A 144179-nucleotide genomic window follows, 5' to 3' on the forward strand; every position below is an offset into this window, starting at 1 on the left:
GGAGGGGAGGGACTTCAATGCCATAGAGTCCAATTGCCAAAGCGGCCATTTTCTCCAGGTGAACTGATCTCTATCGGCTGGAGATCAGTGGTAATAGCAGGAGATCTCCAGCTAGTACCTGGAGGTTGGCAACCTTAGGCAGAGGGGAGTTATCTCTTCCCCCCAGTTCCCCGATCAAACAAGTCCTTCCCTGGTGTGCTATTTCTCGGGGAGGGGGAATGGACCAAGATGCCCCCTCTCATTCCTGTTGTTTTTTTCTCCTGGACTAAAAGCAACCCAGAGTATGTGCGTGGGGTGTGTGTGTGTAGTTTTCACTGGGGAACCTGTGTGTGCGTGTGCGGGGGGGGGAGAGTTAACCCCCCTTTTGCCAGCCCTATTTCCCCCAAAACCATATTGCCCCCACCCCAAGCATGAGCCTGTTTGCAACTGAGCCTCTGCATGAGCCAGTCTATTGAAGCAGAAGCAAATTCCTTTGGAGAGCTCCTTGGCCGGCAAGGGGTCGGCTTGTGCCTTTGCCAGGGATGCGGACAGGCTCCTCGGCTCCCTTGTCCAAGAATGGTGTGCTCTTGGCAGGGGGGGAAGGCTGAGGTGTGGAAAGGGGGTGGTGGTCACCTCCACGGGTGTCTCTGCCTGCCCTTCCACAAACAGGTGCCTTCCCCCTCTTGAGAATGGGGGGTGGGATTTGGCAATTTTGCAGCGATCCTTGGCAGTGGGAGCAAGCTCCCAAATTGAGGGGTTTTTTGGGGGGAAGGGGAGAGGGGAAAGATTTGCAAACTCTATGGCTTTGACATGGCTGTATAAAAGAGGAAGAGGGGAGGAGAAAGGCGATTCTAGCAGCATGTGGGTGGAGGGGAGAGGAAGGGGAGGGGGGGTAAGGGCCTTAGCTGCTACCCTCCTCGGCGGACCGCGTGTCCGACTTCAGCTTGACGAACTCCTTGGCCACCTCGTCATTGTTGCGCTGGGAGAGGATGCGCAGGACCGTCAGCCCCGTGTCGTCCATGTGGATGCGCCGCCCGAGAGGCAGCCAGCAGGCGCAGCTGCCCCTCTGCATGATGTCCTTCAGCTGGAGGATGGCGATGCCCACCGTGCGGTCCTCCCGGGCGAAGCAGTAATCCTTCACGCACACCTGCAGCTCGTAGCACTCCGGCCCCGTCTCTGTGCCCAAGGTGCTGTGTGAAAGAGAGAGGGGGGGAAGCGGGCATGGCCGAGTCAGTTGCGCAAGGGTGTCCCCAGGTGGTGGGAAGGGCAGTCAAGTCACAGCTGATTTATGGCAACTGCATAGGGTTTTCAAGCCAAGAGACTAACAGAGGTGGTCTGACATTGCCTGCCTTTGCGCGGCAACCCCAGACTTCCTTGGGGGTCACCCCTCCATGTACTAATCAGAGATGAACCTGCTTAGCTTCTAAGAACTGACCATTACAGTCAGTGCATGTGTCCCCCTAGCCAATATTTATGAAGAAGAAGAAGGAGTTGGTTTTTATATGCCAACTTTCTCTACCACTTAAGGAAGAATCAAACTGGTTTACAATCACCTTCCCTTCCCCTCCCCACAACAGACTCCTTGTGAGGTAGGTGGGGCTGAAAGAGCTCTAAGAGAGCTGTGACTAGTCCAAGGTCACCCAGCTGGCTACATGTGTAGGAGTGGGGAAACCAACCCGGCTTACCAGATTACTGTCCGCCGCTCATGTGGAGGAGTGGGGAATCAAACCTGGTTCTCCAGATTAGAGTCCATCGCTCTAAACTACCACTCTTAACAACTACCATGCTGGCTTAAATCCATCAACCTTGCACATAGGTTCACAGACCAGAGAACGTTCTTTGTGATGCCCAACTACCTAAACATCATTTCTGTTGTGTTGGGGAGAGAGGCAAGAAGTGGGACCGTGCGTTGCAGTGTGCCCTGTTGGTATACTCTGAGTCAGGGGAGAAGTATAATTTATCCCTTCTGCTTGCTGGCCCCAATAAAAACATAAGAATATAAGAAAAGCTATGCTGGATCAGACCAAGGCCCATCAAGCCCAGCAGTCGGTTCACACAGTGGTTTTTAAAGGCTGGGTTTCTTTCCCCTTTTTTTGTTCAGGATCAGTGGCCAGCCAAGGGCCTCTAGGAAGCCCCCAAGCAAGATGACTGCAGCCTTATCCTGCCTGTGTTCCACAACACCTAATATAATAGGACTGCTCCTCTGATACTGGAGAGAATAAGGATGCATCATGACTAGTATCCATTTTGGCTAGTAGACATGACTACCCCTCTCCTCCATGAACATGTCCACTCCCTTCTTAAAGCCTTCCAAGTTGGCAGCCATCACCACATCCTGGGGCAGGGAGTTCCACCATTTATACATTGTGTGAAGAAATATCCACTTTAGACTCATTTGCGTCATTAGGGTTGCCAGGCCCCCCCTCCATCGGTGAGAGGTTTTTTTGGGCGGGGCTGGACACGATCAAGTCACTTCCAGGTTTACCCCCAGAAGTGCCGCATCGCCGTGGCCACTTAGAATCATAGAAGAATCATAGAATCATAGAGTTGGAAGGGACCACCAGGGTCATCTACTCCAACCCCCTTCACAATGCAGGAAATTCACAACTACCTCCCCCCTCCACACCCCTAGTGACCAGAAGATGGCCAAGATGCCCTCCCTCTCATCATCTGCCTAAGGTCACAGAATCAGCATTGCTGACAGATGGCCATCAAACCTCTTCTTTAAAACCTCCAGGGAAGGAGAGCTTACCACCTCCCGAGGAAACCTGTTCCACTGAGGAACCGCTCTAACTGAGGAACACTGGAGTTTGGGGGTTTGAGTGTTAAAGCGGATGCGGCGATGTGGCACTTCTGGGGGTAAACCCAGAAATGATGTGATTGTGTCGTGTGCAGCCACGCGCGTGTGTGAGCGACGCTCTGGAGCAGCCAGGTGGATTGGTGGGCAATTGCCTGCCGCAACCACCCACCCGGCAACCCTATGAATCATGTAGGCGTGGGGATTTTTTTTGTTTAATGCACAATGTCAGCGGCATTTACGGATGCAGAGAACTAGATAACATTCCATGTGGAGAACTGGATGCAACAGGACGGAAAATGGCATGGAAATAAAGAATCCCGGGATAGATTCGCCCACTGCAGAAGCACAATGGAAAGAGGGGTTTTCCAGGTCAAAAAAATGGCAGGGAGGGGGAATTTGAAATCAGTCTCTTGGCTCTGCCTCAGCCCAAAGTAGCCAAGGGATGCAGAAAGGAAAACAATGGTGTGTGTTTGTGTGCGTTTAACACTCACAACTGGATACTTTCGTTGTATTTGGGAGACCAGCTGTTGTTTTTCGATTTGGTGGCAAATTTCCTCTTCTTGTCGCTGAGGTGCGGCCCAATGATGTTGACCTCGATGAAGGGACGGAAGATGCCCGAGGTCTGCCACTTGAGGTCATTGGCGGCCACCACTAGGATCGAGGGGGGAGAGGAAGGGGAAGGTGGAACAGGGTTAGCGCACATCAACGGAAGGGCCCATTCCTGCATTAGAGTTTAGAGTTCATCGTTCCTTTTTAAGGTTTTGGAAGATATGGATTTTGGAGAGGATTTCATGAAACGGGTTAAATCAATATATACATTGCAGACGGCACAAATAATTGTTAATGCAGAATTAACAAAATCTTGTGAGATACAGAAGGGAACTAGGTAAGGCTGCCTGCTGACTCCTCTTTTGTTTATTCTGGTTCTTGAAATATTGAATAGACATATAAGGTCTGATGAGAGGACTTGGGGTATACAGATTAAGAAGGAGACCTATAAGTTACGAGCATTTGCAGATGATTTGGTAGTTGCGTTGGAAGGTCCATTAAAGGGAGCAGAGTTTCTAATGTTGAAGTTGAATGAATTTGGTGCACTAGCAGGTTTTTAAATTAATAAACAGAAAATGAAAGTATTAACAAAAAATATATTACAAGACCAACTGGAACTGATGAAAAAAACAGGCTTTAAGGTGGAGAAAAAGGTGAAATATTTGGGTATTACGATGACAAACATGAAGAGTTTAGAGTTCATCGAGAGCATTCCAGAATTCACATGCACCTCAGTTATTCCTGTACACACAGCGGAGACAATTAGCCCCATTTTGCAGATATGATTGGGGAAAAACTGAGGCCGGTCAACTGGGCCTGTAAGCCCCACCCCCTAATTAACTGCAACCTGTTAAAAAAGTGATCCTAGGCTGATTAGACTGCATTTCAAACTTAATAGATTCATGGATCCTATTCATGTCATCATCAAAATCATACGTGACTCCCCAGAACATTTCTAGAAGAAGAAGAAAAAGGAAAAGGAAAAAGATGAAGAAGAGCTGGTTTTTATATGCCGACTTTCTCTACCACTTAAGGAAGAATCAAACCGGCTTACACTCACCTTCCCCTCCCCACAACAGACACCCTGTGAGGCAGGTGAGGCTGAGAGAGCTCTAAGAGCTGTGACTAGCCTAAGGTCACCCAGCAGGCTTCATGTGGAGGAGTGGGGGAATCAAACCCGGTTCTCCAGATCAGAGTCCACCGCTCCAAACCACTGCTCTTAACCACTACACCACACTGGCTCTACGTCATCCCCCCAAATATTTTATACAGTAAAATGTGGTATGTTAAGGTAGACTGCCTCTGCACAGGGAAGTTTCCCTTCTCAGCTATGGCTAATAGATGCTTGTCTTCCTTTCCGCAACGTACAAGTCTGTTTTTCATGCTGGCACACTGACCTTTGACGGTGACTTTGTGCTCTCCCGTGCCAGGATGGGTGAACAGTTCGACGTGGATGGAAACTTCTCCGACGGGGTCATCTACTCCAGAGCCTGCGTGGCAAAGGGAGGAAGTTAGTTCCCGAAGTCATGATGCAAGCTGTTTTCTGGCAGCTGAGCCTCTGGTTTTACTGCATTCTTGACCCTTCCTGCCAACATGATGAAGGATTCAGATCCACCACTTGCTTCAGAGCTACCCAGATAATTTTTGGAGGATGACCTGGTTTGGAGGGGATGGGGTGGAGGGTTGGGTTCCCCCCAGTATAAGATTGGCCAAAACTTAGGGTTGCCAAGTTAAAACAAAACGGGATCCTTTCTCACCCTCTCACTAGAGTACACTGATACTGGTTTGAGCAGCCTTGTAAAAACGCCTCTCACCTGGTCACCTGTGGCGAGTTATGTAATGGCTCTAGGTGACCAGCCAGGAAAACATCATCCAATCCTAGGGTTGTCAGCCTCGTTGTGGCACCTGGAGATCTCCCGCTATTATAACTAATCTCCAGGTGACAGAGATCAGTCCCCCTGGCAACCCTAGCGTGGTGGCGCTCCGAGCAGAACAGCCATCCCTTTTCAAACGGCCTTCCGCTCTCAAAAAACAGGAGGACTCCTCTTTCCGTTTTCTTTGGCATTTTCCCGGAGGCCGGGGGTGGGTGGGCTGCCAAATCCGCCTCCCTCCAAGCTCGGAGCTAGCAAGTTTCCATGATCCGAGTCCCTCAGCATCACAAACCCTTCCCTGCCTCCCCGTTCAGTGGTTGGACCCTCCCCTCTTTGGCGGTCTTTCCACGAATGCTCCAAGAAGCAGGAGATGGGGGGGTTGTCATTCAAACAGGCTTTTCCACCAAGGAATTCCACATGCAGCAATGTGGGGAGGGAGGGAGGTTGCAGTGACTGGCGGGCATGGAGAAGAGGGTGCCTTGGATCGTCGGGTGGTCTCAGGACTGCAGTCCGACATGGGTGGTGCGAAGGGATATGGTGGGAAGGGGAGAGATCGAGGGGTCAGGGAGAGGGCAGAGCCGAGTGGATCTTTCGGGTTCTGTGATTCCCGGAAGCTGGAGGGAAGGGAATCCTTGTGGGTTGACGAGCAAGGCTGTGTATCTAGGGTTGCCAACTTCCAGGTACTAGCTGGAGATCTCCTGCTATTACAGCTGATCCCCAGCCAGCAGAGATCAGTTCACCTGGAGAAAAGGGCCGCTTTGGCAATTGGTCTCTATGGCATTGAAGTCCCTCCCCTCCCCAAACCCCGCCCTCCTCAGGCTCTGCCCCCCAAACCTCCCGCCGGTGTCCCAGAGGGATCTGGCAACCCTATCTTTCACACCCCAGGTTGTCTCCTGCGACCAGGTCTCCAAAAGCTCCAAAGGAAAAGTTATCTTCCAAAAGACCTGCTCCGTCCAATCCTTTCACCTGAGACACCAAGGACTGACCCTAGACTTCCTGCGTGGGATGGAGCCGAGCCACTTCCAAACTGGATTATGCAACAACTACGGTTTCCACACGGGTTATCCAGCCCAAGTTCGAAGCTTTTGGGAAGCGGGTTTTTTGTTTCTGGCTTCCCCACAGCAAGGTGGTGCATTTGTGCTCCTGCTGGGGGGGTTTCTCGAGCTTTCCGCAAACTTTCTCAAACATGCTTTGCTCCGAAATATTTGGGAATGAGCACAGTAAAGGCCAGATGGCTGCTTGCGTGGGTGGTAGGGTTGCCAACTGCCAGGTAGTGGGGGAGAAAGTAGGCACCGCTGTACTAGTATCGAGAGATTAGGAAATCAGTACAGGAGCGAAGAATACTTAGAGATGGTTCTGTATGTTTGATACAACTGTATGAATGGTTCTTTTTGTGTATTTATGAGTGCGTATTATATTAGACACGGTAGCATATAAATAGTTTTTGCACTTATAAGTATTCTTCGCTCCTGTACTAACTGCCAGGTAGTAGCAGGAGGTCTCCTGCTAATTCAACTGATCTCCAGCCGATAGAGACCAGATCACCTGGAGAAAAATGGCCTCTTTGGCAATTGGACTCTATGGCATTGAAGTCCCTCCCCTCCCCAAACCCCGCCCTCTTCAGGCTCTGCCCCCAAAATCTCCCACTGGTGGCGAAGAGGGTCCTGGCAAGCCTAGTTGGGTGGGGAACTTGGGATTTTTTTAGCCCACATGGCAGACATTTCCCCTGACCCTCCCCCAACCTCTGGAGGGGTCTTTTTCTTTTTTAAAAAAAGGCAGTAGAATATCAATCTATCGATATACCGTTGTAACATTGAGGTGTAGCAGGTTCTCTGAATTCTCCGCTTTCAATTTTTTAAAATATGCTGCTGATTAATTGGGCAGCAGGTAATTTTTTAATTATTTTTTTTTGACACTTTCAAAAATGTTGACGGTAGGGGTCATCTTAGAAGAGGCATTGCCCCGCCTCATACACGAGAATTGGTTTCGGCGGGCAACTTCATGGCTACTTAAATTTTATAATATGTATTTATACTGATTGATCTTTTCTGTTGGTAGCCGTCCTGACCCTGACTGTAGTCAGGAAAGGGCGGGGTTTAAATATAATAAAATAAAAATTAAATTAAAAATGTAAGTCTCTAGCATCTTCCCTTTCAGGGATACCAAGAAAAAAGCATATTTTGCAATCAAATTGGCTTGAGACTTACTTTTCGTACCCAACTTAAACATTTGGCGGACATCACTTATACAGATAACACTGATATGTTGATGCTCGTATAATGTTGAAAAAGGCTCTACATTTTATGAGGAAAGGGTGGCAAAACCATGCATCACAGTTGCGATTTGTGCAAGGGAGACACAAAATGGAACGCGTTTTTGAGTCGCAACCGCAGGGGGTGAGCCTTTTGAACCTTCCCTACAAATAGGGTCGCCAACCTCCAGGTACGAGCTGGAGATCTCCTGCTATTACAATTGTTCTCCAGCCGATAGAGATCAGTTCACCTGGAGAAAAGGGCCGCTTTGGCAACTGGACTCTATGGCATTGAAGTCCCTCCCCTCCCCAAAACCCACCCTCCTCAGGCTCCACCCCAAAAACCTCCTGCCGGTGGCAAAGAGGGACCAGGCAACCCTACCTACAAAGCATTCAAGAAGCCGGGAGCTATTTTCCTACACAGATGGACCAAAGAAGAGGGGAAATGGACTCAAGTATTTAGGGGGAGGGAGGAGAGTGCTTCTAGTTCCACAGCCTTTGCCCCTTGCATGCTGGACAGAGAGACCACCCCCCCATGCATATTTTTCTTTTTGTTGCACTAGAATGTAAGGAATCAGTCATACTGTGCACAGAACTGTACCATTCCCCCTCTCCTTGGTTTCCTTCTTCCTGGAGTCACATGCAGACACTTGCTCACTCCAGGAACCGATCATGTCCAAGTGCCAAATGCAAGCACAGGTGCACCCCCTCTGCTCCGGAGCAGCCCCCCCATGAAGCTGCCATCCCGTCTCTCCTCCATCTGCCAAGAAGCGCTTGAACAGGCAAGAGTGCCCCCCAGAGGTCATTCTGATGCATTTGATGCGCTTGCATTAGAAGGGCACAGTGGATGGGTGGGGTTGGGGGGTAGGACCACCTGGAACAAGGCTAGTAAGAGATCCCTTGGGGTGGGGGGTGGGATCTTGGTTTGCTAAGGTTACTTGCCTGACTTTGAAGAGTACCATACTGTGAAAAAAGGCAAATTCCATGCCGGCCGTAATTAGACGAGGAATAGAGACTAAAACTGCTGCTATCATACTCCCCGTGTACAAATCCATGGTGAGACCACACTTGGAATATATGTGCACAGTTCTGGTCACTACACCCAAAAAAGGATATTGCAGAGATTGCGAAGGGGCAGAAAAGAGCAACCAAAATGATCAGGGAGCTGGAGCAACTGCCCTATGAAGAGCAGTTAAAACACTTAAGGCTTTTTAGCTGGGAAAGAAGGGGAGACACAATAGAGGTCTATACAATTGTGCATGGTATTGAGAGAGTGGACAGGGAGAAGCCTTTCTCCCTCTCTCATAATGCCAGAACGCAGGGTCATCTGCTGAAGGTGGAGGGTGACAGATTCAAAACAGATAAAAGTATTTCTTCTCACAACGCACAGTGAAATTGTGGAACTCCCTGCCCCAGGATGTGGTGATGGCTGCCAACTTGGAGGGCTTTAAGAGGGGAGTGGACATGTTAATGGGGGAGAGGGGTATCTATGGCTACTAGTAAAAAAGGATACTAGTCACGATGCAGACCTGTTCTCTCCAAGATCGGAGGAGCATGCCCATTATATTGGATGCTGTGGAACACAGGCAGGACAATGCTGCTGCAGTTGTCTTGTTTGTGGGCTTCCAAGAGGCCCCTGGTTGGCCGCTGTGTGAACAGGCTGATGGACTTGATGGACCTTGGTCTGATCCAGCAGGGCCTTTCTTATGTTCAAGACCTGGGCCTCTCATGAATCAAAGGTGGCGACCAAATTGGAACGCTTTCCCGACCAGCGTGTTTCATATCTGACCACACAATATTTATGAATTTCCCCCATTCTCCCCTGCCCATGATTAGAATATAAGAACATGATTAGAATATTTGAACTCAGGTAGACCGCCTCCGAACAAAGAGGCTAACTTAGCCGTCATGACTGATACTTGTTGATGGGCACAAACCTCTCTTCTTAAAGCTGTCTAAGCTGGTCACCACCTTGACCTGGGGGGTTACCGCACTTTGTATTCCCAGCAGTGTATTAAGATATTGTCGAAGGCTTTCACGGTCAGAGTTCATTGGTTCTCGTAGGTTATCCGGGCTGTGTGACCGTGGTCTTGGTATGTTCTTTCCTGACATTTCGCCAGCAGCTGTGGCAGGCATCTTCAGAGGAGTAACACTGAAGGACAGTGTCTCTCAGTGTCAAGTGTGTAGGAAGAGTAATATATAGTCAGAATTCAGTCAACTACAGTCAACAATAGCCATGCAGATTAGCTTTGGATTTCACACATTAACAGATCACTTCAGGATACAATGCTTCCATATTAACATACCACACCCTCATTAGCACATTATCTTGATACTTACAGGACAATGATTAGCCCATTACCTTTGATACTTTTTGCAGGACAATGATTCAGCTCAAACCCAACCCCTTTCTGACTATATATTACTCTTCCTACACACTTGACACTGAGAGACACTGTCCTTCAGTGTTCCTCCTCTGAAGATGCCTGCCACAGCTGCTGGTGAAATGTCAGGAAAGAAAATACCAAGACCACGGTTACACAGCCCGGATAACCTACAAGAACCAATGTATTAAGAGTTTGAAAATGTTGCAAAAAACATCGCTTTAAAAGGGTTTTTGGATACCACGGCTTATAAATGGTTGGAAGACGTCTTCACAGCTAAAGGGGCCAAACAAGGTGTGAACAGTATTTTTTTATAACGTTTTCAAACTCTTAATACATCGGTGGGAATACATAGAAAGTGCAAACAGTATTTTTAATAACATTTTCAAACTCTTAATACATCGCTGGGAAGACAAGTGCGGTAACCCCCCTGGATAGCCCAAGCTAGCCTGATCTCATCAGATCTCAGAAGCTAAGCAGGTTTGGTCCAGGCTAGTATTTGGACGGGAGACCTCCAAGGAACATCAGGGTTGTGATGCAGAGGCAGGCAAACCACCCCTGACTGTCTCTTGCCTTAAAAACCCTCTGGGGTTGCCGTAAGTCAGCGGTGACATCGCGGCATTTTCCACCAACACCAAGTTAGTGGCCATTGCTGCCCCCATGGCAAATGTGCCTCAAGTTAAGTTTGTATTGTGTGAACAAACAGCTATCCTGAATTAATCACTCATTATTGGGTGACCTCAAACTCTAGTATTATTGGAGAGGGAGAAACAGCTCTCTGTCTCTCTACTTGTTCTGTACTGTGTTCGATTTTATCAGCTTTTGTTATGTCCCCGTCTTCGTCACCTTTCCCCCCAACCAAGGTGAACTCCACCTCAGGTTGTCAACTAGGGTTGCCAACCTCCAGGTGCTAGCCGGAGATCTCCTGCTATTACAACTGACCTCCAGCCGACAGAGATCAGTTCACCTGGAGAAAATGGCCGCTTTGGCAATTGGACTCTATGGCATTGAAGTCCCTCCCCAAACCACTCCCTCCTCAGGCTCTGCCCCAAAAACCTCCCGCCGGTGGCAAAGAGGGACCTGGCAACCCTATTGCCAACCTTCAGGTGGGGCCTGGAGATTTCCTGGAATTACACTGACCTCCAGACCAGAGGTTAGTCCCTCTGGAGAAAACGGTCGCTTTAGAAGGTGGACTCTATGGCATGATAGCCCACTGGGGTCCCTCCCCAAACCCTCCCCTCCCCAGGTTCCACCTCCAAATCACTAGGGATTTCCCAACCTGCAGTTGGCAACCCTACCCAGGCCTTTAACTTTTCCAGGTATGGCCGGATAAGCTCATCCAAATGGCTGGATCAGCCCATGAGCCACAAAGATACCCATTCCTTCCCTTTAGCAACCCTCTTTCTGTTGCTCACGGGATCCAAGTTCTGGGATTTTTTACTAGCCCTGGCCAGGGTGTTGGGAATGGGCTTTCCAGGCTGGGCACAGCAGGGAAGAGGAAGGAAAGGGGTTTCAGAAGAACGTGAGACGTACCCTTTTCAGGATAAATTTCTTCACTAAGTGTAAACCTAACACCTTTTCCACCATGAACTAATAAAGGGAAAAAGGAAGAGAAAAGACAGGGGAAGAGACAGAGAGAAAGAGAGAGAAAGAGAAGGGAGGGGGGGTTTAAAATGAAAGAAAAGAGAAAACATCCATCAGGAGGAATGAAAGGCAACAGGTGATGGGGAGAGAGAGAGAGAGAGAAGAAAGAAAGAAGAAAGTCAGCCGCCGCAGACACAAAACAAGGGCTCCAAACTGCCCGCTGGAGGTTTCGAAACAAAGGTTACAGAAACACTAGGTAAATAAAGGCAGCAGAACGACAGTGAGTGTGCGTGGTGGGAGAAATGTCTTGGTCTAGGGGGATATTTTGACGCCCCCCCTACCATTATAGCTCGTGGATTCGGAGAGTGGGATGAAACACAAACACATGACTGATTTAAAGTTCCTTCCCCCTGTCCTTCCTTCACCTGTAGCTTATTTTTATCATCGTGACTCTATTAATTCTAGGTCTTTACCCTTGCCAGATGCCAGGCCCTACCATCGGCTGTTTTAGAAGGGAAATATAAGAAGATCCCTAGATCAGAGAGGTTTTGTCCGTGTGGGACAGGGGACATGGAAACCATCGAACATGCACTGATAATGTTGCCCATTCTACCACGACGTTTGATCAAAGCTTATTTCCCCCCTACTTGGTAAATTCCCCGAAGAGTCAGTTGAACTTTTGGCAAAGAAGCTCCTATTAGGAGAAGACCCTCAGCCCCCGCTCCAAACTGCCAAGTTCTGCGCCGTTGCTCTTAAAATACGCAGAACTTTATTAGAGAATGATTGTTAGAATATTTTATAATTTTATCAGTTTTAAGATGATAATTTTAACCAGGAGTTGCTTGTATTGATCTTATACCTTTATATGTACGGGCAGTCTGTGATTCTGCGGTGCAAAACTATTGAGTCTGGAAATTTTGATGTGTTGGCACGTGATTGGTCAGTCGACCGTATTAACAAATTTGAATTTGTATTTGAATTCCCCGTCCTTCCAAGACAGTACCCATGATCCCCTGGGAGAGCCAAATGGCCCCAATCCACTCAAGCCCTGCTAGAAATTTACCCTAGCAATGAGCAGATTTCCCCTGCTCCGTTAACATTCCAGAATTGCTCTCTCCCTTGCATTCTGGCCTCTCTTAATTTCATTTTCAACTAAAAGTCTTTTCATTTTATTCTTCCAAAGAAGGATATCTTTAATTTCGACCAGTTTTGAACTTGGTTTTTCATCTCACGTGTAACTGGGTCACAGTTTAATTTTAGTTTTTTCTTTGGGTCTGCCTTAAACCATAGACCTAAGTATTGGTCCACTATTTTCATCTCTTCAAAACGTTTTATGATAATCTCCTAGTTCTTTGCAACCTCTAAATAAAATGGTGTAACCTCTGTTTCCCCTTTGTTTAATTTGTAACCTGAAATTGCCCCAAAGTCTTTTATTTCCTCTAAAAGTGCCTTATTTGAGTTCTCTATATCTATTAATATCATTACTATATCATCCGCATATAAACTAATTTTGTATTCCGATCCATTAATACTAACTCCTTTTATTAATCTATTATTTTTTATACTAATTACTAAAGGTTCTAGTGAAATGGCAAATAATAAGGGAGATAAATCTGCCACAGATTTCAGTTCCTTCAGTTCACGTGCATTTTCCCTCCTTCTGCATCCTTGATGCACACATGTGCATTTATGGAATACTACAAAAAACAAACACCCACCCACACCATCATAAATGGTTATCACACCAAAATTCTTTTAGCGGCAGTGTTTTCATGATCTATACATGTGCTTAAAACATTATTATGTGGTTAAAACATTGTTATTAATATTACATTTTTGCTTAAAACGGCACAGTTATAATAAGATTTCATTTTTGCAGTGTCTTACTATTGCATATGGGAGGGAGGCATGGTATAGCCCGATCTCATCAGATCTCGGAAGCTAAGCAGGGTTGGTACTTGGAAGGAAGGCCACCACGGAAGACTCTGCAGGGGAAGGCGATGGCAAACCACCTCTGCTTCTCGCTTGCCTCGAAAACCCCTTGCTGTGGTCATCATAAGTCAGCTACGACTTGATGGCACTTTACACGTGCTACTGCACATGAATTGAGAAGGTGCCCGCGTATGGAAGAAATGGCCACCTGTGGCAAAGTGCGCATGTGCACGCACATACAAAACTCAGAAATAAAAAAAGATTGGACACTGGTGAATTCCTAATGGACTGATTCCAGTTTGGAAAAGATACCCGGTCATTCCAAACATCCTCTACTGGTATACCCTCCTGGTATACCATCTCTCCTGGTATACCCCCCGAAGATCTCTACGGTCATCTGACAACTTACTGGTGGTCCCTGGCCCTAAAAGTGTGCGGCTGTCTGGTGACATTAGGGCACTGCGGGACCTTAAAGAATTCTGCAGGGCCAGCAAGACAGAGCTATTCTGCTAGGCCTGTGGCTGAGGACAACTGCGAATACCATCTGCTGGCCTCCCTATTCTCCCCACTCCTGTTGTATTATTGCAGTCAACTGAGGGGTAAGCTGCTGCGTATATCTGCAGGGTTGTCAGCCTCCAGGTATTAGCAGGAGATCTCCTGTTATTTCAACTGATCTCCAGCCGATAGAGATCAGTTCCCCTGGAGAAAATGGCCGCTTTGGCAATTGGACCCTATGGCATTGAAGTCCCTCCCCTCCCCAAACCCCGCCCTCCTCAGACTCCGCCCCAAAAACCTCCCGCCGGTGGCAAGAAGGGACCTGGCAACCCTATATATCCCTTCAAAAAGAAGAACCTAGGTTATTAAAATGATAGTGTTCTAGCAAAAACAACACAGAACTTGCAACTTGGATATTGAAACTTGATTAAGATTATAATAAGTTGTTTTTGCTAGAATATATATCCGGCAACATGGGCAGTGTTTAGGCGCCATCTGTAGTTCTGTAGTTTTTAAGTTTTAAATTGAGATTTTGTTGTTTCAGATTTAGATTTTGTGGTTAATTTTATTATTGATGTATTAATGTACCTTGTATGATGTTACCCGCCCTGAGCCGGCTTCGGCCAGGGAGGGCAGGCTAAATAAAATAAATAAATAAAAGCCCTGTTTCGGGAGCATCCCCAAATTTCCACACGGACTCCTTCCCACCCCCCCCCCCACCCTACCCCACTTACCCTGAGCGTTCTGAGTCTGGACAAACGTTTTGATCAGCAGGTCCGTGGCTTGCGTGTAAAGCGAGAGGGCGTAGCGGAGCGATTGTAGGTCGGGACTCTTCTCGAGGAAGGTTTTCTTGAGCCCAACACCTCCAGCATGGAAATATTGCTGAGGCGGTGGGGGAAATTGAGGGGTAGGGGAAAGAAGACGGGATTAAGGACAGAGAAAAGTTTTGCAAGAGCTATCGAAACTAACTGAGAGCCAGCGGGGTGCAGTGGTTAAGAGCGGTGGTTTGGAGCGGCGGACTCTAACCTGGATTCCCTGCTCCTCCACATGAGTGGCGGATGCTAATCTGGTGAACCGGGTTGGTTTCCCCACTCCTACACATGAAGCCAGCTGGGTGACCTTGGGCCGGTTACAGTTCTCTTAGACCTCTCTCAGCCCCAACTACCTCACAGGGTGTCTGTTGTGGGGATGGGAAGGGAAGGTGATTGTAAGCCGGTTTGATTCTTCCGTCAGTGGAAGAGAAAGTCGGCATATAAAAACCAACTCTTCTCTTCTTCTTCTAACAAGGGGAAGGTAAAGTTGAACTGGGAAAACCAGCAATTGCTTATAACTATAAATTATATCGCTTAAGCCATTGGATGCAACTCTAACATTATAATTTTTAAAGAACGCTTACATACGAACAGGCTATGGGAATTTCCTGCAAAGCCCTGCTTCCCAAGCATGCCTTCTTCAGGCATTGATCACACCTGAGTTTCCACATCACCATTTAAATATATAGAAACAATGACTCACCCAACCAATTTCAACCTTGAAATGTTTTAAATATAACTAAGAATAAAAATTTGCAACCGATAGAGTCATTTTGGGCCTTTACCTTGGAAACTTGTTGGCATATGTAATTAGGCAAGTGTAATTAGGGATACCATGAATTTCGCATCAAAACTGTTCGACAGGCAAAGATACCCTGTTTGACATTCACGATCAGATAGTGGGCTAACTGAGGATACATTTGGATTGCACTGAGCAACTTGAACAGCTGCCGAACAGGTCTGCAAGTGCCCGTTGGTCAGAAGTCGACTCCCAGCTGACTGGGGGATCAGCTGGGAGTTGGGTTCTGATCTCCCAGAATTTCCCTGAATCCTCACCTAGATCTGCTGGAACACAGGAAAGTTTCAGGGGCAACCAGAAGTGGATTCACAGTTGATGCGCAATCAGCTGGGAATGGGCTTCTGATCCATCCCCTCCTTTCACAAAAATAGCTACACAGTGAGGTTGGAGATCAGGAGAGGTTGGTTTCTGATCTCCCCACTGTTTTTCTCCTTTTCTCAGCAGCCAAAGGTCTTGTTGAGCAGCGGGGAGGAAAGAACCAACCTATTTCAAACAAATGGAGAGCTTGAGCTATGGAGAAGAAATGATCTTCTTTTCTCTACAGCCCAAGATGACAGCTGACAGCTTAGGGTAAGGTGAATAGAAGGGGAATCAGAAGGGGAATCTTCTGATTATTAAATGGAACCATGGTCAGAAGGATGGATTGCCACAGCCGTTTGAGCTTCTTGGAGGCTGGGCTGGAACCACCATAGACGAGTTCATCATAAAAATCCCAGAAGGGGTTGCTTTGGCCCCTTCTTCCCCACTGGAGTCTAGTCACCCCTCTTATTCTTCCCATCTGGGGACCCAGGATATGGTTCGAGTTTGCTTACCTATATAACAAGTTCACACATCCCCTCTCCAAACACCTCCCCAAATCATAACACCAAAACTGTTATGATATCCCTAAAACAACCCTATCAGGGAGACTAGAGCCCTGTGAATTCCCACGGCTGAGTGGAGGGATTTGAGGCCAGGTGTCCTTGTGTTTGTTAAGTGCCGTCAAGTTGCTTCCCACTCATGGCGGCCCTATGAATCAAAATGGTCCCATCTGTGACAGCCTTGCTCAGATCTTGCAAATTGAGGGCTGTGGCTTCCTTTATTGAGTCAATCTATCTCTTGGTGGGTCTTCCTCTTTTCCCGCTGCCCTCAGGTGTCCTTAGCCCTCGTCTAACCCTCTAACTGGCCACTTCACATTGGTTCTTGATGAATCCCTGGCTGGGTAAGTGGGTCGGACCAGATGTGCACACAGAGTGTACAAAATCCACCCTGTACTTGGGAGTCCTGAATTTGGGGGGGAGGGAGTAGACGGCGGCAAGCTTACCTTGATGGTGTCCAGGGCCAGCTCCACCACGGCACACTGCTTGGGGGTCAAACTCTTGGCTTCTTCTCGCACCATGTGGTCCTGAAAGGGGGAAACAGATCCTGTGATGGAAGTCCTTTTCTGTTCTGTCTTAAAGCAACCCAACCTGAGGGGTATGAGGAGGGGACCAGCAGCTTTGGGTCCCAGCAAGGTGTCTTAGGGAGTCATACCGTGCCCCAGCCTTAGGAGGAGGTAAACGAATTGATTGGGGCCCCCTTAATTCCCCATTCAATTCAGGACAGAGCAGCAGGCCACTTCCGCACCTAGGATTGCCCACTCTGGGCTGGGAAATTCTGGGAGATTTGGGGCTGGAGGCTGAGGAGGGCGGGGTTTGGGGAGTGACCTCAGTGGGGTCTAATTAGGGTTGCCAACTCTGAGTTGGAAATTCTTGGAGATTTGGGGGTAGAACCTGGGGAGGGTATAGTTGCTTGTCTAAGAGGATGGCTTCTCTACTTTTCACTGTTGGCTTTGCAGATTTGTTTACACTGCATATGCATGATGCATTTTTTTTAAATTATCAGTTTTATTAGTATTTTTGGTTCATATGTTCAACACCAGTTTTAACCCATCTGATTTAGTGGTGTGCAAAGAACATGAGAAATGTGCATATTTTATTGGGGGGGGATTCAGTGCAAGGAAATAATAAATAGTGCGAAAACTATGGATTTGATTTATAGAAGCAAAACTGAAACATGGCGACGAGGGTGTATTTTCAGACTGAAACAGCAGCAATGGGAAATCTGAAAGCACCTCTACGTTGCCATGAGGTCCTTTCTCCCCAACCCCCGTGTCAGTGACACTGATATCAGCCTCTCTCCCAGATCCCCACCCCCTGGGGAGGGTCCCGGTTCCCCAATCTGCCCTCCCCCACTCAGAAGATTCGGCCACCGCCTCCTACCTTGAGCTTCGACAGCTGCCCCAGCTCCTTGGCTGCGTTGAAAATCATTTGCGTGCCCTACAGTGCAGAAGAAGGAACCAAAAGAAAAGAAGAGGGGAAAGAGGAAAATAAAATAAAGTAAGAGGGAAAAGATTTTTTTTTCCAGGCGGTAATAGTGCGTTTTTGAACCCTGAGATAATTGCTCTCGTTTGATGGCAACCGGTCCCAGCGGCCGGCCAGCAAGGGACTCGTTCACGCATGCAGTTTTCCCTCCAAGGGTGTACACTGTCATGCGCGAAGGGTCAGTTTTCGCCATGTGGGGGAACACATTGTTCGTTGAAGCTTCTCAACACGTAGCTGGGGGGGAAACAGGCCTTTGTGCAGTTGGCAGAGATTGCCACTGAACCCAAATGAACCTGCACTGGAGGATCTCTTCTGGGCAAATTTGGGCCTGTCCTCTCTCCCCATGTGAGGGGCCAAATGAAGACCCATTTGTGTGTCCCCCTCAGAGGCAAGCCGTGTGCAACCCCTCTCTGCTCGCTGCCAAGACAGCATGGGGATTCCTGCTAGGTCAAGAACTTGGCATCGGTACCAATCTCTTGTTTACAAAATGGTGGTGATGATGAAGATGGGGAAAGGCTGGGGGATGCTTGTAGAGATCTCTTTTGGGGTGGGGATCAGGGTCTGATGAACAAAGAGATGCATTCATTCCCTTCGCATGCTAGGACGCCAAGGGTCAGGGTGGAAAGGGGGCTGGTTTCATACCCTCTGCAATCCTCCTTGTTACTTTCCCCTGAGGGAATAGTGCCCCTAGACTACTGAGAAGAGGGCGGGTCCTATCGCTATGATCCTCCCCTCATTTGCATAGCCCCGCCCTCAAAGGGTTTGTCAGCCACACAACTGTAGGTAGATGGGAACTTGGGTAAAGACACAAAGAGATATACAGAAAGTTAGATATAGGTAGATTTAGGTAGAGATACACACAGAGAAGAATATTTATAAAGGTACATCTTTAAAGCACCATCTCCTTGGTAGCAAACACCCATCATTCCCCATCTTCCTTAAAAACTTTAAACTACATTAAAAAAAAATCTCATCTTCCTTGATACTTTAAACTACATTAAAAAAATCGATAGACACATTTTGAAAAAGCAAAACAAAAAATAAACAGCGATCCCAGGCCCTGATCCTCTATTTCCATTATTAGAGCTGTTGCCAAAATTTATTTACAACATTTATATCCTGAACCTGTCTGCCCAATCAGGGCCACTAAGCATGAAACCCCCACCCCCAAAGTTTCCAAATATGTTCATATTCAGTCTTACAATTTCAGAGGCTGCAATTTTTGGCTGTTTCACCTTCACTGTTCAAGCACGGGACGGCTTCCTAGGGTTGCGAGCTCTGGGTTGGGAAATACCTGGAGATTTTTAGGGCGGAGCCTTAGGAGGGCGGGGTTTGGGGAGGGACTTCAACTCCATAGAGTCCAATTGTCAAAGTGGCCATTTTCTCCAGGTGAACTGATCTCTATCGGCTGGAGATCCATTGTAATAGCCGGAGATCTCCAGCCACCACCTGGAGGTTCCACAAAAATAAGGCTCAATGCTGTAAGGATAATTGGAGCAACCCAAAACAGCACTATACTACGTTGCTAATGCAAAAAGTGGTGAATTTAATAATAGTGAAGAAGTGCAAAATATATACAAATATGTACAAATTGAAGATACAACAGGATACAATATACAATCCAAAGAAAACGACCATAGAAAGGATATAATAATCCTAATTATACAGGTAAGTCAATAATACACGTTCCATTCAGGTATGAGAAAAAGTCTCTGGTTATTGCAAGATTACTTTCAGGTTGTAAACGATGTTATGCAACACCAAAGAAGAAAGCCACGGAAGACAGATGTACGGACGTGTTGTCTAGATCGGGACCACGTTTCGCTTATGGCTTCATCAGCTACCTGTGTATCATAAAACAACATAATGCACAAAAACCTCAAATACACTTTTATCCATCAATAAAAATATGACTATGCCAACATTAAAAGATAGTATGTAATTTCTTACCAGTAATATGAATATCAAAATCCTAACAGGTAACATTTCATAAGGACCGCAAATAGTTGTATGTGGGTCTCAGAAGAACAGAGTAAAGATAGCACAATGGCATTGAAAGTTAAAGGTAAGACGGACAGCAATTAATCAGTTGCAGCTGCAAGACCGGGTGGAATGGAAGAAGAACCCTTAAAGGGACATTAACCTAAAAAACAGGAATAGTCGATCTCGTTATTTAATCCATCTGGAGATAATGTGCCCATAAGAAAAATCAATTTAGTCTCCATCTGATGTAATATTTTCTGGATGTTTTGTGTGTCATGAAGCCGACCCCGAAATTGCCATAGAACACAAAAGGATAAATCCCTATCACTGTGCCCTTTATCCAGGAAGTGCGCTGTGAGAGGCGCTTCTAAATTCTTTAAGCGGATCCTAGAACAATGAAGCCTTAAGCGAAACGTGGTCCCGATCTAGACGACACGTCCATACATCTGTCTTCCGTGGCTTTCTTCTTTGGTGTTGCATAACATCGTTTACAACCTGAAAGTAATCTTGCAATAACCAGAGACTTTTTCTCAAATAATACCTGAATGGAACGTGTATTATTGACTTACCTGTATAATTAGGATTATTATATCCTTTCTATGGTCATTTTCTTTGGATTGTATATTGTATCCTGTAGTATCTTCAATTTGTACATATTTGTATATACTTTGCACTTCTTCACTATTATTAAATTCACCACTTTTTGCATTAGCAACGTAGTATAGTGCTGTTTTGGGTTGCTCCAACCACCTGGAGGTTGGCAACCCTACTGCAGGACCAGAACAACGATCCATCAACTTCATTATTCTGCTTTCCATACTTGTCAGCCAAAGACCTCTGGGAAATCCTCACAGGCCATTGCAAGTTAGCTCATTCTTACAAGCCCCAACCCCATGTCGTACTCACAGGTACATGGTCACTACACAGGGAGGTTCCATTTTTGCCTGTCCAGTAGTAGTAATTTTTGGCAGAACCAAATTTGTCTAACTCTCTCTCTCTCTCTTTTTTTTTTTTTTTGAAAGATAGGCACCATCACTGCCTCTTCTGGCAATGAATTCCATAAACAAACACTTCCTTCTGTCCATCCTGAATCTACTGCTACGAATTGCGATGACCCTGAATCCTCCTCGCAATCCAAGAGAAAATAATGTCCCTCTGAACCCTCCGCCTCCCCTTTGAGTATAGATTGGAAAGATTACACCAAGTGATGGCTGAGTGAACTAAAATCCCAGCCAGGCGCCAGAGGGATTTTGTGGTACCTCAGAGGCCAGACCTGTCCACATGGGGAGTTCACACATCCAATGGCTAGTCCTCAAGTGGCCAGCGATTGTGTGGGGAGAGAGCAAATGAAGTGCCCAAAAGTCTCAGAAGGTAGCCTTGTCCGTCTGCAGCAGAACAGTAGCACCTCTGAGACCGACAAGAGTCTCGTGATATAAGTTTCCCCCTGAAAACACCCGCCCTGACTGAGCCTGGCCTGGCTGGGAATGAAGGAGGGCTATAAATTTGAAAGAAAAAAAAAATTCCAATGATCTCTAAGGTGCTACTGGACTAGAATCTAACTGAGGCCGCTTGAATGTATGAACAACCCCTTAATATTTGCTAATAACAATTCCACTGTGTCATGTTTCTTCTCTTCCTCCCCCCGCCCCCAGAGTTCAGCTTCGGAACTGACTCGAACTACCGTTGCCCAAGACAGCATAATCTATTGTACCATCAATACCCCCCCCTCTTTGGTTTCTTAAAAATCCCTCTATCCACCGCTTGCAAACTTTCAACACCGTCTCGGCAACACTAAGGACTAGAAGCTTACATTTACATATGCACAGACTCACACACTCAAGAAATCCACCAGTCCTTGCGGCTGCGTGCCATAACTATAGAGTTATGGAGACCGTCAAAGCCTCCCCCTGGATATTCCTCGAGATTGTAATCTCCCTCGGGTCACAAGGACCAGAAAGCAAAAATGCCAGCGTCATGAAAAGCCACTGACAGTATAATTTGCCTCACCTGAATTAAACAAAACTAGGCTGGAAGATCTGTGCTCCTGTCGGGGCTCAGTTGTAGGGGTGTGTGTGTGTGTGTGTGGGGGGGGGGAAACGGGAAAATTCAGAATCTGAATGTGTGCATTTGGCAAAGCCAAACTGGAAAAAACTTGGGAGGGTTCTTGTAAGGAAAGTCACCGGTAGCTATGCTGCAAATTTGGCGCCTCAACCTTAAAAAACACCCCCCGAGTCCCAGAAAGATTCCCCATAGGCTATAACAGAGCTGAATTTCTTTCAGATTGCCAGAAAAAAACCATACCAGTATGGGTATTCAGGGAAATTCGGGAATCGGGAAAATTCAGATTCCTGAATTTTCCCGGGAAAAAATTCAGCTCTATTATAGCCTATGGGGAATCTTTCTGGGACTGCCCCCCCCCCCTGTTTTTTAAGGTTGAGGCGCCAAATTTGCAGCATAGCTACTGGTGACTTTCCTTACAAGAACCCCCCCCCAAAGTTTTTTACAATTCGGGTTGCCGAATGCGCACCCCTACTCAGTTGCTAGAGGCAGAAGAGCCAGGGATCATCTGGCAGGGCAGTTAAAGGACCTGCAGGCAGGTCTGCAGGCAGCTTGTGGTGCTTAGTGGCCAAGCGTTGGAGTTACCCCCTGGACAGCATACAAAACCCCATCAGTAGGGCCAAGGGGAGACAGTTAAAACCCCCCCAGCATTCTAGGAGACTGAAATGGCTAAGGGTTGGTGGTGGAAAGTGCCATCAAGTCGCAGCCAAGTTATGGTGAGCCCGTAGGGGTTTCAAGGCAAAAGACAGTCAGAGGTGGTTTGCCATTGCCTACCTCTGCATAGCAACCCTGAATTTCCTTGGTGGTCTCTCATCCAAGTACAAACCAGTGCCGACCCTGCTTAGCTTCCAAGAGCTGATGAGGTCAGGCTAGCCTGGGCCATCCAGGTCAGGACAGCCAAGGATTACTCTTCCATATTTTCCCAGAAAGGTTCGGGTTCCTTAGGTGAAAGTTCCTTGGGTGCACCCATCACTGCTATTTCCTTCACAGATATGGTGGAAACCGATCCCCCCTCCCTGGACTCCTGGCTCCCCCCACATCTTCTTGCTCCAATTTATCTCCTACAGATTTTGGTGTTTTGGGCTAGGGATGTCACTGACATCCATCAGAATAAGGTCTACAGACACATTTTGTTCTTATGGGGGAAAAGTATCTTTTTGCTGTCTTTGAAATTTCCCAAAAATTCCACGTGACCTCCACATTCATCTAATAAGTGTCCAGTTGTCCTCAAAAAGGGCCAGGGCTTCCTCCGCTCTGGCCCCTGCCTGGTGGAATAGCCTCTCAAATGAGACCACTGGTCCCTGCAAGACCTTAAGGAGTTCCGCAAGGCCTGCAAGATGGAGCTATTCCGCCAGGCTTATGGTTGAGGACAGCTACGATTTTCCATCAATGCTGGCTTCCCTCCGCTGCCCCCCTTTTTACCATTTTTACTTAGTCTGGTTAATAGGTGGGGGGCTTAACTGCTCGAAGGCCTGCAAGACAAATATACCACTGAGGAGCACCATCTTATGCACGTACGCATTTATATTTATTGCTGATTTTATTGATTGATGATATTTATGGGGTTGGATTTTATTATTGCATGAATTGTTTTTAATGTGTTTTATGTAAATCTGTTAGATATTGTTTTGATTAGTTATACGCTGCTCTGAGCCCGGCTTTGCTGAGAAGAGTGGGATGTAAGAATGATAATAAATAAATAAATAACACGCAATGGGTTTTTCTGATCAACTCTTGCTTGATACATGATGAATTTCTGGTTTCCTCAGCATCCAAGGTTACTAATCGGTCCTCGGAGCCTCATATCGTGTCTACTGCCCCAGCTCTTGGTCCCTGATTTGGGGCATGAGTCCTGCCTGGACTGTTGGCAAGGATTGCCAGGAGCTGCTGAGTCTACCAGTCCTAGCTGCGGCTCCAAAACAGCCAGAGCTGGACCAACAGCACCCCCACTGGCGGGGAGGAGTCACTGCAGGGCAGACATACTACCAGGTTGCTGCTCCAGTCAAGGGGAGAAAGTTGTAGTGATCCATCTAGTCCTACACCAGATAGAGAAAAGAAGTCTGTTGGCAGCAGCCCCACTGGAGAGGAGTCTCAGGGGCCCAGAGGCAATGATGCCATCTTGTCCTACGGGTGCTACACCGTTCTGTGGGAAAGCAATAAGGATGGGAATGTTCTACTCCTCTTAAAATCAGGTGGAAGGGGGTATGTTTTGGAAATTAACTTGGGAATCAGATCCTGAATTATATGTCACAGCTTTCCCTCCTTTGGTTCATTTGTGCATGCACGCACATGCACGAACACACACTCATCTGCTGTGGGTGACTGGGAATACCTAAACCCAGGGAGGAATGTTGGTGAGGATTCCTTTGCAACCAACAACTGGATGCCCAATAACTCTTGTCCCCCAGCTTCTGAGCACAATGCCCCCTCCCGAAAAACAAGAATTGCAGTACCTATTGGCCCTGTAATGCTTCTTCTGCTAGTTCCTGCATCTATTATTTTTACGGTTCCCACCTAGCCCCCCGCCCCCGTTCCTGTCCTTCCCATTCAGCTGTCAACCCTCCATCACGGTCCCCCTCCCACCGCATGCAAACAGGCAGACAAGCAAGCTGAGAATCCCCGTGATTTTTTAAAAAGAACAAACAGAGATCAACAGACAAAAATATATATATTCAGCACAGGGTTTTAGATAGCAGCCAGGTCCAGGCCGCACGGCCTGAAGAGAAGGGAAAAGACACGGCAGACATACGGACTGGAAGACCACAGGCAAAATGGACAGAGGAGCTGTACGGACAAAGGGGAAAAGGAAAGGAGAGAACCAAGCAGGCTAAGAATTAAACGCAGTCTCCTTACTTCCGTGTGACTGGGCATTTTCACCCTGCTCTGTGAAAAGAACAGGAAGGTTTATATACCATCAAAGCATCCAACACATCAACGGCAACACACACAAAAGGCAATCTGCCTCCCCAGGATCAGATTCTATCCCTGGAACGGTGACTTTCCCAGACAGCCACTGCAGAATTGGTCTGCCTTGCGTATGGAAATGGTCTTAATTGCCCCTTTCTCCCCCCCCCAAAAAAAACACCCTTGAGAGTTTTGGTTGAGGGTCCATCAATGCTAAACCTGTCCCATCCTTGAACCTGTTTGTCATGGTTTCCACCCAAAGAATCCTGGGAGTCTGGCGAAGCCTCCCCCCCACAGGATATACAAATATGTTTCAGACCATTTTATGTTGTTTCACCGATGCCCTTTGAGACTCGATCGATGCAAAAATGACACTGAAACTGGTGTTAACAGGGAGAATTCGCCATGAGACAGCCCACAATGAAAAGGCTTTTCGGGTGCACTTTTGTCCAAGGGAGATTTGAAATTGCATTTGGGGATTTTCAGCACTTAACAAGCAGGGGACAAGGAATGAGAAATCATCTTGATGCAGAACTACAGATTCCCAGGGTGGCTGGCTACAGGGGTGGTACCTACGGCAGCTGCCAATGGCTCATTGTCCTGGGTTAGCCCACCACTGATTCTCAAGAGGACCCTCAATTTTACCCAGCCCCTCCATACAGGCAGCTGCAGATATTCTCTTTGGACCGCAAGAATTCGGGTTCAGGGAAAAAAAACAACCACCCAAAATAATAAAAAAAACCAAAAAAAAAAAATTAGAAATTACAAAACAAAAACAAAAAAATTGAAAAAGAAAAAAGGGGAAAAAGTGAAAAAAAGAAAAAAGAATTTGGGTTTGGAAGAACCAGCTCCCTTTACAGAATTACATGTCCCAGGGCTCCTTGCGTGAGAGTCATGACCGTAAAAAGTACGATGTGCAAACTCCACGTTCTCCTCCCTCTCCATCCCAACTTGTTTTGCTAGCAATGAAGCTCCCCCAATTTCTTTGCAAGTTTCTCAAGGCATACCACAAAATGAGCTTGCAGAATCCTGCGGTAAGAGTAGACTGTAGCACTTTGGGTGGTGGGAGGGGTGTGAGTGCCATTTTTGAATGCTCCTCCCGTACAAAAAACAACTCTCTGCGAACAGAAAGCTAGCATATCGGACATCAGAGGTTTTGTCCAGCCTACTCCCCGCTGTCCATGTTTTCTTCCTGCAGGGTATTTCAATCTGTGAGAAACTATTAAAAAATGTCACCCTCCCACCCTTGGTCTGAAGTGGTTCTGTCCACTCAGCCACTGCATGTCCATACCAGACCTCAGCTCCTTTGCCTGGGGAAGAGGAGGAGGAAGATCCCCAAACTGGCTTTGGCAACATTTGGGTGACACCTCTAGCTAAACCAGGCCCAACAGTGCTTTAAAATTTGTAATGTAGATATATTCAAATGCCTCGTGAATCACCCGAGACAGGAGAGTGTATGGGGTACATATACTGAGATCATAGAGAGAGGCCCTCTTGACTGTCCCATAGACCAAAGAAGCTCATTTGGTGGGCACACAAGGCAGGGCCTTTTCAGTGGCAGCCCCACAATTCTGGGACAACCTCCCCAGGGAGGTGTGCTTGGTTCCCTTACTCTCGATCTTTAGGATACAGTTTTATTCATGAACAAGCATGTGCTCTAAGAAGGTCAAATAGGTAGAAGTGAGCTGGGACTCATCCATACCAAGTTTTCCAATAAACCGCCAGACTGGCCAATGGGAAAGCAGATGACTTTATCGGTCAGTGCCCTTAACCCAATCTTTACTTTGGGTCAAGTTACCTGGCCCGGAACAGAGACTATGTCCAGTGCATTCACTCTTCATTTGGATCCTTAGGTTGAGAAGAAAAGGGGAGGCCAACCCTCTTACTCTCATGCACTGAACAAGGCAGAGTGGAGGTTGTTTCCCAGAAAAGACCCCTCTATCCTCAGGACATTATGCCCAGGAGGACAAAATGGGTTAATCTCAACTTCTGAGCTCTACCCTCCGAAGTTGCTGCAGCTACCAGGGAAACTGGCCTCAGTGCTCTGGAGATCAATGGTAATTCCTGGAGATCTTTAAGCTGCACCTGGAGGTTGGCAACCATATTTCCAGCCAAACACTGCTATTCCCACCCATGCCTAAAGAGGGCGCTGAGGCCTGAGCACATTACAGTCTGTGAGTCCTTCTATCCTGTTGTCAAAACAGGCTTTGTTGGTTGCTTGAAACAAACAAACAAAAAAATCCCGCTTAGCAAAGTTGGGTTGAGTGCGCCCCTCAAGGGAAGCCTTTGTTCTCTTTCCCCTGATCGGCACTCCTAATTTACATACATCTCGTTACAAAAATGATTTGTGTGCATCATCATAAATGGCCAGTAAGCTGCACCTTTCTTGACAGGAACCCGCAACACAGAGACACCTGACCCTCGTTTGTGCACCGGTTGTATCACTCACACCTAAGGTTGCCAGGTGGGTGGCATCGGGCAATTGCCCGCCAATCCACCCAGCCGCTCCGGGGCTGTGGCTGTGTGCACGTGCGGGCGTGCGGATGCGCTGACAACACTCCCATTTTTACTTCGGGAAGCGCCGCATTGCCGCGGCTGCTTTTGCACTCGAAATTTGGGTGTGTGTGTTGAGTGTTAAATCAGCCACGGTGATGCGGCGCTTCCCGAAGTAAAACCGGAAGTGCCGTCATTGCGTGCCCGCGCTTACATGTGGCCGCTTCAGCCCCGCCCTCTAAAACATCCTGCTGACTGGGAGGCAACCCTACTCACACCCCATGATACGATGCACGGAAACCCCCACTAGACCAAACGCCATGAGGCACAAGTCCCGGACATCACTCGACCCAGACAAAAAACAACAACAGGACACACAGCTGAACAGCACAAACTACAAAACACAACAACCAAACTCAAGGCCAAAGTTCAAGGCCTCTGCCTCCTCCTTCTCCGCCTCCTCCTCCTCCTCCAGGCCCTTATCAACACTGAAGCTGGGCTGGGAGCAGGGAGGGGGATCTGGGTTTCCCTCTTTTCGGTTTTGGTTCGGGCCCTGTCGTTACAGACAGACAGTCAAAGAAGCAAAGCGGTGGAGTTACCTTCTCCGTCCCCTTGCCATGCTTTCGCAAAAGTGTCCCCTGTAGAAACAATATCACAAATTGATCAATGCAGTTGTGGAACGGGAGAAAATGGAAGTCACGTACTGGGAAGGAAGGGAGAGAGGGAGGTAGGTTATACAAGCGCCAGGACCACACAGCTGGGTCCAATGGGTAGTGCAGTTTGGCTCCCTGAACTGCGCTGCCATTCTTCCTGGGCGCCCAATAGAGTTGCCAACCTCCAGGTGGTGGCTGGAGATCTCCCGCTATTAGATCTGATCTCCAGGCGACAGAGATCATTCACCTGGAGAAAATGGCAGCTTTGGAAGGTGGATTCTGTGGTGTTATACCCCATTGAAGTCCCTCCCCCAAATCCCCCCTCCTCAGGCTCCACCCCCAAAATCTCCAGGTATTTCCCAACCTGGAGCTGGCAACCCTAGCACCCAAGTAAGTCACTACGCTACTGCAACAATGCTGGGTGTTAACAAACTACAGTTGCCAATTTCAGGTTGGGAAATTTCTGGAGATTTGGAGGGTGCAGCCTGTGGAGGACAGGGTTTAGGGAGGGCAGGGAGCTCAGCAGGGTATATTATCATAGAGCCCACACTCCAAAGCTGCCATTTTCTCCAGGGGAACTGACATCTGTCATCTGAAGATCCATTGTAATTTGGGGATATCTTGGAGGTTGGCAATCCCATAACAAGCCCCCCTGTTGCAGGACAAGGGGACCCGGCAAAAGGGCCTTCTCAAGGGTCCCTTCTAAAGTCCTGCAGCCTGCGCGGAGTTACTCAGCAAGGTCTGAGCCGAGTGGCCTGTGTGCTGGTCCTTGCAGCGATTGCACCCCTATGGGTTGTTCTCCTTGGGCCTTTAGAACTGCCCTATCTGCCCCTGCTTTCCCCCCCCAGTTATCCTACCTCTTCTTTTGGCAGCAAATGGTCCCTGCAGTTTGGGAGAAGGAGGAGCTATCCTTCGCTAAAGGAGAGGCAAGAAAAGCGTGCATAAATAACGGGGAGAAAGGCAGCTGAGCATGACCCCCTCCAACTTTCTCTGCCTGTGTCTGGGTAATGTTTAGCAGCCGGAAGTGACCATTACCCATAGTTCTTGTTTGTATGATGATCATAATGCATAGGCATATCGAGGAGAATGAAGGCGATTTTCGAGTGACGCTATCGTCGCGACCCTTCACGCGAGGAATAACAGAAGGGCTACTCACGATGCTTGAGCTGAGATTCTTTGGTTATCAATGCACCCAGCACAAGATCCTCTAGGTCGGTGGTCTTCACCCCATAGGTCAGGACCCTCAGGTGGCTTGGGAAGACCTACCTACTGGGTTGCAAGCCCATCCAGAGTGGCTTTTGGGAAGGACCTGCTGCTACTGTGCCTGAGCAAAGAGCGAGGACGCCATGCCTTCCATCTCTCCCTGCACACATGCTGAAAAGAAGCAGCAGGAAGCCAAGACAAAATTGGGAGAGAGGATTCTTCCATGGATCTGAACCTTGGCTCGTTCCTTACCATGGTACATCTCCTGGGTCTCAGCTTGTCCTCCCTGTCCTGGCTCGTCTGGCCTGTGGTCCATTATCTTGGCCTTGACAACAATGAGGTTGTAACTCCGGCTGCCCCTCTTCCTGTCACGTGACCATGAGGTTGAAGGTGAATCCTGGATCTGGGAAAGTTGGAGACCGGTGCTCCTTGTGTGCCATCAGAAGATAAACATGTCTCTGGGTTGAGATTCCGAATTTTCACACAGTTCCTGTGCTTGTACGCGACGCATTTTGTACAGGCTTCCTTTGGTTGCATGTTATTGAAAGCTGCATTGCCAGCCATGAACCAAAATCCGTGGCTCTGGAATGCCAGTCAAAAGAGATGGGCAAACGGAATTTGGAAATAAATCCACCTTTTTGTTCTCTTGCTGCTGTGGGTTTCTCCCTCCTTCCCGTCCACCTCCTACAGCCAATGTGGTGTAGTGGTTAGAATGTCAGACTATCACCTGGGAGACCCAGGTTCAAATCCTCGCTCTGTCCTGGAAGCTTGCTGGGCGACCTTGGGCCAGCTGCACACTCTCAGCCTAACCTACCTCAGAGGGTTGCCGTCAGGATAAAATGGAAGGAAAGGGGAATGTTGCGAGCTGCTTCGGTTCTCCATTGTGGAGAAAGTGGGGTGGAAATGAAGTACATAAATAAGTTGTTTCAGGATGAGCGGAGCAAGAAAGATCTTCCAGAAACTTGCACCACTTCTTGGCAGGCTGGATTTGGCCAGAGAGGTGCTAGTTGTTGACCCTCTTTGTAATGGAGGAGCAAGATTTAACAAAACATATTTTTAAAAAAAAATCTGGAGAGAAAACCCCCAACCCCAGCTAGGGTCCAAACACAAAAAAGGCTTGTCCTCCCAGCTCAACAGGTTTGGGGAGTTCCATGAGCAATCATTTGTCTGTCTCGGTCCCCAGCCGCTCCACTCTTAATTAGTCCTGTTATCACAACCACACGAGGGCTAGAAACCTGGTTTTTTAAAAAGAAAGAAGCTATCGTTCTTGAGTCACTTGTCGGTGCGCTTCTGTGGGTTTTACGTACTGGGGAAACCGATCGGTGAAGAAACTGAATCAGGATGCAATGGCTCCTTGCTCGAAACCTCGCCTCTTTTGTGAGCTTACTAGGTAGGGTTTCCAGGTCTCCTCTTGCCACCGGCGGGAGCTTCGTTGTGGTGGGGCTGGGGGGGTGATCGGTGCAATAACATCACTTCCGAAGTAAACCCGAAAGTGACAAGGACACGCTAGCACATTCCTCCAAAAACTCTATGGTTCACTTGTTATCTATTCCCGGGGATCTGGCAACCCTATTACTAGGGGGTCTTAGGCAAAATGCTCCTTCTCAGCCCTCTGTATCTGCAGTAAGAAAGTTAAAAAATGCTGCCTTGCCTTACAGGGCTGTTGTACGAAGTGCATTGGCTATGGCTTAGGGGTCAAGGATCTGTTTGGCAGATAGAAGGTCCCAGGTTTGAGTCTCCAGCTAAGGATCTCTGGTGCTGGGAAAGACCTTGATCTGGGTTCGTTATAGGCAGCATCATGTGTTTGCTCAGGAATATACATGCCAAAGGATTATATTTTCACCATTAAACGGGCATGTCCCCCATGCCTACATGGGTAAGGGCAAGATAATAGAAGGCACCCTTTTCTTGCAGTGGAACAGTGAGGATGTGTAACAGCTCTGTGCCTCCATCTATGTCCCCCTACAACTGGCAGAGGATTTACTTGTTGGCAGTACTCCCTTGCTGCCAGAATATAACCTGGAGAACAGCAGAGAAACTGAAGCGGTGAACCAATGTGGGGTAACAGGGCCATGTTCAAATCTTGGAGACCAGGGTTCAAGTCTCTATGCTGCCATGTGTTGGGTGACTATGTCCTTTTATGCAGGGACATTTCCCCGCGATCACCCCACTGACTGCTTCGGGGCTTCCTTTTGCTTATGCATGCCTTTCCAAACCATCAGAGGTCGCCTCGCTCTCCCTGCGTGTTTTGCCTGCATTTTCCAGATTCTAGCTAAAACAGCATCCAGAAAACAAGGGCAAAACGAGCAGGGAGAGCGCGGCGACCTCTGAGAGGCGGAAAAGGCATGCATAATCAAAAGGAAGCGGCAAAGCAGTTGGTGGGGTGACCGTGGGGAAATGCATAAAAGGCCTATGGGACAGTCACACTCTCTCAGGCTAACTTTCTTCACAGGGTGATTGTGAGAATAAAATAGGGTATAGAGAATCAACATTTGCCATCGTGAGCTCCTTGACAGAAGGATAAAAATGCACTAAATCAGGGATCCCCAACCTTTTTGAGATGGAGGGCAGTTTTGGAATTCTGACAAAGAGTGGTGGGCGCAAACACAAAACGGCTGCCGTAGGAGCGAGGTAATGTATAACTCTAATAGTCATTACTCTTTTAACATTTCAGGCAGAAACTTTTTAACAGGATTCTTTCTAATCTGCCCAGCCAATCAGAAGCCCTGCCCACTTTTTGAAAGCACTTGGCCGGCACCAGGACAGGTGTTGGTGGCCACCACGTTGGGGACCCCTGTACAAGATAGATGCAGGGGCTGGGAGCCCATGAGCAGGGGGACAGATTGGTCTCAAAGAACACACACCCTATGCTAGCCGCCCCTCAAGACTAGCCCTTCACAGCTACAAGAAGTGAAAGTAGAATTGGATTCTGGGTTAAGGGTCCACCTATGAAACTGAGACCACTCCCACCCACTTTCAGCTATGGGAAATCCCCTCCAGAACCCTCCCGCCCCCCCCAGAAAGCAACCCAGGCATAGAAACCGGATAGGGTGGGGTGGGCAGCAAACTTTCCACCAAGACATAATAGCCGGCGCGAAGTAGTTCAGCAATGGCGGGGGTGTCACGGAACAAGAAGAGGCAAAGGTTTCTGGGGCAGGGGAGGCAGGAGCGAGGAAGAGAGGCACAGTGGAGAGGGCAGGCAGCCACAACAGAAAAGGACAAAAAATACCAGCTCAAGTTCTTTTCTTTTTTTAGAAAGGGAGGTGGGTAACTGTACGCAAGGCACACGGACAGGAAGAGAGATAGAGACAGACAAGACAGACAAGGTGAGCTGCCGTACTTACAATCATCTGCCGGGGTGAGGGGAGCGGAGCAATTGGAAAAAATAACGGTCACGTGAGTGAGCCACAACCTTCAAGGCACTGCACCCTCTCCAGCCCCAAACTGACCCTCCCCACACGCACCACAATCCCTCCTGACCCACCATCAAATCGATAGGGATGCTCGTTAGGGTTTTTTTTTGGGGGGGGGGCGACCGGAGACTTTTCGTTTCCCCCCTTTCCCCGTCCTCCTTCATTCGTCTCTCTCGTGCCGTTGCTATGCAAATTACTTTCAACGTGGAGTAACATTGAAAGGGAAACATTTCGGTGGGAGGAAAGAGAAACGGCATGAAAAAAGTAGGCTTGTGGGGTTCATTTTGAACCAGGGAAAACAAAATAGGGCATTTCGTGTTAGGGTGTGTTAGGGTGTGTGAGAGAGATTTGGTTGCATCCCTACACAAAACAGCTTCCCGTATAGCACAAGCAAAGACAACAGCCTTGACGTACACACACACACACACACACACACACAGGCCCAACAAGAGCTCACTACTTTTAGAAATACTCATCACCCCTCTCATCACAAGAAATACGGCTGCACAGTTAATCTTGATCATTATATTTCCAAACCTATTTCAATTTTTTTTTTAAAAAAAAGAAGAAACGTCCAATGCCTAAATTTGAAAGGTAGACCTGTACTTTGTGGGATCACAGAATGTCCAACATCCCCTAAGAAAAGGAGCTCTTTAGAAATTCGTTAAATCTTTTTGCTACACAGCTCAATAACACTCTTTGGCCATTTATGCATGGCTGTTTCCTCGAGGTCACCCTGCTGACTACTTCGGGGTTTTGCTTTGATTATGCTTGCATTTTCCAACTGTCAGAGGTTGCCTTGCTCCCCCTGCGCATTTCCACACGCTTTGCCCGAGTTTTCTGGATTCGTGTTAGCCTGCATCCAGAAAACGAGCGGAAAGAGCATGAAAACGTGCGGGGAGACTGAGGCGACCTCTGATAGTCGGAAAATGCAAGCATAAAGCAAAGCCCCAAAATAGTCGGTGGGGTGACCGCGAGGAAACAGCCATGCATAAATGGCCCTTGTGACTGTAAAGTTGAGCTATCTGCTGAGCTGCCTTCACTTGCAAAGGCCATTTAGCATGCCAAGCAGCTGCTACTACCTTGCAATGGGTTTGTTTTGAAATAGCAGCTCTAAAAAAGTCAATTGAAGAGCTCCAGAAAAGTTTACTGGAAATGAAATTAACATTTTTTTAAAGGAAACTTCAATGCAGAGGAGTGACTGGAACTAAGTCAGAAGAGGAGATTTTGAACGAGGAAAGGATTGCCTGTCTCCCATCCCACCACAAGGCAGAAATCATTGAGGAATCTAAAGGGGTGGATGGATGGCGGCATGTTAACCACACGCACTGACTCCTGCTGCCTTTTCCGACCCTGGCGCAAAACCTTCGAGTTCAATTTCACAAACCGAGAGATTTATCCCTCCATAAACTTGAAGGCAACGATTAACCAGGCATTGGGATCAAACTGATCCTAATTAAGTAAAACAGATGGTTTTAATCCAAGGTGTATTAGCACCTTACTTATGTAATTGCCCCCCCGCCCCCCCATCAGAACAGCTACACAGGGACAGTATCGGGGTCTATAATGACCCCAGATATCAATTTGTATGAGCTGACTTACTATAGAGAAGAAAGCAGCAAGAGCAATCTATTTCAAAAGTGAGAGCTCCGCAGAAAGCGTGGGAGGGAAGACTTTTTACGGCAGGTGTTTCTAAGGCTCAATGTAAGATGCTCTAGCTCTGCCTCTGGACCCACAGCTGGGATTGTCTGTACACAGCCTTATGATTTGTAGAGCGCAAAACCAGTCCCTTGAACTGTGCCCAGGAGACGTGAAAGGTGCCGCAGACGCTTGAGCCCTGACACAAAATCCTACCATCAATGGCTCTCTGTCAAGAGGGGAGCTATTACGGGCCTGCCTCCGAAGTTTCCGGAGAAATCTTTCTTGAAACTGCAGAAGGGGGTTGCCTGGTCTCATTCTCACAAACAGCCGATGAGTAGGTCAACCCGTATCTGGAGTGTTCCACTTCAGGCAGCAGGTGGGGCCTTACATGGCCGTCCTTTCCTCAGTTCAAAGAAATTCTCTGCACATAGAAAGCTAAGCTAGAAATCTTTCCCCCTGACTGGCTAGTTTTCTGTGTGCAAAGATTATTTGTATGCAGAAACATTTGAGTCCCCACCTACAATCAGAAATGATACAGTCCAGAAACCGGCTTACCTTCGCATAAGAACATCCCCAGCCCAATCAGGCCAAAGATCTATCTAGTCCGGCATCTTGCTTCCCACAGTAGCCAACCAAATGCCCCTGGAAGACTTAAAAGCAAGGCTGGTATTGAGGGGCATGCTGCCTCTGAGCATGAAGGCTCCATTTCCTGCATTGTGCAGAGGGTTGGACTAGATGACCCTGGTGGTCCCTTCCAACTTTATGATTCTATGATTCTATTGAGCTATTTTAGGTAAGAGCCATACTTCTCTTTCAATCGCCTTTTAAAGATGCTGAAGCTAAAGGCCAAGAATCACACCTAGTGGCAAGGAATCTGTAAGTTAATTATGTTTATTTCCCGTTTTCTAGGAACAAGGCCTGAGACACAACTGTGTTTCTTTCCCCAAAGAAATGCTTGAGAGACTGACTGTACCAAAACATATGGAATCACACCCACACTTAGAACTGGGTGTGTGTGGTGTGGGGCCATCCTGGAGATTGCTGTGGTTCATCCAGAGAGCTGGCGGACTTTGGCATGCGGGGAGATAAATAAGGAAGGCTGCCTGTTCTTGAAACACAGGACTGAAAACTTGCACCTAGTTAACCTTCACCCCACCCCAAGAAAAGCTATTTCCTGTATCCACTGTGCAAACTGAGCAAACTTGCACAAATATATATCTGCATGCAATTGTGTTCCGCTTTCTTTTGCATCGAGGCAATAATGCCCCATCCCTGGACACGAAAGACCTTACTCAGCAAATTTGCTGGCTGCCGAAATTTCATACGCCACTGCCCTCTCACTTTCAAACAAATGGGTGAAAACGCATGGTCCCTTTAGCCTCCTTTATTCCCCGTTTCAGCCAGGATTCAGCCAGGATCGAACGCATGCGTTTCGCCGAATGTGCATTCGATCCTGGCTAAATCCTGGCTGAAACAGGGAATAAAGGAGGCTAAAGCGACCATGCATTTTCACCCAAAGCTTCCCGTTCAAAAGAAGATGCTTTCTCATGGGACAATAATTTGCTTGATTAAAAGGAAAGCTGAGACTTTAGGGATAAATGGATTTCTCTCCCATTCCATTCAGTGATTGTTATGGAAATGCTCTCTGTGATGTTATTTGCTACTCCTCAATTCCAGTTTAACTGGGAGGAGTTTCTAAAATTAATTGCAACATTGGAACACGGCAGAGATTGCTGTGGCTTTGATTTCGCTTCCATCTTTACTTCCTCCTCCGTATTACCAATGTGCTTGAGCATACTGATAAAGCACTGTGAGGGTGCAATCTTCACACAGTCATATGTGATGATTGCATTGAGATTCCTGTCACCTATGTGTGAAGGGTTCCACTGATGCGCCTTGGCCAGGGGTGGGGAACGTCAGGCCCAGGGGCCGTTTAAGGCCCGCGAAATCATTTGGTCTGGCCCTTCGTGGGTTCTGTAAGATCTCTAGCTCAGAAGGATCTAAGACTGGCGATCCGCCCCCTCCCGCAGACAGGAATAGCCTCTATTCAAGGTGGATACCAAGAAAAGGAATCTTCCCCCCCTTGCAGAAGAGTCATTAGCTATGGAGCTGCTAGGACCGCCCAAGAAACTGTGTTAACCCTTTCCCACCCGGGCCATGGAGAAACGTATTCCCTCTGTACTACAAGAGGGTGGGGGCGGAGTGGTGACAATGGAGGGGTTAAAGGGGGCAGGGCCAAAATGCGTGTGCGGGGGTGGGGGTGGAGTTCTTATCCACTGTGTCCTCATTTCACCCCTGCAGGTGGAGGTAGCAGGAGCCGGCTGTAGAATCTGGCCCCGACCATGCGGAGCAGGAGCAACTCCGGCATGCAGCTGGATGGCTACACCCAGCTGGTGCAACAGACCATCCTGTGCCACTAGGTGGACAAGTGTGCCACTAGTTGGATGCCTGCCTGCTTGCCTGCACCAGCCGCATCCAGGGGTGTCATCCAGGGCAGCTGCCTGCTTGGGGCTTGGTCGACTAATTTTTAAGTTGATAATTTTGTATGGCCCACGAATGATGTTAGAAATATCCAAAAGGCCCTTGGCAGAAAAAAGGTTCCCCACCCCTGGCCCAGGCACTCCTCGACTTTGGTTGAAGAAGAATCTCAGAGCAATTGTCCTATACGACGACATGCAGACAGATTTTTTTGCACTGTCATATCCATGTACCAGTGTACATTGGTGAGGGACAGAAAGGGGAAAAGATTCAAAGGAATGGCTCACAATGTGCATAGATGTGCAGCGCACTGATTTTGACGTGCAGCGCACTGATTTCTACAACCAGTACCAAGTTTGCACTCACAGAATGTATGAAACCTGATGTCAGGAGTGGGCCTGTTCGGCTCCTCGGCTCCTCTGAGGTGTTATGACTTTCTCGCGGCTTCTCGCAGCTGCCTCGCTCTGTTGTTAGACACTTTATCTCGTGCATTCCTCTCCCGTGGGAAACTGAGTTACTATGCCAACCTGCCATATCAGCTATGCTATTATATATTACTGATTTGCGCCAGCCAGCCATTCTTGGCTTAGTTAGTTTGCAAGCACTGTTAACCCATTCGATTTTTCCAATACTTCCCAATATTTTCCAATACAAGGATTTCCACACTGCCAGCGTTTTTGGAAGATGATAGAGAGGGGCCAAGGGGAGGTACAGCCCTTCCTGCTAGGTCTAATGGCCAACCCTTCGAGCAGGACTCACCGTCTGGTCGGTGAGAGGGGGAAGCACGATGGTCTTCTCCATGGTGTTCATGACCAGTTTCCAAAGCTCCTTCAGAACTCGTTTCAAGACCGTCTTCTCGCAGATCTTGGCAAAGAGAGTCAGGCTGGAGGGAGGGAGAAAGGCATGGGCACAGGAAATGGTACAGATAACCTTTTCTGAATGGGACTGACTTCCAAGTAAACATATGAAGTGCTGGGCAGAACTAGGGGTGTGCAAAAACTTTTTTTTTTGTAAAATTCGGGTTTGGGTTTGTTGGGTCCGATTTCTTTTTGGGAAACCCAAAACAAGGCGAATTCCCAAACCGGTAAATATGGGAGTTCGGTTTATTTTTGGGTTTCCCAAAAAATTCAGCCCTGGGGGGCATTTTTTGAGATAGAGTGCCCAATCTTGCAGGGTAGCTTGCAGGGACTCTCCTTGCAAGAACCCCCAAGTTTGGTGAAGATTGGGTTGGTGGGTCCAAAGTTATGGGCTCTGGATAAGGTCACCCCCTCCCGCCTCCATACAGAAGCAAGAAGGTAAGTCAGATTCTCTGTTCGTTAATGCTTGTCTATGGAGGAGGGAGGGGGCGACCTCTCCAAGGCCATAACACCAGACCCCTAACCCAATCTTCACCAAACTGGGGTTCATGCAAGGAGAGTCCCTGAAAGCTACCCTGAAAATTTGGGGCCTCTCCCCCCAAAAATGCCCCCACGGGAGTTTCGCAAAAAATCCCCTTTGTTTTCTATTGTGGGAATTTTCCATTAGCCGACTTCTGCAGGATTGCATCTATGTAGTGAAATTTGGCAGGGATGCTCTAGGCTGATCCTGCATTGAGCCAGGGGTCGGACTAGATGGCCTGTATGGCCCCATGCAACTCTATGATTCTATCACTTTGTTGCACTTACTTCGTCCAACACAAGGGACCTTCCTGCAGCACAAGGGTCTCTCTCGCTCTCCTTTAATGTTGAGAGTGTTGGAAGCCTTAGCTTCCACTCTCCACATTAGCTTCTGAGCCAGCCCTGTGACTGGGGGAAAAAACATTGTGTTTAGTGATACCAGTCAGGTGTGTTGTGTGAGGTGAAAATGGCTAAGTGTTCTGGTTGGACCACATGCCTGTCAGGTTCAAAGATTCTCTTGTGCTGGAGGACAGACACAACCCATTACTTATTGGATATAATGCTCCAACATTTTTATAAAAATTAAATTAAAAGAACACGCATGGAAACGTGCACCTGTGATACCCATAACACCCTCCACCCCAGACCTCATCCAGGTTCACTCACTTGCTGTCCAAGAGATCCATTATGGGTTGCAACACGTTGTCGGCATCCTGGGCCACACTGCTGCAGGCGCTGGCAGGGACATTTCCGGTTCCCTTCACCTGACTCAGGATATCCCCCATCTGCTTCACGCATTCCTCAATATGTGGTTGAAAACTAGGGAGGGAGGAGAAGGGGAGAGGCCTCGTCAGATGTTTTCCAGGTGTGTGTGAGGGATTTCTTCATAGGTCCCGAACATAAGAATATCTTGGCTGGAATAGGCCAAGGAGATCTCTCTAGTCCAGCATGGCGTAGTGGTTAAGAGAGGTGGACACCAATTTGGAGAACCGGGTTTGATCCCCCCACTCCTCCACATGAGCGGCGGACTCTAATCTGGGGAACCGGGTTTGATATATAGCAATGGATATAAAAATGGATTAGTCAGCTATAACTTGATGGCAAAAGAAAAGTGTGTGTGTGTGTGTGTGTGTGTATACACACACACAGTTTTTTATATATATATAATTTTCAAATTTCAAATACCTTTATTGGCATAGTACAATCTGCAGTATATAAAAAGGATAAAAGAGTAAAGTAAAATTGATATAAATCATTCCTTAATGTTGTGATTCTACTTTCGACTACACACACACACACACACACACACATATATATAAATCACACACACACTTTTTTTTGCCATCAAGACTTGTACGTGAGTCCCGTGGCGCAGAAAGGTAAGCAGCAGTACTGCAGTCAAAAGCTCTGCTCTCGACCTGAGTTCGATCCCTACAGAAGTCGGTTTCAGGTAGCCGGCTCAAGGTGGACTCAGCCTTCCATCCTTCCGAGGTCGGTAAAATGAGTACCCAGCTGGCTGGGGGTAAAGGGAAGATGACTGGGGAAGGCAACGGCAAACCACCCCGTAAACAAAGTCTGCCTAGGAAACGTCGGGATGTGACGTCACCCCATGGGCCAGGAATGACCCGGTGCTTGCACAGGGGACCTTTACCTTTTTTTTACAGCTGACATATGGTGACCCCTGGTGGGGTTTTCAAGGCAAGAGACCATTCAGAAGTGGTTTGCCAATGTCCGCCTCCCCTGGTATTCCTTGGCGGACTCTCACCCAAGTACTTGCCAGGGTCGAGGCTGAGAGTGTGTGACTGGCCCAAGGTCACCCAGGAAGTTTCCATGGCAGATTGGGGATCTGAACCTGAGTCTCCCAGGTCCTAGTCGGACACTTTAACCACTACACCACGCTGGCTCTTATTTTACAAATTTTAAAAAAACCTTCCCTCCAGTCCAGTCCAGTCTTCCCATTAGCCATACCTGGTGGCAAACACCCGGCTCAGCTCGTCCAAGACATTGTTCAGTTTCACTTGAAGCTCTTTGAGGATGTCGCTGGCCTCAGTGTCCAGCTGGGCGGACAGAAAGCAAAACAGTCATTAGGAGGAAAGCAAATTACTATAGCAATGTATATAAATATATTCTCTGAGGCCTGAGATGGACAGTGCGTATGTATGTGTATAAGAGAACTTTCTGAACAATGTGATATCCAATCAAGGCTGAGCGCCAGCGCCGGTCAGTTTAGAAACTGGGCCTGGCCACCTGCGAAGAAGAAGAAGAAGAAGAAGAAGAAGAAGAAGAAGAAGAAGAAGAAGAAGGGAACTTCTTCCTTAGAGGAGGAGGAGCAGAAGGAGAAGGAGAAGAAAAGTTGGTTTTTATATGCCGACTTTCTCTGCCACTTAAGGGAGAATCAAACCGGCTTACCATCAGCTTCCCTTCCCCTCCCCACAACAGACGCCCAGTGGGGCTGAGAGAGAATGACTTGCCCAAGTTCACCCAGCTGGCTTCGTGTGTAGGGGCGGGGAAACCAACCCGGTTCACCAGATTAGCCTCCGCTGCTCATGTGGAGGAGTGGGGAATCAAACCCGGTTCTCCAGATCAGAGTCCACCCCTCCAAACCACTGCTCTTAACCACTACACCACACTGTAAAAAAAGCAGGATATAAAAACCAACTTCTTCCCTTAGAGGAGGAGGAGCAGAAGGAGAAGAAGGAGGAGAAGAAGAAGAGTTGGTTTTTATATGCTGAATTTCTCTACCACTTAAGGGAGACTCAAACCGGCTTACAGTCACCTTCCCTTCCCCTCCCCACAACAGACACCCTGTGTGGTAGGTGGGGCTGAGAGAGTTCAGAGAGAACTGTGACTAGCCCAAGGTCACCCAGCTGGCTACATGCGTAGGGGTGGGAAAACCAACCCGGTTCGCCAGATTAGCCTCCGCCACTCACGTGGAGGAGTGGGGGAATCAAACCCGGCTCTCCAGATCAGACTCCACCGCTCCAAACTACAGCTCTTAACCACTACACCACCCTGGCTCTCTTGCTTAGTGGATTAAGGAGTACAGAAAGACAAACCTCTTTCCCTCCCATGGCCTCGAACATCTTCTCCAGCTGGACACGAAGTTGCTGAATGTTGTTCATCAGGATGCAGGGCTAGAAGAAGGGGGAAAATCAAAATAGTTCATATAATGAATTATTCCATCAGCGTGCCGGAGAGTGGATGCAGATGCTAGTCCTCGGATAGGAACCCCTAAAAGTATTTGCACTGGAAACATAGCACTGTCTCTCCTCTTGAGACTTCGCTAGGGGCCATGGATGGCCAGAATCTAGGGGATAGGAGGGGAAGTGGGGTCTGCCCCTTACCAAACAGCACACAGAAGGAGAGAGACCAGTGGGGGAGAAAATAAGTTTATTGAATGTAATGAAAACAGTGATTTTTTTTAATGCAACTATTTTCATTTGTTGTGGTTATAATGCACTTGTGAGATGTGGCTGGCATAGGGGGGACCTCTTTGCCCTGAGCCAAACACAGCCCTTTAAGGGGCCGTGCTGCTAGGCTTGGGATTCGGCCATCACAGAAACCTCGCTTGGGATGCTGACAGCTGATACTCACACCAGGGCAACCAAGACTCCCCGGATCCTTCCTGTCCTCGCCACTCTCCCCAAATGTCACTCACAAAGGAGGAAGCAACTACAGAGGCAACTGAAATTTTCACTTGCAGAGGGGGCAGGAAGAGGGAAAAAAATTCTCTAAAAAGCCAAGTGCTCGGTATAGCAAAGTAAGACACCCCCCAGTGGGGGACAAAATTTGCCTCCTCTCATTTGAATGATCCGCCTTTATTAAAAACAAAAGGTTTTAAAAAACAGCCCCACATGATACTTTAATGGGTGAATTTGTTTTACTCTCCTTTTACACAAGGAGAGAAATCCAATCTCTAATATTAGGACCAACACAGCTAGCAATGTTACTTGTGGGGAAACGACGTATAGAGAAATGCTATAAGGAATGATGATATGGGGTGTGACCATGAGCTAAGTATTCTGGTTGGACAGCGTGCCTATCAGACACATTTGTTGAGTTACCCTCTCCAACAAGGATCGAGCTTCAGAGCTGGCAACCCGAAATATGGCACACTTCCTACTTCGTTCTGAGGAACTGGAGCTGACTCTCTCTTAAAGGACCCTGGACCAAGAGACTGCGATCCGAGTCTTTTTTTTTGCTTTGCCTGGCTCTGATCTCGAACCTTAGCCAGTATATGGGGTTGATAGTTTTCTATTTTGCCTTTTTAAAAAAGTTGTCTTGATTATTGCTTTCTAATGCCATGTAAAATTCTGGTTCTGCTTTTCTTGCAAAAAATTTTTTAAGGTATTTTAAATTATATACCTTTCCCCTCTTATCCCCTCTAACTTTCTAACACCGTGTAAAATTCTGGTTCTGCTTTTCTAGCAAATCTTTTTTTTAAAAAGGTATTTTAAATTGTATACCTTTCCCCTCTTACCCTTTAACCCTCTGTTCATACATGGGACAAGGTCCTAAGATCTGTTGGATCAGACCATTCTCTGGAAACCTGTTACATGCTGGTGCCCCTGGCAAAGCCCCCTGGTATTGTGCCACCCACACCCCCTTGGCAACTGCATCCAGACCCGCCGTACTTCCAACCACCAGTGTACCGCTTGGAGAAAATCCCGGTGGCTAAGAGAAGTTGCTATGAGGAAGATATGGAGAAGGATACATCACCACTTTCTCCTTCTCTTTCGAGCAGTAGGAGGCAAAATCCTTGGAGATGATCTCAGCATACTGCAGCAAAACGTTGCTAATGGTCTGAAAGCAAAGAAGGGCCAATCAGAAGAGGAGCCATGAAACCACCAGACCCAAAAAACTGCCTTGCTGGGGCGGATCCAAGGCCCCCACCTGACAACTGCACTGGTATTCAACATCCGTTGCCCCCAAATGAGTCTGTGTTCCGAGTCTGGTTTTCTTTTTGCCTTGGCTGGATCTGATCTCGAACCTTAGCTAGGATAGGGGGTTGATAGCTTTCTATTTTGCCTTTTTAAAAAGTGTTCTTGCTTATAGCTTTATGAGGCCGTGTAAAATTCTGGTTCTGCTTTTCTAGTGAATCTCACAAGAATGTAAAAGGAGCCCTGCTGGATCAGGCCAGATTGCTGTTGAATCCAGCGTCTTGTTTCCAACAGGGGCAGGGGACGGCTGTCCTCTGCCATACTCCGGCCAGTACTTCAGAGGTAGGGGTGCATCAAGAAGGTCGGACCAGAACCAATGGATTGAAATTAAATTGAAAGAATTTCCGTCTAGACATTAGGAATAACTTTCCAACAGTTAGAGCGGTTTCTCAGTGGAACAGGCTTCCTCGGGAGGTGGTGAGCTCTCCTTCCCTGGAGGTTTTTAAGCAGAGGCTAGATGGCCATCTGTCAGCAGTGCTGATTCTATGACCTTAAGCAGAACATGAGAGAGAGGACACTTTGGCCATCTTCTGGGCATGGAGTAGGGGTCACTGGGGGTGTGTGGGGTAGTTTGGAATTTCCTGCATTGTGCAGGGGGTTGGATGAGATGAACCTGGTGGTCCCTTCCAACTCTATGATTCTGTTATTCTAAGAAAAAGAGGGATTCTCCAACCCTATGCAAATTGAGCAAAATTGCACTTTGCCCTGCATTATTCCTCCTGCGGTTTATACTGTTTTGGACAACTAATGTTGACATTGCCTGTTTATGAGGACAGGTTATGGAATTGCCAAGGTGTTAAAGCTCCACCTGAGAGGGAAAGCGGCATGGTATAGCCCCAGCTCATCAGATCTCATAAGCTAAGCAGGGCTGGTACTTGGATGGGAGACCACCAAGGCAGACTCTGAGGGAAGGCAATGGAAAACCACCTCTAGTTCTCACTTGCCTTGAAATCCCCTTGCTGGGGTTGCCATAAGTCGGCTGCGACTTGACGGCACTTCCATACTAAAGCTCCGTCTTCCCTCAGCCAGCGTCTCATCTGACTTCTCAGATTTCTGTAAGGTTGCTTAGGTACTTTTGAGCCACTCATTGTTATCTTTCTTTTTTCAAGGGAAAAAAAAGTAAGTTTCCAGAGCTGCAACCATATTCCTTAAGGCAGCGGTGTCAAACATAAGGCCCAGGGGGCCAGATGCGGCCCCTTGAGAGCTCGTATCCCGCCCGCAAGCCAGCTAAGGCAGCTAACCCCTCCCCGCTCCCAAGTTGTCAGTTATCAAAGACTGTTAAATAAAAGAAAATACTGTAAGAGTGTTATTGTTTTAAGCATGTTTGTATTTTACGGTAAGTAAAAAATAAAGTAAAAAATGATATCATTAATTGGCTTTGCTTGTGTCTTCTATAAAGTTTGTATCTCCGGTCCTTGGCATTACATTTTATGGTACACACGGCCCGGCCCAACCAAGGGGCATTTATGTCATATCTGGCCCTCGTAACAAATGAGTTCGACACCACTGCCTTAAGGGCTAGAAACCTGTTTTTAAAAAAATCAAAGATGATTCCCAGGAATGCAGCAAAAACCGAATCCCGGCTCACAGATGATAATAAGCAGTAACACTTAGAAAGGGCTTTCGGTGTTGAAAGTGCTTCACTTGAATTACCTGGTGGTAAACCTTACAACGCCCTGCCCTGGATGGCCCAGGCTAGCCTGATCTCATCAGATCTCAGAAGCTAAGCAGGGTCAGCCCTGGTTAGTATTTGGATGGGAGACCGCCGAGGAATACCAGGGTTGCTGTGCAGAGGAAGGCACTGGCAAACCACCTCTGTTAGTCTCTTGCCATGCAAACCCCAAAAGGGGTCGCCATAAGTCGGCTGCGACTTGAAGGCACTTTACACACACACACATACCTTACAACAGCCCTGTAAAGTAGGCTAGGTTATTGTCTCCATATTACCGATTGGGTGGTGGCTGAGGGACTTTGACAGATGTAAGGCGTCCTGCTGTAGAGGCAGGATCTCAGCCAGGGTAGGGATATTTCCCCCTCCTTTCCCCATTTCTTTCCGCTATGTTTGCCACTGCCTCAAAACCACTTCCCGCCTTACCTTGGCAAACCGGCGCATGTAGTGGCCCACAATCTGGGGATCGGGGCACTCCAATTTCTTGATGATCTCAAAGCTCTGGTTGAGCTGGGAGAAGACGTCCACCACAGAGCAGGAGAAAAGGGCGTGCTCCGACGTTTGCTGGAACTGGAGGGAGGCACAAAGGCAAGGGAAGGGGAGAGGAAGCTGAGTCCCTGTAGACATGAGGACTAGAAAGTTTGTTTTAAAGCAAGGCACCTTGATTAAAAGGTGTTGCTGTTGCAACCAGCAGGGAGAAGACTTTCCTCTTTAATGGAACCGCCCTTAAATAAGCTGTTTCCTTTAAAAGAAAAACATTTTGCTTCAAGGTGTGACTCTTGTCCACTAGACTAGAGAGCCAGAGTGGTGTAGTGGTTCAGAGCAGCGGACTCTAATCTGGAGCACCAGGTTCGATTCCCCACTCCTCCGCATGAATCGAACCCGGTTCTCCAGACTAGAGTCCGCTGCTCATGTGGAAGAGTAGGAAACCAAACCCAATTCTTCAGATTAGAGTCCGCCACTCATGTGGAGGAGAGGGGAATCGAACCCAGTTCTCCAGATTAGAGTCCACTGCTCCTAACCACTACACCACACTGGCGTTCCTTCTAATGAACATAGATTTATTTCTCATGAAGCACAGATTTACACCTGGATCCATAAGGAACGGGCTTGCTGCCTCTGCTTTGCAAATCTGACCTCTCAGATTTAAATGTGAACTATACACAAACATAGGAAACTATGAGAGGAAGGGCATCTTGGCCATCTTCTCGACATGGAGTGGGGGTCACTGGGGGTGTAGGGGGGAGGTAGTTGTGAGTTGCCTGCATTGTGCAGGGGGTTGGACTAGATGACTCTGGTGGTCCTTTCCAATTCTATGATTCTACCGAGACCACGGGTCCATCTAGCTCAAAATTGCCTTCTCAGGCGGGCAATCAGTGTTGCCAGGTCTCCTGTTTTCACGGAAGAGCTCCTGCTCCCTGCCGCCCTTCCCTGCTGCTGCTTACTGGGTGGGGGGAGGGAACGGGAGCGATCAGCAGCATCTTGAGAGTGGCACGACTAGGCATGACATCGTGTTGCTGGTGATGCTCTAGCATTTGACCAATAAAGAAGAAAAGTTGGTTTTTATACCCCGCTTTTCTCTACCTTTAAGGAGTCTCAAAGCAGCTTACAATAGCCTTTCCTTCCCCTCCCTGCAACAGACACCTTGTGAGGTAGGTGGGGCTGAGAGGGTTCGGAGAGAACTGTCACTGGCTCAAGGTCACCCAGATGGCTTCCTGTGGAGGAGTAGAGAATCAAACCCGGTTCTCCAGATTAGAGTCCACTGCTCAAGTGGAGGAGTGGGGAATGAAACTCAGTTCTCCAGATTAGAGTCTGCTGCTCTTAACCTCTTAGCCACGCTGGCTCTCCAAAAGCAATGATGTCACCAGGAGCGATGTCATTGTGTTGCTGCCGATGTCCTCCCCGGTGAGGGCCCTTTCATACAAATGAGTCTCATACAGGCAACTGTACTGGCAGGGGCTTTCCCAGGTCTCGAACAGAGAAAGGTCTTTCCCAGCACCTGCTCTCGGAGACCCTTTACTCCAGTGCTTTTCAACCAATGGGTCATATCTCTCAGGTGGGAGGTAGAGCCCCACCTGCTGGGTTAGGAGCCTTTCCATAGCGGTTATTTTGGGTCCCCTTGTGGAAGGACCTGGTGCAAATGCCTTTGTGAAGACAGCAAGGCTGTCTCACCTCCCGCCCTTATTTCCATGTCTGTTGGGAGGGGCCACAGGATGAGGCCGAAGTCACTCAGCAATGGAGAGGATTCCTTTTCAGCACGAAAGGTCCAGAGAACCCCCTACCGACCCACAAAAGCACCCTGTGGCATTCTATTTCCCCCACCCTGGCAGTCAGTCCCCAGTGCTCCACACACTTTATTTCTGTCATGTGATTCCTTGTTGCCTGGTTGCAGCTCAGTGGGGGCCATGTGGTCACTTGGGAGTTACAAGTGGCTCTGGAAAGGCTGAAGACATGCCAGGGACATGCCAGGGACTGAACCGGCAATCTTGCGCATGCAATGCACCAAGAAACTGCCGGTGATTTATGTTGCTCTGTAGCGCCACCACCGCAGATGGTCAGAGGCAGTACTGCACGATGGGGAAAATGTGAAATTATCTCCACATCCTTCTAATTTCTATTTCTAACTTAAAGGCTTTCCCATCTTTTCAACTTGTGTCCTGATGCATTTCAGCCAGAACCATTTTCCAACTCTGCATGCTTACCCCGTCCTTTTTGTCCCGTTCCAGTGCTCCGTGCAGAAAATCTCGCGAAACTTCCTCGTTCTCATCCAGCCACTGTATGACAAAAGGCTCAAACCATCTGGGCAAGTTCAAAACAGAAAAAAGGTTGAAGTCAAGAAAACAATCTTGGCTTTAAAACACCAATGCATTCCCAAGACAAATAAACAGGAGTCTTGGGGCATCTTCAAGGCGCACAGGAGAAGGGTTCATGGACGAGAGCAGCCCATTGCTTTAAATGCGGCTGTGTGGATTTTCCATTTGCATTCATTTGATTGATTTAGGGGTGTGAAAAAAAGTTTTTGGGTAAAATTCGGCTTCAGGTTTCTTGGGCCCAATTTTTTTCGAGAAACCCGAAATAAGCCGAATTCCCATACTGATAAATATGGGAATTCCGTTTATTTTCGAGTTTCCCCAAAAAATTAGGCCCTGGGGGGCTTTCTTTGAGGCAGAGCCCCCAAACTTGCAGGGTAGCTTGTAGGGCCTCTCCTTGCAAGAACCCCCATGTTTGGTAAAGATTGGGTTGGTGGGTCCAAAGTTATGGGCTCTGGATAAGGTCGCCCCGTGTAGCCTCCATACACAAGAAACGAAGGGACGACAAATGTCCAGGCTGGGTGGAAAAATACTTAATTGTGTATAGAAATATATTTATTTTAAGGGGCTGATATCTATATTAAAACATTAAAATTTATATTAAAAGAAAGCACAAATGACGATTAATATAGGTTGATAAAAACCACGATCCAAATGGGTTTCAACCCCCTGGCCTTCATCAGTGGTCTAATAACATCACTTATAATGCACACCAATACATAATCCAACATGTATAACAGTATTATAGCAGAATTATAACAACCCAGGTATGTAGGTAGGGATGTATTCCAATTTGACTCTGTGTCCAAAATATTCTGTAAAATTTATAAAATTAAAGAGCCCTCTGCCGCTCCAAAGGGGGACTCCAGTGTGAAAAATGCTGATTAGGAATTCATTAAGAGACTTCATGCAACCTCCCATCACCATGGCTTGAACAAACAACTGGGGACTCCCCACCCTTTGCAGGCGTTAATTAGCATAACTAGAGATTGGTCTCTGTTTTCCCCGATGGACTCCTGGGAGGAAGGGCGGGATAAAAGCGTGACAAAGAGAAGAACGGCACAGATGAAAAAGTGAGAAACACCCCTTGACTTACGCAGGATATTCGGGGACCCGGGTCTTGAAGGAAGGGAGGTCAGTGACGTATTCATTATACAGCCACTTCACCTTAAAGTGCAAATTCATGTAGTCAGCGCTCTTGCAGAGACGATGCTTGTCATGCTCTGGAGAGGAGAAGGAAAGGGTGAACAGGCAGGGTTCCTAGAAGTCTGTCGGAGCTCTGTGGGTAGCTGGTGCTTTTCCTGGGCAGCTAAGGGGCTCTGATGGACCACTTTCCCTAAGGTCTACTATAGTCCCTAAACCAGGGGTGTCGAACTAATTTGTTACGAGGGCCGGATATGACATAAATGTGACCAGGTCGGGCCGGGCCATGCCTCGCCAGCCCAGATCGAGAATGGGAGGGGTGGCTGCCTTGGCTGGCTCTCAGTCTGGATAAGAGCTCTCAAGGGGATGGATCCGGCCCATGGGCCTTATGTTTGACACCCCTGCCCTAAACCCTGTAGAGCAGTGGTTCCCAACCTTTTTTTGACCAGGGACCACTAGGACTTTTTTGTTCGGTGCAGGGACCCCAAGGTTCAAAATAAAAATTCCGACAATTTGAAAATAAACTTTAATCATAACTGTTAGTTAAACATTAAACTTAGAATAATATTTGAATATATATATTTTATAATAGAGAACCTTTAATTGAAAATATTAATTTATTATGGGTTTATAACTTTGTTTCGCAGACCTTAATTTAGTTCTCGTGGATCCCTGGGGATCCACGGACCCCTGGTTGGGAACCAGTGCTGTAGAGAGAAGGGAAGGGCTGTGGCCCAGTGGTAGAGCAACTGCTTGGCATGCAGAAAGTCCCAGGCTCAATCCTCGGCATCTCCAGTTAAAGGGACCAGGCAAGTAGGTGATGTGAAAGACCTCTGCCTGAGACCCTGGAGAGCCGCTGCCGGTCTGATTAGACAATACTGACTTGGATGGACCAAGGGTCTGATTCAGTATAAGGCAGCTTCATGTGTTCATGTGAGACTTTTCCCAGTTAGGGTTGCCAAACCCCCAATGTGGCCTGGAGTTCTCCCGGAATTATGACTGATCGCCAGACAGGAGAGACCAGTTCCCTCTGGAGAAAATGGAAGCTTGGAGATTGGATTCCATGGCATCACTTCCTTCCCCTCCCCTCCCCAAACGCCACCCTCCCCAGGCTCTGCCCCTAAATCTCCAGGAATTTCCCTACTCAGAGTTGGAAATCAACTCCCTGTTCCGTCAACAGTCCTCCCCATCCTAGAGCCCAAAGAAAGCCCACCAAAGGGAAGCTTGGGGGCTGGGGGTCATAAGAGACCCCCCCATATTTGTCAGTCTGCATTCACACTTGGCTGCCTGCTTGAGGCCTGCAGTGACTCACCTTCCATTGCATATTTCATATCCTGAGCAAAAAGGTTCCACATCACTTCGGCACTGATCTTTCCGACATTCAGCTCTTGAGGGAACCTGGTGAAGAAGAAAGATTTAAGAAGGATGTAGACAAGCTGGAAAGTGTCCAGAGGAGGGCAACAAAAATGGTGAGGGGTCTGGAGACAAAGTCCTATGAGGAAAGGTTGAAGGAGCTGGGTATGTTTAGCCTGGAGAGGAGAAGACTGAGAGGGGATATGATAACCATCTTCAAGTACTTGACGGGCTGTCATAGAGAGGAGGGTGCCGAGTTGTTTTCTGTTGCTCCAGAAGGTCGGACCAGAACCAAAGGGTTGAAATTAAATCAAAAGGGTTTCCGTCTAGACATTAGGAAGGATTTTCTAACAGTCAGAGCGGTTCCTCAGTGGAACAGGCTTCCTCGGGAGGGGGTGAGCTCTCCTTCCCTGGAGGTTTTGAAGCAGAGGCTAGATGGCATCAGTCAGCAATGCTGATCCTATGACCTTAGGCAGATCATGAGAGGGAGGGCATCTTGGCCATCTTCTGAGCATGGAGTAGGGGTCACTGGGGGTGTTTGGGGGGGAGGTAGTTGTGAATTTGCTGCCTTGTGCAGGGGGTTGGACTAGATGACCCTGGTGGTACCGTCCAACTCTATGATTCTAAGAGAGACAGCATGAGATAATTTTGAGAGAACAAGTGCAGTTCGTCACCCTTGTGTGAAGCTCGAAAACCTAGCTTAGGTGTCAAAGAGGGAGCAAATGTTCTGTTCCAGACTTTTCAATTAGGGCTGCCGACCTCCAGATGGTGGCTGGGGATCTCCCGCTATTACAATTGATCTCCAGGCGACAGATCTGTTCCCCTGGAGAAAACGGCTGCTTTGGCAATTGGACTCTGTGGCATTGAAATCCCTCCCCTCTTAAAACCACGCCCTCCTCAGGCTCCACCTCCGAAATCTCTAGATATTTCACAACCCAGTGCCGGCAACCCTACTTTAAATACATACCATGTGGAATTTATTTATGGAATGATAATTTGCTGGACCTCAAATATATTCCTTCCATTCCTGCTTCTTTGTTTCTTCTTCCCTGGGGTGGGGTGGGGATCCCTGCTGCATACTTATTGGTTGATAGGAAATGGGTAGGTATAATACTTCATTTTGGCATCTTGCCCTCAAATGTCATTGCACATTCAGTGAGCAGCAAGCTGACAGCTGCTTTGTCACACATCATTTATATATTTATATGATGAGGTGAGTTTTTGGATGGTTCCTAATTATTTTGTAGCCTTTATGTATTGCTAGATAGCTCCTTAATGACTGCATATGTATTGATTAAGCTTTTTTAAAAAGATATTTTATTGAAAATTTACACATAACAAACTCAGTCATTCCCATACATACAGTATAATCAATCTTCCAGGGGATTTGTTTTAAACTTATCGATTCATTACTTACAAAAAAAGAAGAAAAGCCTAATCAGCTGTCTATCTTTTAATCTCTACTTACCTTATAATCTCCATTTACTATTCCAAATTAAACGATTATATACTGTATGTCCATTACATTTATTATCTTTATATTGCTATTCTAATATTCTATTAAGTGTAAGTATCCCTCCACCCCTCTTTATTAAATTATGGTTTCAGTTTTGCATAATCAAAGTAAAGTACCCCCTTCTTCTGGAATTCTTCCATCGATCTGCCTTTCACCAGATTAGATAATTTTGCCACCACTGCTTATTCTGCCGTTTTTTCCTGCCATATTCATATTGGTTAAGCTCTTGTATGGCAGATTCTACACTGTACTGAAGAAGTTGGATGATGAAACGGTACATGTTTCTAGAAGACCATCTATATAGAATGGAGATTGCCTTGTGAAGCGGCAAGTCTGATCAGAGACGGATTGGGACCCAAGACGGATTGGGGTGGATCCTTTGATGTGTTTGAAGTGTCTTAGCAAGTTGTGCATTATAGCACTATCGTCATTTTCTTTGTTGTATGTGTAAAATACTACTGGAAATAAAAGACTTCGGTATATTTTGGCTTCCTATGATGATATTTTTTGTGACTGTGCTAATTTAGCATAGAGGTGTTCTTTTCATACTACTTACTGGTTGAGGCAGGGTGTGTATGAATTCTTGTCTTCCTCAATGATCGACACTATCAAGGTGATAAGTTTGGACCAGAAATCCAGATTCTTGATGCTGGGGCCTTGTTCCTCTGGGGGTACTTCTCCCTTCTTGTTCTAAAAGGGGGAAAAAAACCCAAACAAAAGAGTGATCAGCTGTGGGGCAGCCTCTTTGCGGGACCCCTTCTGAATTCCCTCTGTACAACATGAAGGCTCCTTTTAGCTCAGGGGTCTCAAACATAAGGCCCAAGGGCTGGATAGGGCCCCAAGAGAGCTCTTATCCGGCCCGCAAGCCAGCAGAGGCTGCCACCCCCCGCCCCCAGTCCGGATCTGGGCTGGTGAGGCATGGCCTGGCCCGACCAAGGGACATTTATGTCCTATCCGGACCTCGTAACAATTGAGTCTGACACCCCGGCAATAGAGAGTTCAGGGAACTCCTTTGTGCCTTTGTATGTCAATTGGCAAATGGCCAGACGCATCTGATATCAGGCTGCAGAAGCATTTTTCGGCTTGCTGCATCAGTATCTACTGAGGCCCCTTGTATTTTAGATGCCCATGTACAGGGCTCTACTCAGCCCACTCACCGGGTCAGTCTGATACTCGCGGCTGTAGAGTTCATGGCAGTTGTTGAAGATGTACTCATAAGTCGAGTTGAGGCAGGCCTTCACGCAGTCTTTTACTACCTGGCTGGCTCGTGGCGGACTCTGGAGTTCTTGGACCTGCATGGGTGGGACAAAGACCATGTTTATTAGTGCTGGGCCCCCACGGCTCTTTAAGATCTGCCTCATGGCCTTCTCCGGGGAACAGAGAAGGCTGGGGGCGGGTCAAAAAGCAATCTATGCTGCGCTGCTTCCCTGGACTTCGGAGAAGTGGTGCAGTGTAGACTCCCCCCGCAGGGCTCCCCCACACCTCTCCCTTATTTACCTCTCTCTTACTTACCAAAGCTCTGCTGCACAGCTGAAGCAATCTGGGGGCTGGCTGGCTGGCTGGGAGCTCCCAGCCACCCAGCCCTGCAAACAGCCCCACCTCCAGTCCTTCGACTGAAAATTGGTGGCAGGCCCATAGTGTCCCTGAATAATGCCGAACAAATTCGGCATTATTCGGGGTCTGCTTTTTCAGTCCCCATTTATTGCCCCTGATTTTTTCACCATTAACCCCTCCCCGAAATTACCAAAAAAGTATTTTTCAGGTTTTTTTTAGTCTGCATATTGATGTGCACACCCCTAGTGAAGACTTTTTAATGTGGGTTGCCATTCCCTCTCTAAACTCTCATTGGCTCTCCTCCCTGTTCATCTGTTTCTGTGTTTATAATGCTTTGTTTAATTGCTTTAACTATTTTGTATATATTTTTCCGTAATTTGAATGCCACTTTGATGGTTTAGTCAAAAAGGGCAAGAGTCCAGTAGCACCTTAAAGACTAACAAAAATATTTTCTGGTAGGGTATGAGCTTTCGTGAGCCACAGCTCACTTCTTCAGATACAGCTAGAATGTGAATCCATCGGTCTTTAAGCAGAGGAACAGTATGTAAATGTGAATAGCAGGCTTGATGGGATTAGGTGTGATATGCAGAAGAGTCTGTGATGTCCAGGGGAGAGATGGGTGTGGAGAAATCAGCATTGGTAATGGGCCATGAATGCAAGGTCTTTATTCAGCCCAGGTAAATGCATTGACTTTAGTTTGAATATCAACTGTAATTCAGCAGTTTCTCTTTCCAATCTCCCTTTAAAATTCCTTTGTAAAAGAACTGCTACTCTCAAATCTGCAACAGAATGTCCTGGAAGGTTGAAATGTTCTCCCACTGGTTTTTGAATATTGTGGTTTCTGATGTCAGACTTTGATGGTTTGATTGTTTGCCACCTTGGGGATCCTGAGTTTGGTGGAAAGTAAATACAATAAATACATGTGGAAGAATGGGTGTTGTTCAGGCTAGATCCTGACTTCTTATTTTCCAGCCGCCGGTCCCTACTGGGAGACGGGTGTATCCTGGCTCCAAAGGACAGTGCTAAATAATCAATCCTTCTACCTTCCCAAGGCAAGGAAGGACCAGGTTAACTGACTGATTTTGGATGAGAGCCAGCGTGGTGTAGTGATTAAGAATGGCGGTTTGGAGTGGTGGACTCTAATCTGGAGAAATGAGTTTGATTCCCCGCTCCTCCACATGAGTGGCAGACACGTACTCTAATCTGGAGAGCCGGGTTTGATTCCCAGCTCCTCCACATGAGTGGCAGATTCTAATCTGGAGAACCGGGTTGGTTTCTCCACTCCAACACATGAAGCCAGCTGGGTGACCTTGATCTAGTCACAGCTTTCTCAGCCTCACCTACCTCACAGGGTGTCTGTTGTGGGGAGGGGAAGGGAAGGGGATTGTAAGCAGTTTGATTCTCCCTTAAGTGGTAGAGAATGTCGACATATAAAAAACCACCTCTTCTTACCTTCATCCGGAAAAAGGTGATGCTGGTCAACAGGTCCACCGTCGATTTGAGGTCTTGCAACCGTTCGGGGCTGCTGGCAGGGAAGTTATTCTGCCGGGGAGAAAGTGAAGAGAGAAGTAGTCATTCTTTGCCACCAGATCCTACAAGTCGCAGCCATGGGTGACCTCTGCTTGCATGGGATTGGCTGCCACCATCCGGACCACCTTTTAGAAGGGCTGCAACATTCTCTCCGGGCACTTTCGCACATCCCGAATAACCCACTTTCGATCCACTTTCAATGCACTTTGCAGCTGGAGTTTACTGTGTGAAACAGCAAAACCCACTTGCAAACTATCGTTAAAGTGCATTGAAAGTGGATTGAAAGTGCATTATTCGGGATGTGTGAAAGCACCCTCCATTTATCAGTTGGAGGAATCAATTAAAAGTCTTTAATTTTTAAAAAATCTATAATAAATATTTTTTTTAAAAACAGAACATATACAAACCATAATGAAAGCTGAGTTTACTACAAATGATATAGAAGGAATCAAGCCGTGATCTCCTTTACAGATAAAACAGTAAACATATTTATGCCCAAGAAGAGGAAAAATATCTCAATAATAAATATATTATAAGCAATATGTAATAAGATAAGGTGGAGCTCTTATTCATTATTATCTTAATACTTTTGTCTCAAATATTGTCATTCTTTAATTAACCACAATATTTATATTCCTCCGTATGTTAAAATGACTTCTAACATAATATGACTAAATAGACATGCTGTTAATTGTTAGATTGTTTCTACTAAGAATTAATTTTAAAATTCTAAAAATTATTCCCAATATTTAAAAAATTATGTTTTCCTCATCTTATTTGAACTATATTCAATACAGCATACCAATACATTTTTTCAAAAATTTCGATGTTTCATAGCACATCATTGTACTCCTTCTGATGTATGACAAAGGTGTCCTGATTAATTGGACAGCAGATTCAAAGAATAATAGAATCATAGAGTTGGAAGGGACCACCAGAGTCATCTAGTCCAACCCCCTGCACAATGCAGGAAATTCACAAGTACCTCCCCCCCACACACACCCAGTGACCCCCAACTCCATGCCCAGAAGATGGCCAAGATGCCCTCCCTCTCATGAACTGCCTAAGTTCATAGAATCAGCATTGCTGACAGATGGCCATCTAGCCTCAGCTTAAAAACCTCCAGGGAGCCTCCCGAGGAAGCCTGTTCCACTGAGGAACCTCTCTGTTAGAAAATACTTCCTAATGTCTAGATGGAAATTCTTCTGATTTAATTTTAACCCGTTGGTTCTGGTTCGAGCTTCTGGGGCAACAGAAAACAACTGGGCACCCTCCTCTATATGACAGCCCTTCAAGTACTTGAAGATGGTTATCATATCCCCTCTCAGTCTTCTCCTTTTCAGGCTAAACATCCCCAGCTCTTTCAACCTTTCCTCATAGGACTTGGTCTCCAGACCCCTCACCATCTTTGTTGCCCTCCTCTGGACATGTTCCAGCTTGTCTACATCCTTCTTAAATTGTGGTGTCCAAAACTGAACACAATACTCTAGGTGAGGTCTAACCAGAGCAAAGTGATACCATCACTTCACATAATCTGGACACTATACTTCTGTTGATGCAGCCCAAGACCGCATTTGCCTTTTTATAAAGTTAATTTTATAAAGTCAATTACTTTAGTACAAAAGATTTAGAAAAGCCATTGGTAGCTGCGGTCATCTTAGAAGAGGGGGGTCTCTCTTTTTCTTGCACCCCGAGGGATGATGAGTGCTCTGACACATTCTTTACAAATGAAGGAATATTCCCTCTCCTTGTGAATGATGGTTTTATTTCCGTACAAACATACATAACTTCGACTGTTTCATTAACTGGCACTTGTATGATTTGTTGACTTCAGGCAAGTGACCTTGGGATTCTGCCTTTGGGACTCCCAGATGCATTTTAGCAATATATTCTGTTCTTCAGAATCCTCAGGCATACGGAAGGACTAGAAGCTTGAAAAAAATCTTCATGAAATGGGAATTTACCGGAAGTCCATTGCGCACTGTCTATTCTCCGTTGCTTTATTGTATTAACCTTTATGTATGGATTTCTATGACTTTGAGCGCTTCGCGCCTTGTTCTACTTTGATGTAACGCCTTGCACGTCTTGTGTATTTTGCTTAGTTCAGACCTGTTGGTGTGATCTCTCTTACAACTGCGGTTGTCCTTGTGGGGTTTTGCCTCTCAATATATATATTTTTCTAACTGCCCAGTGGTGGCAAGCAAAATCCTGCCAATCCCCAGGGTTGCCTCCTGACCAGCTGAGGGTTGGCAGGCAAAAAATCCCCCCAACAGGGTGAGATGCACGCGCACCCCACACACTGCGCCTACGTCACTTCCAGGTTCACCCGGAAGTGACGCAGACGCTCTAGCAATCTCTGCCAAAACTCTATGAAAACCATAGAGTTTCCATGGAGATTGCTGGAGCATCCGTTTGCTTCTGGGCAAACTAGGAAGTGACATAGGCACGGCATGTTGGGTGAGCATGTGCATCATGACAGGCGCGCATGTGCGTCACACACCTAAAGCCATACCTCTGAAAAGCTCCCACCGGTGGAGCAAGGGGACCTGGCAACCCTATGAACATGGGTCCCCAGTCCTCCCCCCCAATACCAGGGCTTAAAGCAGCCGCAGAGGCAGTTTTTAATTGGAGAAATGAGGCATCTGTGAGATTGTTAACCCCCACTTCCCCAGCACCACAATGTCCTGTATAGCTTGGGCCTTAGATTTGTGTAACTGGTTGCAAACCATACCTTCTAGCTGCTAGGCAACCGATCTCTCCTTCCTATCTTGTCCCTCTTTGTTACACTCACTTGGATCCTACTTTGAAATTATCCTGTACACCAATATGTGTGGGGATATATGTGGGTGTGGAGGCATCCAAACGCCACTACAAAACAGAAAACCATGCAGAGTCCACCAGACTTCCAGTTTTTAATCCATTGTATTCAAATAAATTCTGGTTCCGGGAACTCAATTTTCTTAACCATTTTACCGAATGTTCGTAACACCGAAACAACCAGCATTGTTTCCCCCCCCCAAGCTGAAAATTCAGGGAAGGGGGTGAGCTCATCTCCCAGCAAGTACATCTGGGCCACAGTCAAATCCACCCCCCCAAAGTATGTTTCCCCTCTTACCCGGTACATGGAGAGATCAATCCGAAGGGAATTGTGTAGCTGGTCCAGCAATTTGACAAACCGTTCTTTCTGCAGAAAAAGAAAGGCCCCAGAAGCAGGTAAATGGAGTAACAGAAAAATTAACTCTACCCCCCCAACCGTCCAACACCCTCATCATTCAAAATAATTAGAAATTAAGAGACAAAGTCCTGACTTTAGAACTGCATGCATGTTGGGGCAGGGAACTGACCACGTTATACAAAAACGAGAATCCTTTCTTTGCCCTTCAGACCGAAAGCATCCGCCACTTCCTGGTGTGTCTGATCCACTTTGGTAGTTTCTGAGCATCACCCTGAAGAGGTGTGTCCCTTCTGTACCCTTCATGGCAACCCTGCTTCACTCCAAAACACAAGGGGTGTCATTGGCTGGGACGGATGTTCTGTTCTGACCTCAAAGAACCAGTGTCAATCTAGGGTCAACTGGGAACCGTGAGGGTCGCTGGCAACCCAAATTCTACCTGATTATGGATCGGAAAGTTTAGGAAGCCGTTTCAGGGTACCCACAGCTGAACCTCATTCTGGGGATGGTACCGTTGGCAAAGGTGTGTTGCCAGCAACCTCAAACGGGGACACATTGGCAGGTAAACCCCAATGCCACTCTGTCACACCAGGGAAATGGAACCCCTCTGCCTTGCTATCCTCTGCACTTGGGCGCCACCCAATGGCCAGAAAAAGGATAGCGCCGCTCACTGAGGCAGCAGGCAGTCCGGTGATAGAAGAGGTCCAATGGGGATTCGCTGGGCTCTACAGAGACTCAAATTCTGAGACGTTTGACTCCATTGAGCCTAGCCCAAGGGGCTGGATCTGGCCTGTGGGCTTTATGTTTGACACCCCTGGTCTAGTGCTTTTCGTGTGGGAGGGGTACGACCCCATGTTCTTGCCTGACATACTCACTCAGTGCTGGACCAAGCTACATGGAACTTCAACCAGGGTCCCAGGGGTCATGCCACCCCCCCACTTCCAACCCCCCACCCTTCCCATTCCCCAAAGACTTGTGAGCAAAGCAGGTAGGACGAGGGAATTAGCATTGGTGCAACACTGCATGCAAACAGCAAGGACAGTCATTTGGGAAAAAAGTTGCCCCCTCTGGGGGAATCCCAGGTCTTCCCCTGTAGACTATACTTCCTCAGTACAATACAGGGCCGACACACCCCACTTCCTAACTAGCTATTGTTTGCCCCACATGTACCTCCTGCTCGGTAGCTAGTGCCCCCAAACCCAGTCCTGGCCACTATGTCTCTTTCTAATGTTGTGCATGCCAAACTCTGGACTGCCATGTGCCAACCAAGCACAGTGCTGCCCATTCATGTCCACGCCCATGGGGATCTGCTATTTTAGTTTTGGTTTTAAACTGAATATGTTTTTAACTACTATCATAAGCTGCCTTGAACCTAAGGTTGCCAGGTCTCCCTTCGCCACCAGGGGAGCTTCGTCGTGGTGGGGTTGTGGTGGGGGTGATTGGTGCAATAACGTCACTTCCGGGGTAAACCCGGAATTGACAGGGATGCTCTAGCTCTAGTACCTGGAGGTTGGCAGCCCTACTCCCAGGGCAGCTTCCCCTCCTGAATTCCAGAGATGCTCCACCCACCCAGGAAGCTGCTGGTTTATTCTGGTCTGGCTACAATTAATTGTGTGTCAGGCCTGGGTTTCTGCCTGAATAACAGCCAGATTCCAGCTTTGGCTGACTTCCGAGGGGTTTGCATTTCCACCCTCCCGCCTCACCCTCCCCTTAGGGTTGCCAGCTCCAGGTTGGGAAATACCTGGAGATTTTGGGGGTGGAGCCTGAGGAGGGTGGGGTTTGGTGAGGGGAGGGACTTCAATGCCATAGAGTCCAATTGCCAGCGTGGCCATTTGCTCCAGGGGACCTGATCTCTGTCACCTGGAGATCAGCTGTAATAGCAGGAGATCGCCAGCCACCACCTGGAGATTGGCAACCCTACCTCCCCTCCACTTCTCCCATCTTCTCCCCTGCCTATTTTAATTTGTATGGTTCTTGGGGATGGAGTCATTTTTTTGCTTATGAAACTCTGAAAAGTGCCTTTAACATGGGCTGTGCTATATTTATTATTATTATACTGCTATGAAATGCATAGGGGTGAGACTGTATAAGAATAGTTGGCAACTTTGCCCACTGGCTTGATCTGGCTTGATCTAACCAGAAAGGAGCGGTGGTTTGGAGAGGTGGGCTCTGATCTGGGGAACCGGGTTTGATTCCCCACTCCTCCACATGAGCTGTGGATACTAATCTGGTGAACTGGATTTGTTTCCCCACTCCTACACATGAAGCCAGCTGGATGACCTTGGGCTAGTCACAGCTCTCTCAGCCCCACCTGCCTCCCAGGGTGTCTATTGTGGGGAGGGGAAGGGAAGGTGATTGTAGGCTGGCTTGAGTCTTCCTTAAGTGGTAGAGAAAGTCGGCGTATAAAAACCAACTCTTCTTGTTTTGTTATATTATTGTTATTATTATTATTATTATTATTATTAACTGTTGAACTAAATATTTTTAAAATGATATTATTAAATGGTTACCAAAGTGATCTGTATGTAGCCTAATTAAAACACTAATCTGCCTGCATCCCTTCCTTAATCCTCTTTTGCCATCTGTACATTTTGCCGCTACAGTTCCTTCCGAATTCGGGTCCCATCTTGCCAGGGCTCGTACCACCATCCTCCTAGGTTCCTGGCTATTCCCCTCCCCACAGCCCACCCAGATCTGTCCTTCCACCTCTGTCTAGCCCCCTCTCCCGTCACCCCGGCTAAACTTCTCCCCACCCTCTCCCCGGCCTGCCTCCCCCTTCATCTGCTAGTGCACGAAAGACAACGAGAAGCAGTTCTTGCAAAAGACGTGCGCAGCGCACAGTTGCACATCCGCCACAACACAGCCTCCGTAGCACGCCTTAGCACCGGCCATGGCACACAGAGGGTTAAAGCGACACAGTCTGGTTTTTTGGGGGGAGGGAAAACACCCAAATTTTAGGCTCTCTGAGAGAAAAAAGAAGAAAGAAACAGTGTTTTGAAACAAGAAAAGCCTAACATTTTTTTTGCTGTAATCAACACGATTTGCAAGTTGCAACTTGAAAAAACAACAACGACAGAAGGAAGAAAAGAAAGACAGTCCGTTGAGGTCTACGCCTACCCCTGACCGGCGAACAAAATCAACTAAATACAGAAGCGCGGTTGAGGGCTTGTTTACACACATGGCGGTTGTGGCAAAGGGAATCATGGTCTCCTACTCAACAGGGCTGGGTCTGAAAATGAGGCAGTTGGAAATCAAATGCCCTCTCCGACCTCAAATGGGCTTGTTTGCGGTCATCACAAACAGGACAGCAAAACACCCTGGCCTTTGGAACAGGTGGACACGGTGACTTCTAACCACAAACCAAAGAACTGTGCGTGAACATGCCTTCACCGGTTGACTTAAAAAAAAACAAAAAAACAAAACGAACGAGGAAGAGAAAACCCGGTTCTTAAAACTCCTTGGAACCCTGTTAAGTTAAAACACAGAGGCAGAGTAGTCGAATGAGGCCGAAATGTGATCTTGTTTCTCCCAGTGTAGATGACAAGGGTTACCAATTAACCCCCCCCCCCATAACAGCATCTGGGGTTCTGCTTTCCTCAAAGAGTATTCCGGAGACCCACATTGTTACCATCTGCTATGAAGTTTTTGCGCATGAAGACCTGGCTCCCAGTCAGCCTGCATCATGGATTTTCATCCCTGTAAGGCTGTGTACGCATATAGACCTAAGACCACAAACCCATGATGCAGTGCACCTGTGGGCAAAGCATGTGTATGTGAAAATGGCCTCAACAAGTTGCGCCAACATCCTTTGCTGAAACAGTATCTCCTGTTCCATCACTTTGGTGGTGTGACAATAGCACCAAACTTTCATGGACAAATATTTTGCGAGCAAAAATTATTTTGAGGCCTAAAATATTATCCTAAAATATTATACTAGCCTTTTCCCCCTTGCATCTATTCACTCCTGTTAACCACTAAATCTTCTTTTTTCTTCATTTTTCAAAGGGAGTTCTTCTGATTAGCTTCTTAAAGTGTGGGTCATGACCCCATATGGGGTTGCGTAACTGAATGTGGGGGTCACGAAAAATCTGGCAACAGTAAAAGGTTTATTTATGATTTATAGGTTTCTTTTTGATTTATTATCAGTAAATATTTGATTTGTATACCTATTTTATATACTTCTATACCCAGGGTCGCATAAAAATTTCTCGGGCAAAAAGGGGTCCTGAGTGGAAAAAGTTTAAGAAGCCCTGATCTAGTCGATCAGGGATCTTATAGTTAGTGTGATAGAGGATGGGATACAAGTCTAAAGACAAATAAAATTAAAAAATTAAAGAATTGGAAATGGAAGGAGAAAAATAGCCAGAAAATACTGGCCTGCATAGTGATGCTCTATGAATTTCCCCATGCATCTATGGTCTTTACCATAGAGATTAGGGGGAAATCCTGAAGTGCCACCCAGAAGTGACATCACATCCTCCCCAAACTCTACCCTCCCCAGCAGTGACCTCAAAATCTCCCAGCATTTGCCAAGCATTTCTGGCAACGCTAACCACAATGGCCCCCTTGATAGGGGTGGGGCTTCCTTCTTGTTCGGCTCCTAGCAAAAGGCAAGGATCAAAAACATAGAAACGGCCATTTATTCTTGGGTGCCCAGGGCACGTGCTGGATCGGATCCACCCTGCCCGGCGACCCCATTGCACCGAGAGAAGCGAAGACATCAAGACAGGCTTCCTTTCAAAAACTCTGCCATCTCTTGTTCACATAGAAAACCTACCACCTTTAGGAAGCTTTCCTGGCTTAATCATCACATATACTTATATATTTTATCATTCCCCCTTCAGCTAAAAACGACTCCCAGATCTGTACACTGATTTTTTTTAAAAAAAGAATTACAAATGGTGTTCAAGGTTAAAAAAATGGGCGGGAGGAGACTTCCATTTTGCTGGATGGAGGTTCGCCCCACTGATTACAGTTAGAAACAGGAGGGAGGAGGCTCTCAGCTGGAGAGGAGTCTAGGCCTGCATGATGGAAGGATACCTGGCTGCTACCTCGCCTTCTCTGATGGGAACATAAGAAAGGCCACGATGGATCAGACCAAGGTCCATCAAGTCTAGCTATCAAGTCTAGCTATCCATCAAGTCTAGCTATCCATGGCTACTAGTCAAAATGGATACTAGTCATGGTGCATACCAATTCTCTCTAGTATCAGAGGAGCATGCCTATTATACTAAGTGCTGTGGAAAGCAGGCAGGATGGTGCTGCTGCAGTCGTCTTGTTTGTGGGCTTCCTAGAGGCACCTGGTTGGCCACTGTGTGAACAGACCGCTGGACTTTGATGGACCTTGGTCTGATCCAGCAGGGCTTTCCTTATGTTCTTATGTTTACTTTCTGCTTGAGCAGCATCCCAGCATGTTGGAAGAATGCTGAACAGCTACCTCCCCTTCTTCTGATTTCTCATCACTGACAGTTGGATGGCAGAGGAAAGACAGATCCCAGCTTTAGCTGGATCCAGGCACAGTGGAGGGTTGACTGGTCGCCTCCTGCCTCAGATACACACATGCAAACACAGTGCGTTGGGATCTGTGCTTTGGGAGATCTGGAAAAAGAGTAACTTCTTGCGCCTCGGAAACTTTGCTTTGGCTTTACAGATTTCACCGGGCGGGCCTTACCCACAGATTTTCACGCCTCCTGTTTGCTTTGAATTTAAAATTTCTTTTTACAACGTGATGTTATAGTTTTCATTTCTTAAGGGCACCTTTATTCATTACAAAAGTTGGCGTGCAAACAATGTGGCTACAGCCATGAGGACTAGAAGGCTTGCTTCTGTATCAAATGGATGTTGAGGCTCTCAGACTGCTGGATTCGGCATCCGGTAACAAGCATTCCACAGGGGGTTTTTTGTGCCGTTACAGAACGAACACACAGGCTTAGGGACAACTTCACAGCCTTTCCTGATTCTACAAGACGATGCCCAACTCCATTTAGGAGCACTTTTTGACAATGCGCACATTTTCAAATTAAACAAATTCACAACTTTTCGGCCAGGGGGACTCAGGACGACTAAACCAGGAGGCTTCGGTCAGGTTTTGGGTTGTAACAACTGCTACAAAGGCTGTACCAAAGATCACCATGGAAACATCGATATAATATTCTCTGTGATCAGTTTGTCATCTTTCCATTATTAAATTAAAACATAATACTTTGCTCCCACCCATGCTGCATCATGGGTTCACTAGTCTTCAAGCTGCATTTTTTTACTTTAATTCTTTTCACTGTTATCATCTGTGGTGTTTTTATAGGTGGCTCCTTGAGCAAATCCTATCCCTTATGGATAAGCCATTTTTTGCTCTAAACCTTTTGGCAAAATTGCATTCTTCCCTACAAATTCTTTTTAAAAGGGGAGAAAAAGGAGTTGATTTTGCTTGTGCACGCCAAATGGCAGGGCCGGACAAGCATTTGTCAGAGATATTTTAGGCTGATCCTGCATTAAGCAGGGGGTTGGACTAGATGGCCTGTAAGGCCCCTTCCAAATCTACGATTCTATGATTCTAATAATTGTACACCATGGTGATGTTTTGTTGAGGCCCTTTCTACCACCATGCACCCCCCTCCCTCCCCAAAAAAAGGCATAGAGAGAAAGAAGTAGGAAAGGAGTGTTCTACGCACCATCGGACTTACCCCGAAATTGGAAGCGGCAAAACGGTCAGAGGCAGAGACGTTGGTGGAGGCAGTGGTGTGAGCATAGTAAGCATTGATGTTGGCCAAAAGGGTGCTCATAACTGCCGGCACCCCAGGGCACATGTATTTGGAGGAGAGACAGGCAAAGTGCCTGTGGAAAGAGGACAAGGAGAAGTTAGGGAGATGTGGGGATGGGCCTTAGTTTTCAGTGGCTGTAGCCATTAATCAAGAACAAAAGAACTACCTCTCTGGTTCAGACACGGTCCATCTAGCTGAGTGCGCTGGTTCTGAGGCTGGCTAGCCAGATGCCCTCTGGAAGGTTTTCAGACAGCCCCTCCCAGTTTTTAATTCCACTCCGGCTTCAAGAATTCTGTGGTATACTACTTCAGAACACTGAGGCTTGACAGATTTATCACAGAACTCAAGGCAACGTACATGGGCTGTATACACCTGGGAAGTCATCTGTGTCTTCACAGGACAGCAAGGGTGGTATCAGCACTGCCAAGCCTAGGAGATTTTGGAGGTGGGGCTGTAACCAGCCCTGGAAGAGCAGTCACTTCTGGTCGATGCTCAAGGAACCTCCCCCCAATCTCTATTGGTAAAAACCATAGAGATTGGGGGATTCTTAGAGCGTCGCCTAAACACAATGTCAGTTCTGGGACCAGAAGCCATTCCCTGCGCCATTTTCTCCAGCCATGACCTTCAGATGTAAGACTGGTGGCAACCATCATCAGGGCTTTTTCAGTGGCCGCGCCTCACCTTTGGAATGACCTCCCCACTGAGGTTCAACTGGTGCCTACTTTAATGTTTTTTAGGTACCAGGCCAAAATAATACTCTTTATCAAGGCTTTTTCATGGGTTCCTTTAGTTGCATGTTTATGGTTGGCTTCTCACCTGAGTGTTGTTCTGTAGACTCCATTTTAGGCTGCCAAAGATTGCTTTATATTGTTTTTATGCCCTGGTGGGATCTTAGTATCTTTAAAAAGGTAAAGGTCCCCTGTGCAAGCACCGGGTCATTCCTGGCCCATGGGGTGACGTCACATCCCGACGTTTCCTAGGCAGACTTTGTTTTACGGGGTGGTTTGCCATTGCCTTCCCCAGTCATCTTCCCTTTACCCCCAGCAAGCTGGGTACTCATTTGACCGACCTCGGAAGGATGGAAGGCTGAGTCAACCTTGAGCCGGCTACCTGAAACTGACTTCCATCGGGATTGAAGTCAGGTCATGAGCAGAGCTTGGACTGCAATACTGCAGCTTACCACTCTGTGCCACGGGGCTCTTAGTATCTTTATCAGCTGGTATTAATACTAACAATTTGTGTGGTTGTGTTGTTCTTCCTTTATGAGCTGCCTCAAAAAGGTCACTGGTGAGGCGGCATGTAATTTTCTTTTTATGTCAACTAGATTGCCCAAAATATACTCTTAGAGACCATCTGGACTAAAGCATAAACGGCCTCTAACTTTAAATCTTATTTCTATGGACTCACGTCATGGCCTGATAGATGGACTCAACCCCATATCTCATGGCGAACTCATCCACAATCTCTTGGGCCGTTTCATCGAAATAAACTTTCCAAGCGTCGTCGCCCTTAGCGTCAGGGATTTTTACCACACCGTTGTTTTGGATGTCCGTCACAAAATGAAAGAGGTTCTAGAATGCCATTCCAAAGGGAGAATGAAGAAAAAGAGAAGAGTCTGAGTTAAGGAGGGTCCCCCAAAAGGAGAATAGTAAATAGTGGCGGCATGTAGACATTACAATAATCAGTGATTTTATCAACCAGAGTTTTATCAAACCCCACTTAGTTACAACATACAGATATAGATGATCCAACAACCTGGAGTTTTGTTTGACAGCACCAAAGCAGGATGTCGAGTGAGTAATTTCAGCTGGTTGTTTAGCCATTGTTCATACCAACTGCGGTTTTCTATGATGACTAGAATCACACACCAAGGTTTATCAAGTAGCATGGCCCCTGGTGGATGGCAGGATAGAAATGGCAGGATAGAAATGGCCCCTGGCAGGATGGCAGGATATCCAGGAGGATATCCTGTCTGAGGGTAAGCAGCAAGAGGACAAGGTGACAAACCAGGGTTTGTAATTTGCATTAGGCAAATATTGTTGTCAACAAACCGCACTTTGTTGAGGGATGTACGAATGAGCCTTTTTCATTCTTCTTGTTTTCATACGGCGTGACTGTGATCGTCTGTGTTTTGCCTATTATTGTTGCCGGTGCCCCGATTCATTTGTTTCTTTGACACATTTCATTGATACCAAAGTTATATCAAAAACTGTGCAAATGTAATGGGAATATTCAATGCAAAGTAACAGTAAATGGTGGAATACTGAAGTTTCACAGGTTCCATTTGTCCAAGGGAGAAGCAAAATCTGAAAGAATGGGGGCCCGGCTGGGGGTCAAAACAGCAGAACTGAGAAATCCAAGCTCGTACAAAGTTTTTTGTGGCATCTGCATGGGGCTCGTGAACGTGTCTGGGAACAGCGATGACCGCAGGCATCTCACTCACCTCATGGAGGCAGGTGTATTGCACATGATACGGTGCCACTTTCTCCTCGCCTTTGATCTCCACGCTGATGTGCAACCGGATGGCACCAGACACAGCCGACTTGTCTGTCCGCTTGTCTGGAGAAGACAGAGAAGACAGAGAAGACAGAGGAGAAGAAGAAGAAGAAGAGTTGGCTTTTATACCCTGATTTTCTCAACCTTTTAAGGAGAATCAAACTGCCTTAGAATCGCCTTCCCTTCCCCTCCCCACAACAGACACCTTGTAAAGTAGGTGGAGCTGTGAGAGTTCAGAAAGAACTGTGACTAGCCCAAGGTCACCCAGCAGGCTGCATGTGGAGGAGTGTGGAATTGAACCCAGTTCTTCAGATTAGAGTCCGCTGCTCATGTGGAGGAGTGCGGAAACCAACCCAGTTCTCCAGATGAGAGTCTGCTGCTCATGTAGAGGAGTGGGGAATCAAACCCGGTTCTCCAGATTAGAGTCCACCACTCTTGACCACTACACCATGCTGGCAGAATAAACTTTTAGCAAGCTGTTTGTTTGTTTGCTTGACAGACATTAATTCATTCTCCCAGGAATATTTCATGATAAGCCCACTGCACTGAATCAAAAGAGGGAGCTTTTCAGGATATCTTTCAGCCAGGGGGTGTCGGGATTGTAACCACCTACCGAGGTTGTACCAGACGTCCATCTCCCCACTCAGAGTCCGCACCTCGATAATCGTCTGGCCCAAAAAATCGTCAGACTCTCTCTTGAAGCGCTGCTTGACTCTGGACTTGATGTCATCATCTTCGTCCCAGACGCGGACTTTGATTCGGTCGGAAGAGTTATGGCATTCGCTGGTGGGAGGAAACAGGCAATTTTTTAAAAATAGATGGTTTCAGGAACAAGACCAGCTCCATAAACAGAAGAGTCCTGCTGGATCAAACACAAGATCCACCTAGTTGATATAACTGGGGGGGCGGGCGGTTTTTGGCCCTTGTGTCCTTCCTGGTAGGCCTTCTGGGGGCATCTCTTTGACCACTGTGTGAAATGGGGTGCTTGACCCCATGGATCATTGTCCAGACCCAGCAGGGCTGTTTTTATGTTCACCTCTCACACCCGAGAAGCAAACCCAAAAGGGGGGATATTCAAACTGGACCAGCAAGCTTGAAAATTTGACCACATCTTTATTCTCCTAGCTCATTACAAAGGGGTTTCAAAGGGAGATTAGAAAGAGAGACTGCTGAATGACAATTAATAATGAAGTGCAAGACTATACATTCTCCTGGACTTATTAGAGATCTGGGATTCCTGTATTAGTGTGCGTATGTTAAGTGCTGTCAAGTCACTTCCAACTCATGGTGACCCTATGAATCAACCTCCTCCAAAATGTCCTATATTTGACAGCCTTGTTCAGATCTTGCAAATTGAGGGCTGTGGCTTTCTTGATAGAGTCATAGAATCATAGAGTCTGAAGGGACCACCAGGGTCATCTAGTCCAACCCCCTGCACATTGCAGGAAACTCACAACTACCTCCCCCCCACATCAATCAATCAGTCAATCCATCTCTTGTTGAATCTTCCTCTTTCCCTGCTGTCTTCAACTTTTCCTAGCATGATTGTCTTTTCCAGTGACTCTTGTCTTCTCATAATGTGACCGAAATATGATAGCCTGTATCATTACCAATGCTAATTTCTCTATGCCTACAACCCCTCTGCATATCACATCTAATTCGATCATGCCTGCTAATGTCATTTACTTGCTTTTGACATTTACATTGCCATTGGGTGTCTAATTCACTCGTCTCTACTTGAGGATGGATGGAATCACATTCTGGCTGTACCTGAAGGTGAGCTGTGGCTCACAAAAGCTCATACCGTGCCAGAGATTTTGTTAGTCTTTAAGGTGCTGCTGGACTCTGGCTCTTTTCTATTGCTAGTGCAGACTAACACGGCTACCCATCGTGATCTATCTCCTTAGCTCCTGAATGTCATGCCTCGTTTCCACCTCGTTTCCACCTAGATCACAACAATGGTGCACTGATGTGAACAAACACATTGCTTTGGTGATCTGGGTTGGCTGACTGAGAGAGTCGGGCTGATGGCACACACCTTGAGGAATGTTAGAGATGCAGGGGGTCACTTACAAATGGAAGTTCTCCTCCCAGACTGGGTTCAAGTTGCCATAGATAGTTTTCGTTCTCTTTTTGGTCTTCCCAACCTGGACAGTGACGTAAGGATCGCTGGACCCGGTCTTGTCCTTTGCCTGCAGGCCTTGTGCACAAACAACTGCCGGAGAAACAGACACGTAGAAGAATGGTCAGGAAGGCTCCCGCTTTCCTGGCTTTCCGCAAAACTGAATTATTCAAGAGGGCTTTTCTGCACAGGTAATAGGGTTGCACTGTACAAAACAGTTCACAAATTTACTTGGATAAATGATTAGGGCAGGGGTGACAAACATAAGGCCCGCGGGCTGGATTCAGCCCCTTGAGAGCTCTTATCCAGCATGCGAGCCAGCCAAGGCAGCCCCCCCCCACTCTCAATCTGGGCTGGGGAGGCATGGCATGGCCCAACCAAGTGACATGTATATCACATCTGGCCCTCGTAACAATTGAGTTTGACAACCCTGGATTAGGGACTGAGGTCTATACTGCTGCATATAACTTACTGTAAGGAGGATCCTGCTATAAATTGTTTGTACCGCTTAACTTGTCATGTTAATATTTATGCTATGCTTCAGTTCTGTTTTTAGACTTCTGGTTTAGACTTCTGGTTTTAGACTACCCTAATTCCTATTGCAAGAGCCCCATGGCGCAGAGTGGTAAGCTGCAGTACTGCAGTCAAAAGCTCTGCTCACGACCTGAGTTCGATCCCAACGGAAGTTGGTTTCAGGTAGCCGGCTCAAGGTTGACTCAGCCTTCCATCCTTCCGAGGTCAGTCAAATGAGTACCCAGTTTGCTGGGGGTAAAAGGAAGATGACTGGGGAAGGCACTGGCAAACCACCCCATAAACAAAGTCTGCCTAGTAAACGTCGGGATGTGACATCACCCCATGGGTCAGGAATGACCGGTGCTTGCACAGGGGACCTTTACCTTTAATTCCTATTTCATTGACCATTGAATCAATGTACATCCTGACAATTGGACTGATTCACTCTGTGTAATTCGCCTTGAGTCCAAGTGAGAAAGGCAGACTATAAATAATGTAAATGGATAAATAGGGGAGAACAGGTGGGAGAGATGAGAAGGAATACCATCTTTTTCTTTTTTTTCAAAATAAAGGAATATCCTGTACGAGAAGAAATATCACAGCAACCCTACTGAGGTCTGTTAGAAGCTGGTACCTGTGATGCTGATCTTGGCCGACCACTTGGAGGTGCCGTCCAAAACGCTCTGCTTGACGGCCTTCATCTGCTGGGTGTGAGTGGTCTTGGAGACCGCAAAGATCTCTTGGATCAGTTCAAAGATCTCTGGCTTATTGCGTTCCCGGATCTTCATGCGATCTTTCAGCACCATGATAATATTCTGCGTCCGGTCCTCGGCTCCGTGCTTAGAACTTTTCTCTGCCGCTCCTGCATGCATAAAGAGCAGGTGTCAAAGTCTAAAACAGTCACTTTTAAAACTAAAATGGTAACTTTAAAAAGAGGAAGACCCACCATGAGATGGGTTACCTCAATGAGTGAAGCCATGGCCCTCAGTTTGCAAGAACTGAGCAAGGCTGTGATAGGATGTTTGGAAGGTCATTAATTCATAGGGTCTCCATAAGTCGATGGCACATAACACACACAAAACTATGTTCCCAGGGAACCCTTCTTGGAGTTTTCTGGATGGCCTTGAGAAAGTAACTCCCTTCTTCTAGACTTCCATCCGCACTATTGGGATAACAACACCTGCCTAACTTATTGGACTGACTGGTACATTTTTATCCAACCATTCTTCCAAAGAGTTCGGGGTAGCATACAGCATTCTCCCTTCCTTATTTTATCCTCACAACAAGCCTGGGACCATTGGCCCCAGATCACCCTGGATTGCTGGGAGGATAAAATGGGGAAGAAATAACCATGCATACCTCTGCATAGCAACCCTGGAGTTCCTTCGTGGTCTCCCATCCAAGTACTAACCAGGGTCAACCCTGCTTAGATTCAGATATCTGACGAAAGTGGGCTAGCCTGAGCAAGCCAGATCAGGGCAGAGGCAAACAGAGGTGGTTTGGCATTGCCTGCCTCTGCGTAGCAACCCTGGAACTCTTTGGTGGTCTCCGATACAAGTACTAACCAGGGCCAAACCTGATTAGATTCTGACATTTTACGAGATTGGGATAGCCTGGGCAATCCAGGTAAGGGCTGAGGCAAACAGAAGTGGTTTGGCATCATCTGCCTCTGCGTAGCAACCCTGGGCTTCCTTCATGGTCTCCCATCCAAGTACTAACCAGGAATGATCCTGCTTAGATTCCAGTATCTGATGAGAGTGGGCTAGCCTAAATAATCCAGATAAGGGTGGAGGCGAATAGAGGTGGTTTGGCATTGCCTGCCTCTGCATAGCAACCCTGGACTTCCTTGGTGACCTCCTATCCAAGTACTAACCAGGGTCGACCCTGCTTAGATTCTGATATCTGACAAGATCAGGCTAGCCTGGCCAATCCAGGTCAGAACCAGATATTTCAAAGATCTTGTTTTTTTCTGTTTCCACATATTTTGTTATAACCCTTTCCATTTTGCTCATTTTCATTGCTGTCATTCTTGGTTCCTTTCTTTCTTTGACACCATTTTTAAGGCCTTTGATGGAAAAAAATAACCATTCAAACTGGCAGTAACTTAAAGAAAAAAAATCACTGCTGTATTTGTTTCATTCAAACAATGTACATTAGGTACATATCTACCACAGCTACTTTGTTGGGAGTAATTTAACAGGAAAAATTCAGTGCTGTATTCGTTTCATTCCAACAATGTACTTCAGGTACATATCTATCAGGGTTGCTTTGTAGGGGGTAATTTAAAAGGAAAATTTCCGTGCTGTATTCATCTCATTCGAACAATGTACATTAGGTACCTCTCTACCAGGGCTGCTTTGTTGGGGGTAATTTAAGAGGAAAAATTCAGTGATGTATTCGTTTCATTCGAACAATGTACATTTGGTACATTTCTACCAGGGCTGCTTTGCTGGGGGTAATTTAAGAGGAAAAATTCAGTGCTGTATTTGTTTCATTCCAATGACATCCATTAGGTACATATTTACCGGGGATTCTTGCTAGGAGTAATTTAAGAGGAAAAATTCAGTGCTGTGTTCCTTTCATTCCAACAACGTACATTAGGTACATATACATCAGGGCTGCTTTTGGGGGGAAATTTAAGAGGAAAAATTCAGTGCTGTATTCGTCTCATTGACCAGAGTACATTAGGTACATGTTTACAGGGGTTGCTTTGTTGAGGGTAATTTAAGAGGAAAAATTCAGTGCTGTATTAATTTCATTCCAACAACGTACGTTAGGTACATCTCTACCAGGGCTGCTTTGTTGGGGGCACAAATAATGCTAAAAACGTGTGTATTTTACAGGACAATTTTGGTGCGAGAAAACAGGTTCGCTTTGCAGAAGGGAGAGACACAACACTAAAGGGGGACTTTTCGAGTTGAAGCAGTGGAGCTGTGAAATTTGGCAGCATCCCTAATATTGCATTCATTCCAAACCTGTTTGGGCTTTTGGATAACCCCTCCTCCCCCTCCATTCCTCGTGGGCCCAACGCCCGAGCCCATTCTGACAACTGAGGAGCCTCTCACTTTGCAGGCAGTCGGCATTGAGGAGATCTTGGCACTTCTCATGGCATTTCACCCCGCATTCGGTGCACCGCATCCCTTGGCGGGCAATGCCCCACAGCAGGCCCTCACACTCGTAGCAGTAGGTGGGTGTGGTGGCCGTCCACACCTCGAAGTTGTGGGGGGTTGTGGAAGAGATGGGGTAGATTAAGGCTTGAAGGGTCTTCTTGTAAACATGGTTTTTCTGCGGGGAGAGAACAAAGACACACACACATTCACACTCTTTACAGGGCGTATTTGCAGTCGACAATAATTCAGAAGGGACAGAAACCCTAAAACCTTACCTGAACTCAAGAGTGTCACCTAAAGCATCTGGGATCTTGGACATTAGAATAACCCATTCGTTTCCACTCCACATTGGACCATCCTGCCAGAGTTAATCCCTTTTGGACAGAGGACAATCTGGTTTGGCCTAGACCATCTATTTGTCATGGAAGTTCAGAGTCATTACCGGATGCTTGATGGGGGTGGGACCTTTTATAAGCTGCTGACTGGTAATGGTAGCCTCTGACATCGGAGATGGGGCTTAACGTGGGATGGGTGGAATCAGCTCATCACTCTTAGACAGGAGGCTGGCTTAGGTCCAATTCCATTGACCATAAATGTCTGGACCTTTGGGTCTTTCCTTCATAGAATCATAAGAGTTGGAAGGGACCACCAGGGTCATCTAGTCCAACCCCCTGCACAATGCAGGAAACTCACAACTACCTCCCCCACCCCCACCCCAGGGCCCCCAGAAGATGTCCAAGATGCCCTCCCTCCCATGAACTCCTTTGTCTTCAGTTTTCAGTCTCCAGCAGAAACTGGGGTCCACAGGAGGTTGGGTAAGGGTTAATGACTCCTCCAACATCTTGTTACTGCAAGGAACTCTGCACATGCTCTGAGGAACGTGCTACCATGTGCTTGCAGTTCAAACCAGGGCTTCAGAGTCCACCTTCCATTTTCTCTAGGTAAACTGATCTTTGTAACCTAGAGGCCAGTTGTAATACCAAGAGATCCCCAGCTACCACCTGGAGGTTGGCAACCCTAAGCAAAACCATCACGTGCATGCTAAAAAAAGGGGGGAGAATCATACTTACTAGCTCTTCATTGTTTAAAGTGCTCGATGCGAGTGCTGATGTGATACCAGCTTTCCTGGACTGGACCAAGGACTATCAAAAAGAAGAGGAAAGAAGAGTTAATGGACAACCTGTTGGAAAAACAGCCAGCAGCAACAAAGGCCCCCCTAGTTTAGGAAGACATAATTCTTGCATCAACACCCACCAAGGTGACCACTTTGAGCCTTTGGAAGCATAGCGAATGAAACTTCGAGAGGGCAGCTGAAATGAACCATCCTCTCCCAGTTCTCCCCCCCCCTTAAAATCTGTCAGCAAATATTCCCTACGTGTGCAAATCCTTGGAAAATATACTCTGGATGATCACCTATTCATCCCATCTTTGATACAATATTAAATATCTGAGCTGGGAGGGAAGGCAGCATGGTATAGCCTGATCTCATCAGATTTTGGAAGCTAAGTGCATAAAGATTCTACATAACTTTGGACTAACCAGAGAATCCATTTAGGAAGGAAGATTACCCTTAGATAACAGGCCCAGGGCAAGTGGAGAACATGTCGTCTGAGCATCAAAATGAGAGTAACTCTTATCTCTAGCATTGATCAATTTGGCATTGATCAACATGTTTTTTACATTGATCTACTGAAGACGAGTAAAGGTCCCTCCCATTCAAATTTACAAGTGATAGCTTATGTTCAAAATGCTGGAGCTAGGGAACCTTATGAGAGTCTTTGAGGGTTAGGTTTAGAGGTATCAACTAAGGTTTCTCAAATCTGCTGTCGGCCCTATGGAACCAACAAGGGAGTATGCCAAACACAAAAGGGACCCTGTTGGACCAGACCCAAACTCTACCCACTCTCCCATCCTGTTTCAACTGGATGCATCTGGGAATTACATGAGTATGGCATGAAGACTTTCTTGTTTGCCGGAGTAGACTGCTCCTATAAGTGGAGGCTCTGTTACACTATTTGGATTAATAGTCATTCATAGACTCATCCTTCACAGAAATGTATGAAAAGCCTTGAGGGATCGGACCAAGGACTCATCTAGATCAGCAATATTTTTAAAGAATTAACAATGGATGGTCAGATGCTTCTGGGAGGCATCATGAAGACATCAGCCATCCTCTGTCTTGAGCATAGAATCATAGAGTCAGAAAGGACCACCAGGGTCAACTAGCCCAACCCCTGCACAAGGCAGGAAATTCACTACTCCCTCTCCCACCCCCAGTGACCCCTACTCCATGCCTAGAAGTTGGCAATAAAAACCTTCCAGGGCCCCTGGCCAATCTGGCCTGGAGGAAAATTGCTTCCTCACTCCCAAGTGGCAACTGGCATTTCCCTGGCATCACGAGAGCCAAGCGCTGATGCAACCCTTCCTGCCCTCCCTCTCATGATCTGCCTAAGTTCACAGAATCAGCATTGCTGACAGATGGCCATCTAGCCTCTGCTTCAAGACCTCCAGGGAAGGAGAGCCCACCACCTCCCGAGGAAGCCTATTCTACTGAGGAACTGCTCGAACTGTTAGAAAATTCTTCCTAATGTCTAGACGGAAACTCTTTTGATTTAATTTCAACCCGTTGGTTCTGGACTGACGTTCTGGGGCAACAGAAAACAACTCTGCACCGTCCTCTATATGACAGCCCTTCAAGTACTCTGAGTCGCCAACAGCCACTGGCCCAGAGCTGACACCCGGTCCACATCAGACTCACCGGCTTCTTCTTGTGCCTTCAGTAAAATGCTTCAGCCTCGTAGCAAGTTCCAAACTGGATGGGCCTTCCAAGCCCATGAGAAAGAATTGCAAACCCAGGAATAAAGGAAACAAGGCAAGAACAGGGCAGTACTTACCATAGCCTGTCAAACATTGGGGCAGCCGAGAACGAGTGAGATTGGGAAGAAAGGAAAAGCAGTTAACACCTGACCTACTAGGAAAATTGTAAGGCAAGGCCCTAGCTTGCCCCACAGTAATGAGAAGGACACTAAAACCCAGCAAAGATTCAGCTGAATTGTAATCTGATTCTGGATATATAAAGCCCTGGCTGGGTTGGGAGGCTCGTCCCTCCCAAATGACCCCTTTTCAGGCTTTCTATAACACCCCCATCAAAATCAGGTGCTCAGGAGTTGTCAAATAATAAGGAACTTCAGTGCTGTAGAGTCCAACGGCCAAACCGGCCATTTCCTCCAGGGGAACCGATCTCTCTCGGCTGGAGATCAGTTGTAATAGCGGGGGGATCTCCAGCTAGTACCTGGAGGTTGGCAACCCCTATTGGGGAGTAGATCTTGCTCCGCCCCTCATTGATCATAACTCCGAGTTGCTGCGGGGGGGTGTGTGTCAAAAGCAGAGCAGGCTGCACGAACCTGAAGGTGAATCCTAGCCCTTTCCAGGAGAGTTTGTACTCCCTCCGGGGGAGCTCTGAAGATCCAGCACTGACCATAGAATCATAGAGTTGGAAGGGACCTCCAGGGTCTTCTAGTCCAACCCCCTGCACAATGCTGGAAATTCACAACTACCTCCCTTCATACACCCAGTGACTCCTACTCCATGCCCAGAAGATGGCAAAAAAACCCCTCCAGGATCCCTGGCCAATCTGGCCTGGAGGAAAATTGTTTCCTGACCCCAAAGTGGCAACTGGCATTACCCTGGGCATGCAAGAAAGGGCCACGAGAGCCAAGCACTGAAACAACCCTTCCTGCCCTCCCTCTCATGATCTGCCTAACTTCGCAGAATCAGCATTGCTGACAGATGGCCATCTAGCCCCTACTTAAAAACCTCCAAAGAAGGAGAGCCCACCACCTCCTGAGGAAGCCTGTTCCACTGAGGAACCGCTCTAACTGGCAGGAAATTCTTCCTAACGGTTAGCCGAAAACTCTTTGGATTTAATTTCAACCCGTTGGTTCTGGTCCAACCTTCTGGGGCAACAGAAAACAACTCTGCACCATCCTCTATATGACAGCCCTTCAAGGGTGCCAACCTTTCTCTAGATGGGCCCCCCTATACCTCTCCAACCCCAGTACACCAATTTCTGTCCAGGGAACATTGAAAGCCCCTCTGAGACTGGAGGCATTCTTCTCAATGGAACCACCCTGCAAATAACACGGACTTGCAATTAAAAGAATTCCAACCCTCCTCCAGCCGTCCAATAGAAAGCACAATTTTAAAGATGCACGCCTGGGTCATCACCCCCCCCCCAACCTCCCAAATCCTGGCACCCACACAAAACACAGAGGCATCAGCATCCCCCCACAGACAGGAGAGCCAGACAGAGGGGAAGACAGGAAAGAGGCAGCCATGCCAACGGGAAGGAGCGGAAGCAAAAGACAGACAAGTCCAGCTGTAACAGGCAGGGAGTTAGAGATGGAGAAGCGAAGGGGCTTCCAGGAGAGATATGTCCAAAACATCTGGCACTGCTGGAAAGGGCAAGGCCGCAAACTGAGCTGCACCGCAAATTGCACCTGAAACCTTGGGGATTTTAGTTTTGAGGGAGGCTCATGGAAGACCATGGCAGATATCTCAGTTTACAGCTCACTGGGTTCTTTAACTGCAGTGGGCCCATGAAGGTCCCAGGTTCAATCCCCGGCATCTCCAGATAAAGGGACTAGGCAAGTAGGTGATGTGAAAGACCTCCGCCTGAGACCCTGGAGAGCCACTGCTGGTCTGAGTAGACAATACTGTCTTTGATGGACTGAGGGTCTGGTTCAGTATACGGCAGCTTCCTGTGTTCATGTGTTCAACAGAACCCAATAAAAAAATCCTGGGAAATGTACTTCTAAGGAACGCCTGGGAATGTCCCTAAATTCTAAGAAGCTGCACAAAAACTATGGTCTTTTATGCATGGCTGTTTCACTCGCCGACACCCCTCCGCCGACTTTGTGTTTATTACGCATGCCATTTCCGACCGTCAGAAGTCGCCTCGTCCCCCCCCAATTTCCCCACATTTTGCCCGCGTTTTCAGAGACCTGTTTTATCTCAAATTTGAAAAACGTGGCTTAAGCGCGGGGAAAGGCAGGGGGAGAGCGAGGCGATCTCACACGGTCGGAAACGGCATGCATAATCAACGCAAAGACCCGAAGACGTCGGAGGGGTGATGGCGAGTGAAACAGCCATGCATAAAAGACCTAGGATTCCAAAGAAGAACCATGACGCTTTGCACATGTGCATGAGAAAATGGGCACCAGCCTAAACCTTCTCTTTGACATAATTGCTCAAGAAACTAGTCGAAAGTCCTGCCGACCTTTACGGCTGACAGCAAGATTTTAAAAGCTATGGATGATGTTGAATTTCTCATGGCTGCTGTTAATTTCCAAGCCACCTTCTTTTGCCTCATACCAAATTCTCTTTGCCAGATGCCTGCGGTTTTTCAATGAACTTTGGACATTTTCGTGTGCAATTTCGAATGTTGTTCTTCTCCATAAATGCATAGGTTTGACATATGTGGAATGCTGACTGATCCGTGCCCAAAGAACACTGAAAATTGCATGTGTTTTACCGCAAACATTCAGTGAACGGAGAAAGAAAATGGATCAAATCCCAATGTTCATTTGCACAAAGATGAAACAAAATCAAACTGGGAATTTTTTCAGGCTGAAGTAGGGTTGCCAGGTCCCTCTTTGCCACCAGTGGGAGGTTTTTGGGGCAGAGCCTGAGGAGGGCGGGGTTTGGGAAGGGGAGGGACCTCAATGCCATAGAGTCCAATGGCCAAAGCAGCCATTTTCTCCAGGTGAACTGATCTCTATCAGCTGGTGATCAGTTGTAATAGCAGGAGATCTCCAGCTAGTACCTGGAGGTCGGCAACTCCAGGCTGAAAGAGCAGGGATGAGAAATTCAAAACCATCCTAACCAGTAAAATAACCTAACAGCCAGTGTGGGGCAACGCTTAGAGCATTAGACTAGAGACGCGGCTTGTGGTCCTCCAAACTGCCACGAGTCTTAATGGGTGACACTGCGCCTATCACTCGCTCAGCCTAGCCTACCTCACAAGGTTGTTGTGAGGATAAAATGAAGAGAGAACTGGGTAGGCAGCCCTGAACTCCTTAGGAGGGAAGAGAAACAATGTGGCAAACTGTTATGAGAGCGGCCGAGGAGAGTCACCGGATCCAGATTTGGCATCCTTGGGGAGGTGCCTAGATTCGGGGGCCAACGCTTGGTTTACTAGCTCAAGGCCCAAAGAGGACCAAATCCTGATGCAATTGTGCGCACACTGACACAATGCAAATTTTCAAGTTGGGTGTGCATCTGGAACTATCCTATAGTGAAGCTGTGGGGTGTGTAAGATTTTAATTAAATTAATTCTAGCATATTAGAAAAATGTTATTTTTCTATTATATTTGTAAGCTGTGGTTATTTATATAAGTCAGTAGAAAACAGTATTGTCTAACTTAAACTGAACAAAGCAGGTGATTTTTCGTGTCTGGAACAGGGAGGTATAAAAAAACAACATGTGACTACGGAGATGAGATCAGAGTTAGGGTGGATTTGAGAGGAGGAGATATTCAAATCCTCTTGGAACAAAGGGTTTTGGAGGAGTATATATAAGATATAGAGGGTGGGGTTTTGTTAGGAGAGACTTTCACTTTTAAAGCCAAAAAGGCCTAAAATGTCTCCCTCTTTTGCGTGGCAAAATAAAAAGTTTTTTTTTTCCTTTGCTTCTAAAACCTGGCGTCGTCTCTGCTTTGTGATAATAAAATCTGGTCACAGAGGAGAGTGTATTTACATCCAACAAAGCCAGGCAATGGATGCGTTTACCCCCCAGGGTCCTCAGCTTCTCTGAGCCTGCAGGCACCTTTGGCTACTGTGGGAGGTTGAGCCAGCCACAGAATGGCTGCCACAAAATGGCTGTGGCAGGAGGAGGCAGAGTAGGGTTGCCAGGTGCCCGGTGGTGGCAAGCAAACCCCCGGCAATTTGCCCTTTTGCCCGCCGACCAGCTGACGGTCAGCGGGCAAACGTGCATGCGCGTACACGCTGCTGCAGGTCACTTCCGATTTACAGCTGGAAGTCTTGTCTCGCGAGGGGCCTTATGCCACTTAAACTAAGCATTTGAGTGGCATAAGGCTTCTTGTGAGGCGGGACGTCCGGTTGTAAACCGGTTGTAAACCGGAAGTGACGCGCATGCACGTTGGCGTGTCCTGAGCTGTGACTTAAAAGTCTCCCACCGGAGGAGAGATAGGGCCTGGCAACTCTAAGGCAGAGCCAGCCACAAAATGGCTGCTGCAGGAGGCAGAGCCAGCCACAAAATGGCTGCCACAAAATGGCTGCTGCAGGAGCCGGAGCCAGTCACAAAATGGCTGCCACAAAATGGCTGCTGCAGGAGGCAGAGCCAGCCCCAAAATGGCTGCCACAAAATGGCTGCTGCAGGAGGCAGAGCCAGCCCCAAAATGGCTGCCACAAAATGGCTGCTGCAGGAGGCAGAGCCAGCCCCAAAATGGCTGCCACAAAATGGCTGCTGTAGGAGGCAGAGCCAGCCCCAAAATGGCTGCCACAAAATGGCTGCTGCAGGAGGCGGAGCCAGCCCCAAAATGGCTGCTGCAGGAGGCTGAGCCAGCCCCAAAATGGCGGCCACATCTTACCTTCAGTCACACAATGCAGACCCTTGTGTTGTGGTGGTGGTTGCCCAAGCAACCTTTTTAAAAATCCACTTGGTCAATCAAATCTCCAGTGGCCAATCAGAAGCCTTCCTGGGCAAAATCCCCACTGGGCCTTGCTCACTTTCTAAAAACACTTGGCGGGTGACCAAAAGGCATTGGCATACTAAGAGCTGTGTTGGGGGGCCTCTGGTGTAGCCAATCACTGCCTGTTGATTGGATGAATCCTTTTAAAATAAAAAACTGGTGATAGCTAAGATCGAAACCGGCACCTTCTGCGCACAACTCGGGGGCTCTGCCACCGAACTACGGGCCCTGCAAAGTTGGAACAGCACTGAAAAGGGGTTACAGATCAAGGAAGCATGCCGGGGAAGGTTGGCGGGGTACACATTGTATTTTACAGCTGTGCTTTGAGGGGTACGCTTTTGTTGGGTGGGTGAAGGGAGAACAAAACTGGAAATTGGAGGAAGACAAGACTGATGCCCTTTACTGGACAGGGATTCTGTTTCCGTTAAAGCGACAGCACCTTACGCAAACAGCCAACCAATCCCGAAAGGTCTTGCGAGCGCACCGAAAAGACAGGCGGCCTTATCCAGGAGTCTTGGGCAGGGCTCCCACCTCCCCAGACTGAACAGAAGGAAAACTCTGCTTCTGGTTCTTTGATGCATCCCAAAATTAACCAAAGCCAACCCTTGGAATGGTTTTACAGCATTGGGAGCACAGCTCTTAGTATGTAGCAACTAGCTGTCGAAGAGAAATGTACAGGGTTGCCAACTCCTGGTTGGGAACATACTGGAGTGTTATGGGTGGAGATTGGACAGAGCTCAGTTTGGGGAAGGGAGGGACTTCAATGGAGGTATAATGCCATAGAGTCCACCCTCCAAAGCAGCCGTTTTCTCCAGGGGAATTGATCTCTGTTGTCTAAAGATCTGCGGGAATTTCAGGAGATCTCTGGGATTCACCTGGAGGTTGGCATCTCTACAAATGTAGTCTAACTTTCATCCTGACCAGCTTGTTTCCTACATACAGGTTGACCAGATCCATGAAAACAAAAATAAAACAGGAGTCCAAAGACTAAGAAGACTGATCGCAGCATGAGCTTTCGTGAGCCAGAGTTCAATTCCTCAGATGGAATGAGGGATCTCATTCACACACCTAAAGAAGTTAGCTCTGAAAGCTGGTGCGGGAACAAACTTGGTCAGCGTTTAAGGGGCCCATTGGTCTCCTTTATATTTTGCTGGTACAGACTACCCTAGGGAGCCCCATGGTGCAGAGTGGTAAGCCGCAGTACTGCAGTCCAAGCTCTGCTCATGACCCGAGTTCGATCCCGACGGAAGTCGGTTTCAGGTAGCCAGCTCAAGGTCGACTCGGCCTTCCATCCTTCCGAGGTTGGTGAAATGAGTACCCGGCTTGCTGGGGGTAAAGGGAAGATGACTGGGGAAGGCACTGGCAATCCACCATGTAAACAAAGTCTGCCTAGTAAACGTTGGGATGTGATGTCACCCCATGCGTCAGGAATGACCCGGTGCTTGCACAGGGGACCTTTACCTTTACCTACAGACTACCCCGACCTGGCTAGCCCAGGCTAGCCCGATCTCATCACATCTCAGAAGCTAAGCAGGGTTGGCCTTGGATATAGTACTTGGATGTAAGGTTATGCACCATTTCCCTCCAGTATTTTTCGAGTTTGGGTTTATCAGACCCAGGAATTTTCAAAAAAATCCGATTTCCCAAAAAATTTCAGGTTTAATAAACCCGAAAAATACTAAAACAAACAAGCAGCTCTGTCAAATCATAGCTTGTTTGTGTACATGAAACTGTACCCCCCTGGGAATGGAATTAGGCTCTATCATCCCACCTGCTATAAGTCTCTTGGTCACACTGTGCTGGCTAGATTCCATAAACTCCCCATGGGAAATGGTTTATAGGAGCTGAACTTGGGGGGTGCCTAATTCAGCTGCTGTAAACTGTTTCCCATGGGAAACTATAGCCCCTGAACATGGGGCAGGGGAGGTCTACAGTAAACTCTTCAGTAAAAGAGAGAAGAAGAATTCCATTGATGTAACCCACAAAAGCTCTGCCAACAGAAGATCCTTCCGCCGAGAAAGGGGCCTTGCCTCAAGCTCCTCTGCCCCAGGCCAGCGCCAATCTGGTTGAGCTCGCAAGAGGGTGCGTGGGATTGGGGTGTTTAGGGAAAGGGGGTCCGTAGGGTGCGCTCTCTTTAACCACGTTCTCACCAGATCGCTGATGACTAGAGGAAGCGATTTACGTCCCGGCCTAATGTCAGGCATGCTGTCAATGCAGCGCAGAAACTTGACCGCCGCACCCCTGAGGGAGTACCCAGCCAAAACAGCATCATAGAGAGGGGGAAAAAAACAACAAAAAAGAAAAAAAGAAACAAGAAACGAGCCGTATTAGCTAAGCAAAGCAGAGCCAGTTCCACGAGATGTGGTTGCCCTGGAGCCATCGGAATGGAGGATAGGGCCCTCGTCCTACCCAGCTGTTCTCAAGGTGAAATTGGAGGTGGGGGCAAATGCAATTGCCCCACATAACTTCTTGCTTGGAAAACATTACAATTACATTGTCCTCGTTTCACTTTCTTACGTGACACCCTTCTGGGTGCTTAAATCAAAATCCCTAAATTAAAACAGTCATCATTATTATTATCAATAATAATAATAACAACAGCAATGATAACAATAATAATAATAATGCATCTGAGAGCGGGAGTGATATAGTGAACAAAGACGCTATCTCTGCTACGAATCACATTGGTTTCAAACCGGTTGGAAGTTGCATGGGATTCCCCGAAAGAATTCTGGGAATTGTAGTTTGTTGAAAGTGCAGGGAAATTCCCTGGGGGGAATCCCGCACGGATACCTCCACTGAGAGCTATAGTCCCCTGAAAACCCCCAAAGGGGTCGCCATAAGTCGGCTGCGACTTGAAGGCACTTTACACACACAGAGTGAGAAAGACTGTTGAATTATGTCTGCAGCACAAACAGAGTTTGAGTGGTATAAGGCTCCTTGCGAGGCGGCACTTCAGGCTGTAAACCGGAAGTGACGTGCATGCACATCAGCGTGAACATGCGCATTCCCCTGAACTCTGCCCCAAAAGCTCCCGCCGGAGGAGAGGGGGGACCTGGCAGTCCTAAGCTGGAAGCATGGGTAGTGGAGCACTGCAAGTGAGCGGGAGTTAAATCTGCTTCCTCCACCTGTTGAGCCTATATTCTCCCAGACTAAATTGCCTGCCCATTAAGACCAGCATTGATGGATTGTGTGTGCTAAGTGTCATCAAGTCACTTCCGAATTATGGTAATCCTATGAATGAATGACCTCCAAAATGTTTTATCATTAAGAACCTGGCTCAGGTCTTGCAAACTGAGGTCGTGGCTTCCTTTATTCAGTCAATCCATTTCACGTTGGGTCTTCCTCTTTTCCTGCTGCCTTCAACTTTTCCTATCATTATTGTCTTTTCCAGTGACTCTTGTCTTTTCATAATGTAACCAAAGTAGGATAGCCACAATTTAGTAATTTTAGCTTCTAGCTTGATTTGATCTAGAAATTGCAGGATTATATATGCCAATATATAACACCAGCTCTCAGAAACCAAAATACTGAATTTGGCCAAGTTCATTATTATTGTTGTTGTTGTTATTTATTCAATTTATAACCCTGTCTTTCCAGTCAAACCTGGCTCAGAGTGACTAACAATCTTATTCATAATTTCATAAAACCCATAAAACATACAATTAAAACCTTAATAAAATTAAACAATAAACCAATAAAACCAGTTGGCGCATATTTTTAGTATCACGCCCCTGGTACTAAACTTTTTAATAGTGTCTAAAAGTGACCTAACATTTTTATCCCACCCTCTTAAAATAAGGGTCTCCAAAACCAAATTTTAGAATGCTCAAATGGGAATCCTGTGTTTTGCTCTATTGAATGATTGGGAGCCATCTCAATTTCTGTATATCGATATTATCGGAAGCCCTTATTCCATTCCCCCGGCTCCAGAGGGACTCGTAGCAACGGTCCTGCAGTTCAGAACAGAGAAAGCCAACAGCTGCCGGAGAGAGAAGAAAACGTTAGGGAGAAAAACCTCACCAAATCGCTAACTAGGGGAATGGGTTTTCTCTTGCGTATGTCGGGCATGCTATCAATTATGATCAGCCCTCCTCCAGGCCTAGAAAAAAGACACAAAAAAGGTCAGACAGCACAGCGATAGAAAGAGATGGAAAAAGGAGACGAGGATGGCGCGAGAGAGTATGACGAGGATGGCGAGAGAGAGAGGAACAGGACCAGAACAGAAAATGAGATGCAAAAAAGGACAATCGAGGCAGGTGCCAGAGCAGGGGCTTTTGTGGCCAAGGGCCCACCAGTCTGATAGCATCATCATTCCCAATTTGCCCAAGAAAGCCTGGATTTTTCATTTGCTCGCCTGCCCTCTTTGTAGCTAAAAGGATCTGCGGATGGGTGTCCTGAAGCCAGAATAGCAAACTATTATTTCGAAGGGTGTCAGTTGATAGACAGTTGTGGGATACACCCCTTTTTAAAAAATGCCCCACTGATGTTTCTGGTCAAGCAGGTTTCGAAATGATAAGAGAGAACCCAATGAACCAGCTGCTCAGAGGCAAAAACGGGATACATGTCGGATATTTTCATTTCCTTTTGATTCTGGATACCGTTATCGGTCCACCGTTGCTGTCATTGACCACTCTGTTTCTCGTATGCCGTTTGGATGGCAGCGATGCGCCATTGAACCACCACCGACGTGGGAAAGGTGTGCTAATTTTAGTAGGAAAAACACAGCGCAAGGAAAAGGGAAGTGGTGCAATGGGTTCGTATCTCACTAGGAGAAATGAAATCCAAGTGGGGCTGTTCACATTGAACTGGATGGCTTGCAAAATTTGGCCTTATTCCTGGCATATGTCCATGAGGAGCGGCTTCCCTCTTCCAAAGCTCCATTGGGCGAAGGCAGTTCTAATGTATGAGAAAAGCTCACAGGGTATCCCTTAGCGTGGTGCAGTGGTTAAGAGCAGTGGTTTGGAGCAGTGGACTCTGATCTGGAGAACACCACTCCTCCACATGAGCAGTGGACTCTAATATGGAGAACCGGGTTTGTTTCCCCACTCCTACACATGAAGCCAGCTGGGTGACCTTGGGCTAGTCACAGCTCTTTTAGAGTTCTCTCAGCCCCACCAGGTGATTGTAAGCCAGTTTGATCCTTAAGTGGTCGAGAAAGTTGGCATATAAAACCCATCTCCTCCTCCTCTTCCTCCTCCTCTTCTTCTTCTTCTTCTTCTTCTTCTTCTTCTTCTCCCCCCCCAACTGAAATGCCGGACATACATCTCAAGAAATTCGAAGCTGTCTTGGCCAAAAATCTTATTTGTAGGCTTCTTTTTAAAAAGTGTTGCACAGACATCAATACATTTCTATGTTCATTCATTGCCTTGTTAACTCTGGAAAAATTCAGCTTTTTCCCAAGTATACAACTGCTTTGAGGACTGGGAGGGGTTTCTTGATACTCCAAAGAGTTTGTCTGCTTATCTCTCTGCTGCCACTGGAGGAAAATGAACCCTACGGTTCTCAGTCCCGAATGATTTATCTCAGGGCTGAGCTCCAGTTCTCAGCGTTCAGTGCCTAAAATCACAATTGCAGAGGACGAAACCTGTTTGGAATTCATATTTCGCCACTGAAAGAAAAGTTCGCACTGTTACAAAATCCGATGAATTTTCAAAAAAAACGGTTTTCCATGTCAAAATGTCAGCTTTCCATGTGAATTCGGGAAACTAGCACTTGAACTAGAGAAAATTTAATTTGTGTTATTTTTAAAATCTGGCTTAAAAGGGGGAAACCTTGGGGATCCACACACACAGTGCCCAGAATGAACACACTGTCATGTAGAAGGGGGAAAAACCCGAAGCTTTGGGAGGGAGAAGATGGAGCAGTAAGGCCATTCCAAAAGCCCTCCTGGTCAAATGTCAATTGGCATGCATCAGGCCCAGTCAAATACACACTGTTACATGTCAGCTCCTGTCAAACTCTCACTTCTCTGTTTCAGATCTGGCCAAATATTGCTCCTGTATACCAGCGGTCAGATCCTACCAAATACTTTTCTATATGTGAGTATATTTTAAAACCCACAGATGACAGTTCTGGGATCCATATCTCTGGGGCGAATTGGTTTCAAAACAGTTGCATTCTAACATTAATAACTATTTATTACTTATATATCATCTGCTTAACATATACTTGTTTTTAAAAAATGCAGCTTCCAATCAGTGGCTTAGATTCTTCCAGGAACCTAAATTCCATCTAAGGGGTTTTCAGTTTAGAAGTACACTCAGTATCAGTTACTCACCCGCCTTTAAACCACAGAGACTTGGATTCCCCGGATCCTTCACCTCGGGCCTGAAAGACAGAAATGATCAATGTTAGTCCTTGTGCTGATGGAGGCATTGTATCCAGGACTCCAAGACGGGGCCTCAAATGAACGAGCTGAATCAATGCTGACTCTGCCCAAATTTTATGTTCATCATATGAAAGGTAAGCTAAGCCAAGCCCTGACAGGGGAGAATGCTGAAGAGTCCTCCAGAGACAGACAGAGGTAGAGGACACGTTAGATTCCATGGCCACCTTTCCCCTCTATTTATGTTAGCTAGGAAGGAGGGAAGGGGATTATCAACAGAGGCATCACATCCAGATAGCAAGATGTCATAGTTCCGCTGTACACCGCATTGGTCAGGCCACACGTGGAGTACTGTGTGCAGTTCTGGAGGCCTCGCTTCAAAAAGGATGTGGACAGAATTGAGCGGGTGCAGAGGAGCTCGAGGAGGATGATCAGGGGCCTGGAGAACAAGCCGTACAAGGAAAGGCTGAGGGAGTTGGGAATGTTTAGTCTGGAGAAGAGGAGGTTGAGGGGAGACATGATTGCTCACTTTAAGGGAGATCTCTTAGAGGGGGGCAGGGAACTGTTCCTGTTGGCGGCAGAGGATAGGACTTGCAATAATGGGTTTAAATTGAGGGCGGAAAGGTACTGGCTGGATATTAGGAATATTTTTTTTACAGTAAGAGTTGTTTGACAGTGGAAGCAGCAACCTAGGGAGGTGGTGAGCTCCCCCTCACCGGCAATCTTTAAGCAGAAGCTGGACAATAACTTGTCAGGGATGCTTTAGGCTGATCCTGCATTAAGCAGGGGTTGGACTAGATGGCCTGTATGGCCCCTTCCAACTCTATGATTCTAAGGCAGCATGATATAGCCTAATCTTCTCAGATCTTGGAAGCTAAGTAGAGTTAGCACTTGGATGGGAGACCCCCAAGGAAGACTCTGCAGAGGAAGGCAATGACAAACCCCCTCTGCTTCTCACTTGCCTTCAAAGTCCCTTGCCGGGGTTGCCTTAAGTTGGTTGCGACTCGGTAGCACTTATAGGAAGGAGGTAACATAAGCACAGAAAAGGGCTTCTCTATCCCCTCCATCTTTCTACGTAACGGGGGAAGGAGATACAACCGAACTGAAACTTTAAAATCTTGATGTCACCATGTGAAGATGCTTTTCATGCGGGGCTCTGTCGATGGATATGTGTGACCGCTATTGCTAAAATGCGTTGCCTTTTTTGCAGTGTGTTATCAATGTTTTATCAGGTACCTTGTTAACTGTGGGGGTGGGAGAGAAGATCTGAATTACCCAGAGGAACTGAAAAATGTCACCTGGCGACACCCAAAGGATGCTTTTTGAATTGTGGTATTGTTAGTGATTCAATAATGTTCGTTTTCATTTCTGCTACGTTCCAAAGGGAAACCAACAGGTTATACAACCGTGTATCTCAGATATATCCCACCAGGTAATACTTATGTCTAAATACTTTTTTGATACGGACATTTAAACAAGTTTGCTTGTGTGCTATCTTAACAATGACACTTTTGGGAGCCTTTCATCGTAAGCAAAAAAGGTAAAGCAAATATGGATAAGTGGAAGGGAAGAAATTGAAAGATAAAGCTTTTGGCTTTTTGAGTGAGAAAGCTTCCTGGAATTTGGTTACAAAAGCTCTAAGCAGATGATGAGAGGGAGGGCATCTTGGCCATCTTCTGGGCATGGAGTAGGGGTCACTGGGATGTGTGATGGGGAGATAGTTGTGAATTTCCTGCATTGTGCAGGGGGTTGGACTAGATGACCCTGGTGGTCCCTTCCAACTCTAGGATTCTAGGATTGTACATCTTATTTGGTTCCTGAGTGTGTGGGCTTACTAAATGGCTCATTAAAAATGAAACCTTTGGGGTATGTTTGTTTAAAGTTGTCAGAGATTGTATGTCCAGTACTTGGGCTTAAAATAGATTTAACTTAACCAGCTTCTTCTTCTTTTTTACAGTCCCAGCTTATAAAATGCAGAAAAATTGTGTCAAAAATAATATAAATCAAACCTACGAAACACATGAGCTAAGTGAACCAAAGACCGACATGAACAAGAAGATAAATGGAAACACAAACAACACAGCAAGTAGATAAATAAATGAAATGGAACATCACACGTTCATACATTAGGAATGATTTTGAATTTCTCATCCCTGCTATGTTGACCTGGAAATCCCCGTTTCAGTTTTGCTTCTGCCTTGTGAGATTACTGTTTTCTTTTGAGGGACTCCTTAACTAGATGATCTGGGCTGAGATTGTTTCTTGCCCTCCCTTCTATTTGGTAGGGATGCCATGAATTTTGCTGCAAACGAGTTTGTCAAACAAACTTATCATATTCGATGGGAGTAAATATAGCGAATCGATTCCAGGATTCGTTTGCTGATGCAGCAAACATCCCGAACTCCTTACAATTGGTTGGCAGAAGAACTGCAGATTTTTGTTACTAAGCATACTATTTAGTTGGTCTCCAGATCCTTTAACAAACTGCTCATCCATGATGGTTGCAGCGATCTACTGACACAAGGAAAATACCGTTCCCTTCTGATGTTCTTATGAAGGCCTTGGCCTGTATGCCCTGTTGTTGGCCCTCCAGAGGAACTGGTTGACCACTGTGTGAGACAGGATGCTGGACTAGATGGACCCCTGGTCTGATCCAGCAGGGCTCTTCTTACATTCTTATGAAAGCCTTGGCCTCTAGGCCCTGTTGTTGGCCCTCCAGAGGAACTGGTTGACCACTTTTTGAGACAGGATGCTGGACTAGATGGACCCCTGGTGTGATCCAGCAGGGCTTTTCTTATGTTCTTATGAAAGCCTCGGCCTGTATGCCCTGTTGTTGGCCCTCCAAAGGAGCTGGTTGGCCACTGTGTGAGACAGGATGCTGGACTAGATGGAACCCTGGTCTGATCCAGCAGGGCTCTTCTTATGTTCTTATGAAGGCCTCGGCCTGTATGCCCTGTTGTTGGCCTCCGGAGGAACTGTTTGGCCACTGTGTGAGACAGGAGTCTGGACTACATGGACTCCTGGTCTGATCCAGCAGGCCTCTTCTTAGGTTTATATGAAATGAAGTAGGAACCATTTGCTCATCCCCATCACACATCCCTGACATGGGTGCTTCTCCGTACGAAATGTGAAAATTAAAATATGAACTATGGAGGATTCTCGACACATTGGCGGTGCTGTGGAAACAAGGTCCCAGGTAATTGCCAATTTCAAAACCCGAGGGGAAATTCTCTTCAAAATGTTGGAAGCAACCTGAATTTTCGGCAACTCGAATTTTCATCCAGCAGGCACAAGAGTGCCTCGCGAATCTTCTGAACGACTACTGGTGATTCGGTAAAGGGAGAGCTTTGCTTACCTGCACTCAGGCTGTTAGGCGGACCGAGCAAAGTTGGTGGGAATGATGAGCAACTGAAAAAATGGGATAAATAGCCCCCCCAGGAGGGGTCTCTTTGGAGTCAAAAGAAAATTGCAACAGAAAAAAAGATGGCAGATGCATTCTAAAAAAATGAAACAAAATAAGATTACATTCAGCCAACTCAAGTAACAGGGAGGAAGGGGAGGGGGTCAAGGGGATGGAGAGATGGAGGACGAGACAAACTTAAGCCAATTCTAGAAAAGACAGTTATCGGGACAAGGATGGGCATGTCTGGGGGGCTACACAACAGTCCAAAATTGGGTAGGCAGAATTTCCTCCACCACAGAGCTGCAGGACTAGAGGGGCAGCTTCACTTATCGACTTTCTGTCTGCTGTGGAGCCTGTGCAAAGCACTAGAGCCTTGCTGGAAAAAAAACAGTCAATGACTCCAATTATGTGGAAGCGTGTTGATGAAAATCCCTGTGGTATCTTGCTTGGACCCTGACCTGGATGGCCCAGGTTAGCCTGATCTTGTCAGACCTCAGAAGCTAAGCAGAGTCAGCCCTGGTTAGTACTTGAATAGGAGGCCTCCAAGGAAGCCCAGGGGAAATTCTCTTTGAAATGCTGGAAGCAACTTGAATTTTCAGCAACTTGAATTTTCAGCAACTTGAATTTTTCATCCAGCATCCACATGAGTGCCTCGCAAATCTTCCGGACAGCTTCAGGTGATTCGGTCAGACCTCAGAAACTAAGCAGAGTCAGCCCTGGTTAGTACTTGGATGGGAGACCTCCAAGGAAGTTCAGCGTTGCCAAGCAGAGGCAGGCAATGGCGAACCACCTGTGTTTGTCTCTGCCCTGACCCAGATGACCCAGGCTAGCCTGATCTCATCAGAACTCAGAAGCTAAGCCCAGTTGGACCTGGTAAATACGTGGATGAGAGGCTGCCCAGGAAGTCCAGGGTTGCTATGCAGAGGCAGGCAATGGTAAACCACCTCTGAACATCTTGTGCCCTGACCTGGATGGCCCAGACTAGTCCAATCTCATCAGATCTTGGAAGCTAAGCAGGGTCAGCCCTGGTTAGAACTTGGATGGGAGACCACCAAGGAATACCAGGGTTGCTGTGAAGAGGAAGGCACTGGCAAACCACCTCTGTTAGTCTCTTGCCATGAAAACCCTATGGGGTCACCATGAGTCGGCTGCGACTTATGGTCACTTTATACATGCACAATTGGGCTTTAATACACTGAGACTGAAAGCCTAATCTTATCAGACCTTGGAAGCTAAACAGGGTCGATCCTGGTTAGCACTTGGGATGGGAGGCCACCAAGGAAGTCCAGGGTTGTTACGCAGAGGCAGGCAACAGCAAACCATCTCTGAATGTCTCTTGCCTTGAAACCCTTACGGGGTCACCGTTAAGACAGCTGTGACTTCACAGCCCTTCCCACCACCACCTGGCTCGGCATGCAAGCCCTTTAGCATGGCAATTAAGTCTACACAGAAGAGGAATGAAAGAAAAAGTACGTGCAAAGATGGCTGAAATCATCACCAGACCTCCCAACAACAACAACAAAAAATACTATAATCCACAAGGTTCCTTTGGGCCAATGATAACAATTAAACTAATGTAACTGCAGGTTTTTGTTGAGAATGGAGGTGCCCTTCCCCTAAACGGTTCTTGCAAAACTTGGAAGTCTAATTAATCTGTCTATTTAGCCTGCCCGTCTCTCATTCTGTATCCATCTATCAACACAGCTTTCTGTCCATGTCTTTTCCCACCCCGCATCTCAGCTGCATGTCTAGCCGGGCAACCAACCACATAAGCCGATTATTCCCTAGACTGGAATGTAGAAACAAAGAACAATGTCGTAGGGAAAGATGGTGGAACTTTGAAGGTATGGGCCTGCAGGCTTTGTTTGAACCTCCTCAAGATGGCTGGCATGGGTCATCAGCGGGGAGGTAAGGGACAACTTGCCTCTTGAAGCTGCATCGTGATTTTGTTGAACGCTCGTAACCAGTTGGCTTTCGCCCGCGCTTTAGGATCCACGATGACCTCCGGCTCTCTCTCCCTGTAACCAGAACACAGAAGTTGGGATCACTTCCATGAGAACTGATCTCTGTAATCTGGAGATCTGTTGTTATCCCAGGAGAACTGCACCCTCCCCTCCTGAAGGTTAGTAACCCTACTGATGTCCCATAAGAGGGGAGGGAGGGGGCCTGGTTCGCAGTGCCTGCTAGCAGGTCTTCCTGCTCTGGAAAGGCAGACCCGAGGAGGAATCCCTTGCTAACTCTGGAGATGTCCACAGAATGGGTTCTATGGGAAAAAAACACGCATGTGAAAAAAAGCCCACATGAAAATTGCGCACAGAAAAAAACCCATTGTCGTAAGAAAAATACCCCCCGGGAAAAAGCCCACACGAAAAAATGCTCACATGGAAAAAACTCACACAGAAATAAGCCCCTCGGCGACACCCTATAAATATGTGAATATTTTTCTGCGGGCAATGATCTGTGTGTGCATTTTTCCATGTGGGCTTTTTTCCGTGTGTGCATTTTTCCGTGTGGGCTTTTTCCTGTGTGTGCATTTTCCCGTGTGCTCATTTTTCCATGTGGGCATTTTTCTTGAGTGCATTTATGACAGCGGGGTTTTCTCTGTGTGCAATTTTCACGTGGGCATTTTTCATTTGCGTTTTTTTCTGGTTACCCACAGAATGTGGTGGCAAGGTACAGAAAGGAAGGTCAGGATGGAATGTAACCCTCCCTTTGTGCAACTCAGAGTATAGCGGTGCTGGGAAAGTGCTCGGGTGGCGCTAGATGTAGCCCCCCAGGTGTACGGCATCGAGCACCAAGACAAATAGGCATTTCTTACCTCTCCTCTGTTTTGGGGGTTTCTTCCTGTGGCTCTTTTTCCTTGGCCAACATCTCCTCCATGGGGAGCTCCACCTGGGGAATGGGGAGAGCTTCTTCCACCTTCTCCCCTTTCGGTTCCTGCTGCTGCTGCAAGGGCTGCGGCTTCTGCTGCATCTGCTGCGGCGGCAGCAGTTGCGGCGGCAGTTGTGCTTTTTGCTGCAACGGCAGCGGCTGCTTCAGTTGCACCTGCGCCGGCGGCAGCTGCTTCTGTTGCACCTGGATCGGCGGCTGAGCCTGTGGCGGCTTCTGCTGCTGCACCTGCGGCGGCTTCTGTGGCTGCTGCTGCTGCTGCTTGAGTTGCACCTGTTGTGGCGGCAGAACTTGGGGAGCCTTCTGTGGCTGCTGCGGCTGCTGCTTGAGTTGCGCCTGCTGTGGGGGTGGTGGCTGAACTTGTTGCGGCTTCTGCGCCGGCGCCTGTTGCAGCTTCTGCGCCGGCGCCGGCACCTGTGGCGTCTTCTGCTGGGGCGGAGAGACTTGCGGAGTCTCCTGTAGCGGGGCTTGGGGTATCTTGTCCTCGGGGTAATACTCCTCGTTGTCGCTGTACTCGTCGCTGAATTTGTCCTCCTCCAGGGAGAGGTCCTCATCTTCGTCCCAGTCTTTGTGGTAACTCACCGAGCTGTGGCAGGAGTGATAGGAGTCCCCGTCCCGCTCGTCTAACTCCGAGCCCTGTAGACTGATGTCTTCGGGGTCAAAGTCGTCACTGAGCTGGGAACTCCCCTGGCTCAGCTCGGCCGACGAGGCATACCGGCTGCTCCCCGTGGGGCTGCAGTGGTGGGGTAGGGATTTGGCGGGGGGCAAAGAAAACAAGAAAAAGAGGAAAAGGGAAAGACATACGCAGAGGCTTATAAAGGAGCCTAAGCACACAAGGCCCACCTCTAAGCCGGCTTTCCTTGATTTCCCAAAATGGCTTCCTGGAGCACTGTGGCTGACATACCCTTAGGGTTGCCAGGTCCCTCTTTGCCACCTGTGGGAGATTTTTGGGGCGGAGCCTGAGGAGGGAGGGGTTTGGGGAGGGAAGGGACTTCAATGCCATAGAATCCAATTGCCAAAGGCGCCATTTCCTTCAGGGGGACTGATCTCTATCGGCTGGAGATCAGTTGTAAAACAGGAGATCTCCAGCTAGTACCTGGAGGCTGGCAACCCTACATACCTTCAATCTTTGAAAATAGGGTTCCCCCCCCCCCAATGCTATGCTTCCCTAGTTTGGGAACTTGTGGGACTGAGACATCATGGGGGCACATTCCGACCACATCTCAACAAATGGAAAATGTTTCTCATACTGGTTTCAACTGCCATGGCTTTTCCCAAAGGCTACCAGGAACCTATGCGTTGAGGGGAAAGAGTTGTGGTTTCTTGATGAAAGTTCATCAGAATCCTTGAGTCCCAAGAGTGAAATAGCTTTGAAACTGGTTCTGATCTGCAGGTGCAGACATTCCCCTGGCTCTGGTGAGGTGTGTGAGGAAAGGGGAGAAATCTCCACAGCACTGGCTTAATTACACCAAGGAGTAGAGTGACCCAGATAGCAAAAAAACCCGGCTTACAATCACCTTCCCTCCCCCCAACAGACACCCTGTGAAGTAGGTGGGGCTGAGAGAGCTCTAAGAGAGCTGTGAGTAGCCCAAGGTCACCCAGCTGGCTTCATGTGTAGGAGTGGGGAAACCAACCCAGTCCTCCAGATCAGAGTCCACGGCTCCAAACCACCGCTCTTAACCACGCGGGCTCTCTGACCAGTGACTGAACATGTACAGCGGGGGTCTGTAGTCTATGGCTCCGTATGTGGTTCACTATGGAGCCAAATATGGCCCTTTTAAAACAAAATCTTTAAGTTGAGGTACATCAGATGGGTAGGTGGGGTGAAGGGAATAATCAGCCTGAAGGGAATGGCAGTCAAAGATCTTGATAGGACTGGAGGGTTTTCTTAAAGATGCCTTACGGAGAGGGAAATGATAGAGGTGAACAGGTGCCAGGAATCCGAGCGCAAACCATACACAGCTTTATGCTGGTGCAGTAAAACAACTGTGCCTGGCGCTTCTGAGCATATTTAGGATTTATTGTGAGATTTCATGTACACCCCTTTCCAACGAAAGAAGCGCAACAAGCAAAGTTTAGGCTGCAGAAACTTGATGGGTGAGCAGTATAGGCTTGCCAGCTCTGGGTTAGGAAATACCTGGAGATTTTGGGGGTGGAGCCGGAGGAGGGTGGATCTTGGGGAGGGGAGGGACTTTAGTGGGGCATAATGCCATAGAGTCCACCTTCCAAAGCGGCTATTTTCTTCAGGTGATCTCTGTCGCCTGGAGATCAGTTCTAATCCCAGGAGATCTCCAGCCCGGAGGTCGGCAAACTACCTGGAGGTCGGCAAACTTAGTTTTCAATCATCGTGTCAAATATTAGTAACATTTGGTTGTCAGTTTGCAATTCGGCAGTCCGGTTTTCTTTTACCGCTTCTCTGGCTCTGAATCTTCATATACGTTGGCTCTTTAATGATAAAAGGTTTGATGGTCCCTGATGTGGAGTCTGGCCCTGTACTCAAGTCGTTCACTTTGGAGGACTTTCTCCTGCCCCAACCTCTTCCCCCCTCCCCTTTGCCCCTTCCCACAGCTGGCCCCACAGATGCGGGCAAGCCACCAGCACACCACAAGACAGTAGCCAAGAAGACAGAAACACGGAGCCACAAACAGTAGCCCTGTCCTGGGTATGCACCTGCTCCCCTCACGGTAACTTCATCATTACGTCAGACGGGACAATATTTATGCCCTGTCCAGAAGCCATGCCCTTATATAATTCAGCAAGATTGCATTCTACACATGTACAGAGGTGCTGTCTTCTTCTATAATGGCCCCTCCTGAAGCCCCCCCCCCCAACACCAATTTCTAGGAATGGAAACTTTTGTTCAAGACCTCAGTAAACCTTCTAAAGAAATGCATGACTGCTCCTCTTTTGTAACCTTCTTAGGTTGAACCCCCAGCTTTGGAGAAAATAACTTATGGGATGTGAGTTCAGGGCTCGGATCTATACCGGGTCTATATGTGCATCAGAATGATACGGTAGAGCCCTGAGCTGGTTGGGTGGACTGTACCACCTCAGGCATCAAGTTGTTGGACATCTTTTCTAAACGCCTCTCCCACCGTAAAAAACAAAAACACAAAAACGATAACCCCCTGCAAGTAGAATACTAGCATCTCAGCCCCCTCCTTGCTGTATTTGGTCTCGGTTTTCAGGGAAGTCATTTTTCCAACTGGGGAGAATGCAAACAATGAGATCACTCACTGCTGCCTGAAATGGCACAGTCCATACAATCATGAGCCGGCTTTACCACCTCATTGTATTGTGTGGAAAATGGCTTCTCAAACATCTCTTCCAAACTTCTTCAGTCCACTGCAGTTATTTCCCCCCCCTGAGTTTTTCTTTTTCCACTTTTGGGGATTTCTTGCTACCTTTGGGTACCCCAAATTCTTAAACCAAGGGGCAAACAGATCACAGAAGGAAAGGAAACAGAGATTGGGGAATCGGACACAGGAAGGGTCGAGGTATTCAATGTGGTGGGAAAGGAGTCAGTCCTGGGAGATACACTACAGCAGATTCACCAGACGGTCTCTGAGCAAGTGCAGAAGGCTATGGGAAGCACATGCAGACATGATACGGGACAGTCCTGGGTTAGACCGAAACCACACCTCCAGCGTTGGCAAAGGGGGGGGAGGGGGGGAGGCGATGGGTCCTCACGGGAGCGCCCGTGCATTCAGCCCCGAGCTTAGAAACAGAGGAGGGGGGCTCTGGGGAATGCTCGGCCTGCTGGGAGCTTCTGAGTCTGCTCAGTATCTTGCCTGTCACACCAGGAAATTCACATTGAGCTACACTGGCGAAACGTTAATAGGAATATCGGGGAGAATTTTCAGGGGATGAGCAAAGCAAGCGATTTTTCTTGAGGTCGTACAGCCACCAGTTGGATCAGGGGCAGTGAGCATAGTGGAGTGGGTGGGTAGCGCTGGAGGGAATCTCATGGAATCCCTCAAAATCTGGTGAAGCCTGAAATGCAGTAGTAGAAGAAGGACAGTTGGTTTTTATATGCTGACTTCCACTACCACTTAAGGAAGAATCAAACTGGCTTACCATCACCTTCCCTTCCCCTCCCCACAACAGAAACCTTCTGAGGTAGGTGGGGCTGAGAGAGCTCCAAGAGAGCTGTGACTAGCCCAAGGTCACCCAGCTGGCTTCATGTGTAGGAGTGGGGAAACCAACCCGGTTCACCAGATTAGCTTCTGCCACTCATGTGGAGGAGTGGGGAATCAAACCCGGTTCTCCAGATCAGGGTCCACCATTCCAAACCACCGCTCTTAACCACTACACCACGCTGGCTGACGAAGCTACACCATGCAGAAGAAGAAGAAGAGTTGGTTTTTATATGCCAATTTTCTCGACCTTTTAAGGAGAATCAAACCAATTTACAATCTCCCTCCCTTCTTCTCCCCACAACAGACACCTTGTGAGGTTGGTGGGGCTGAGAGTTCGAAGAGAACTGTGACTAGCTCAAGGTCACCCAGCTGGCTTCATGTGGAATAGTGGGGACAACAACCTGGTTCACCAGATTAGAGACCTCTATAATAGCAGGAGATCTCCAGCTAGTACCTGGAAGTTGGCAACCCTATATTTAGGTTCGGCCTAAGTTTGGGATCCCATCTTTGACAATATGAAACAATTGCAGTCCACTGCATTTATGTGTGAACATTCTCCTTTAATTTAGCATTCCGATGGCGCCTTGTCCGTAGAATTTATTTCTGTCCAAGAGCAGTGCTTAATTAGCTGTTAAAAAGCTAAGGGTCAAAGTGCTTACGAAAAACACCGTGTTCTCCAGAGATCCTTCAGAAAAGTTGCGGATGGTGGTGAACAAAAAGTGCTCTGCAACATGCAACATGAGGAGGGGCCATGGCTCAATGGCAGAGCATCTGCTTGGCATGCAGAAGGTCCCAGGTTCAATCCCCGGCATCTCCAGTTAAAGGGACTAGGCAGGTAGGTGATGTGAAAGACCTCTGCTTGAGACCCTGGAGAGCCGCTGAGTAGACAATACTGACTTTGATGGACCAAGGGTCTGATTCAGTATAAAGCAGCTTCATGTGTTCATGCGCCTTTAAAAAAAAACTTACAAATTTAGCACTGAGAAACAGTTTGGAGGGGATCTAAACCCTGGCAAAATCTTCGTTCGAATTCAGCATTATTTGAGAGTAAAAAATGTTGTTTTGGGAGGGAGGAGATGGGTGCCCCAGCTGGATGGGCGATAATGGCCTAACCCAGGTTGCAAACCAGAAATTACCACAGTACTCCGCAAAGAAGAGGCACACGGCGAAAGAGAAGATAAAGACCCACCTATCAGATAGGTCTAGGGAGTGCCTGCTCTCGAGGGAGGGCTGGCGGCTGGTATGCCTGCTTGACTCGGAAGCGGACTCAGCATCACTGCGCCCGTTCGCGGCAGAATCTACGCTACCATAGCGTCTGCCGGAGGGGGGAAGAGGAAGAGGGTCAGCATACAAGAGGCATAACGCAAGCCAAACAGACAAAACAGGCCCTGTGGCATCCAGAGATTGCTCAGGATGGCGGCTAGGGTGTGAAGCAGGGGACCGTTTTGCCCTCAAGGGCAGAGGATACAACACATGGCTTAGACCTAAGCGAGATGTTCAGAAAAGTCTTGTGATGAAGTAATTCCCCCCCCCCCCGAATCATGTGCTTGGAAAAGTCACGTGATGGATTTGATCCCCGAGCCACACGTTCAGAAAAGTCACGTGATGGAGTCGAGTCACTCCCCCCAGAATCACAAGTTCAGAAAAGGCACATGATGGGGTCACGACCTGAGCCACATGTTCGGAAAAATCATGCGATAGTTCCGGCTGCAGGTGGGGAGGAGGCAGGCCTGTGTGTCTGAACACATGGGGCAATCTCCCCATGCAAACAGAGAGACGGAGAGGCAGACAGATATTTTTACCCCATCTGTCGAAAAAGTAAAAAATAGCTTATATGACCTCCAATAATCAGTTTTTAAACATCCGCTTATGAGTGAGTTTTTTTAGCCACTAACACAGCTAGATTCGAGTCCAGTAGCTCCTAAGACACCAACAAGATTTTCAGGATATAAGCTTTCGCGAATCAAAGATCCCTTTGTCAGAGCTTTGACTCTCCAAAGCTTATACCCTGAAAATCGTGTTGGTCTCTAAGGTCCTACTGGCCTCGAATCTAGCTGTTCTACCGCAGATCGACAAAGCTACCCTCTGAGATTACCCACTAATACTTAAGTATGGAGTTTCAAGTTTTGGAGGCAGTGTATCTTCAGTTACTAGGGATGGAAGGGGAAACTCTACCCTCGCGATCTTCCCAGGGTCATTGGGTGAACCGCTGGTGGAGACAATCTCTGAACGCTCCCATAGCGTGCCCTCGTATGCCCACCCCGCCCACATTCTCTCTGCTAAAATAAGGAAAAGCATAATTTTCTCCGGCCCTTTCCATGACAGTTTACCTGATTGGCCGATGGTCCGAGTAGTCCGTCTCATAGTTCTCTGGGTAGGAGTCGTGGGGTGCTCGCTGCTGGTGGCGCATGGGGTACTGGTGGACTGATGCGTTGGGCTGAGAGGTGGTGTAGTATGGGGGCGGGATGCTGTTGCTGGTCTCGCTGCGGTAGTCACTGTCCCGGTCGTCCACCGTGCTGTCGGGGTCGTCATCTGAAGAAAGGGGTCCAGTAATGCAGCAAGTGAGATGCGGAGCTAGTAAAATGCTTTCCGTTATAACCAACAGGGACACAGGGGGAAGGCTTGCGGACAGCAAGGATTTCTCAAGAGCAGAGATGATGGGAAGATACGGCCATTTTCACCCCCTTTTAAATCCCTCATGTGACAAACGGGAGCTTTGACTCTCAAAATCTTATATCCCAGAAATCTTGTTGGCTTTTAAGGTGATACTGGAATCAAATCTCATTTTTTAATTCCTTATGTTGTCATTTAAGGTTACTTGATATTTGTAATTGATGCAAAATAATGACGAAAAATGCACAGATACTAATCTGGGAGGGAGAGGTCGGTATAAGGAAAGAGAAACAGCTGCGAAAAAAACGTGTTCCCTTGTGTTTGTTTTCACAAGGGAGATCTGAAATTGAAACTGGGATATTAGAATCAAATCAGATAGTTTTTGAAATTCCACCTCGTTCCTGCTTGCCTGTCTCTGCATACCAGCTTAAGGGGTTTCCTCTCAAGAAAAACCAAGCTGCTCAGTTTTTCAGGTAAAGGTGTTGTTCCAAATGATGGACTTTATGAAGCTCCACACAAATAATAATAATTCAATCAAATCCATGGATTTTGGATCAAGAGTCAGCCTCTCTTGGGTTGTGAGCCCCCTACAGGGCTGTCATTTTTGGCTGCCTTCTTTGGAAGGACTTGCTGCTAACATGTCTGGGTGTCACAGCATGAAGGGGGCATATAATCTGAAAACCGGCATCGCACAACACCATGACATCATTTTTGGTTGCATACCCAGATGTGACATTGTCACTGTGTCAGCGACACTCTAGGAATGCCCCAACTCTCTATGACTTTTACCACAGAGAATGGGAGAATTGCCGGAGGGTCACATGATGCTATGACATCACTTCTGGGTATGCAACTGGAAATGTTGTTATGGCATCACCATTACCCCCCCACATTTTTGCTCCCCTGCTCCATGGAGCAGTAGCAAGAGCCTGAAGTCTTGGGGCAGGAGGTTGCCTGCTAGGTCCCCCAAGTCCTGCCTCCAATCATCCTGAGAGGAGCAGCAGGATGGCAAAGCGAGTTCACGCAACAAGTCCTTTTTGCCTAGGCTTATACAAAGACTCTGGCTCCTCTTCTTTCTGTCATCTGACTGTGATATCAAGTGGTTTTCTGTTAAGTGCTCAGTGGGTGCCATGCGGCAACTAGGGTTGCCCCCTGGCAACTGGTGGGGAATGGGTGGGGGTGGGGACTTACCATCTGCGGAGGGAAGCTGGTGCTGAAGCGCCAATATCACTTCCGGAAGTGACATTATCACGCCAGCGACCTTGAGGGAGACAGTCTGGTATTTGGGCAAGAACTCTACTGGAGAAGCGGTTTTTACCATAGAGTTTTGCCCAATTACCAGCGCATCTCCTCCTGTTGGCTGCCACAAGAATTCTGTCATGTCTACTTTGGCCCTTAGACAGCAAAACAGGAAATGAAGACCTCAAGGATATTATCAGGGAAGGGGGTTAAATTTGCTACTTGTTTCTGTGGCCCTCTGAGAACCAAGCCCCTGTTTGCATAATTTCTGCTTCTTGGGACTCCAAGAGTGTGAGAGAACATTGGGAACTGGATTTTACACATGGAAACTTTCAGCCGCAGTCTACAGGATCTAGATCCTATAAGCGGGGCGGGTAAAGCGTTCTGATGGTTTCAAGAAAGAAAAGGCCCAGTTAGGGAACAGAAGATGTAAATTTGGGGTTTATGGAGAACAAGGGTACTGAAGGGAGAACAAAAAGAAATATGGAAAAAAGAGAGGCGAGAGAGGAGAGCGAGGAGAATGAAGAACGTTTGAAGGAAGATAAAAATGCGATCCAATGCGAGGCGAAAGAGGGAGTCAACACCAAGCACAGAAAATAGAGGCGACATCATCATAACGACGTGCAGCATGGATAGGCAGAAAACTGTTTACTCATGTCAGTTTTTTTTGGGGGGCAATGCTCACTTTTTGTGGCTATCGATGGAATGGAGTGAGGAGAGAAAGGGAAGGCAAGGGGTGTACATGAGGGAACACAGGTCGGAGACTGGAAAAGCCCCCCAGCAAGCGAACCTATCCCCTGCTTCAATCTCAGCCCCGAAGACCTAGTCTACTGTGCATAGGGTTCCCAACTGCCCGGTAGCGGCGAGCAATTGCCTGCCAACTCACCGGGCTGCCCGTTGCCCCTCAGCTGGCCGAAAGGCCGAAGTAGGCCAGCTGAGGGGAGGCGGCGATCAGCACGATTCTGACCCTTCCGGGTTTATCCCGGAAGTGCCGGCGAAGCTCTTCCCCAAAAAACTCTATGGTTTCCCTAGAGTTTTTGGAGGGAATCACTAGAGCGTCCATGCATGATGCTGGAACTTCCTGGGTAAACCCAGAAGTGATGGAATCGCACCAGGGATCAATACTTAGGGAGTTCCATAGCAACCCTAACCATGCGGCAAAGTGAGGCAGTAACGAGGTGGCGGAAGACGGAGGTGGTAGCGCGGACCGGACCACTTTGGATTTTAGAGGAGGGTTTATATTTTTTGTAAGTTCCCTCCAAATTAATAATTCCCCAGAAGTGGGACTGCAGCACAGAATGCAAAGGCCAAGCTCAAAGCTTTCTCTCGGATGTGCTAATTCCCCCCCCCCCAGTTAGAGAATCTTTACATGGAAGAGCGTTAAGAATACCACCCCTTTGCCTTGCAGTTTGACGTGATTCATTCTGCCCCCTCAGAACAATATCACCTCATTTTGCTTCGTGTGTAGGACAAACCCACCAACTCCGAGTTCAAGGCAGAACCTAATACTTGCATACGACTATACTTTTCTCCCCTTCTTCCCCCGTCCCCGCTACTTAATTATTTTTAAAACTTGAATCAATCCTCTGCATGTGTACTCAGAAGTAAGTCCTACTGAGTTCGGCGGAACCTACTTCTAAGCAGGTTTGCATAGCATGGCAGTAGGGTTGGCAAGCATTTGGTTGGGGCAGGAGCTTCCCTGAGTTCCCACTTGAAGTGGTGGTAGTGGTGGTGGGAATTAAAAATTCAAATAAAAAAAATCTTAAAAATTAATAAGAACTCATTGGCATCGCCCACACAATGACATCACTTCCATGGAATATCTGGAAGCGACGGTGGTAGCTCTAGGAATTGCTGGAAACTCTATGGTTTTACCACGGAGTTTCTGTTGGTTCCTAGAGCTATTGCATCACTTCTGGGCATTCCCCAGAAGTGACGTCATTGTGCAGCGACACCCCACGCATGCCATGTTCCCCAACACACACCAGTAACCAGCCCTGGCAACCTCAGATGGCAGCTTAAAGATTTTTCAGCCCATCCATGCTTTGAACAAAAGATTATGATTGCACAAATTAAGGTGGAGCCAAATTAATTCTTTCCCCCCCTTTTTTTACTGAACACTGTTGGCGGTTTTGAAAAATGCCCCCTTCCCTCAGCACTCCCTGAGGAACACCCTTCATCTGATTACTCCAAACATGAGAGCTGGCAGCTGAATATGTGAACTGATCCATTGGGAAAGCATTGCATATGGGAATTTTACAAAAAATTCTACCTGTGGCATTATATCTATGAAGGCCCAGACGTTCATTCCAGGGCCCCCATGAGAGAGAACACATGAAAGGTAGGCTGAACAAACGTTCCCCGATTAGTTCCTTTTTATTTTTGTCTCAGGTTCTCCATTTTTCGCTGTCGGTTACAAGGGATGTCGGTATCACATAATGCACGTCGTACGGTTTTGAGTTGCAATTTGCAGGGCGTTTCGGTGTCATTTATCAGTATTGGGTTTGGGGCTCTTTTACTGATACACAAATAACACTGAAAGGGGCATTCCGTTTTGTTTCTGGGAACATTTTGGAGTGAACAGAATGGCATGAAAAGAAAGAATCCAGGATTTGATTTGCACACGGAGAAGCAACAGTGAATTGAAGCAGCAAGTGTGTGGAATTTGAAACCATCCTTAGTGAAATAGCTCTGAAAAGCTCTCATGCTGACAACAGAATTCCACCCTGAGCATCTGCCACTTATATGAGTACACCCTGGGGTATTCTTCACGGAGATTTGCTGCTGTTTCGACGCTGATTTGCGTCGGAGTCAAATTTTGGTTATTCACTGCAGATCCGTGTTTTCCCCCACTGAGCAAAATAAGCCGGGTTAAAAGAGAGGCAACCCAAACCACTTTTGAGACGATCTTTCCTGTGGACACGTGTTTTGTTGTTCGGATGCCCATGAAAAAATGTTTGCTTCACTCCCCGGGACGTCTCCTTTCTCCTCCCCCAAGAACGGTGATTGGCTGGGGGAGTTTCGCGCTCAGACAAGAATACCGCCCATTTGGCTGCCTGCCTGCCTAGAATCCTGGCACTTCTCTCCCTCCGTCCCCGCAAGTCTTCCCCGCCCCTTGCCCAGGATGGGCCTTGGAGCTGGGCCCACACCTCCAAGCCCAGGGGGACGTCAGACGGACAGCTCCAGGGGGAGACCGAAGGGGCCACGCCATGTACTCCTCGCACGCTGGGGGTGGTGGCAGCTCAGTCTAGGGCAGCTGGACCCGTGGGAGGGGGATGTTCAAGGGAAGGGGCTGTTGGCCCCTCTGCCCCAGAGGGGAGGGGGATTTTTGAGAAATCGGATGGGAAAAATGTGCATCTTGAGAGCAGAAAACCCAAGGCAAAACTCCCTCCCATCACTCTTCTGAAGAGGGGCGGCCAGCCTGCTCTTATCTCCCTCCTCTCTCTCGATGCCCTGTGGCTGGATCATGGCCGGCGCGCAATCCAGGGGCCTTCTTTCCTCTCCCCCCCCCCAGCCATGCACACTGGCTGGATCGGGGCTGGCGCGCAAGCTAGGAGCCCTCCTGTCTCTCACGATGCAATGTGGCCTTATCATGGCCGGCGTGCAATCCAGGGGCCTTCTTTCCTCTCCCCCCCCCCTCCATGCACACTGGCTGGATCGGGGCTGGTGCGCAAGCTAGGAGCCCTCCTGTCTCTCATGATGCAATGTGGCCGGATCATGGCCGGCGTGCAATCCAGGGGCCTTCTTTCCTCTCCCCCCCCTCCAAGCACACTGGCTGGATCGGGGCTGGTGCGCAAGCTAGGAGCCCTCCTGTCTCTCACGATGCAATGTGGCCGGATCATGGCCGGCTAGCAAGCCAGGGGCCTTCTTTCCTCTCCCCCCCCCCACGCCATTCCCACTTTCAGCTGAACACTTCTCTGGGCACATGGATTCCCTGCCCCCCCAATCCTGTCTATCATTAAAAGGCTATGGGTTCCACACCTATAGAAAATAGAGGGAAGCTTTGAGGAAAGCACTGCCTCCCCCCCCCAATTTGGAATCTGACTGTTCCCAAAGCAGAACAGAGCGAGGGTGGAAGAAAAATGGAGGAGACCAGAGGGACTGGTGCTTATTTTTTGCGCTGGGGCTGGTGAACCGCACGAGGTAATCTGCTGGGCGGAGTTGGGGCGGAGCTGGGGGCAGGCATAAACAATGAGCCTGTTGGAAGGGGAGGCCTCCTGCAAAAGGGACAGACCAAACCGTTGTCAAATACAGCATGCTTTGTTCCCATGAAAAACCAAAACTACATCGAGATTGACAGGGATAAATCGCGGCCATGAAAAAAACATTTAAATCGTGGTTTTTTTTAGTCCATGGCAAAACAGAAGCAAAATCTACCGTGAAAAATGCCCCCATGAGTAGTCAGAGAGCTGCCATCTATCAAGAAGGGCAAGCCGGAGTAATGCCCCCTTCTTGGTCATGCCCTGACATTTTCTATCCCCTGAGTCACCCATGTCTTTACTGAGCCGCCTAACAAAAGCCTGCTAGAATCAGATCTCTCCTCAGGAGGAGAAGGAAAGGTCTCTGGGGAGGAGGGGGAGGTTTAGATACTTACTTTGCTGATCTCCCCAGCCAAAATAATTCCAGTTGCCTATAAAGAAAGCCAAAAGACATGTCCCTTTAAGAGACAAGCCAACGCTAAACATAGCCAATACTTTCAGTTCTAAGAGGGAAGAGGAGATGCAGGGGGTAGGGGAGGGACTCTACAGCCAGATGCTCCCCAGGCACTCAAGTAAGGCTTGAAGGCAACAGCCTTTCCCTCCAATGATTGTCCCCAAGCAGATGATCGGCAGAGGTAGACTGCCTTTAAACATGGAGGTTTCATTTATCTGTCAATCAACCCATCCTCCATGAACTTGTCTTTCTCTCTTTTTCTTTTGGTCTTTTATAGCCATCTCTGCTCTTCTCCCCCGCCCCCCCCCCACATAAATTTTTATATCCATCTCTGCTCTTGTGAAGTGTTTTCAACTATATTCCTTGTGATTCATGGTTACGGGTAACTAGTTTTCGATCCCTTTAAAAGGGAATTAGACAACTTCATGGAACCGGAGAGGAATACCAAGGGCTATTGGCCAAGACAAACAAAAGGAGCCTCCCTGTTAAGTAGCAGTCTACCTCTGAGCTCAAGAAAGTTCGGATGCAGAAGGATGGCCGGGACCATCATGCTTTGATCACGAGCTGGTTGGAAACCGGGATGCCTGAGCAGAGAAAATTTGGCCATTTTTTATTTTTAAAAATAAAATTAATAATTAACTGATAATAGAAGATTAATATATTTATTACAGGTTAAAATCAATAACATATATAACATATATGAGGCCCTGCAATAGCCTGCCAAACCAACATGTTCATGTAAACATACAACACAAATAGACTTTGTAACTGCTCTAGATTGTGAGACATCTTTATGACTATGATATGTTGACAATTTTATTTATGGCTGTAATATAGCATCTCCTCATTTAAGAGGGAAACAAACACGGGGGTTAGTTGCCCATTTGTATGGAAACCTAAAACAGATGAGGAAGTTTTGCAGAACACAACACACCTACAGTCATAAAGATTTTTAGAAAGTCACGTATATTTTTAATCTGGTACTTGTGATTGCTTTGACTACTGAAGAAGGCCATTTGGCCGAAATGCTTTTCTGTGATTTTATGTCTATTTGTGTTATATGTTCACATGAACGTGTTGGTTTGGCAGGCAATTGCAGGGCCTTATATATGTTATTGATTTTCGCCTGTAATAAACATATACATTGTATAAACTTGGTCTTAGATGTTGATTTTTTCCCCCTTTCCCTTCTGATAGGGCCATGGTTGGGTCACTCCACTGGCCGCTCCTCCCTCAACACCCTCTGATATTCCCCTTCACTTTTCTAGTACATCAGGATGCTTCTCAGCCAAGGTGGAGTTAGCCGCCAATCCGTTACTGTACAACAGCTCAATAGAAGGTGGGGGAAACATGGCGGGAAGGAGACAAAGGGAGGGGTGGGAAGACACAGAGGGAAGGGTTGAGAAGAAACGGTGGAAGCAATGATTCCTTCTCTGGCCACCTGCTGTCGCAATTCTCCTAATGAGCTATGAGAGTCACCAACACCCCAATATAGTGGCAACGGTGGGGTATTTAAAAATGAGCCTGTGCTTGGGGAGGGGGGAACTCCATGGGTATGAGATTCACTTACAGCACTGTGAGCCAGGCACTGGAAGGGGTTTCTCTTGCTCTTCCCGGAACGAATACTGTTGGGGAGGGGAGGAGGGAGAGGAAACGACAAGCAAAATGGTCAACTGTATAGTGGAAAATAGCTCAACATATATACCCCCCACCACACACACACACTGTGAAGATAAAAGAGGAGGTTTTGTTTGGGGTGTAATTTCTTTGCTTCGAAGCCTAATCCCTGATGACGTGAGCATCAGGGATATCAGGTGGAGGAAGGCAAAGATGTGTACTCAGCCACTTCACCAAACCGAGCAGATATTAGAATGTTGAAAGGACGAGAAAAAAAATCCATGTTTTTTTAAGGATACCCCTCCCCCCCCCGGTTAAGTGCTAATAATAGCACAGGAAGCCCAGTTTCAATTAGCAAAACCAAGGGAAGGCTGAAGGGTTAAATCAGGGGTGTCAAACTCATTCGTTACAAAGGCTGGATATGACATAATGTCACTCAGTTGGGCTGGGCCATGCCTCGCCAACCCAGCCCAGATTGGGAGCGGAGAGGGGGGCAGACTCACCACAACAGACTTGCCAGCCCAGATTTGGACAGGAGGGACTTCCTCAGCTGGCTTGCGAGCCGGATAAGCACTTCCAAGGGGCTGGATCCAGCCCGTGGGCCATATGTTTGACACCTGGGTTAAATCCTCCCTCCCCTTCCCATCAAAGGGGACATCAAAGATTGCAGCAACTATTGGACCATCGCATTAATTTCTCATGCAAGTAAAGGGATGCTCAAAATCTTACAGCAAAGGCTGTTACCATATATGGAACGAGAAATGCCTGATGTTCAAGCTGGTTTCAGAAAAGGGAGAGGCACTAGAGATCATATTGCAAATATACGCTGGTTAGTGGAGCATACGAGAGAATTTCAGAAGAAAATCAGCTTGTGTTTCATAGATTACAGCAAAGCTTTTGACTGTGTGGATCATGAAAAGATATGGCTGGTTTTAAAGGAAATGGGTGTGCCACTACATCTGATCATTTTAATGCGCAACCTGTACTTTAGACAAGAGGCCACAGTTAGAACAGAATATGGAGAAACGGAATGGTTTCCAATTGGCAAAGGTGTCAGACAAGGATGTATTTTATCTCCCTATCTCTTCAATCTATATGCAGAACATATAATTAGGAAAGCTGGATTAGATTCAGATGAAGGTGGAGTAAAAATTGGAGGGAGGAACATTAATAATTTGAGATATGCTGATGACACTACATTATTGGCAGAAAATAGTGAAGATTTGAAACGACTACTGCTGAAAGTTAAAAGAGAAAGTGCCAAAGCAGGACTACAGCTGAACATCAAGAAAACAAAAGTAATGACTACAGGAGAATTACACAACTTTAAGGTTGACAATGAGACTAGATTAATTCATGCCATCGTATTCCCTATTACTATGTATGGGTGTAAAAGCTGGACAGTGAAGAAAGCTGATAGGAAGAACATAGATTCCTTTGAAATGTGGTGTTGGAGGAGAGGGTTACGGATTCCGTGGACTGCCAAAAAAACAAATCAGTGGGTTATAGATCAAATCAAGCCTGAACTGACCCTAGAAGCTAAAATGACTAAACTGCGGCTATCGTATTTTGGTCACGTCATGAGACGACAAGAGTCACTGGAAAAGACAGTCATGCTAGGAAAAGTTGAGGGCAGCAGGAAAAGAGGAAGACCCAATAAGAGATGGATTGACTCAATAAAGGAAGCCCCGGCCCTCAATTTGCAAGATCTGAGCAAGGCTGTCAAAGATAGGAAGTTTTGGAGGACATTGATTCATAGGGTCGCCATGAATCGGAAGTGACTTAACGGCACTTAACACACACACACCCCTTCCCATGTGGATCTGAACAGAAATGTGTGGGCATGCAATTTGTCTCCTACAGATCGAGATCCAAGATCTATATTCCATCTGGGGCACTGCCTGGACAAACCGCATTCTTGACAATCCTTCCCTGTGGTATTTCACTTTGCCACTCTATCTCTAGCATATGACTAGCACAAATGAGTGGAACAAGGAGCGTGAATCTCCAGCAGTCTGTCAAACATAAAGTGTCTTTTGCACCATCCATTTTCGGTTTTTAGGCACAAACAGGTGGAATCTTTAAAGCTGAAATGAACTGAAAATGATTTTGGGGGAGTGGGTATCTATATCTCTCTCCTGGACGACATTCACAGTCATTGGGCGGCAGACTAAAAAAAAATTATTTCTCAGAACTGATGAGCCTGTAGATACAATCCACAATCCAAAATATTCTCACAAGAAAGTCTGCAAGACATTGTTAGCCCTCAAAAAATGCTTATTAATTCATCTCCCCAGAAGTTGCTTGAAGTTACGTTGGGAAGGACTGGTAAATTTTTCACACTTCCCTAGGAGGCTATTTTAAATGATGAGTTTATTATTTATTAGCCCTTGAAATAGACAGGGTTGCCCTGTTTTCTTGATTCCGCCTCTTCCCTTTTCTACAAGTTAGAACAGCTTTGTGTTTGTGTGGGAAAAGGGAGAAATTGATCAAACGGAAAAGAAGAATCCACTCTGATTTACAAACCTTTCCTCTCCTGCTAAATTTATTTAAAGACCTTTTTGCTTCTCTGCATCCCCACTCTGTCTCTCTGCTTCTACATATAAAATATTCCACCTCCCAACTTAAACCCAAGAGAAAGGCTGAATTAGGTGTCATTTTGGAATAAGATAGCCCCATCCCTCTCACTCACATCATCCTGGTCTCGCATGGCGTTGAGTTGTTCCAGTTTCTTGGCCCAATAGCGGGCTTCTTCCTCGGGGATATCTGTGCGGGAAGAGAGAGAGAGAGACGGAACTAGTTCAGGCAATTGGTGGCATCCAAGGGCAACCTGTTCTGTAGCATTTCAGGCTATGCGGGGTGGGGTGGGGACTTGTATACAAACAAGGATGAGCTGATATGGCCTTTTTGTCATCTCTGGTCTTTTTGTTATCTTTGGCCTTTTATGCAGGGACGTTTCCTCGCGGTCACCTCCCCGACGGCTTCGGGACTTCCTTTTGATCATGCAGGCGTTCCGCGACTGTGAGAGGTCACCTCGCCCCCCCCCCACGTTTTGCCCACATTTTCCAGATGCTGTTTTAGCCAGAATCTTGACAATGCAGGGGAAATGTGGGGAGGGGAGAGCAAGGTGACCTCTGATGGTCACGAAACGCATAAATAACCAAAAGGAAGACCCGAAGCACTTGGGGAGTTGACTGCAGGGAAATGTCCTTGCATAAAAGGCCACTGTTTCAGCCTGCTCCATTTTTTATTGCCGTGGATTCTTCTATGCCATTTTTATAACATAATTTTTAAACATATGTGCCTATCTGCCGCCTGAGAATTCGCTTCATGGATCTGATCAAGAGAGGTGAACTCCCATAAAAGCTTCTGTTCCAATAAATCTGGTAGTTTGTGAGACTCTTTGGGGGCATTTCAGCATGGTTGAAGGGTCCAATTGCGCTTAACACAAAGACAGGACAGGTTGCCCGTTCCCCCTAAGTGGAGGCATGGCCAGAACAGGTAAGCATGCAGAGATGTGGCAGGAACTTCCTCTGATTTTAGGCTCACAGGAACGGTTTGGGATTCCTTTCTCTACTAAATATAAAGGGACGGTTACAGAGACAGACTTCAGGTGAATGTTTCTTAATCTCCTGTTATCATCCCTCCCCCCTCCCAGCTCTATTTTTACACAATTGGCAGAAAAATAATGTTGGGGAAACTGGTATGAGGAAAGATGGGGTGAAAACAAAAGCCTCGCTGGTTTGTTTCTTGAAAGGGAGAAAGAAAGAAAAAAGAATCACAAATTATTGAATGGAACTAACCAGCTCTCAAAACTGCTTTTCAAACAGGGCGGGGTTGTGGCTCAATGGAGCAGCCTCCATCTGGCATGTGGAAGGTCCCAGATTCAATCCATAGCATTTCCAGTTAAAAAAGGACTAGGCAGTAGGTGATTTGCAAAACTTCCACCTGAGAGACCCTGGAGAGCCGCTGCCAGTCTGAGTAGACAATACGGACCTTGATGGTTTGGATTCAGTGGTTCGGTGGACTCCGATCTGGAGAACCGGGTTTGATTCCCCTCTCCTCCACATGAGCGGCAGAGGCTAATCTGGTCAACTGGATTTGTTTCCCCACTCCTACACATGAAGCCAGCTGGGTGTCCTTTGGCTAGCCACCCTCTCTCAGCCCCACCTACCTGACAGGACATCTGTTGTGGGGAGGGGAAGGGAAGGAGATTGTAAGCTGGTTTGATTCTTCCTTCAGTGGTAGAGAAAGTCGACATATAAAAACCAACTCTTCTTCTTCTTCAGCATAACTCAACTTCATGTGACCCATGTCGTGGTGGTGAAGGTGGAAAGTGCTAGCCAGGTTATGGCAATCCCATGGGGGTTTCATGGCAAGAGACGAACAGAGGTGGTTTGCCAGTGCCTTCCTCTGCATAGCAACCCTGGTATTCCTTGGTGGTCTCCCATCCAAATACTAACCAGGGCCGACCCTGCTTAGCTTCTGAGAGCTGAAGAGATCGGACTAGCCTAGGCCATCCAGGTCAGGGTTGGTGGCCGTGGGCAGGTCAGACTTTCTCAGCTCCAACCCTTCCCATCGGCAACCATAACACTGGCTTATGTAGAGGGTTGTGGTCAGGATTACAAACTGGGGAACGCATGTGAAACGGTTTGACCAGATTCCGTACAAGTTAAACGTTGGTGGGACTGTACCAAGTGGCAGTTCGAAGCGGGTATCCAAGAGGATGCGATGGAAGGTGGGGTCCTTGGTCCCGGAGATCTCATTGTCGGTCATGATGACATGAGAGTCAAGGGTGATCCACTCCCCAGGGCCTTCCTAAAAAGTGGGGGGGGGGCAGAGGCAGGAAAAGAGAGAAGAAAGGGGATTTACATTACATTCAAAGTGTGCATACCAGTATCAACCAAACAGACAGTCCAACCCTACTAATCTGTTATCTTTCATTCTGGTGGCCTTTTGCTTTGTCGCCCAAAGACAACCTCTGGGATAGAGTTGGTGATTCCTAGAGAGGGCCGACGCCCTTTTGGGTTTTCTCCAGAAATGACATCAGTCACCTCTAGGAATCTCTGCAAACTCTATGGTTTCACCATAGAGTTTCTGGCAATTCCTAGAGAGGCATGATGTCACGTCCAGGGTTTTCCAGTGGCCTATGGGATCTCCCATCCTCAATGAGCGCATGGCAACCCTATCTTGCCCCCAGTACTTTACCCTTTGCTGCTAGGGAAACTGCTGTATGCACTTGATCCGGTTTTATGACATCCTTTTTGAGACGGGGTGAACAAAACTATATATAGGATATGTTCTACATGTAGATGAGGCTATAGCCTACGTTGACTGAGTTATCCCCTCTCTCGCACACAGACAAAAGGTCCAGGATTGAGGGATGCAACTGGAGGTCTATACACACCTCATTGGATTGCCGAATTGTGCGTAGAGGGATCCAAACCGTGCCCACCATGGTGTCCCAGATGAGACCTTTGTTCCACACCTCCACCGTCAACCCTAGGTCCAGGCGATTGATCTCGCTAGAAGAGAAGCATGAATATTAGCCTGTGCCGGAGATTCCAGGCCTACAACTGCAGGGTGTTAAGACAGGAAGACGCCTCAATGCGTCCACCTCTCCCTCCATCTCATTCCTCCCATCCCCGACCATCGCCACATTTCCGGACTTTTAAACAGAATTGTCTTGACAAAAAACCAACAGCCCCCCCTTGCAGGCTGCTAAAGAAACAACATGACACAAAATCACCCCCCCCAAAATCACAAAATCACAAAAGGTTGGAAGAGACCACAAGGGCCATCTAGTCCAACCCCCTGCCATGCAGGATCCCACAATCAAAGCGCTCCCGACAGATGGCCATCCAACCTCTGCTTAAAGACCTCCAAAGACGGGGACTCCACACCCCACGAGGCAGCGCATTCCACCTTCGAACCGCCCTCACTGTCAGAAAATTCTTCCTAACGTTTAGGTGGAATCGCTTTTCTCTTAGTTTAAATCCATTACTCCGTGTTCTAGTCTCTGAAGCAACCGAGAACAAGCTAGTTCCCTCTTTAACATGACATCCCTTCAAATATTTAAGCATGGCTATCATGTCACCTCTTAACCTTCTCTTCTCCAGACTAAACAAACCCAACTCCTTAAGTCTCTCCTCATAGGGCATTGATTCCAGACCATTCACCATTCTGGTCGCCCTCCTCTGGACATGCTCCAACTTGTCAACATCCTTCTTAAATTGTGGAGCCCAAAACTGGACACAGTATTCCATGTGAGGTCTGACCAATGCAGAATACAGCGGAAGTAATACTTCCCTTGATCTAGACACAATACTCCTGTTGATGCAGCCTAGAATTGCATTGGGCTTCTTAGCCGCCATATAACACTTCACCATACTCTGGTGTTGTTCAATGAACACTAACGCACTTCCTTTCCTTTCACCCTTAGAAGCTCCTTGATTCCAGTACGTACTTCCAATATGTTAGTAGGCTTAGAATCACCACATTGCTCTTGACTTACATTTTTATTTGCATGTACTACATATGTTTCAGGTCTACTTGTAGGCCCCTTGCCCAGTTTCTGCCCATTTCCAGCCCTCCTTCCTACAACTATAAATTGCTTACAACATGAAATCTTGCTCCCAGCATGGAAGGTTTCCTCGCACTGCAATCGTGGTACTCTTCACATTCTGCACTTTGAGGGTCACGTACGTGTTGAATTTTTCTGCCAGGGAAAGAGCGATACAGAACAGTAAACGCGGGAGAGCCAGCAGAGTGAAGCAGTTAGTGTTAGACTAGGAGCCAGCAGCAGTGGGTTCAAGTGGTGCTGTATTAGTTAAGAGCGGTGGTTTGGAGTGGCGGACTCTGATCTGGAGAACTGGGTTTGATTCCCCACTCCTCCACATGAGCTGCGGAGGCTAATCTGGTGAACTCGATGGGTTTCCCCACTCCTACACATGAAGCCCCGTGGCGCAGAGTGGTAAAGCTGCAGTACTGCAGTCCAAGCTCTGCTCATGACCTGAGTTCGATCCAGAAGGTAGTCGGTTTCATGTAGCCAGCTCCAGGTTGACTCGGCCTTCCATCCTTCTGAGGTCAGTAAAATGAGTACCCAGCTTGCTGGGGGTAAAGGGAAGATGACTGGGGAAGGCACTGGCAAACCACCCCATAAACAAAGTCTGCCTAGGAAACGTCGGGATGTGACGTCACCCCATGGGTCAGGAATGACCCGGTGCTTGCACAGGGGACCTTTACCTTTTTTTACACATAAAGCCAGCTGGGTGACCTTGGGCTAGTCACAGCTCTCTCAGCCCCACCTATCTCACAGGATGTCTGTTGGGGGGAGGGGAAGGCAAGGAGATTGTAAGCCAGTTTGACTCTTCCTTAAGTGGTAGAGAAAGTCGACGTAAAAAAACCAACTCTTCTTCTTCTTCTTCTCCTCCCCTCACAGCCACAATGGTCAACAGGTGACCTTAGATAGATCACCCTCTCTTGCAGCCTAACCTACCTCACAGGGTTGTTGTGATGATAAAATGGGAATGATTTGAAACTAAGAGCCAAGCTAGATGTGCTTGTTTTTAAAAAGTTGGGTGAAAAAGTGAAAATTCAGCGCAAGGAGCCAGAAAGCGGCAAGAAACGAAAGATTTATGCATTTTGTCTGAAGAAGAAGAGCTGGTTTTTATACTTAACCTTTTTAAAAGGAGTCTCAAAGTGGCTTACGATCACCTTCCTTCCTCTCCCCACAACAGATACCCTGTGAGGTAGGGGGGCTGAGAGAGTTCGGAGAGAACTGTGCCTAGCCCAAGGTCACCCAGCAGGCTTCATGTGGAGGAGTGGGGAATCGAACCCGGTTTGCCAGATTAGAGTCCGCTACTCCTGTGGAGGAGTGGGGAATCAAACTTGGTTCTCCACATTAGAATCCACTGCTCTTAACCACTAAACCACGCTGGCTCTCTGCACAACAAGGAAGCAAAAACAAAACAAAGATTTATGAAGATCTGTCGCATCCCTATTCTTAACCTCCTTCAGTTGCTCCTCCGTTGTTCCTCCTGCTGCCCAGGGAACTAAGGCCTGGAAACAAAGCACCAAGTGCGAAAGTTTCCAATGGCAACAGATGTCATTAACTATCGCCAAGTTGGAGGTTATAGGACTTCCTATAGGAAGTCCTGTGCCAAATAGGACTTCCGGAAACTTCCTAAGAGCAAGAGCCGTGTGACCATGGAATCCCTGGCTTAGGGTTGCCAACTCCAAATTGGGAAATACCTGGAGATTTTGGGGGGTGGAGCCTGAGGAGGGCAGGGTTTGAGGAGGGGAGGGACCTCCGCATGGCATAATGCCATCGAATTCACCCTCCAAAGCAGCCATTTTCTCCCAGGGAGGTGGACTCTGTAGGCTGGAGATCAATTGTAATAACGGGAGATCTCCAGGCCCCACCTGGAAGCTGGCAACCCTAGACACTGACATATTGACAACCCTCCTTGTCTCAATAGGTCACATGAAATAGCAAAAAGGGACTCACCTTGAGGGCCATCAAACTTGGCTTTTTTGACTGCAGAGAGAAACAGAAAAGGAATGGTTACTTCTCAAAGCAAGAGGGAAGCTTCTAGAATAACTGAGGTAGGGTGATTAAGACAAATCACTCATTCACCTAAAGACAGGTCTCTACTTGTCCATCCACTCACCTGTCTTCTGTTTGTCCACTCATTGTGGACACTCAGGAGCACAATGTATGAAGGAGCAACCTCAAGAGCCTTCAGATAGTGACCATTTGGAGAGGAGGACCCAACCCTAGAAGCTGAGGAAGAACCCTCTGAAGACATCCTTGAAGAATCACACTCCCATAGAGTCCACACCCAGCTTTCCAGATGGAGATTCTGAACTGATCTGTTCAGTGCCCACAACTGTCCTCTCTCCTGGTGGTCCTCATTGGAGACCACCAGTTTGTAGAGCATCTGCTTGTCATGCAGAAGGTCCCAGGTTCAATCCCCTGGCGTCTCCAGTTAAAGGGACTAGGCAAGTAGGTGATGTGAAAGACCTCAGCCTGAGACCCTGGAGAGCCATGGAGAGGGGCTGTGGCTCAGTGGTAGAGCATCTGCTTGGCATGCAGAAGGTCCCAGGTTCAGTCCCCAGCATCTCCAGTTAAAGGGACTAGGCAAGTAGGTGATGTGGAAGACCTCTGCCTGAGACCCTGGAGAGCCGCTGCTGGTCTGAGTAGACAATACTGACTTTGATGGACCGAGGGTCTGATTCAGTATAAGGCAGCTTCATATGTTCACATGTTCAAGCAGGGATGTACGTCTATTTTCGTACACTGTTGTTATTAGTCTTTTCATTTTGCCTGGTGCTGTTGCTTGGCATTCCTGTTTTATTTGTTGTCCTGACACCGTTTTTATGCCACCAATGCAAAAAAAAAAAAAAAAAAAATGGCGTCAGTTTCATGAGACAATTCGACACAAAGCAAGGAAATTAAACTCAGGGCTTCGATTTATGCGAGGGGAAACCCAGAACTGGATTTTCTGAGTCGGAAAAAAACCCAGATCTTGAAACATTTCTATATCATTATTTAGTTGTATCTCTCATCTGCCGCTGAAGAACTTAAACTTGGCGTTTCTGTAGAGCTTCCTTCACATCTACTGGGTTGGATCCGGCCAGTCCGCTGCCCTGGAGCCAGGAGCCAACCTCTGAGAAAAGAGCTTCCTCCACCCACAGAAGTCTATTTGCTATGGCAGAATGTGCCAGCTTAGCAGACTGGTGGCATCTGACCCGTTATTTTGTCATCTGTACAGCAACCTGACAAGGTAGGAGAACATCTTCACCGAGACAGTGAGAGATAAAGGTCCTTTATGCATAGGGTTGCCAGCCTCCAGGTAGTCACATAAACCAATCAGCCCTGAGGCTCTACAACTCACACCACCTACAATATAACCAAGGAGAAGCAACAGAATATGTACAAATTACAACACACAATATAGAAATGTGCAAAGTGATCTATTATAACATGTAACACATAAGGCAAAGTGATTCAAAGTGTGGAAGCAGATACAATATGCACAAAAGTGATATTGTTTTACCATAATGTCTGGTGATTCCTAGAGAGGATTGATGTCATTATTGGGTTTCTTCCGGAAGTGATGTCACGAGGTCGCCCACAGCAGCCCCCTCATGTCCCTGCCCCCTCCTCTCCCTTTGGGAACTACAAGTATCACAAGCAACAAAGATAGGGTTGCCAACATCCATAGGGTTGGAGATCTCCTGCTATTACAACCGATCTCCAGCCGATAGAGATCAGTTCTCCTGGAGAAAATGGCCGCTTTGGCAATTGGACTCAATGGAATTGAAGTCCCTCCCCTCTGTAAACCCTGCCCTCCTCAGGCTATGCCCCCAAAACCTCCCGCTGGTGGCGAAGAGGGACCTGGCAACCCTATTTATGCATGGGAGTTTTACCTGAGGTTCATTGCTCACTGGACCCACGCTTTCCTGTTGGGAATCTCTGCACCAGCAGTCTCCAAGCTCAAATCAAGTCCCTGCCCCTTGAAATGCTGCTTTGTAAATTGGCTTCCTTTGTAGAGCTTACTGTGAGAGAAAATTCCCACTCCCCAAGCCCAATTGCCACATAAAAAAGGATTTGAAGAACAACAACAAAAAGGAGCAATCTGAAAGGGGCGGAGAAATCCAAGCCTCGATTTTCAAAAGCTTTTCTTCTGCTCAGAAAGAGCTCTGAGGAAGCAGGAAGTGCTTCAGTCCCCTCCTCTGGACATGCTGCTTTGTAACTGGCTGTGAGACAAACCATACTTGCGTGTCCTGGATTTTGCCTTCTGCATGGGAATTTCACCCGGGCTTTGCTCAGGGAATATGAAAGAGTCGGGTTAACAGAGGAAAGGGAAGACCCGGACATTGCGAGGGCTGGGCACGAGGTCACCTCTAATGGATAGAAAACTCATGCATAACTCCAAGGAACAACCAATTCAGACCGGGGGCGAATGTGAGTGAAAGTACCCATGCATAAATGACCTAGGTTACCTAAATCCACCTTATTTGTAAAAGAAGCAAGATTTGAACCAAAGTAGACAAAGGGGTTTTTAATGAGCTGAGTCTGGATTCCCTGGACCCAGCTCAGGTTCTCTGCAGTCATACAGCAGCTGCGGGAAATGCCTGTTAAAAAATAAAGAAGGGCTTCTATCTCCCCCCCACCCCCCCAGCCATTTCCCCATGCCAAAAGCACGCTGGGGGGATTGATTTCCCCATTTTTGTTCGTTCCATATGGAGTGTTCTGTGCATGTGGTCCTGCAAAATGGGGAAATAACAGACAAACAAAACAAACCCCGGTGCTGTTTTGGGGAACCCAGACTTAATTTTTAAAAACCGGCATGTTACGTCTAGCCACCATGCGGATTAAGGGATTCACTCTACAATGGGGGTCATCTTCAAATAAGATAATTTCTGCATAGCTAATGTTAGGAGCCCCGTGGCGCAGAGTGGTGAGCTGCGGTACTGCAGTCAAAAGCTCTGCTCGTGACCTGAGTTCAATCCCGACGGAAGTCGGTTTCAGGTAGCCGGCTCAAGGTTGGCTCAGCCTTCCATCCTTCCGAGGTCAGTCAAATGAATACCCAGCTTGTTGGGGGTAAAGGGAAGACGACTGGGGAAGGCACTGGCAACCCCCCCCCCCTTAAACAAAGTCTGCCTAGTAAATGTCGGAATGTGGCATCACCCCATGGGTCAGGAATGACCCGGTGCTTGCACAGGGGACTACCTTTACATTTAATGAAATGCACATCTTCCACCCCCTAAGATAAAGTCTTGCACTATTAGGCCTTTTATGCAGGGACGTTTCCCTGTGGCCACCCCCGCCGACTGCTTCAGGGCTTCCTTGTGATTATGCATGCCTTCTCTGACTGTCAGAGGTCACCTTGTTCTACCCGTGCATTTTGCCCATTTTTACCAGATGCTGTTTTAGCCAGAATCTGGAAACTGAGGGCAAAACATGTGGGGAGAGCGAGGCAACCTCTGACAGGCGGAAAAGGCATGCATAATCAAAAGGAACCCCAAAGCAGTCGTAGAGGGTGACTGCGGGAAAACGTTCCTGCATAAAAGGCATTTTGGAGTTTTCTTTAGCCCTAAGCATTTAATGTGAGGCAACTCTTCCTGGTGTCTGAAGAATGCAAGAAGCTTCTGAGTGGTTTGATTTAAACTCACCTGAAGTGTGGAACTCCCTGCACCAGGATGTGGTGATGGCTGCCAACTTGGAAGGCTTTAAGAGGGGAGTGGATGTGTTCACAGAGGAGAAGGCTATCCATGACTATTAGTCAAAATGAATACTAGTCATGATGCATCTCTATTCTATCCAGGATCAGAGGAGCAGGCCTATTATATTAGGTGCTGTGGAACACAGGCAGGAGAATGCTGCTGATGTCCTCTTGTTTGTGGGCTTCCTGGAGGCACCTGGTTGGCCACTGTGTGAACAGACTGCTGGACTTAATGGGCCTGGGTCTGATCCAGCATGGCCTTTCTTATGTTCTTATGACCCTGATGGTCCCTTCCAACTTGATGATTCTATGAGTCTAGTGCCATGCATGCTACAGGATGGAGTACAGGGCTATCCATGGCTACTAGTCAAAATGGATGCTAGTCATGATGCATGCCTATTTTCTCCAGTATCAAAGGAGCATGCCCATTATATTAGGTGCTTTGGAAGATAGGCAGGACAATGCTGCTGCAGTCGTGTTTGTGAGCTTCCTAGAGGCACCTGGTTGGCCCCTGTGGAAACAGACTGCTGTACGTGATGGACCTTGGTCTGATCCAGCAGAGCTTTTCTTTTGTTGTTATGTTCTTCCGACCTCGAACACCATGCTTGCGTCTAATTTGCACTTTCAGAGAAAGCTGGCAGCAACTCACAGCCAAATGTAACAGTGGCTTCCATCACTGGCTCGGGAGAACCCAATCCCCTCCTCCCCGCGTGATTTGCATGTCCTATTTCCAGCTGGCCGGGAGAGTGGATTAAATCCATTTCTCTGGCTCCCGGAAAACCATTGACCTACTTCTGAGCCGTCGGCATGACATCGCTTTTCTCTCTGCCGCAAACCCTCTGGGGGCGGACTGATCCACATTTGCCTGAAGCCGGCTGAACTCATACACTCTTGAATGGCTCCAAACTGGTTCAGAGCAGTCAGAACATTGGCCTCTGTCCAAATTTAGGAGTGCCGTCATCTCAGGGAGTAATTTCCTCCCCCCTCTTGTTCATTGTGTAGACATTAGCCCAAACCTCCAATCCTAGTAGCCAATCCTCATATAAGGGGCCAAGACGTAGGGACACTAGCCTCCAGGTGGGACCTGGGGACCCCCTGGAATTACATCTCATCTCCAGATTACAGAGATCAGTTTCCCTGGTGAAAACAGATGCTTTGGAGGGTGGACTGTATGGCATTGTACCCTGCTGAGGTCCCTTCCCTCCCCAGGCTCCACCCCCCAAATATCCAGGAGTTTCCCAACCTGGATTTAGCAACCCTACTCCCTCATGCCCCACTGGCAACCCTACAAGATCAGCTGTGTCAGACGTCATTGACCTCAGGGGTGCCTCGGGGTCAGAACAGGAAACAGTGCTACTTCCTTATGGGCAATCGCCTTTGCACAATCTTTGGCCTTCACTGTGCCCTGTAGTGGTGCGTTCCACAAGTCAAGTATGGATCGCATGAAGAAAGACATCCTTGTGTCTATCCTAAACCTACTTACAGAAACTTGAGAGGGTATCCCCAAGTTAGAATATTATGCGGAAGGAATAGAAAGTTCAGGGAGGAGCAAACAGTCCCTACTTAATTTTCTCTTTCAGTTTGTTTCTCTCCGGCTATTTGGCAGTTCATTTATATCATGGGTGCATGCTATATGGTCTTCATAGGTATCATGTTCATCATTTATAGCAGGGATGGGGAACGTCAGGCCCGGGGGGCCATGTAAGGCCTGCAAAATCATTTGGTTTGGCCCTTCGTGGGTCCTGGCACATCTCTAGATCAGAAGAATCTAAGACTGGCGATCCGCCCCCTCCTGCAGACAGGAACAGCCTCTATTCAAGGTGGATGTGAGTTTGTTTTGCTGAGAAAAGGAACTCCCCCCCCCTTGCAGAAGAGTCATTAGCTATGGAACTGCTAGGACCGCCCAAGAAACTGTGTTAACCCTTTCCCACCCGGGTCATGGAGAAACGTATTCCTTCTGTATTACAAGAGGGCTGGGGGCGGACGTGGCGACAATGGAGGGGTTAAAGGGGGCAGGGCCAGCATGCGCACGGGGGGGGGGGAGTTCTTAGCCAGTGTGTCCTCATTTCACCCCTACAGGTGAAGGTAGCAGGAGCCAGCTGTAGAATCCGGCCCCGACCATGCGGAGCAGGAATAACTCTGGCATGTGGCTGGATAGCTACGCCCGGCTGGTGCAACAGACCATCCTGTGCCACCAGGTGGGTGAGTGTGCCACCGCTTGGATGCCTGCCTCCTTCCCCTCACGTGGGGGCCTCCTTCCCCCCACTGGGGCAGCTGCCTGCATGGGGCTTGGTCAGCTAATTTTTAAGTTGATAATTTTGTATGGCCCACGAGTGATGTTATAAATATTCAAATGGCCCTTGGTGGAAAAAAGGTTCCCCACCCCTGATTTATAGGCATAAATCTGTATATCTAATTCTGATTATGGTTCCAGAGTACAGATTTAAAGATCCACACAATGGGGCCAAGTAGAGAAAGGGGAGATGTTTCTACAAAGCTGGAGGAAAATTCAGGTTTGCAGGGGGGGGGGGAAATAGAGGGGGGAAATCCCCCACAAGCATATTATGTAATGCCACGAAGATCACAGGTCTTCTGGCCTGTTCATCAGGTGACCAGTGAGGTGTAATGGTGTTGGACTAGGGTGTGGAAGACCCAGATTTGGATCCCCAATCTATCATGGAAGCTTGCTGGGTGACCTTGGGCCAGTCACACTCTCGGTGTAAGCTACCCTCAAAGGATTGCTGTGAGAATAAAACGGAAGAAAGGAGAATGGTATTAGCTGCTTTGGGTGCCCATCAAGGAGAAATGCGAGGTATAAATGAAGTTAATAAATACCTAAATGGGGGTCCATCCCAACGTGGGTCCATCCAGCCCATCCATCCAATGGGGGTCCATCCAGTCCATCCCCATGTGGGTCCATCCACATCCTGTTGCCAGCACTGGCCAAGCAGATGGTAGAGCCAATGCTGCATAGTGGTTAGAGCAGAGGTCCCCAATGTGGTGCCCGTGGACAGCTTTTCTGGTGCCCGCCAAGTGTTTTTAGGAAGTGGGTGGGGCAAGGTAGGGCTAGGGTGCCAACCTCCAGGTACTACCTGGCGATCTCCTGCTATTACAACTGATCTCCAGCCAACAGGGATCAGTTCCCCTGGAGAAAATGGCTGCGTTGGCCATTGGAGTCTATGACATTATATACCAGTGAAGTCCTTGGTAGGGCTTTTGCTCAGCAAGGGTTCCAATTGACTATTGGAGATTTTTTTGGCTGTGCAGATTTTATTTAAATGTTTCTTTGGCAGCAGCTGCCACCACAGCACAAGGATCATCACTGGGTGGCTGAAATTAATCTGTGGCAATCATTTCGTGCGGGCTCCGCCTTCTACGGCAGCCATTTTGTGGGCAGCCATTTCGTTGCTACGCCCACCAGGCCCGTGTCGGAATTCCAAATGTGCCCGCAGGCTCAAAAAGGTTGGGGACCCCCCGGGTCTGAGTGTCAGATCCAGGTTTGAGTGGTCTGGGTTCAAATCCCCATTTATCTGTAACGCACACTGGGAGTTTTGGTGTCAGTAACATACTCTCAGTCTAACCAGCCTCAAAGGGTTGTCATGTCGCCGAGGGGAGAAATGTGTAGAGCGCCCTGAGAACACTGGGGGAAGGGCAGGATAAAAACGTGTTAAATAGAGAGGCGCCCCTTGAATCATAGAATCACAGAATCATAGAGTTGGAAGGGACCACCAGGGTCATCTAGTCCAACCCTCTGCACAGTGCAGGAAATTCACAACTATCTCCCCCCCACACCCCCAGTGACCCCTACTCCATGCCCAGAAGATGGCCAAGATGCCCTCCCTCTCATCATCTGCCTAAGGTCACAAAATCAGCATTGCTGACAGATGGCCACCTAGCCTCTGCTTAAAAACCTCCAGGGAAGGAGAGCTCACCACCTCCCGAGGAAGCCTGTTCCACTGAGGAACCGCTCTGACTGTTAGAAAATTCTTCCTAATGTCTAGACGGAAACTCTTTTGATTTCATTTCAACCCATTGTTCTCTGGTCCGGCCTTCTGGGGCAACAGAAAACAACTCGGCGCCCTCCTCTCTAGGACAGCCCTTCAAGTACTTGAAGATGGTTATCGAGGAGGGCATAGAGGCAGCCGAGGGATTTTGCTTCTGGAGGGCAGCAAGAGATCCTAGTATGATTTATCCAAAAAAAAGAGGGAGAAGTCTGAAGCCCAGCAAAAAAAAATAAAGATCAGGTGCAGAGAGAAAGAGGCAACCGCCCACGGAGCAGGTGCTCCGTCGTCTCCCCCAACATGAGGAGATGTTGTTCTGTGTGCAATCAGAGATATCATTCTCTCTTTCCCTGCTGTTTCTTGAACCGCTCCATCAGCTGTCTATTGTATGGTTTCTTTGCTTCTAAGACATTTGGGGCAATATGGTGAAGGATGGGGGGCGGGGCGGAGATTCCCATTAGGGAGGGGAGAAAGAGTTATGCCGCCCCAAGCATTTTGGAATAAAAACAAAATAGGTCTTTTCAAGCATTTTGGAATAAAAACAAAATAGGTCTTTTCACACTTGGCACTCTTTTGGCACATTTCCCCCATAAAAAGTACAATCCTTTCAGCTGTGTTTTGTGCACCAATAAATCAGCACAGGACTTCCCACGTATAAATGAAATACACTAAAAGGTAAAGGTCCCCTGAGCAAGCACTGGGTCATTCCTGACCCATGGGGTGACGTCACATCCCAAAGTTTACTAGGCAGACTTTGTTTACGGGGTGGTTTGCTAGTGCCTTCTCCAGTAGGGTTGCCAACCGTCAGGTAGTAGATGGAGATCTCCTGCTATTACAAGTGATCTCCAGCCGATATAGATCAGTTCCCCTGGAGAAAATGACTGCTATGTCAATTGGACTTGATGGCATTGAAGTCACTCCCCTCCCCAAACCCCGCCCTCTTCAGGCTCCGTCCCCAAAATCTCCCGCCGGTGGTGAAGAGGAACCTGGCAACCCTATTCCCCAATCATCTTCCCTTTACCCCCAGCAAGCCAGGTACTCATTTTATCGACCTTGGAAGAGTGGAAGGCCGAGTCGACCTTGAGCCGGCTACCTGAAACCGACTTCTGTCGGGATCGAACTCAGGTCGTGAGCAGAGCTTGGACTGCAGTACCGCAGCTAACCACTCTGCGCCATGGGGCTCTATTGCACAAAAATACCCCATTGTAAATCAAGTAAAAAAACAAAACCCTACAACAATAGGCATACAATAAAAAAATTTTTGGCAAAATAACAGCTGTAGAAAGCAGAGTACCGAAACAGTCAACAAAATATACCATAGAAGGAAAAGGAAAGGAAATGTGCTCATCCCTCTTTTCGACCGGCTGTCCTGACAGGTGTTGATAATTAAGGGGATGGGATATTTTAGTCCAGGGATCCCGATCCTTTTTGAGCGTATGGGCACCTCTGGAATTCTGACACCCGTGGCCACAGAACAGCTGCCACAGGAGGCTGCTACATGAGAAGGGGCCGTGGTTCAGTGGTAGCGCATCTCTGCTTGGCATGCAGAAGGTCCCAGGTTCAATCCCCAGCATCTCCAGTTCAAGGGACTAGGCAAGTAGGTGATGTGAAAGACCTCTGCCTGAGACCCTGGAGAGCCATGGAGAGGGGCCGTGGCTCAGTGGTAGAGCATCTGCTTGGCATGCAGAAGGTCCCAGGTTCAATCCCCGGCATCTCCAGTTAAAGGGACTAGGCAAGTAGGTGATGTGAAGACCCCTGCCTTAGACCCTGGAGAGCCGCTACCGGTCAAAGTAGGCGATACTGCCTTTGATGGACCAAGGGTCTGGTTCAGTAGAAGGCAGCTTCGTGTGTTCATGTGTTTCAGCATGGTGTAGGCCAAGAAGGTGGGGGTCATCTAGTCCAACCCCCTGCACAATGCAGAAAATTCACAACTGCCTCCCTCCCTCACACCCCTAGTGACCCCTACTCCATGCCCAGAAGATGGCCAAGATGCCCTCCTTCTCATGATCTGCGTCAGGTCATAGAATCAGCATTGCTGATAGATGGCCATCTAACCTCTTCTTAAAAGCCTTCTCTTCCAACAGGCAGCATTCCTCGCGGGGTGCTTGGCCCAGCATCTTCGACTCTCTGCCTGCCCCGAGCTCCGTGCCATCCCGCTTCTCCTGTATCATTTCCCATTTCTTGCTCAGTTCCGCCTCCGGTCCTTAACATTTGACAGACTATTTTTAGATCTCCCATGAATGCGAGTACCCAGATGGCGTGTGCGGGACCCCCCCCCCCCCAGCGGTAGCAAACGGCTGTCACGGTACCAGCGCAAGGCCACATGGGTAAGATGGCTGTGATCTTTGGAGGATGGGAATGGCAGAATCAGCCAAGCTCACGGGTTTCATTCCGCTCAGGCTCTGGGCCACACGAGCAGAGCATGATTAGGCTTGCCAACCTCCAGCCACAATCTTCCATAGGATGCTGCATTATGTGATGTACTTTGCTGACATCTTTTTGTAACCTGATTTATTCTTACCCTACGTGGGATGCTATCAAGTTTGTGTATGACAGCACACTTTTTGGAAGCAACATTTGAAGGACTGAAGAACGATTCCATATCATTGTGAATCTGAAACGGCCGTATCCTATGGAAGATTGTGGCTTCTTATGAAATTTTGTACACAGAAACTGTATTGCTACTGTTACTCTGCTGAGACTCTTGGAAAATCATTGTGGCTCCTTGCTATATATATTGTACATATTGATTGTTAGTTTGTTGTGTGGTTACCTTGTTGAGTACAATATTGTACATGTTTTCACTTCAGTACTTATATAAATTGCACCTTTTTGTACATGACTGTTGCCCCTGTACTGTTTTCCTAACCTAATTGGTATTAGTATAGAGGTGCCTTTTTCTTCTCCACCACCTGGAGGTTGGCAACCCTAGCCCCTCCCCAAACTCTCCCCTCCCCTAAACTCTATCTCAAATCTCCAGGAATTTCTCAGGAGTTGGCAACCCTAGATGCTATTAGAAAGAGTGATGCGTCTAATGAGACTGTCACGGCGATCCCAGCTGTGTTATTGTCTATCCTTTCTCTCTCCAAAATTCGGCTGGAAATCTTTAGGGGCTGTTTTATGCAAGAAAATATCTATTTTTAAATTTCATTGTCCTATGGTCTGCGCGCAGGACATTCAACTGCCCAGATTTCTCGCATGCCTTTTGTTGCAAACGGGGCTTTCTCGCCAGGAGCTCGGCTTCACAATGCCTGGGCAGATTTCAAAAACCCAAGCCAGAACATGTTGGATCCAATTTCAGCCTGGTACAAACGGTAACAAAGCCTCCCAGGATAGAAAGGCAGAACTAAAAGAAGCAGGAGCGGCAGGTGGCTGGGAACAAAACGCTGACCCAACATTAACTCTTGCCAAACTGGGGCCCCAGAAGATAAGCAGACCCCAAAGCGGCCGTTTTCTCCAGGGGAACTGATCTCTATCGGCTGGATATCAGTTGTAACAGCAGGAGATCTCCACCTAGTACCTGGAGGTTGGCACCTGGAGGGACTACTGCCAAAGCAGCCATTTTCTCCAGGGGAACTGATCTCTATCAGCTGGAGATCAGTAGTAATAGCGGGAGATCTCCAGCTATAGGGTTGCCATGTTCCTCTTCGCCACTGGCGAGAGATTTTTTAGGGTGGAGTCTGAGGAGGGTGGGGTTTCAGGAGGGGAGGGACTTCAGTGCCATGGAGTCCAATTGCCAAAGTGGCCATTTTCTCCAGGTGAACTGATCTCTATTGGCTAGAGATCAGTTGAATTAGCAGGAGATCTCCAGCCAGTACCTGGAGGTTGGCAACCCTAAGCCCAAAGTAGGCCAAGTTCTAGCATATGGCTAAGGAGTCTTCAGCTGTGCCTTGCCCGGTCTGGTGTGTTTAGTGGGGTTTTCAACCTACAGTAGGGTTGCCAACCTCCAGGTACTAGCTGGAGATCTCCTGCTATTACAACTAATCTCCAGCCGACAGAGATCAGTTCCCCCGGAAAAAAGTGGCCGCTTTGGAAGGTGGACTATATGGCATTAAAGTACCTCCCCTTCCCAAACCCCGCTCAATTCAGGCTCCGCCCTGGTTGGGTGTCTTTAGTGGGGGTTTTGGGGTGGAGCCTGAGGAGGACAGGGTTTGGGGAGGGGAGGGACTTCAATGCCATAGAGTCCAATGGCCAAAGCGGCCATTTTCTCCAGGGGAACTGATCTCTATCTCCTGGAGATCAAGTTGTAATAGCGGGAGATCTCCAGCCACCACCTGGAGGTTCTAACAAATTGCTACTTATGCTGAAACAACAATAGTTAAGAAAATCACAGCACAGGCTCAATTTCAAGAAAGTAAACCGCAGTTTATACGTTGGGTTTGTACTAGTCTGCAGTACAATCGTATAAACTGCGGTTTACTTTCTTGAAATTGAGCCTGTGCTGTGATTTTCTTAACCACCTGGAGGTTGGCAATCGAGTTTCCGGGTCCCTCTTCACCAACGGCGGGAGGTTTTTGACGTGGAGCCTAAGGAGGGCAGGGTTTGGGGAGGGACTTCAATGCCATAGAGTCCAACGGCCAAAGCGGCCATTTTCTACAGGGGAACTGATCTCTATCACCTGGTGATCAGCTGTAATAGCAGGAGATATCCAGGTAGCACCTGGAGGTTGGCAACCCTAGTTGGCAAAGCTAAGTGTACCTAACGCCCGGGTTTCAGCTACCTGCTGATGCATCTTTGGCGACGGGGGCGACGGCCTACTTCTAAAAATGCAGCAGGCAGCTCCGGAGGAAAAGGGAGCAAGAGCTATTTAATTCCCCAGCAGGCTGGCGCGCTGTCAGCCCGGCCTACCATTAACAGCCCTCAACCGTCTCTGCTCTGCAAGCCGAGTTCGGCTCCAAAAATAGCAGCTCGTTTCGGAGGCGTGACTGCAGGGAGGAAAGCGAGGGGGGGCGCCGCAGCCACCCCTCTATACCCACCCGGTGCGCTCCACATTGCCAGCTCTGGGTTGGGAAATACCTGGAGATTTTTGGGAAGGCAGGGTTTGGGGAGGGAAGGGGCTTCAAAATAGGGTTGCCACCCTTCAGGTAATATTATATATTAAGTGCTACAATAACAAAAACGCAGCGTGACACATCACAATATACATATGAAAGACTCTACTATCCTAATCCTAATATATACAATTCAAAAGTCCTATATGTGTATTTTTAAATTTCAAAATTCAAGTTCCATCTTGGTCCAAAGCAGGTACCATCTAGAAAGTAGAAGGGGAGGTCCCAAAAAAAGGTACCACCAAGCCAAGCAGAAGGGGATATGTATGTTAAGTGACTTGCCATAAATAAATACTACTACACAGTAGTCTAGACTATACTAAACTATAAAATAATATTTGCTGCAATGTTATTGTGTTACAAATGGACATTGTGATTTGTCACTGATTATCGACCATTTACTTTTTATTCCTGTGAGTGGTTGTTGTAGGGGCCCCAGCACACTGGTTTGCCCAGGGGCCCATAATGCTGTTAAGACGGCCCTGACCCCTACTCCATCCCCAGAAGATGGCCAAGATGCCCTCCCTCTCATCATCTGCCTAAGGTCACAGAATCAGCATTGCTGACAGATGGCCATCTAACCTCTGCTTAAAAACCTCCAGGGAAGGAGCGCTTACCACCTCCCGAGGAAGCCTGTTCCACCGAGGAACCGCTCAAACTGTTAGAAAATTCTTCCTAATGTCTAGACAGAAACTCTTTTGATTTAATTTCAACTCGTTGGTTCTGGTCCGATCTTCTTGAGCATATCTTCATATTGTGATGTGTGACACTGTGTTTTTGTTATTGTAGCACTTAATATATAATTTTGCACTTTGTTGTACCTAGTTGCTCCTGGTCTGATTTCCAAACCTCTTGGTACTAGTGCAGAGGTCTCTCTTTTTTTTTATTAGTAACCTTGAGGTAATAGCTGGAGATCTCCTGCTATTACAACGGATCTCCAGCTGATAGAGATCAGCTGGAGAAAAATGGCCACTTTGGCCATTGGACTTTGTGGCATTGAAGTCCCCAAACCCCGCCCAAATCCCACCCACCTCAGGCTCAGCCCCCCAAATCTCCTGCCAGTGGCTAAGAGGGACCTGGCAACCCTCACTTCAATGAGGTATAATGGCACAGAGTTAGGGGTTGCCAGGTGGGTGACTTTAGTGGGCAATTGCCCGCCAATCCAGCCAGCCGCTCTGGAGCAGTAGCCATGGGCGCGCATGAAACGACGCCACTTCCGGTTTCTCTTCCAGAAGCGCCGCATCAACCGCGGCTGCTTTCGCACTCAAACCCCCAAAACTGGAGGGTTGGAGTTAGGGTTGCCAACTGCCAGTTACTAGCTGGAGATCTCCTGCTATTACAACTGATCTCCAGCCGATAGAGATCAGTTCACCTGGGGGAAATGGCCGCTTTGGCCTTTGGACTCTGGCATTGAAGTCCCTCCCCTCCCCAAATCCTACCTTCCTCTGGCTCTGCCCACAAAACCTCCCGCCAGTGGCAAAGGGGGACCTGGCAACCCTAGTTGGAGTGTTAAATTGGCCAGGGCGGTATGGTGCTTCCGGAAGTAAACCGGAAGTGACATCACTGTGTGATGCACAGCCACCCCTGCCCCGTCCCCTAAAACCTCCCACCGATCTGGAGGGGGGGACCTGGCAACCCCACATGATTTGGACGTCCATTCATAAGGGCTCTGTCTGGCTTTTACGTATGTCACTTCCAGGCGAACAGGCCTGCTTCCCCCAAGCTCTGAAGATACTGGTCCTCAGGAAGATAGGATCCGACAAAAGGAAGGCCACAAATACTCCATTCATACACTTTCCATTCACCCACCCGTAGTGGGCAAGCCCTAATCACCCACCCTCGATTTTAGAAGAGAGAGAAAAATGAGGGGGAAATAGAATCAATGGTGACGCTCTAGGAATTGCGCCAGTTTCTATGATAAAGCCCATGGAGCATGGGTTCTCAGCAAGAGGGGGAATTCCCCCCCAGAGGGGAATTTTAGGGTTCCGGGGGGGGGGGAATTGGGACCACTATTCAGCAAAGTGTGATGTCCTGTAGATTATGTACAATCTGTAAAACTGTAGTTTGTTTTTAATTTAATCGGCAACATTCAATAAAGTTTATGACTATCTTGGGAAGTGGGGGAATTTTATTCTGAACAATGGTGAAAGGGGGAAACGGAGCAAAAAAGGTTGAGAACCACTGCCATAGAGATTGTAGCGATTCCTAGAATGTCACCCAGAACTGAGGTCACGTTCTCAAAACCTCCACCAGGTAGTGACGTCAAATCCTCCGTGATGCTCTAGGAATTTCCCCATTCGCTATGGGCTTTGCCACACTCCGCTCTCCCCAGGTACTGGCTTCAAAGTCTCTAGGCATTTGTCGGTGTGTGGCTGGCAACCCTATAAAAAAACATACTGTACCTGGATATTTTGGGGTGGAGCCTGAGGAGGGTGGGGTTTGGAGGGGGAGGGACCATAGAGTCCAACTGCCAAAGAGGCCATTTTCTCCAGGGGAACCGATTTCTATCGGCTGGAGATCAGTTGTAATAGCAGGAGATCTCCAGCTAGTACCTGGAGATTGGCAACCCTATTGCCTTGGGAAAGCAGCAAGAAGTGCTTCCTTGTACTGTTGCCATCCTCCAGGTGGGGCCGGGAGAGCTTCCAGAATGACAACTGATATAGGGTTGCCAACCTCCAGGAGATCTCCCAGATTTACAACTGATCTCCAAAATACAGGGATCAGTTCCTTGGGAGGAACTGGCTGCTTTGGAGGGGGCCCTCCACCCTACAGAGGTCCCTCCCCAAACTCCATCCTCCACAGGCCTGCCTCCAAACCTAGACATTTCCCAACCCGGAGCCAGCAACCTAAATCTCCAGACTACAGAGATCAATTCCCCTGGAGAAAATGGCTGCTTTGTAGGGTGGACTTTGTGGCTGGCATTATACCCCACTGAGGTCCCTCTCCTCCCCAAACCCTGCCTTCCCCAGGCTTTACCCCCCCACAAATCTCCAAGAATTTCGCAACCAGGAGTCGGCAGCCTTAAGTCGCCCGCGTGAATGACTGCAGCGTAGGAACAAAATCTGCTTGCTTGGCTCCTCTCTGCCAAGGCTGGCAGCCAAGCCCAGGGAATACCAAGCAGGCCGTTTGGCCACGATTCAGTGGGAAGGGGGGGAAGTGAGGAGGGGAGGCTTAATGAATGGGCGCAGAGGTGTTTGCCGGAGCTTGTTCTCAAGTCAAATGGGGTGTGTGGGAGGTGCCAAGTCCTGCTTGCGGTGTGGAGTGCAGCTGGGGGAGGGGAGGAGGGATTGCACCAGGCAAGGAAGAAGAAGATGAAGATGAAGAAGAGTTGGTTTTTATATGCTGACTTTCTCCACCACTTAAGGAAGAATCAAACCGGCTTACAATCACCTTCCCTTCCCCTCCCCACAACAGGCACCCTGTCAGTAGGGTTGCCATCCTCCAGGTACTAGCTGGAGATCTCCTGCTATTACAACTGATCTCCAGCTGATATAGATATCGTGTCAATTTTTTGTTACCATGACATTATTCTCAGGTTTCAGCCCCCTAGAGAGCCAAGTATGGTGTAGGGGTTAAGAGCAGTGGACTCTAATCTGGAGAACTGGGTTTGATTCCCCACTCCTTCACATGAGCTGCGGACTCTAATCTGGTGAACCAGGTGGTTTCCCCATTCGTACACATGAAGCCAGCTGGGTGACCTTGGGCTAGTCATAGTTCTCTTAGAGCTCTCTCAGCCCCACCTACCTCACAGGGTCTCTATTGTGGGAAGGGGAAGGGAAGGTGATTTTAAGCCAGTTTGATTCTTCCTTAAGTGGTAGAGAAAGTCGGCATATAAAAACCAACTCTTCTTTGTCTTCTTCTTCGTCTTCTTCTTCTTCTTCACACACTAGAGCAGGGGTGGGGAACATCAGGCCCGGGGGCAGGTTAAGGCTCGCAAAATCATTTGGTCTGGCCTTTCGTGGGTCCTGGCAGATCTCTAGCTCAGAAGGATCTATGACTGGCGATCCGCCCCCTTCCGCAGGCAGGAATAGCCTCTATTCAAGGCAGATGTGAGCTTGTTTTGCTGAGAAAAGGAAGCTTTCCTCCCCCCTTGCAGAAGAGTCTTTAGCTATGGCTAGGACCGCCCAAGAAACTGTGTTAACCCTTTCCCACCCGGGCCATGGAGACACGTATTCCCTCTGTACTACAAGAGGGCTGGGGGCGGAAGTGGTGACAATGGAGGGGTTAAAGGGGGCAGGGCCAGAATGCACGGGGGGGGGGGGGGCAAGTTCTTAGCCAGGGTGTCCTCATTTCATCCCTGCAGGCGGAGGCAGCAGGAGCCGGCTGTAGAATCCGGCCCTGACCATGAGGAGCAGGAGCAACTCCGGCATGTGGCTGGACAAGGTGCCCGGCTGGTGCAACAGACCATCCTGTGCCACCAGGTGGGCGAGTGCGCCACTGGTTGGCTGCCTGCCTGCTTGCCCGTGCTGGGGTGGGTGGTGTCATCTGGGGCAGCTCCCTGCTTGGGGCTTGGTCAGCTAATTTTTAAGTTGATAATTTTGTATGGCCCGCGAATGATGTTATAAATATCCCAATGGCCCTTGGCAGAAAAAAGGTTCCCCACCCCTACAATAGAGCTACCCAATGGTCCACCCCACTTCTAAAGCTAGTGGCCTTCACCACATCCTTATAGCAGTGAGTTCCACAAGCTTTTTCTTATAGGATGCTGCCCACTGTAAGCCCATCTAGCTGAGTACTGTCTGGGAGCTGTTTTCTAGGATCGCAGGGGGAAGGACTTGCTGCTACCAGAGATCCTTTCCAGCTGGAAACAACAAGGATTGAACCTGGGACTTTGGCATGTAAAGAGGGTCATAGAATCATAGAGTTGGAAGGGGCCAGACAGGCCGTCTAGTCCAACCCCCTGCTTGATGCAGGATCATCCTAGAGCATCCCTGACAAGTGTTTGTCCAGCCTCTGCTTAAAGTCTACCCCTGGCCAAAAGACACTCCCCCATAGGGTTGCCAACCTCCAGGTGGGGTCTGGAGAGACCCCAGAATTACAGTTGACTGCCACAAAATAGAGATCAGTTCCCCTGGAGAAAATGGGGGCAATGGAGGGTGGGTTCTACCCTATCTCTGCTGAGCCCCCTACCCTCTCCAAACCCCGCCTTCCCCAGGCTCCTCCCCCAAAATCTCCAGGAATTTCCCAACCAGAATCGGCAACCCTACCTCCCCTCTTCCGCACCGGGCTCAAATGGGGGTGGCCTACACATGAACACATGAAGCCGCCTTCTACTGAATCAGACCCTTGGCCCATCACAGTCAGTATTGTCTACTCAGACCGGCAGCGGCTCTCCAGGGTCTCAGGCAGAGGTCTTTCCCATCTCCTACCTGCCCAATCCCTTTAACTGGAGATGCTGGGGGTTGAACCTGGGTCCTTCTGCATGCCAAGCAAATGCTCTACCACTGAGCCACAGCCCCTCCCCAAACTGTATGAACACATGAACCTGCCTTATACTGAATCAGACCCTTGCTCCTTCAAAGTCAGCATTGTCTACTCAGACAGGCAGCGGCTCTCCAGGGTCTCAGGCAGACGTCTTTTATGTCACCTACTTGCCTAGTCCCTTTAACTGGAGATGCCGGGGATTGAACCTTGGACATTCTGCATGCCAAGCAGATGCTCTACCACTGAGCCACAGCCCCTCCACTAATATAAAGTTGCCTTATACAGATTCAGACCCTGGGTCCATCAAGGTCTGTATTGTCTACTCAGACCGGCAGCGGCTCTCCAGGGTCTCAGGCAGGGGTCTTTCTCATCACCTACCTGCCTAGTCCCTTTAACTGGAGATGCCGGGGATCGAACCTGGGACATTAGGCATGCCGTATGTAGAACAGTGCGCTAGAACGATCCCTCTGGAGGCCTGTTCATTCATAAATCCTATCCAGCCAGCACATGCCCCCAGAGGCTGCTCCGGCGCACACCTGGCTTCCTTTGTCAGCCGGGAAGGCTTTGATTGATATATTTGGGACAAGGAGGTACGTTAATGACTCCTCTCCTTTGCGAGGCGGCCCTCTTGGCTACGATGCACCACCACCCATCTCCGCAAAGGGGGCAATTCTCCGCTCACAGACGGACGTCAGCCTCTCGCTGGCTAATTCATTTTCTCCAAGGCTTTTAACGCAGAGAGAGAGACCATCTATGGAGACCAACAATCGAATGCTACCAAGGGGGGCGTGGCCTCTTTCTGCCACCGGTGGAGTGGGGGAAGGGAGGTGGGGAGGAAATGCAGCTTCTGTTTGGAGGGGGACATTTTAATGCATGGTTGCAAGGGTGCTTCTTGGATTCCCCCCCATTGCTATTTCTTCAACAACAGCAAAGCAAAGGTGTTTATGACTGTCCGCGACCAGCAAATATAGTAAAAATACCACACACACACAAAAAAAAAACAAGAAAAAAAAGGGGGAACAATTAAAAATAATCATGGTACACATCAACCACGAGTAACTTCAACAGCAGAAAACAGAGGATATGCATACTTAAAAAAAAAAAAAGCCCAGTTGAGTATTCCGTACTCTGCAGGCTTTTGTGAATGAAGATGCTATGGCCTGCAACCAAGTTGGGTGAAAACCTTGCCTGATGCTATTAAATAAATTGATTTAGAAAGGACACAGGGGCGTGGAAGTCTAAGGTCCTTGGTCTATTAACCTCCTTATTCCATATAGATGTCATAGCGGTAAATATTTAAAACCAAATGGAGCCTAAATGGGAGATCTCAGGAAACTCCCTTAGGCCTGTTGCATAAAATAGTTGCTGAGCCTTTCGCGATTCTGCTGCTCTAAATTGTTCTGAGGTTTTTTTTTGGGGGGAAGGGGGGCTGCTGAGAATTGTCTGGGTGGATCTGGCCCAATGTCCATTTTGGGAATCACATTTGTTAACATGGGTCAGCCAGAAGCCCATAAAATCAGTGTGACAACGACGGGTGTCCCTTGCCTCTAGCAACTAGAATCAAGGGTTGACTGCTTCTGAACAGAGAGGCTTCATTGATAACCACGATGAGCAAGTAGCTACAGATACACCAAAAATAACTGCCTTACTGGGTCTGGCCACCCAATCCAGCATCAAGAGTGAGCCAGCTAGATACTTCTTGGAAGCATTACATGAAGGTGTCCTCCCCCCGCTCCCTGTTGCTTTTTCCTAGCTTCTGGAATACAGAGGTAGACTGCTCGTGTATGCGAAGGCTCTGCTTTTACCTTTCATGGCTGCCATCCATCTATTGATCTAAGATTAGAGCCACCATGCTGAATAAAATCAAAAGGGCCACTGTGCTCCACAGCCTGATTCCAACAGGATGGCCAGAGGATTCTGGGAAGCCCTCCCCAAGCCAGGGCATGGAGCCAGCCCACTTCCCCTGCTGTTCATCTCCAGCATCTGAAACTTTGAGGTACACTGCCTTTGCACATGGAGGTCCCATTAGTTACCATGCCTTAGAGCCTTTCCTTGACCACCTCCTTCTCCACGAACCCATCTACTCCTTTAACAGTTAAAAAATACATAAACTACCAACCATCAAAATATGTTGTGGTCATTCAAAATGTAATCAGAACAGTACTTTAAAATATTTTATCAGTAATAACAGTAAGAAAAAGTGTCTGGGGGGGATTGTGTATAGGATCACCCCATAGCTGCTGTTTATTTCCCTTGACATTCTCCTGGAGAAACACAATTGTCCCTAAAATTTACCTTTCTGAGGACAGAAGGAATAAAAGAGAGATGGGAAAGAGATCAAGGGCCATCACAGGTTGGTTCAAGCTATTAATTTTTTTAAATAATTGCATTCAGAGGAAGGTGCTAAATCCACACCTGTCCCCCCCCACACAAATACTACCAAAAAGGAGAAACTAGATCAATGACTCAATGGGAAACTGGTATCCCCGAGTGATTTTTGCTTCAATTTCCCCAGCTGATCAGTTTGGCACTTTGTGAGATCTAAAGGGTGAAATTCCCAAATTGGTCTCCCATTACACACACACACACACACACACACACACACACACACACACACACACACAGAGTAACCACACCCTCAACCTGCTTTATAAATCCCAGCGCCCATTCAAGAAAGATGGGGGAAGCATTTTGCTCCACGCCAAAGAGAGACCTCCATCGCTTCACGGACAGATGGACTCATACACAAAAGCCTTTGGGAAGGAAAATGAGATTTACACCATCTGCACATCTCTCCTCTCTCGACACATCATGGCAATTCTGCTGGAATGCAGCGCCAGAGCATCGATCCTTCCCTGCTTTTGATGCCTTCATTTCTGATAATGTAAAATGCTCAGTTCAACGCTGAGGCAGCCATTCACATCTTTAAAGGGAAAAAATATCCAGCGATCAAGTGCATGCATTCCAAATTCACATCTTTGCACCATATGTGCATACATTTTAAGAGAAGACACATGCCTATATATGAATAGGTCCCTTACCTCCAACACACAGCAGAGACATAGTAGCAGCTGGGACCTGGTTTCCTAAGCAGGGGTTTGGCTCGCTGGCTGGGCTCGGAGCTGGGGAAAGGGTGTGTGCCGACGGCCAGGAAAAATCACATCCTTTTTAGCATCCGCTTGCTCCTCCTTCTAAAGGGTCTTAGCAGCCAGCCATCTTGTTTCAGCACCAGGGCCTGTGGACAGCTCCTGACGTCAGGATGATGAAAAAGAAGGAGGCAGAAAGGGGGAGGGGTTTTTATTGAGGACCACCTGATCAGCTGAGGGTTTTTTTTTAATTTGAGTCTTAAAGGCAACCCTCGGTCCGTAGGTGCACATCTCCATGGAGGCTGGCGTGAGCATCTTCCTAGATTTGATGGGCACGTTTCCCCCCCGCATCGATGCCAATTTGAAGGTTCCAGACTGACGTCTGAGTCATCTCAAGAGCAAAACAAACAATCTGTAAAAAATTTTAGGACACCCAGAGAAATTTCTTGGGCGGGGGGAATATCCCCCCAAAAGGAGAGCTATGTGAGAACATGTCTGTGGATGTGAAAGGAACGCATCTTTCTTCTTTATAACACTTTAATTTTAGCGTATAATAATAGCAACGAGAAAATAAAAATTCAACAGCAGTAGGTTTAACATGCTAGTACAGTTGAGATCTATTCCAACTCTTGGTCTATTCTACATTAATGCTTTTTACAGAAATCACACCTTTTGTTGTATTCACATAGCAGTACTTGAACACATGAACACATGAAGCTGCCTTATACTGAATCAGACCCTTGATCCATCAAAGTCAGTATTGTCTACTCAGACTGGCAGCAGCTCTCCAGGGTCTCAGGCAGAGGTCTTTCCCATCACCTACTTGCCTAGTCCCTTTAACTGGAGACACTGGGGATTGAACCTGGGATCTTCTGCATGTCAAGCAGATGCTCTACCACTGAGCTATGGCCCTTATACTGAATCAGACCCTTGGTCCATCAAAGTCAGTATTGTCTATCAGTCCAGCAACGGCTCTCCAGGGTCTCAGGCAGGGGTCTTTCACATCACCTACTTGCCTATTCCCTTTAACTGGAGATGCCAGGGATTGAACCTGGGACCTGCCAAGCAGAGGCTCTACCCTCCCCCACTTAATAAATGCAAATCATACAAGAGTTTCATGGACATTGTTTACTTTGTGGTGCCCCTTCCCCACAGATTCTAGAAAAGGCAGCCATCGATCCTAAAAGTCCGTGGAGTAATTTTAATGCTTGTGCATGATGGAGAAGACATTTCCATCCTTCCTGTCTTTTTTGGCAGTTGTCCTATTTTTTTATTTATTTTGGGGGGTGGGAGCCAGCATGGTGTAGTTTAGAGCAGTGGTTTAGAGTGGTGGTCTCTGATCTGGAGAACCGGGTTTGATTCCCCCACTCCTCCACATGAGCGGTGGAGGCTAATCTGGTGAACCGGGTTGGTTTCCCCACTCCTCCACATGAAGACAGCTGGGTGACCTTGGGCTAGTCACACACCCTCAGGGTGTGTGTTGTGGGGAAGGGAAGGGAAGATGACTGTAAGCCAGTTTGAATCTTCCTTGAGTGGTAGAGAAAGTTGGCATATAAAAACCAACTCTCTTCCTCCTCCTCCTCCTCCTTCTTCCTCTTACCGCACTTTGACTCCATTGATGTGACGCAGGTGTCCATCCCAAAGGCCACATTTTTATCCAGTTTGGTTAATGTGGTCAGGAAATGTGACAACTGTCATTTCACCAAGTGGGGGGAAATGCCAGAGGAGACATTTGAACTCTCAAATCAAACCAGAGATTGCCAGAGGAGACATTTGAACTCTCAAATCAAACCAGAGATTCCACTTTCCACGCTGTCCCTAGACAAGGCCCTCCATGGGAATTCCGGCCCCCACCCCCAAGCAAGCGAGATCAGCTGTTGTAGCCTGACTGTGAACTTCCAGAGGTATCCTGCAGGCCACTTCGGGACAGAGAAGGGGGGACTCAATGCACTTCAGATCTGATTCTGCAACACAATGCTTCTGAATGCTGCTTGGCGTAACCCTCCCTCTAGTGTCGAAAGAGAGAAGCACACTTTTAAAACTATAACAAGGCTATTTGCAATCATCTAAAACAGTGGTTCCCAAAGTGGGCAGTACCATCCCCTGGGGGGCGGTGGGATTACCTAGGGGGGCACTAAGAGGCAAGGGGGCAGCAGGGGGACACTAGAGGTGGGCCCCTTCAACTGTGTTGTTCACTAATTTACAATAGATCAAGCTATGGCACCATGCTGGCAAATTTGGCGGAAACTATCAGATATTTCCCCCCAGACTTTGAAGAGCTGCTACCACTGGATCAGGTTAATCAGTTTTGTTGAATAAATTTCAACTAAAAAGTTTTAATTTGATTTTGAATAGATGTGCAATTAATTGTTACTGTTTTGAAATGTTATCGTTATTATCTTCTTTAGTGCGGCATGCCACCCCTATTTTGAATAATGCTTTTTAGGGGCTAGGGTAGGGGGCACTGGGGTTGTGTTTGCGGAACCCAGGGGGCAGTGGCCTGAAAAGTTTGGGGACCACTGATCTAAAGGGCCAAAGCCCTGACCTGGAAGGCCCAGGCTGCTCCCATCCAGTCAGATCTTAGAAGCTAAGCAGGGTCGGCCCTGGTTGGCACTTAGATGGGAGACCACCAAGGAAGTCCAGGGTTGCTACACAGAGGCAGGCAATGGCAACCCACCTGTATTCATCTGTCCTAATCTGGATGGCCCAGGGCTAGCTGTCATCAGCTGTCAGAAGCTAAGTGAGGTAGGCCCTGGTTAGTACTTGGGAGACCGAGGGAGGCCGTGGAGATCCAGGGTCACTACACAGAGACAAGTAATGGCAAACCACCTCTGTTATTCTCTTGCTTTGAAAACCCTACAGGGTTGCTAGAAGTTTTGATCCCAGCTGAGTAGCAATAATAGCAAGCATCATGTTTCCCATTCAAATGAATGTAGTAACTAAAATCATACTTTCACTCGAAGAAGAAGAAGAAGAATTGGTTTTTATATGCTGACTTTCTCTACCACTTAAGGCAGAATCAAATTAGCTTACAATCCCCTTCCCTTCCCCTCCCCACATCAGACAACTTGTGAGGTAGGTGGGGTTGAGAAAGTGTGACTAGCCCAAGGTCATCCAGCTGGCTTTGTGTGTAGGAGTGGGGAAACAAATCCAGTTCACCAGATTAGCCTCCGCCACTCATGTGGAGGAGTGGGGAATCAAACCAGGTTCTCCAAATCAGAGTCCGCCCCTCCAAACCACCGCTCTTAACCATTACACCACGCTGGCTCTCCTGTTTTCAGAAACTTAATCTGAATCAAGTTTCTGAAAACAGGAATGGTCCCAATACAAAATGAGAACCTTTCGGATGGGAGGGGTTCGTGCACAAAACACAGACCTGACAAAACATAGGTATGACCCTTTTCTTAAAGGAGCGGTGACCTCATTCCTGTCAGCATAGATGAAGACGAAGCCGTCGCTTGCTGAATCAGAAGGCTGGGCCCATCTACCCAAGGCTAGTCCCAAGTTTCGGGGGTGGGGGCCTGGACAAGATTCCCCCGTGCACATCCTGGGGAAGGGAGTGGAGCATGACTCCTTCATGTTCCATTAAGGTGCCAGCAAGGCTGAACGGAATGCATATTCTGTTCCCGACAGGAGCATCTCCCGTCAGGAAATGGGAGACTGCCAATGAATATAGATGGTCTCAGGGGCAAACGCATGGCCGGCATCAAGGGTTGGCATGGTGAGGCAGCTGCTGCCGGCCTGAGCCTGGCAGAGGGCCAGCTTGAGAATCTTGGCCCATCCGTCCTGAGCAGAAATTCCTGATGAGAACAGATGAGTCAAGAATTTCTCGCCAATTCCTGATGCATCTGCCTCAAGACCATTCATAAGAAGAAGAGTTGGTTTTTATACCCCACTTTTCTCTACCTTTAAGGGGTCTCAAAGCAGCTTACAATTGCCTTCCCTTCCCCTCCACAACAGGCACCTAGTGAGGTAGGCAGGGCTGAGAGAGTTCAGGGGGAACTGTGACAGGCCCAAGGTCACCCAGCAAGCTTCAGGTGGAGGAGTGGGGAATCAAACCCGGTTCCCCAGATTAGAGTCCGTTGCTCACGTGGAGGAGTGGGGAATCGAACCCGGTTCTCCAGATTACAGTCCGCTGCTCTTAACCACTATGCCACCCTGGTTCTGTTTTCCTGCCAATCATGAAGCAGGGTTGCCAATTCTGGGTTAAGAATTCCTGGAAATTTGGGGGTGGAGCTTGGGGAGGGGAGGGACTTCAATGGCATATAATTAGGGTTGCCAGATCCCACTTCACCACTGGCGGGAGGTTTTTGGGGCAGAGCCTGAGGAGGGCGGGGTTTGGGGAGGGAAGGGGCTTCAATGCCATAGAATCCAATGGCCAAAGAGGCCATTTTCTCAATGGGAACTGATCTCTTATCGGCTGGAGGTGTAATAGCAGGAGATCTCCAGCTAGTACCTGGAGGTTGGTAACCCTAGACATAATGTCATAGAGTCCACCCTCCAAAGCGGCCATTTTCTCCAGGCGAACTGACCTCTGTCGCTTGGAGATCAGTAGTAATCCCAGGAGATCTCCAGCTCCCACCTGGAGGTTTAGCAAACAAAAATTAGCGTGCTGTAAGTTAAGCTAGTAAACAACAAACCAGCAGTATACTGCAAATAACGTAATTTATCCACAATAAAGAGAATATAGAATTTGTTGGACATATAGTGCAAAAACGGACAATGTCCAACACAAAAATGTCCAAATGTCTTGGCAATTGTGAATGTTTTTGTGTTGGACATTGTCCGTTTTTGCACTATATGTACAACGAATTCTATATTCCCACCTGGAGGTTGGCAACCTGCACGAAGAAAGAGAGGGGTTTGAACTCTGCCTCCCCCGGACGGTTTTGCTAATCGAAACTCCCCGAGCAGGGCCGCAATTTGTCTCCCCAAGAGAAAACGGAGAGCGGCTGGCGGTTTGGTTGGAGGCAGGAGGTTCTTTTAACTGGCAAGGTTGTGGGGGGCCGGACCCTGCTCGGCCTTGCCCGTTCTTTCTGCCCTCCCCCTCGATTGCCAAGAGGGAAATCTCTGCACGCCTAGTGAGGCGGGGAGGGGGGGCAGGGCTGCCAGCCTGCCTCGGGCTGCAGGGACCGAAGCCGCAGCGCGGTTAAAGGCAATTACAAAGTCCTGGAAAATAACCGGCTGCTGGTGGGGACAGACCTCGCCTCCCACCTTGCCTGTCTCAGGCCAGAGAGCAGGAGGAGGCTGGGAGCAGAAAACTGGCAGCAGCAGGGCCTGGGCAAAGCCTCTCCTGGACCACTTTGTGGAACCGGTTCTGCCTCCCATGGGCGGGCCCTGATCCCCACCTAGGTAGAGGAAGAAGAAGAAGAGTTGGTTTTTATATGCCGACTTTCTCTACCACTTAAGGAAGACTCAAACCGGCTTACAATCGCCTTCCCTTCCCCTCCCCACAACAGACACCCTGTGGGGTGGGTGGGGCTGAGAGAGCTGTGACTAGCCCAAAGTCACCCAGCTGGCTTAGTGTGTCAGAGCAGGAAAACAAACCCAGTTCACCAGATTAGCCTCCACCGCTCATGTGGAGGAGTGGGGAATCGAACCCGGTTCTCCAGATCAGACTCCACCGCTCCAAACCACCGCTCTTAACCACTACGCCACACTGGTAGCTGCTTTACCTAAGAAAAGCTCTGCTGGATCCGACTTCCTGCCCTGCAGCTAGGGTTGTCAACCTCCAGGTGGTGGCTGGAGATCTCAAGCTATTACAACTGATCTCCAGATAGGGTTGCCAGGGCTCTCTTTGTCACCGGTGGGAGGTTTTGGGGGTGGAGCCTGAAGGGGGCGGGGTTTGGGGAGGGGAGGGACTTTAATGCCATAGACTCCAAGTGCCAAAGCGGCCGTTTTCTCCAGAGGAACTGATCCCTATCGGCTGGAGATCAGTTGTAATAGCGGGAGATCTCCAGCTAGTACCTGTAGGTTGGCAACCCTATCTCCAGCTGATAGAGACCAGTTCACCTGGAGAAAATGGCCACTTTGGCAATTGGACTCTATGGCATTGAAGTCCCTTCCCTCCCCAAACCCCGCCCTCCTCAGGCTCCGCCCCCCAAAACTCCAGGTATTTCCCAACCCGGAGCTGGCAACCCTACCTGCAGTGGCCAGTCAGAAGCAGGGAACAAAGCCCACAGCTTCCCTGCTGTTGCCCCTTAGCCACCAGGGTTCACAGGTACACTGCCTCTGTGCAGGGAGGTTTCATTGAGCTGTCCTAAGATATTGCTTTGCTGGGTCAGATGAAAAAATCCATTTAGATTAACATCATGTTTCCAGTGATGGTTCACCAGCCGGCCCTGGGCAGTCCCTGCAAGCAAGGCAGGAATCATCCCCCCGCCCCCAGTCTGGCATCAGGTTCTCAGAGGTAGACTCCTCCTGACTCTGGAGGCCTTTGTTGCTATATACCTCTCTCCCATAAATTGCCATATATATGGCTATATACCTCTCCCCCACTCTGTCATCAGGTTCTCAGAGGTAGACTCCTCCTGACTCTGGAGGCCTTCATCATTGCTGTATACCTCTCCCCCAGAAAGTTGTTGAAGCTGGCAGCCGTCACCCACATCTTGTGGCAGGGAGTTCCTTATGACAATGTGAGTTCCACATGAAAAAGCATTTCTTTTTGCGCATCCTGAACCGTCCCCCTTCATGCGATTGTGGCTTGTAGCCACCAGCCAATAGGTCTCTTCCTCCAGGATGCCAAAATGATCACCTTCCGGAAGATGAACTCACTGCCATAAGATGCAGCAGCAGCCCCCAGCATAACCAAAGGCTCTGAAAGAGCTCGGTGGAGCCTTCATGTGCAGGAGGAGTCTACCTGCAAACCTGCCAGCATTAGGGAGACCCGCCGCTCCCTTCTCGCCCAATCGGTACGTTCCCCAGAATCTAATCCAGCAGGCCAATTATTACGTTCTTGAAAAGATCACAAAAGAAGCCACAACACCCACTCCCAGGTAAAAGCCACCCAACACAGTGTCCGAGGCCCCTGTGTGCCCGCTCCCCCCCCCAAAACCACATCCCTCCAGCCTCCAGAAAATCTGCTTCGTTCTCCTCTCATCCGTTC

General features: G+C 47.8%; 1 protein-coding gene across 1 annotated transcript; it reads right to left on the minus strand.

Annotated features, from left to right (window-relative positions):
- Positions 1-865: 865 nt before the first annotated feature.
- On the minus strand, positions 866-118656 carry UNC13A (unc-13 homolog A). The gene is made up of 45 exons (XM_056867696.1): positions 118644-118656; positions 115789-115818; positions 113898-113997; positions 112687-112804; positions 111974-112097; positions 109972-110045; positions 107233-107287; positions 105604-105639; positions 99488-99689; positions 98347-98472; positions 92948-93751; positions 92054-92147; positions 86679-86728; positions 84422-84500; positions 75581-75586; positions 73757-73828; positions 72642-72861; positions 70211-70438; positions 69015-69156; positions 67555-67724; positions 66889-67004; positions 65853-66016; positions 64368-64518; positions 57631-57699; positions 54438-54527; positions 52589-52723; positions 51988-52121; positions 49875-49960; positions 48516-48642; positions 47312-47408; positions 45036-45179; positions 42720-42803; positions 41057-41134; positions 39969-40057; positions 38667-38819; positions 37384-37507; positions 32437-32442; positions 27836-27874; positions 24693-24722; positions 17697-17753; positions 16760-16840; positions 14580-14727; positions 4726-4818; positions 3271-3430; positions 866-1169 (listed from the first exon to the last, which is right to left on the minus strand). The coding sequence occupies exons 1-45, from the start codon at positions 118654-118656 to the stop codon at positions 881-883; spliced, it is 5487 nt and encodes a 1828-aa protein (XP_056723674.1). The 3' UTR covers positions 866-880.
- Between the last annotated feature and the right edge of the window lie 25523 nt (positions 118657-144179).

This window comes from Euleptes europaea, chromosome 2 (genome assembly GCF_029931775.1).
Source record: "Euleptes europaea isolate rEulEur1 chromosome 2, rEulEur1.hap1, whole genome shotgun sequence".
Classification (NCBI taxonomy): Eukaryota; Metazoa; Chordata; class Lepidosauria; order Squamata; family Sphaerodactylidae; genus Euleptes; species Euleptes europaea.

Excerpts from the sequence above, each read along its gene's own strand:
- UNC13A (XM_056867696.1), bottom strand. Across the intron at positions 48,643-49,874 it reads TATGAAATATGCAATGGAAG|AGCATGACAAGCATCGTCTC; the intron begins GTGAGTCACTGC and ends TCTCCTCTCCAG. Across the intron at positions 14,728-16,759 it reads TGGCCCTGGACACCATCAAG|CAATATTTCCATGCTGGAGG; the intron begins GTAAGCTTGCCG and ends CCACCGCCTCAG.